The sequence below is a fragment of the Salvelinus fontinalis genome, chromosome 3 (assembly GCF_029448725.1).
Source record: "Salvelinus fontinalis isolate EN_2023a chromosome 3, ASM2944872v1, whole genome shotgun sequence".
Taxonomy (NCBI): Eukaryota; Metazoa; Chordata; class Actinopteri; order Salmoniformes; family Salmonidae; genus Salvelinus; species Salvelinus fontinalis.
In genome coordinates, this window is record NC_074667.1 from 66,680,400 (window position 1) to 66,819,626 (window position 139,227).

General features: G+C 44.8%; 2 protein-coding genes across 2 annotated transcripts; one reads left to right on the forward strand and one right to left on the reverse strand.

Annotated features, from left to right (window-relative positions):
• Positions 1 to 24,955: 24,955 nt before the first annotated feature.
• LOC129834881 (homeobox protein BarH-like 1) lies at positions 24,956 to 28,691 on the reverse strand. Its single transcript, XM_055900245.1, has 4 exons — positions 28,008 to 28,691; positions 26,115 to 26,406; positions 25,780 to 25,864; positions 24,956 to 25,635 (listed from the first exon to the last, which is right to left on the reverse strand). The coding sequence occupies exons 1-4, from the start codon at positions 28,207 to 28,209 to the stop codon at positions 25,480 to 25,482; spliced, it is 735 nt and encodes a 244-aa protein (XP_055756220.1). The 5' UTR covers positions 28,210 to 28,691; the 3' UTR covers positions 24,956 to 25,479.
• A 39,603-nt stretch (positions 28,692 to 68,294) lies between these two features.
• Positions 68,295 to 116,262, forward strand: acad9 (acyl-CoA dehydrogenase family, member 9). Its single transcript, XM_055917830.1, has 15 exons — positions 68,295 to 68,753; positions 69,052 to 69,145; positions 69,441 to 69,542; positions 69,886 to 69,992; positions 70,094 to 70,194; positions 71,442 to 71,520; positions 71,631 to 71,805; positions 78,617 to 78,690; positions 79,631 to 79,706; positions 79,812 to 80,002; positions 96,074 to 96,202; positions 100,453 to 100,532; positions 106,302 to 106,428; positions 113,933 to 114,010; positions 116,047 to 116,262. Exons 1-15 carry the CDS (start codon positions 68,583 to 68,585, stop codon positions 116,245 to 116,247), a joined length of 1,785 nt encoding a protein of 594 aa, XP_055773805.1. The 5' UTR covers positions 68,295 to 68,582; the 3' UTR covers positions 116,248 to 116,262.
• The last annotated feature ends 22,965 nt before the right edge of the window (positions 116,263 to 139,227 follow it).

Below are 139,227 nucleotides of genomic sequence, written 5' to 3' on the forward strand. Positions count from 1 at the left end.
GGTAAACTACCTCTGTAGTCTGGTCTCCGTCACCACCAGCAGGTAAACTCCCTCTGTAGTCTGGTCTCCTTCACCACCAGCAGGTAAACTCTCTCTTTACCTCTGTAGTCTGGTCTCCTTCACCACCAGCAGGTAAACTCCCTCTGTAGTCTGGTTCCTTCACCGCCAGCAGGTAAACTCCCTCTGTAGTCTGGTCTCCTTCACCACCAGCAGGTAAACTCCCTCTGTAGTCTGTAGTCTGGTCTCCTTCACCACCAGCAGGTAAACTCTCTCTTTACCTCTGTAGTCTGGTCTCCTTCACCACCAGCAGGTAAACTCCCTCTTTACCTCTGTAGTCTGGTCTCCTTCACCACCAGCAGGTAAACTCCCTCTGTAGTCTGGTCTCCTTCACCACCAGCAGGTAAACTCCCTCTTTACCTCTGTAGTCTGGTGTCCTTCACCACCAGCAGGTAAACTCCCTCTGTAGTCTGGTCTCCTTCACCACCAGCAGGTAAACTCCCTCTGTAGTCTGGTCTCCTTCACCACCAGCAGGTAAACTCCCTCTGTAGTCTGGTCTCCTTCACCACCAGCAGGTAAACTCCCTCTGTAGTCTGGTCTCCTTCACCACCAGCAGGTAAACTCCCTCTTTACCTCTGTAGTCTGGTCTCCTTCACCACCAGCAGGTAAACTCCCTCTTTAACTCTGTAGTCTGGTCTCCTTCACCACCAGCAGGTAAACTACCTCTGTAGTCTGGTCTCGTTCACCACCAGCAGGTAAACTCCCTCTGTAGTCTGGTCTCCTTCACCACCAGCAGGTAAACTCCCTCTGTAGTCTGGTCTCCTTCACCACCAGCAGGTAAACTCCCTCTTTACCTCTGTAGTCTGGTCTCCTTCCCCACCAGCAGGTAAACTCCCTCTGTAGTCTGGTCTCCTTCACCACCAGCAGGTAAACTCCCTCTTTACCTCTGTAGTCTGGTCTCCTTCACCACCAGCAGGTAAACTCCCTCTGTAGTCTGGTCTCCTTCACCACCAGCAGGTAAACTCCCTCTTTACCTCTGTAATCTGGTCTCCTTCACCACCAGCAGTTAAACTCCCTCTGTAGTCTGGTCTCCTTCACCACCAGCAGGTAAACTCCCTCTGTAGTCTGGTCTCCTTCACCACCAGCAGGTAAACTCCCTCTGTAGTCTGGTCTCCTTCACCACCAGCAGGTAAACTCCCTCTTTACCTCTGTAGTCTGGTCTCCTTCACCACCAGCAGGTAAACTCCCTCTGTAGTCTGGTCTCTTTCACCACCAGCAGGTAAACTCCCTCTGTAGTCTGGTCTCCTTCACCACCAGCAGGTAAACTCCCTCTTTACCTCTGTAGTCTGGTCTCCTTCACCACCAGCAGGTAAACTCCCTCTTTAACTCTGTAGTCTGGTCTCCTTCACCACCAGCAGGTAAACTACCTCTGTAGTCTGGTCTCGTTCACCACCAGCAGGTAAACTCCCTCTGTAGTCTGGTCTCCTTCACCACCAGCAGGTAAACTCCCTCTGTAGTCTGGTCTCCTTCACCACCAGCAGGTAAACTCCCTCTTTACCTCTGTAGTCTGGTCTCCTTCCCCACCAGCAGGTAAACTCCCTCTGTAGTCTGGTCTCCTTCACCACCAGCAGGTAAACTCCCTCTTTACCTCTGTAGTCTGGTCTCCTTCACCACCAGCAGGTAAACTCCCTCTGTAGTCTGGTCTCCTTCACCACCAGCAGGTAAACTCCCTCTTTACCTCTGTAGTCTGGTCTCCTTCAACACCAGCAGGTAAACTCCCTCTGTAGTCTGGTCTCCTTCACCACCAGCAGGTAAACTCCCTCTTTACCTCTGTAGTCTGGTCTCCTTCACCACCAGCAGGTAAACTCCCTCTTTACCTCTGTAGTCTGGTCTCCTTCACCACCAGCAGGTAAACTCCCTCTTTACCCCTGTAGTCTGGTCTCCTTCACCACCAGCAGGTAAACTCACTCTGTAGTCTGGTCTCCTTCACCACCAGCAGGTAAACTCCCTCTGTAGTCTGGTCTCCTTCACCACCAGCAGGTAAACTCCCTCTGTAGTCTGGTCTCCTTCACCACCAGCAGGTAAACTCCCTCTGTAGTCTGGTCTCCTTCACCACCAGCAGGTAAACTCCCTCTGTAGTCTGGTCTCCTTCACCACCAGCAGGTAAACTCCCTCTGTAGTCTGGTCTCCTTCACCACCAGCAGGTAAACTCCCTCTTTACCTCTGTAGTCTGGTCTCCTTCACCACCAGCAGGTAAACTCCCTCTGTAGTCTGGTCTCCTTCACCACCAGCAGGTAAACTCCCTCTGTAGTCTGGTCTCCTTCACCACCAGCAGGTAAACTCCCTCTGTAGTCTGGTCTCCTTCACCACCAGCAGGTAAACTCCCTCTTTACCTCTGTAGTCTGGTCTCCTTCACCACCAGCAGGTAAACTCTCTCTTTACCTCTGTAGTCTGGTCTCCTTCACCACCAGCAGGTAAACTCCCTATTTACCTCTGTAGTCTGGTCTCCTTCACCACCAGCAGGTAAACTCCCTCTGTAGTCTGGTCTCCTTCACCACCAGCAGGTAAACTCCCTCTTTACCTCTGTAGTCTGGTCTCCTTCACCACCAGCAGGTAAACTCCCTCTTTACCTCTGTAGTCTGGTCTCCTTCACCACCAGCAGGTAAACTCCCTCTTTACCTCTGTAGTCTGGTCTCCTTCACTACCAGCAGGTAAACTCCCTCTGTAGTCTGGTCTCCTTCACCACCAGCAGGTAAACTCCCTCTGTAGTCTGGTCTCCTTCACCACCAGCAGGTAAACTCCCTCTGTAGTCTGGTCTCCTTCACCACCAGCAGGTAAACTCCCTCTGTAGTCTGGTCTCCTTCACCACCAGCAGGTAAACTCTCTCTTTACCTCTGTAGTCTGGTCTCCTTCACCACCAGCAGGTAAACTCCCTATTTACCTCTGTAGTCTGGTCTCCTTCACCACCAGCAGGTAAACTCCCTCTGTAGTCTGGTCTCCTTCACCACCAGCAGGTAAACTCCCTCTTTACCTCTGTAGTCTGGTCTCCTTCACCACCAGCAGGTAAACTCCCTCTTTACCTCTGTAGTCTGGTCTCCTTCACCACCAGCAGGTAAACTCCCTCTTTACCTCTGTAGTCTGGTCTCCTTCACTACCAGCAGGTAAACTCCCTCTGTAGTCTGGTCTCCTTCACCACCAGCAGGTAAACTCCCTCTGTAGTCTGGTCTCCTTCACCACCAGCAGGTAAACTCCCTCTGTAGTCTGGTCTCCTTCACCACCAGCAGGTAAACTCTCTCTTTACCTCTGTAGTCTGGTCTCCTTCACCGCCAGCAGTTAAACTCTCTCTTTACCTCTGTAATCTGGTCTCCTTCACCACCAGCAGGTAAACTCCCTCTGTAGTCTGGTCTCCTTCACCACCAGCAGGTAAACTCCCTCTGTAGTCTGGTCTCCTTCACCACCAGCAGGTAAACTACCTCTGTAGTCTGGTCTCCGTCACCACCAGCAGGTAAACTCCCTCTGTAGTCTGGTCTCCTTCACCACCAGCAGGTAAACTCTCTCTTTACCTCTGTAGTCTGGTCTCCTTCACCACCAGCAGGTAAACTCCCTCTGTAGTCTGGTTCCTTCACCGCCAGCAGGTAAACTCCCTCTGTAGTCTGGTCTCCTTCACCACCAGCAGGTAAACTCCCTCTGTAGTCTGTAGTCTGGTCTCCTTCACCACCAGCAGGTAAACTCTCTCTTTACCTCTGTAGTCTGGTCTCCTTCACCACCAGCAGGTAAACTCCCTCTTTACCTCTGTAGTCTGGTCTCCTTCACCACCAGCAGGTAAACTCCCTCTGTAGTCTGGTCTCCTTCACCACCAGCAGGTAAACTCCCTCTTTACCTCTGTAGTCTGGTGTCCTTCACCACCAGCAGGTAAACTCCCTCTGTAGTCTGGTCTCCTTCACCACCAGCAGGTAAACTCCCTCTGTAGTCTGGTCTCCTTCACCACCAGCAGGTAAACTCCCTCTGTAGTCTGGTCTCCTTCACCACCAGCAGGTAAACTCCCTCTGTAGTCTGGTCTCCTTCACCACCAGCAGGTAAACTCCCTCTTTACCTCTGTAGTCTGGTCTCCTTCACCACCAGCAGGTAAACTCCCTCTTTAACTCTGTAGTCTGGTCTCCTTCACCACCAGCAGGTAAACTACCTCTGTAGTCTGGTCTCGTTCACCACCAGCAGGTAAACTCCCTCTGTAGTCTGGTCTCCTTCACCACCAGCAGGTAAACTCCCTCTGTAGTCTGGTCTCCTTCACCACCAGCAGGTAAACTCCCTCTTTACCTCTGTAGTCTGGTCTCCTTCCCCACCAGCAGGTAAACTCCCTCTGTAGTCTGGTCTCCTTCACCACCAGCAGGTAAACTCCCTCTTTACCTCTGTAGTCTGGTCTCCTTCACCACCAGCAGGTAAACTCCCTCTGTAGTCTGGTCTCCTTCACCACCAGCAGGTAAACTCCCTCTTTACCTCTGTAATCTGGTCTCCTTCACCACCAGCAGTTAAACTCCCTCTGTAGTCTGGTCTCCTTCACCACCAGCAGGTAAACTCCCTCTGTAGTCTGGTCTCCTTCACCACCAGCAGGTAAACTCCCTCTGTAGTCTGGTCTCCTTCACCACCAGCAGGTAAACTCCCTCTTTACCTCTGTAGTCTGGTCTCCTTCACCACCAGCAGGTAAACTCCCTCTGTAGTCTGGTCTCTTTCACCACCAGCAGGTAAACTCCCTCTGTAGTCTGGTCTCCTTCACCACCAGCAGGTAAACTCCCTCTTTACCTCTGTAGTCTGGTCTCCTTCACCACCAGCAGGTAAACTCCCTCTTTACCTCTGTAGTCTGGTCTCCTTCACCACCAGCAGGTAAACTCCCTCTGTAGTCTGGTCTCCTTCACCACCAGCAGGTAAACTCCCTCTTTACCTCTGTAGTCTGGTCTCCTTCACCACCAGCAGGTAAACTCCCTCTGTAGTCTGGTCTCCTTCACCACCAGCAGGTAAACTCCCTCTGTAGTCTGGTCTCCTTCACCACCAGCAGGTAAACTCCCTCTTTACCTCTGTAATCTGGTCTCCTTCACCACCAGCAGGTAAACTCCCTCTGTAGTCTGGTCTCCTTCACCACCAGCAGGTAAACTCCCTCTGTAGTCTGGTCTCCTTCACCACCAGCAGGTAAACTCCCTCTGTAGTCTGGTCTCCTTCACCACCAGCAGGTAAACTCCCTCTTTACCTCTGTAGTCTGGTCTCCTTCACCACCAGCAGGTAAACTCCCTCTGTAGTCTGGTCTCCTTCACCACCAGCAGGTAAACTCCCTCTGTAGTCTGGTCTCCTTCACCACCAGCAGGTAAACTCCCTCTTTACCTCTGTAGTCTGGTCTCCTTCACCATCAGCAGGTAAACTCCCTCTTTACCTCTGTAGTCTGGTCTCCTTCACCACCAGCAGGTAAACTCCCTCTGTAGTCTGGTCTCCTTCACCACCAGCAGGTAAACTCCCTCTGTAGTCTGGTCTCCTTCACCACCAGCAGGTAAACTCCCTCTTTACCTCTGTAGTCTGGTCTCCTTCACCACCAGCAGGTAAACTCCCTCTGTAGTCTGGTCTCTTTCACCACCAGCAGGTAAACTCCCTCTGTAGTCTGGTCTCCTTCGCCACCAGCAGGTAAACTCCCTCTTTACATCTGTAGTCTGGTCTCCTTCACCACCAGCAGGTAAACTCTCTCTTTACCTCTGTAGTCTGGTCTCCTTCACCACCAGCAGGTAAACTCCCTCTGTAGTCTGGTCTCCTTCACCACCAGCAGGTAAACTCCCTCTGTAGTCTGGTCTCCTTCACCACCAGCAGGTAAACTCCCTCTTTACCTCTGTAGTCTGGTCTCCTTCACCACCAGCAGGTAAACTCCCTCTTTAGTCTGGTCTCCTTCACCACCAGCAGGTAAACTCCCTCTTTACCTCTGTAGTCTGGTCTCCTTCACCACCAGCAGGTAAACTCTCTCTTTACCTCTGTAGTCTGGTCTCCTTCACCACCAGCAGGTAAACTCCCTCTTTACCTCTGTAGTCTGGTCTCCTTCACCACCAGCAGGTAAACTCCCTCTGTAGTCTGGTCTCCTTCACCACCAGCAGGTAAACTCCCTCTGTAGTCTGGTCTCCTTCACCACCAGCAGGTAAACTCCCTCTGTAGTCTGGTCTCCTTCACCACCAGCAGGTAAACTCCCTCTTTACCTCTGTAATCTGGTCTCCTTCCCCACCAGCAGGTAAACTCCCTCTGTAGTCTGGTCTCCTTCACCACCAGCAGGTAAACTCCCTCTTTACCTCTGTAGTCTGGTCTCCTTCACCACCAGCAGGTAAACTCCCTCTGTAGTCTGGTCTCCTTCACCACCAGCAGGTAAACTCCCTCTTTACCTCTGTAATCTGGTCTCCTTCACCACCAGCAGGTAAACTCCCTCTGTAGTCTGGTCTCCTTCACCACCAGCAGGTAAACTCCCTCTGTAGTCTGGTCTCCTTCACCACCAGCAGGTAAACTCCCTCTGTAGTCTGGTCTCCTTCACCACCAGCAGGTAAACTCCCTCTTTACCTCTGTAGTCTGGTCTCCTTCACCACCAGCAGGTAAACTCCCTCTGTAGTCTGGTCTCCTTCACCACCAGCAGGTAAACTCCCTCTGTAGTCTGGTCTCCTTCACCACCAGCAGGTAAACTCCCTCTTTACCTCTGTAGTCTGGTCTCCTTCACCATCAGCAGGTAAACTCCCTCTTTACCTCTGTAGTCTGGTCTCCTTCACCACCAGCAGGTAAACTCCCTCTGTAGTCTGGTCTCCTTCACCACCAGCAGGTAAACTCCCTCTGTAGTCTGGTCTCCTTCACCACCAGCAGGTAAACTCCCTCTTTACCTCTGTAGTCTGGTCTCCTTCACCACCAGCAGGTAAACTCCCTCTGTAGTCTGGTCTCTTTCACCACCAGCAGGTAAACTCCCTCTGTAGTCTGGTCTCCTTCACCACCAGCAGGTAAACTCCCTCTTTACCTCTGTAGTCTGGTCTCCTTCACCACCAGCAGGTAAACTCCCTCTTTACCTCTGTAGTCTGGTCTCCTTCACCACCAGCAGGTAAACTCCCTCTGTAGTCTGGTCTCCTTCACCACCAGCAGGTAAACTCTCTCTTTACCTCTGTAGTCTGGTCTCCTTCACCACCAGCAGGTAAACTCCCTCTGTAGTCTGGTCTCCTTCACCACCAGCAGGTAAACTCCCTCTGTAGTCTGGTCTCCTTCACCAGCAGCAGGTAAACTCTCTCTTTACCTCTGTAGTCTGGTCTCCTTCACCACCAGCAGGTAAACTCCCTCTGTAGTCTGGTCTCCTTCACCACCAGCAGGTAAACTCCCTCTGTAGTCTGGTCTCCTTCACCACCAGCAGGTAAACTCTCTCTTTACCTCTGTAGTCTGGTCTCCTTCACCACCAGCAGGTAAACTCCCTCTTTACCTCTGTAGTCTGGTCTCCTTCACCACCAGCAGGTAAACTCCCTCTGTAGTCTGGTCTCCTTCACCACCAGCAGGTAAACTCCCTCTGTAGTCTGGTCTCCTTCACCACCAGCAGGTAAACTCCCTCTGTAGTCTGGTCTCCTTCACCACCAGCAGGTAAACTCCCTCTTTACCTCTGTAATCTGGTCTCCTTCACCACCAGCAGGTAAACTCCCTCTGTAGTCTGGTCTCCTTCACCACCAGCAGGTAAACTCCCTCTGTAGTCTGGTCTCCTTCCCCACCAGCAGGTAAACTCCCTCTGTAGTCTGGTCTCCTTCCCCACCAGCAGGTAAACTCCCTCTGTAGTCTGGTCTCCTTCCCCACCAGCAGGTAAACTCCCTCTGTAGTCTGGTCTCCTTCACCACCAGCAGGTAAACTCCCTCTTTACCTCTGTAGTCTGGTCTCCTTCACCACCAGCAGGTAAACTCCCTCTGTAGTCTGGTCTCCTTCACCACCAGCAGGTAAACTCCCTCTTTACCTCTGTAATCTGGTCTCCTTCACCACCAGCAGGTAAACTCCCTCTGTAGTCTGGTCTCCTTCACCACCAGCAGGTAAACTCCCTCTGTAGTCTGGTCTCCTTCACCACCAGCAGGTAAACTCCCTCTTTACCTCTGTAGTCTGGTCTCCTTCACCACCAGCAGGTAAACTCCCTCTGTAGTCTGGTCTCCTTCACCACCAGCAGGTAAACTCCCTCTGTAGTCTGGTCTCCTTCACCACCAGCAGGTAAACTCCCTCTTTACCTCTGTAGTCTGGTCTCCTTCACCATCAGCAGGTAAACTCCCTCTTTACCTCTGTAGTCTGGTCTCCTTCACCACCAGCAGGTAAACTCCCTCTGTAGTCTGGTCTCCTTCACCACCAGCAGGTAAACTCCCTCTGTAGTCTGGTCTCCTTCACCACCAGCAGGTAAACTCCCTCTTTACCTCTGTAGTCTGGTCTCCTTCACCACCAGCAGGTAAACTCCCTCTGTAGTCTGGTCTCTTTCACCACCAGCAGGTAAACTCCCTCTGTAGTCTGGTCTCCTTCACCACCAGCAGGTAAACTCCCTCTTTACCTCTGTAGTCTGGTCTCCTTCACCACCAGCAGGTAAACTCCCTCTGTAGTCTGGTCTCCTTCACCACCAGCAGGTAAACTCCCTCTGTAGTCTGGTCTCCTTCACCACCAGCAGGTAAACTCCCTCTTTACCTCTGTAGTCTGGTCTCCTTCCCCACCAGCAGGTAAACTCCCTCTTTACCTCTGTAGTCTGGTCTCCTTCACCACCAGCAGGTAAACTCCCTCTGTAGTCTGGTCTCCTTCACCACCAGCAGGTAAACTCCCTCTTTACCTCTGTAATCTGGTCTCCTTCACCACCAGCAGGTAAACTCCCTCTGTAGTCTGGTCTCCTTCACCACCAGCAGGTAAACTCCCTCTGTAGTCTGGTCTCCTTCACCACCAGCAGGTAAACTCCCTCTGTAGTCTGGTCTCCTTCACCACCAGCAGGTAAACTCCCTCTTTACCTCTGTAGTCTGGTCTCCTTCACCACCAGCAGGTAAACTCCCTCTGTAGTCTGGTCTCCTTCACCACCAGCAGGTAAACTCCCTCTGTAGTCTGGTCTCCTTCACCACCAGCAGGTAAACTCCCTCTGTAGTCTGGTCTCCTTCACCACCAGCAGGTAAACTCCCTCTGTAGTCTGGTCTCCTTCACCACCAGCAGGTAAACTCCCTCTTTACCTCTGTAGTCTGGTCTCCTTCACCACCAGCAGGTAAACTCCCTCTTTACCTCTGTAGTCTGGTCTCCTTCACCATCAGCAGGTAAACTCCCTCTTTACCTCTGTAGTCTGGTCTCCTTCACCACCAGCAGGTAAACTCCCTCTGTAGTATGGTCTCCTTCACCACCAGCAGGTAAACTCCCTCTGTAGTCTGGTCTCCTTCACTACCAGCAGGTAAACTCCCTCTTTACCTCTGTAGTCTGGTCTCCTTCACCACCAGCAGGTAAACTCTCTCTTTACCTCTGTAGTCTGGTCTCCTTCACCACCAGCAGGTAAACTCCCTCTTTACCTCTGTAGTCTGGTCTCCTTCACCACCAGCAGGTAAACTCCCTCTGTAGTCTGGTCTCCTTCACCACCAGCAGGTAAACTCTCTCTTTACCTCTGTAGTCTGGTCTCCTTCACCACCAGCAGGTAAACTCCCTCTTTACCTCTGTAGTCTGGTCTCCTTCACCACCAGCAGGTAAACTCCCTCTGTAGTCTGGTCTCTTTCACCACCAGCAGGTAAACTCCCTCTGTAGTCTGGTCTCCTTCACCACCAGCAGGTAAACTCCCTCTTTACCTCTGTAGTCTGGTCTCCTTCACCACCAGCAGGTAAACTCCCTCTGTAGTCTGGTCTCCTTCACCACCAGCAGGTAAACTCCCTCTTTACCTCTGTAGTCTGGTCTCCTTCACCACCAGCAGGTAAACTCCCTCTGTAGTCTGGTCTCCTTCACCACCAGCAGGTAAACTCCCTCTTTACCTCTGTAGTCTGGTCTCCTTCACCACCAGCAGGTAAACTCCCTCTTTACCTCTGTAGTCTGGTCTCCTTCACCACCAGCAGGTAAACTCCCTCTGTAGTCTGGTCTCCTTCACCACCAGCAGGTAAACTCCCTCTGTAGTCTGGTCTCCTTCACCACCAGCAGGTAAACTCCCTCTGTAGTCTGGTCTCCTTCACCACCAGCAGGTAAACTCCCTCTTTACCTCTGTAGTCTGGTCTCCTTCACCACCAGCAGGTAAACTCCCTCTTTACCTCTGTAGTCTGGTCTCCTTCACCACCAGCAGGTAAACTCTCTCTTTACCTCTGTAGTCTGGTCTCCTTCACCACCAGCAGGTAAACTCCCTCTTTACCTCTGTAGTCTGGTCTCCTTCACCACCAGCAGGTAAACTCCCTCTGTAGTCTGGTCTCCTTCACCACCAGCAGGTAAACTCCCTCTGTAGTCTGGTCTCCTTCACCACCAGCAGGTAAACTCCCTCTGTAGTCTGGTCTCCTTCACCACCAGCAGGTAAACTCCCTCTTTACCTCTGTAATCTGGTCTCCTTCCCCACCAGCAGGTAAACTCCCTCTGTAGTCTGGTCTCCTTCACCACCAGCAGGTAAACTCCCTCTTTACCTCTGTAGTCTGGTCTCCTTCACCACCAGCAGGTAAACTCCCTCTGTAGTCTGGTCTCCTTCACCACCAGCAGGTAAACTCCCTCTTTACCTCTGTAATCTGGTCTCCTTCACCACCAGCAGGTAAACTCCCTCTGTAGTCTGGTCTCCTTCACCACCAGCAGGTAAACTCCCTCTGTAGTCTGGTCTCCTTACCACCAGCAGGTAAACTCCCTCTGTAGTCTGGTCTCCTTCACCACCAGCAGGTAAACTCCCTCTTTACCTCTGTAGTCTGGTCTCCTTCACCACCAGCAGGTAAACTCCCTCTGTAATCTGGTCTCCTTCACCACCAGCAGGTAAACTCCCTCTGTAGTCTGGTCTCCTTCACCACCAGCAGGTAAACTCCCTCTGTAGTCTGGTCTCCTTCACCACCAGCAGGTAAACTCCCTCTTTACCTCTGTAATCTGGTCTCCTTCCCCACCAGCAGGTAAACTCCCTCTGTAGTCTGGTCTCCTTCACCACCAGCAGGTAAACTCCCTCTTTACCTCTGTAGTCTGGTCTCCTTCCCCACCAGCAGGTAAACTCCCTCTTTACCTCTGTAGTCTGGTCTCCTTCACCACCAGCAGGTAAACTCCCTCTGTAGTCTGGTCTCCTTCACCACCAGCAGGTAAACTCCCTCTTTACCTCTGTAATCTGGTCTCCTTCACCACCAGCAGGTAAACTCCCTCTGTAGTCTGGTCTCCTTCACCACCAGCAGGTAAACTCCCTCTGTAGTCTGGTCTCCTTCACCACCAGCAGGTAAACTCCCTCTGTAGTCTGGTCTCCTTCACCACCAGCAGGTAAACTCCCTCTTTACCTCTGTAGTCTGGTCTCCTTCACCACCAGCAGGTAAACTCCCTCTGTAGTCTGGTCTCCTTCACCACCAGCAGGTAAACTCCCTCTTTACCTCTGTAATCTGGTCTCCTTCACCACCAGCAGGTAAACTCCCTCTGTAGTCTGGTCTCCTTCACCACCAGCAGGTAAACTCCCTCTGTAGTCTGGTCTCCTTCACCACCAGCAGGTAAACTCCCTCTTTACCTCTGTAGTCTGGTCTCCTTCACCACCAGCAGGTAAACTCCCTCTGTAGTCTGGTCTCCTTCACCACCAGCAGGTAAACTCCCTCTGTAGTCTGGTCTCCTTCACCACCAGCAGGTAAACTCCCTCTTTACCTCTGTAGTCTGGTCTCCTTCACCATCAGCAGGTAAACTCCCTCTTTACCTCTGTAGTCTGGTCTCCTTCACCACCAGCAGGTAAACTCCCTCTGTAGTCTGGTCTCCTTCACCACCAGCAGGTAAACTCCCTCTGTAGTCTGGTCTCCTTCACCACCAGCAGGTAAACTCCCTCTTTACCTCTGTAGTCTGGTCTCCTTCACCACCAGCAGGTAAACTCCCTCTGTAGTCTGGTCTCTTTCACCACCAGCAGGTAAACTCCCTCTGTAGTCTGGTCTCCTTCACCACCAGCAGGTAAACTCCCTCTTTACCTCTGTAGTCTGGTCTCCTTCACCACCAGCAGGTAAACTCCCTCTGTAGTCTGGTCTCCTTCACCACCAGCAGGTAAACTCCCTCTGTAGTCTGGTCTCCTTCACCACCAGCAGGTAAACTCCCTCTTTACCTCTGTAGTCTGGTCTCCTTCCCCACCAGCAGGTAAACTCCCTCTTTACCTCTGTAGTCTGGTCTCCTTCACCACCAGCAGGTAAACTCCCTCTGTAGTCTGGTCTCCTTCACCACCAGCAGGTAAACTCCCTCTTTACCTCTGTAATCTGGTCTCCTTCACCACCAGCAGGTAAACTCCCTCTGTAGTCTGGTCTCCTTCACCACCAGCAGGTAAACTCCCTCTGTAGTCTGGTCTCCTTCACCACCAGCAGGTAAACTCCCTCTGTAGTCTGGTCTCCTTCACCACCAGCAGGTAAACTCCCTCTTTACCTCTGTAGTCTGGTCTCCTTCACCACCAGCAGGTAAACTCCCTCTGTAGTCTGGTCTCCTTCACCACCAGCAGGTAAACTCCCTCTGTAGTCTGGTCTCCTTCACCACCAGCAGGTAAACTCCCTCTGTAGTCTGGTCTCCTTCACCACCAGCAGGTAAACTCCCTCTGTAGTCTGGTCTCCTTCACCACCAGCAGGTAAACTCCCTCTTTACCTCTGTAGTCTGGTCTCCTTCACCACCAGCAGGTAAACTCCCTCTTTACCTCTGTAGTCTGGTCTCCTTCACCATCAGCAGGTAAACTCCCTCTTTACCTCTGTAGTCTGGTCTCCTTCACCACCAGCAGGTAAACTCCCTCTGTAGTCTGGTCTCCTTCACCACCAGCAGGTAAACTCCCTCTGTAGTCTGGTCTCCTTCACTACCAGCAGGTAAACTCCCTCTTTACCTCTGTAGTCTGGTCTCCTTCACCACCAGCAGGTAAACTCTCTCTTTACCTCTGTAGTCTGGTCTCCTTCACCACCAGCAGGTAAACTCCCTCTTTACCTCTGTAGTCTGGTCTCCTTCACCACCAGCAGGTAAACTCCCTCTGTAGTCTGGTCTCCTTCACCACCAGCAGGTAAACTCTCTCTTTACCTCTGTAGTCTGGTCTCCTTCACCACCAGCAGGTAAACTCCCTCTTTACCTCTGTAGTCTGGTCTCCTTCACCACCAGCAGGTAAACTCCCTCTGTAGTCTGGTCTCTTTCACCACCAGCAGGTAAACTCCCTCTGTAGTCTGGTCTCCTTCACCACCAGCAGGTAAACTCCCTCTTTACCTCTGTAGTCTGGTCTCCTTCACCACCAGCAGGTAAACTCCCTCTGTAGTCTGGTCTCCTTCACCACCAGCAGGTAAACTCCCTCTTTACCTCTGTAGTCTGGTCTCCTTCACCACCAGCAGGTAAACTCCCTCTGTAGTCTGGTCTCCTTCACCACCAGCAGGTAAACTCCCTCTTTACCTCTGTAGTCTGGTCTCCTTCACCACCAGCAGGTAAACTCCCTCTTTACCTCTGTAGTCTGGTCTCCTTCACCACCAGCAGGTAAACTCTCTCTTTACCTCTGTAGTCTGGTCTCCTTCACCACCAGCAGGTAAACTCCCTCTTTACCTCTGTAGTCTGGTCTCCTTCACCACCAGCAGGTAAACTCCCTCTGTAGTCTGGTCTCCTTCACCACCAGCAGGTAAACTCCCTCTGTGGTCTGGTCTCCTTCACCACCAGCAGGTAAACTCCCTCTGTAGTCTGGTCTCCTTCACCACCAGCAGGTAAACTCCCTCTTTACCTCTGTAATCTGGTCTCCTTCCCCACCAGCAGGTAAACTCCCTCTGTAGTCTGGTCTCCTTCACCACCAGCAGGTAAACTCCCTCTTTACCTCTGTAGTCTGGTCTCCTTCACCACCAGCAGGTAAACTCCCTCTGTAGTCTGGTCTCCTTCACCACCAGCAGGTAAACTCCCTCTTTACCTCTGTAATCTGGTCTCCTTCACCACCAGCAGGTAAACTCCCTCTGTAGTCTGGTCTCCTTCACCACCAGCAGGTAAACTCCCTCTGTAGTCTGGTCTCCTTACCACCAGCAGGTAAACTCCCTCTGTAGTCTGGTCTCCTTCACCACCAGCAGGTAAACTCCCTCTTTACCTCTGTAGTCTGGTCTCCTTCACCACCAGCAGGTAAACTCCCTCTGTAATCTGGTCTCCTTCACCACCAGCAGGTAAACTCCCTCTGTAGTCTGGTCTCCTTCACCACCAGCAGGTAAACTCCCTCTGTAGTCTGGTCTCCTTCACCACCAGCAGGTAAACTCCCTCTTTACCTCTGTAATCTGGTCTCCTTCCCCACCAGCAGGTAAACTCCCTCTGTAGTCTGGTCTCCTTCACCACCAGCAGGTAAACTCCCTCTTTACCTCTGTAGTCTGGTCTCCTTCCCCACCAGCAGGTAAACTCCCTCTTTACCTCTGTAGTCTGGTCTCCTTCACCACCAGCAGGTAAACTCCCTCTGTAGTCTGGTCTCCTTCACCACCAGCAGGTAAACTCCCTCTTTACCTCTGTAATCTGGTCTCCTTCACCACCAGCAGGTAAACTCCCTCTGTAGTCTGGTCTCCTTCACCACCAGCAGGTAAACTCCCTCTGTAGTCTGGTCTCCTTCACCACCAGCAGGTAAACTCCCTCTGTAGTCTGGTCTCCTTCACCACCAGCAGGTAAACTCCCTCTTTACCTCTGTAGTCTGGTCTCCTTCACCACCAGCAGGTAAACTCCCTCTGTAGTCTGGTCTCCTTCACCACCAGCAGGTAAACTCCCTCTGTAGTCTGGTCTCCTTCACCACCAGCAGGTAAACTCCCTCTTTACCTCTGTAGTCTGGTCTCCTTCACCATCAGCAGGTAAACTCCCTCTTTACCTCTGTAGTCTGGTCTCCTTCACCACCAGCAGGTAAACTCCCTCTGTAGTATGGTCTCCTTCACCACCAGCAGGTAAACTCCCTCTGTAGTCTGGTCTCCTTCACCACCAGCAGGTAAACTCCCTCTTTACTTCTGTAGTCTGGTCTCCTTCACCACCAGCAGGTAAACTCCCTCTGTAGTCTGGTCTCCTTCACCACCAGCAGGTAAACTCCCTCTGTAGTCTGGTCTCCTTCACCACCAGCAGGTAAACTCCCACTGTAGTCTGGTCTCCTTCACCACCAGCAGGTAAACTCCCTCTGTAGTCTGGTCTCCTTCACCACCAGCAGGTAAACTCCCTCTTTACCTCTGTAGTCTGGTCTCGTTCACCACCAGCAGGTAAACTCCCTCTGTAGTCTGGTCTCCTTCACCACCAGCAGGTAAACTCCCTCTGTAGTCTGGTCTCCTTCACCACCAGCAGGTAAACTCCCTCTTTACCTCTGTAGTCTGGTCTCCTTCACCACCAGCAGGTAAACTCCCTCTGTAGTCTGGTCTCCTTCACCACCAGCAGGTAAACTCCCTCTGTAGTCTGGTCTCCTTCACCACCAGCAGGTAAACTCCCTCTTTACCTCTGTAGTCTGGTCTCCTTCCCCACCAGCAGGTAAACTCCCTCTTTACCTCTGTAGTCTGGTCTCCTTCACCACCAGCAGGTAAACTCCCTCTGTAGTCTGGTCTCCTTCACCACCAGCAGGTAAACTCCCTCTTTACCTCTGCAATCTGGTCTCCTTCACCACCAGCAGGTAAACTCCCTCTGTAGTCTGGTCTCCTTCACCACCAGCAGGTAAACTCCCTCTGTAGTCTGGTCTCCTTCACCACCAGCAGGTAAACTCCCTCTGTAGTCTGGTCTCCTTCACCACCAGCAGGTAAACTCCCTCTTTACCTCTGTAGTCTGGTCTCCTTCACCACCAGCAGGTAAACTCCCTCTGTAGTCTGGTCTCCTTCACCACCAGCAGGTAAACTCCCTCTGTAGTCTGGTCTCCTTCACCACCAGCAGGTAAACTCCCTCTTTACCTCTGTAGTCTGGTCTCCTTCACCATCAGCAGGTAAACTCCCTCTTTACCTCTGTAGTCTGGTCTCCTTCACCACCAGCAGGTAAACTCCCTCTGTAGTATGGTCTCCTTCACCACCAGCAGGTAAACTCCCTCTGTAGTCTGGTCTCCTTCACCACCAGCAGGTAAACTCCCTCTTTACTTCTGTAGTCTGGTCTCCTTCACCACCAGCAGGTAAACTCCCTCTTTACCTCTGTAGTCTGGTCTCCTTCACCACCAGCAGGTAAACTCCCTCTGTAGTCTGGTCTCCTTCACCACCAGCAGGTAAACTCCCTCTGTAGTCTGGTCTCCTTCACCACCAGCAGGTAAACTCCCTCTTTACCTCTGTAGTCTGGTCTCCTTCACCACCAGCAGGTAAACTCCCTCTTTACCTCTGTAGTCTGGTCTCCTTCACCACCAGCAGGTAAACTCTCTCTTTACCTCTGTAGTCTGGTCTCCTTCACCACCAGCAGGTAAACTCCCTCTGTAGTCTGGTCTCTTTCACCACCAGCAGGTAAACTCCCTCTGTAGTCTGGTCTCCTTCACCACCAGCAGGTAAACTCCCTCTTTACCTCTGTAGTCTGGTCTCCTTCACCACCAGCAGGTAAACTCCCTCTTTACCTCTGTAGTCTGGTCTCCTTCACCACCAGCAGGTAAACTCCCTCTGTAGTCTGGTCTCCTTCACCACCAGCAGGTAAACTCCCTCTGTAGTCTGGTCTCCTTCACCACAAGCAGGTAAACTCCCTCTTTACCTCTGTAGTCTGGTCTCCTTCACCACCAGCAGGTAAACTCCCTCTGTAGTCTGGTCTCCTTCACCACCAGCAGGTAAACTCCCTCTTTACCTCTGTAGTCTGGTCTCCTTCACCACCAGCAGGTAAACTCCCTCTGTAGTCTGGTCTCCTTCACCACCAGCAGGTAAACTCCCTCTGTAGTCTGGTCTCCTTCACCACCAGCAGGTAAACTCCCTCTGTAGTCTGGTCTCCTTCACCACCAGCAGGTAAACTCCCTCTGTAGTCTGGTCTCCTTCACCACAAGCAGGTAAACTCCCTCTTTACCTCTGTAGTCTGGTCTCCTTCACCACCAGCAGGTAAACTCCCTCTGTAGTCTGGTCTCCTTCCCCACCAGCAGGTAAACTCCCTCTTTACCTCTGTAGTCTGGTCTCCTTCACCACCAGCAGGTAAACTCCCTCTGTAGTCTGGTCTCCTTCACCACCAGCAGGTAAACTCCCTCTTTACCTCTGTAATCTGGTCTCCTTCACCACCAGCAGGTAAACTCCCTCTGTAGTCTGGTCTCCTTCACCACCAGCAGGTAAACTCCCTCTGTAGTCTGGTCTCCTTCACCACCAGCAGGTAAACTCCCTCTGTAGTCTGGTCTCCTTCACCACCAGCAGGTAAACTCCCCCTTTACCTCTGTAGTCTGGTCTCCTTCACCACCAGCAGGTAAACTCCCTCTGTAGTCTGGTCTCCTTCACCACCAGCAGGTAAACTCCCTCTGTAGTCTGGTCTCCTTCACCACCAGCAGGTAAACTCCCTCTTTACCTCTGTAGTCTGGTCTCCTTCACCATCAGCAGGTAAACTCCCTCTTTACCTCTGTAGTCTGGTCTCCTTCACCACCAGCAGGTAAACTCCCTCTGTAGTCTGGTCTCCTTCACCACCAGCAGGTAAACTCCCTCTGTAGTCTGGTCTCCTTCACCACCAGCAGGTAAACTCCCTCTTTACCTCTGTAGTCTGGTCTCCTTCACCACCAGCAGGTAAACTCCCTCTGTAGTCTGGTCTCTTTCACCACCAGCAGGTAAACTCCCTCTGTAGTCTGGTCTCCTTCACCACCAGCAGGTAAACTCCCTCTTTACCTCTGTAGTCTGGTCTCCTTCACCACCAGCAGGTAAACTCCCTCTTTACCTCTGTAGTCTGGTCTCCTTCACCACCAGCAGGTAAACTCCCTCTTTACCTCTGTAGTCTGGTCTCCTTCACCTCCAGCAGGTAAACTCTCTCTTTACCTCTGTAGTCTGGTCTCCTTCACCACCAGCAGGTAAACTCCCTCAGTAGTCTGGTCTCCTTCACCACCAGCAGGTAAACTCCCTCTTTACCTCTGTAGTCTGGTCTCTTTCACCACCAGCAGGTAAACTCCCTCTGTAGTCTGGTCTCCTTCACCACCAGCAGGTAAACTCCCTCTTTACCTCTGTAGTCTGGTCTCCTTCACCACCAGCAGGTAAACTCCCTCTGTAGTCTGGTCTCCTTCACCACCAGCAGGTAAACTCCCTCTTTACCTCTGTAGTCTGGTCTCCTTCACCACCAGCAGGTAAACTCCCTCTTTACCTCTGTAGTCTGGTCTCCTTCACCACCAGCAGGTAAACTCCCTCTTTACCTCTGTAGTCTGGCCTCCTTCACCACCAGCAGGTAAACTCCCTCTGTAGTCTGGTCTCCTTCACCACCAGCAGGTAAACTCCCTCTGTAGTCTGGTCTCCTTCACCACCAGCAGGTAAACTCCCTCTTTACCTCTGTAGTCTGGTCTCCTTCACCACCAGCAGGTAAACTCCCTCTGTAGTCTGGTCTCCTTCACCACCAGCAGGTAAACTCCCTCTTTACCTCTGTAGTCTGGTCTCCTTCACCACCAGCAGGTAAACTCCCTCTGTAGTCTGGTCTCCTTCACCACCAGCAGGTAAACTCCCTCTTTACCTCTGTAGTCTGGTCTCCTTCACCACCAGCAGGTAAACTCCCTCTTTACCTCTGTAGTCTGGTCTCCTTCACCACCAGCAGGTAAACTCCCCCTTTACCTCTGTAGTCTGGTCTCCTTCACCACCAGCAGGTAAACTCCCTCTGTAGTCTGGTCTCCTTCACCACCAGCAGGTAAACTCCCTCTGTAGTCTGGTCTCCTTCACCACCAGCAGGTAAACTCCCTCTTTACCTCTGTAGTCTGGTCTCCTTCACCATCAGCAGGTAAACTCCCTCTTTACCTCTGTAGTCTGGTCTCCTTCACCACCAGCAGGTAAACTCCCTCTGTAGTCTGGTCTCCTTCACCACCAGCAGGTAAACTCCCTCTGTAGTCTGGTCTCCTTCACCACCAGCAGGTAAACTCCCTCTTTACCTCTGTAGTCTGGTCTCCTTCACCACCAGCAGGTAAACTCCCTCTGTAGTCTGGTCTCTTTCACCACCAGCAGGTAAACTCCCTCTGTAGTCTGGTCTCCTTCACCACCAGCAGGTAAACTCCCTCTTTACCTCTGTAGTCTGGTCTCCTTCACCACCAGCAGGTAAACTCCCTCTTTACCTCTGTAGTCTGGTCTCCTTCACCACCAGCAGGTAAACTCCCTCTTTACCTCTGTAGTCTGGTCTCCTTCACCTCCAGCAGGTAAACTCTCTCTTTACCTCTGTAGTCTGGTCTCCTTCACCACCAGCAGGTAAACTCCCTCAGTAGTCTGGTCTCCTTCACCACCAGCAGGTAAACTCCCTCTTTACCTCTGTAGTCTGGTCTCTTTCACCACCAGCAGGTAAACTCCCTCTGTAGTCTGGTCTCCTTCACCACCAGCAGGTAAACTCCCTCTTTACCTCTGTAGTCTGGTCTCCTTCACCACCAGCAGGTAAACTCCCTCTGTAGTCTGGTCTCCTTCACCACCAGCAGGTAAACTCCCTCTTTACCTCTGTAGTCTGGTCTCCTTCACCACCAGCAGGTAAACTCCCTCTTTACCTCTGTAGTCTGGTCTCCTTCACCACCAGCAGGTAAACTCCCTCTTTACCTCTGTAGTCTGGCCTCCTTCACCACCAGCAGGTAAACTCCCTCTGTAGTCTGGTCTCCTTCACCACCAGCAGGTAAACTCCCTCTGTAGTCTGGTCTCCTTCACCACCAGCAGGTAAACTCCCTCTTTACCTCTGTAGTCTGGTCTCCTTCACCACCAGCAGGTAAACTCCCTCTGTAGTCTGGTCTCCTTCACCACCAGCAGGTAAACTCCCTCTTTACCTCTGTAGTCTGGTCTCCTTCACCACCAGCAGGTAAACTCCCTCTGTAGTCTGGTCTCCTTCACCACCAGCAGGTAAACTCCCTCTTTACCTCTGTAGTCTGGTCTCCTTCACCACCAGCAGGTAAACTCCCTCTTTACCTCTGTAGTCTGGTCTCCTTCACCACCAGCAGGTAAACTCCCTCTTTACCTCTGTAGTCTGGTCTCCTTCACCACCAGCAGGTAAACTCCCTCTGTAGTCTGGTCTCTTTCACCACCAGCAGGTAAACTCCCTCTGTAGTCTGGTCTCCTTCACCACCAGCAGGTAAACTCCCTCTGTAGTCTGGTCTCCTTCACCACCAGCAGGTAAACTCCCTCTGTAGTCTGGTCTCCTTCACCACCAGCAGGTAAACTCCCTCTTTACCTCTGTAGTCTGGTCTCCTTCACCACCAGCAGGTAAACTCCCTCTGTAGTCTGGTCTCTTTCACCACCAGCAGGTAAACTCCCTCTGTAGTCTGGTCTCCTTCACCACCAGCAGGTAAACTCCCTCTTTACCTCTGTAGTCTGGTCTCCTTCACCACCAGCAGGTAAACTCCCTCTGTAGTCTGGTCTCCTTCACCACCAGCAGGTAAACTCCCTCTTTACCTCTGTAGTCTGGTCTCCTTCACCACCAGCAGGTAAACTCCCTCTGTAGTCTGGTCTCCTTCACCGCCAGCAGGTAAACTCCCTCTGTAGTCTGGTCTCCTTCACTACCAGCAGGTAAACTCCCTCTGTAGTCTGGTCTCCTTCACCACCAGCAGTTACCATACCCGGTCTGCTAGGTGGTTGCTATGTTACCATACCCGGTCTGCTAGGTGGTTGCTTCTTAAAGTCCCAAGGACATTCACACTATTAGGCAAGACTGCCTTCTCTTCTTGGTCACCAGAGACATGGAATAGTCTACAATCCATGCTTCATCTAGATATGTTAGTGCCACTGAATCAATGTTAAATATTGATGGGAGACTCTGTTACGGAGGAGTGTAAATGCTTGTTTTAGGCTGGATCGTATTGTTGTATGTTTTAATTCTGTAATGTATTGATTGCTGCTGCCATCTTGGCAGGTCTCCCTTGGAAAAGAGACTCTCGGTCTCAATGGGTTTTTCCTGGTTAAATAAAGGTTATATTAAAATAATTTAAAAAAAGGTTTGCGTATTTTTAAATCTGCCAATTGTTGCTGAAAATGGGACGTATGTGTGTATTTACATGGCAGTGATGGAGAATGGGGTTATTTCTATTGGGGAAATTAAAGTAGATGTTCCCCTTGGAACCTTCCGTCAAGATCAGAAGACGACATCTGTAGACACACCTTCATTTCTTTGATCTCCACCCAAAAGGAAGAGCTGGTGAATTGTATGCTATTCTCATGGGGACCGATTCCGATTTAGGAATTTACGCTTTTCCAACCGCTGAAAACTTGCTAGCCGACAGATTTTCTTGTGGAATTTTTATTCGATATTCTTTTCAGTAAATGTTTCTTAAACCATCCCCTTTAAATACAGTATACCTTTTTATTAAGCATTTAGTCGACAGATGTCACGTTCCTGTTTTCTGTTATTTTTGTATGTGTTTAGTTGGTCAGGGCGTGAGTTGGGGTGGGTCCAATCCCTAGGACAACCGTTACAACAGACTCGAGAGAACGGGTTCAGAATGTTAAGGATCAGGTCAAAGAAGACAGATATATATGCATATTCATCTCTGTCTGAGCAATTGGTAGATTTAAAAATACTCCGATCTTGTACATTGTTTAGGTTTGGGAATGTGTTTAGGAATCATTTAAATAAAGGTTAAATAAAAAATGCAACATTTAAAAAATCCTAAAAAAAACAGGTTTGAAGAACGGAGGTTGGGTTCGTTCAGGCAATGTTGGAAGATTAGTGCACATAGAATTATAACAGGGAGAATAGTGTTCAATAGGAGGTTATACCCTGGTCTATAGTGTACAATAGGAGGTTATACCCTGGTCTATAGTGTTCAATAGGAGGTTATACCCTGGTCTATAGTGTTCAATAGGAGGTTATAACCTGGTCTATAGTGTTCAATAGTAGGTTATAACCTGGTCTATTACCTGTACTAACCATGGGACTGTTATAACAGGGAGAATAGTGTTCAATAGGAGGTTATAACCTGGTCTATAGTGTTCAACAGGAGGTTATAACCTGGTCTATAGTGTACAACAGGAGGTTATACCCTGGTCTATTACCTGCACTAACCATGGGACTGTGTGATGACACGGCCAGGTATTGACCCATGTGTCGGGTTCAAATTGTTGCGGCCTGGGTCTTTTTTGAAATTATCAACTGTTACTAATGATCCTCAGAAACAACCACATGGCCATGACAGCGTTTAGCGTTGAAGCAAATTAAGGTAAACAAAACAATGTAATTAAATGGAATGATAATGTAGGCTATACCAACTGAAGGGAACTAACAGTGTAATTACATGGAATGATAATGTAGGCTATACCAACTGAAGGGAACTAACAGTGTAATTACATGGAATGATAATGTAGGCTATACCAACTGAAGGGAACTAACAGTGTAATTACATGGAATGATAATGTAGGCTATACCAACTGAAGGGAACTAACAGTGTAATTAAATGGAATGATAATGTAGGCTATACCAACTGAAGGGAACTAACAGTGTAATTACATGGAATGATAATGTAGGCTATACCAACTGAAGGGAACTAACAGTGTAATTACATGGAATGATAATGTAGGCTATACCAACTGAAGGGAACTAACAGTGTAATTAAATGGAATGATAATGTAGGCTATACCAACTGAAGGGAACTAACAGTGTAATTACATGGACTGATAATGTAGGCTATACCAACTGAAGGGAACTAACAGCGTAAATACATGGAATGATAATGTAGGCTATACCAACTGAAGGGAACTAACAGTGTAATTACATGGACTGATAATGTAGGCTATACCAACTGAAGGGAACTAACAGTGTAATTAAATGGAATGATAATGTAGGCTATACCAACTGAAGGGAACTAACAGCGTAATTACATGGAATGATAATGTAGGCTATACCAACTGAAGGGAACTAACAGTGTAATTACATGGACTGATAATGTAGGCTATACCAACTGAAGGGAACTAACAGTGTAATTACATGGGATGATAATGTAGGCTATACCAACTGAAGGGAACTAACAGTGTAATTACATGGAATGATAATGTAGGCTATACCAACTGAAGGGAACTAACAGCGTAATTACATGGAATGATAATGTAGGCTATACCAACTGAAGGGAACTAACAGTGTAATTACATGGACTGATAATGTAGACTATGCCAACTGAAGGGAACTAACAGTGTAATTACATGGAATGATAATGTAGGCTATACCAACTGAAGGGAACTAACAGTGTAATTACATGGAATGATAATGTAGGCTATACCAACTGAAGGGAACTAACAGTGTAATTACATGGAATGATAATGTAGGCTATACCAACTGAAGGGAACTAACAGTGTAATTACATGGGATGATAATGTAGGCTATACCAACTGAAGGGAACTAACAGTGTAATTACATGGAATGATAATGTAGGCTATACCAACTGAAGGGAACTAACAGTGTAATTACATGGAATGATAATGTAGGCTATACCAACTGAAGGGAACTAACAGTGTAATTACATGGAATGATAATGTAGGCTATACCAACTGAAGGGAACTAACAGTGTAATTACATGGGATGATAATGTAGGCTATACCAACTGAAGGGAACTAACAGTGTAATTACATGGAATGATAATGTAGGCTATACCAACTGAAGGGAACTAACAGTGTAATTACATGGAATGATAATGTAGGCTATACCAACTGAAGGGAACTAACAGCGTAATTACATGGAATGATAATGTAGGCTATACCAACTGAAGGGAACTAACAGTGTAATTAAATGGAATGATAATGTAGGCTATACCAACTGAAGGGAACTAACAGTTCATTGGCAGTTAAATACTGACGATCGATAATGATAGTAGTTAATATTTAACATGACAGAGAATGTCGGGGTAGCCGATGTAAAGACACTCGAGGGTGTCCTTCCCTGCAAGGTAGAAGGCCTTACAATTTAAATGCTGCATAATGGCACAGCATTTCATAACTTTACTGTGGGAAAGTTGATATGTTGATTTATGCGGGCTTCGGGAATCCCCCTATTGAGAATATGAAAGGGAGGATACTATTTTATTGTATCAGAAACGAATGTTGTGAGTTCTTATTAGAGACCTGCAAGCTGTTCACGCGTATGTGATAGGCTCACTAGTTTGTTTAACTGACTCCGTGGTTGGAAAGTGACGTGCCCTCAGGGCCTTATCACCTTACACGATCCTTTAGATATGTGCTGTCGTTATTGACCGAGAAGGGCTATTTGTTGTCTAGTTAAAAACGTTTGATTAGATCATTATGTTATAAATATTTGAAACATGACAGTATCATTTGCATTATCAGTGATGAGCACTAGATTTGACAATATTGGATTTGCCTGTAGGCCTCAGTCACAGTTATGAGTGTTCAAGGACCAGTTTTTCTATGGAGTTCGCCTACTTGTGTTAAATTACCCTTAAAGTCATATTATTAAGCACTCATATTTCGCTTTGGTCGTTACATTTCGTTTCCGTTCAAATAACCCAGGGCTCTCTGTATCATGCTGAATTGTCCGTAATGTTAGGCCTACCCAACAAGAAATTGTATCACTGCTAAAGTGTTATTAAGTGAAGACTGTTGACATCACAGCGTTGGAACAGAACGAGCAGATGGATAGTTCTAGAAGTACCAGAATGGTCATGTTTTGGAGGGAAAATGACCTCCCAGCTGCCAACATCAACATTCTTATGTGATTGCAGGAAATATCAATTTTGGTCAAATTTCCTTTCATTATAAAATACAAATAAAATAACAATTAAGTTGTAAGTGAAAAAATATTTAATTACATCCAAAAATGTCTTTATAATAAAAACCGAATAAAACATGTAAATATGCCAAACAAAGAAAGGCAGAACAGAAGACGTGTGTATAAAGTGTGTCCTTCGAATGGAGGCAAGGAAACAGTACCTACTGGTCGATGGATGTTTCTCTGTTCCCTCTCTCCTCCCTCCTCTCTCTACCGCTCCACAGCAGTAACAACGGTTTGTCGTGACGCGGAGGGACGCACATAGTAGGTATTGAGAACACATTGATGATGAAAGAAGATGTAATATAGCATACAAAAAGTAACGTCGTCCCAGGATGAGCGAGATTAGTAGTAAAAAATCAAGTTCCGCCTCGGAAGGCGAACATCAGTCGCTCTCTAAGTTCCAACATATCGACGTCAAGGTCAAGGCAGTTGGATCCAACGGTCGACCATGCATGCAACATTACGCATCCCAGAGGCTGTATGTCAGGAGAACATCGTCAGATAGTTATTTGTCAGTTAGTCGGAGGCTCGGAGCACCAACGTTATTATTCCTCTTGGTTAAGTGTCTGAATGTGACGAGGTGGAACCGTCCGATTTACGGTCGACGTCTCGAGACCTCTCCTGCTCCGAAAGCTGCTCGCTCGACGGGATGGAGTTCTTCTTAGGACGGCCTTTTGGTTTGGTTGGAGATTCCAGTCCTCCTCCTTGTAGGACCTGTACAGTGGAAACGATTCAAGTTTCAGTTAAAACAGTTCAATAGTCCGCAATGAAACGGTTTAGTCCTACCATAAAACCAAGATAATTGACAAGTCATTCTCCTCCTTGTCATATTATTCAGAATAAGAAATAAGAACTTACTATTTTCTTCCATTTCATTCTTCTGTTCTGGTACCAGGTCTTGACTTGTAGTTGACTCAGATCCAAACACTCAGCTAGATCTATTCTACATGAACAAAGACAGAAGCGATTAGAGAGATTTCCTTTACATTCTCTAATAGCACACTATAACGCTGCCTTGAACTAAAAGCAGTCGATAGTCAATGGTAATAAAGGAGGATATTTTCTTTGGTTTCATCAGTCATAACAGCAGATGAGGCATTTGCATGTTTTTATTTCTGTCTGTCACTTTTTTCCGCACATCAGCAATAACTGGGCTTGGGGATAAACGAAGTTGATTGAATTAATTTGAATACCTGTCTGGTGTTGAAAGGTACTTTTGTTTCTCAAATCTCTTCTCCAGGCCCATGAGCTGTAGCTCAGTGAAGACTGTCCTGCTCCGTCGGCCCTTTTTGGTCTTGCTGCTGCCGTCGCCGACGTGCTCCAGCTTGCTTCGGAGGTGGAGGTCCAGCGGGAGGTGGTGGGAGGCTGAGCCGTGGTGCAGGCCTGGAGCCCCAGATAGGAGAGCAGAGCCTAACGGTGATCCAAGTGAACAAGAGAGTGGCGACATGGGGAACTTCAGGATACCCGACTGGTCGGCCTTCAAAACTGCAAGTCAAAGTCCAACAATATCACATTTAAATGGAATTATTCTAGGTCTAGACGAAGATAATTCATTTAACAATGCCTATAGGCTGCACACTTGACTACTAGCTTGGCAATTACAAACTAATGATGACAGTTTTATTGGTCAAATAAAGGTTAACATGAATACAGAGAAATGTTACTAAAACATTTTATTTTATAATATTAGTAGTAGTAGTATTATTGTATTGTTATATCTGTATTATTTTAATAATAGTTAAGTCATAGTAGTATTGTAGCCTATTTAAGATGTTATTACATTATACTACGATAGGCCCACTACAAATAAGAATAATTTAATTGTAAAATGGTATTGTATTTATTTTATAATTATGGTAATACGTATAACAATAGTTATATTATTATAAACATTATATATGTATATTCTTATTAACAATAAAAAATATAATTTCAATCAATGTCAATAATCAATATGTAACCAAATGCATCTACTTTCTAGTGGAAATATTGACGCGCAAGGTGACCTCATACTACTACTTTCTAGTGTGTTTTCCACCAACACATCTTCCCTGAGACAAATTCATGTGACCCGTATGACGGCTGAAATGCATAAATAGTGCTATTCGATAAACAAGGACTAGTTTTACAAATCGCATCACCAATCAATGTAAACACGTGTACTAGGTTTTGGCCTTTCTAGGGAGTTTTTCCTAGCCACCGTGCTTCTACACCTGCATTGCTTGCTGTTTGGGGTTTTAGGCTGGGTTTCTGTACAGCACTTTGAGATATTAGCTGATGTAAGAAGGGCTTTATAAATACATTTGATTGATTGATTGATAATACTACACTGGAAAAGGAACATGAGTCCAATACTCTGAAGGTGCGCTGCGTGAAACGTAAGGCCCGCGTCGCCCTTTCTAAAGTCTGGTGACCCAGTGTGAACATTCGTTCGAGCGGAAACATTCACAAGACAAACTTGTCTACATTTTTTTTGATACAGCAATATATACTTTAGAAACCTTCTTAAAGATCAAATGAAATTACAATGTTGTTTTTGAAATACGGTGACTAAATTAGGGTACCCGAATGGGCGCAGCGGTCTAAGGCGATGCAGTACAAGAGGCGTCCCTGGTTCGTATCCAGGCTGTATCACATCCGGCCGTCATTGTAAATGAGAATTTGTTCTTAACTGACTCTCCTGGTTAAATAAAAAGGCACGCGCTGGTAACGCGCTTCTCTCGGGTTGCTTATTTTGGGGTGCATCAGAGAAACCGTTGGTTGACTTTTGCCCTATTACCTACTATTTGTAGCCTATATATACACATTTGAAACGTTATGGACTTTCAATAAGTAAATAGTACCAGAAACACGAATGTAAACAGGCTCATATTTAAAGAAGCATTAAATCAACTTGTTTTACGAGCGCCATTTGGGACAATTACTGCCTGAACGAAACAAAAGCATTAATCTGGAGTAGGGTTTCCCACACTCGGCCCTGGTCTAAAGAAAACTATATAACAAAGACTTATTGCAAATACAATCTCATTTTTAGGATACACACCTCCATCTTAAAACAAGCTGGAATCAAAAGCAGTGCATCTTACCCAGGTGGTTGTGGTATGGCCGTGCCGATAACAGAGCTTGTACTCCAAACTTGAGCAGGTCCCCTGCCGGGGTAGACACCTTGTGGTGGTCGGTCAGAATCTCTTCGATCATGAAGCTCCGGTAGCGATGTGAGTGGGAGCGGTGGTCGGTGTAAGCCTCCGGAAGATAGTAGTGAGCCCCCAAATCCAAGGGATGCTGCATGGTTCAGTTCGGTCAGCGGGAGAGACCGAGTGCAATAAAAACGTTAATTTGTCTTCCTCCTTGGGTAGTCTATCTATACCGTAGAGACATGCATTCACATTTAAACAGCCGCCCCTTCTCACTTTACAACTCTGGGAGAGAATAAGTCACTCGGATGCAGGGCTGGAAGTTAACATCCTCAACTGGACACTGAAATAAGCCCGTCCTGATTCTGCGGGGTGGCTGAATCCGACTTGTCCTCTTCTTATGATCTCCTTCAATTTAAACTTCTCAACCCGTTTCTTTGCTGAAACCCAGCTATGCAGATTGCAATATGGAACCAAACTTCCTCAAAGTGTCATCCTAACGTTTAATTTCCGGCCAATATCAAGTAATGCAGTCTACCCCTGTTTACTGTAGGCTATAGCGTCGCCGAGAGTATGCATGGAGGACAGCAGAGGCTTATAAGAGAGTTCCCTTTCTATGCCCTTCCCCTCCTTAGACGAGCCTCTCAGACCCGAGGAAGGGAACATCTATTAACACTACTTTGCATGCTAAAATAGGCAAATTATTTAAGCAAATTAGTAGGCATGTATTTGGTTTGGACAAATTAGCCTGCCCATCTACTCTTGGCCAGACAAAGCAAGAGAGATTTATTGTGCACAATGTTGAAGGAATGCTGGTGTGAGATGGTCAAATCAAAGGGCCCAATGGTCTTTGAAATGCATTTTACAATGAATGTTAAAACATTTTGTTGTAGAAAGTAAACATTTCGATTAAATATATCAGGGAAATGTATACAAATGTAGGCCTATGCAATTTGTTAAAGACATGCAATTCATTCACACCCAAACACTGAACAACACCAGATCAGGTCATGCAACATTGTTTAGAAATGGAAATATACACCGATGGCCGGAAGCATCAATCTCTTAGTTTGCTTCTTAATGATGACTCGCTCCAGCAGGTATATTTCACTGGTCACCCCCAAAAGCCTATTCCTACTTTGGCCGCCTTTCCTTCCAGTTCTCTGCTGCCAATGACTGGAACAAATTGCACAAATCACTGAAGCTGGAGACTCATATCTCCCTCACTAGCTTTAAGCACCAGCTGCCAGAGCAGCTCACAGATCATTGCACCTGTACATAGCCCATCTGTAAATAGCCCATCCAACTACCTCATCCCCATACTGTTTAGTTTTTTTTGCTCCTTTGCACCCCAATATCTCTACTTGCACATTCATCTTCTGCACATCTACCATTCCAGTGTTTAATTGCTAAATTGTAATTACTTCGCCACTACGGCCTATTTATAGCCTTACCTCCCTAATCTTACCTCTTTTGCACACACTGTATATATATTTTTTCTATTGTGTTATTGACTGTAAGTTTGTTTATTGCATGTGTAACTCTGTGTTGTTGTTTGTGTCGCACTGCTTTGCTTTATCTTGGCCAGGTCGCAGTTGTAAATGAGAACTCTTTAACTTCTATTTTAGATTATAGTTAAAACAAACTTACAAATCTCACATGTTCAGATATACACTACATGACCAAAATTATGTGGAGACCTGCTCGTCAAACATCTCATTCCAAATCATGGACATTAATATGGAGTAGGTCCCCCTTTGCTGCTATAACAGCCTCCACTCCTCTGAGAAGCCTTTCCACTAGATGTTGGAACATTGCTGCGGGGACTTGCTTCCATTCAGCACAAGAACATTAGTGAGGTCAGGCACTGATGTTGGGCGATTAGACCTGGCTCGCAGTCGGCGTTCCAATTCATCACAAAGGTGTTCGATGGGGTTGAAGTCAGGGCTCTGTGCAGGCCAGTCAAGTTCCTCCACACCGATCTCGACAAACCATTACTGTATGGACCTCACTTTGTGTACGGGGGCATTGTCATGCTGAAACTGTTGCCACAAAGTTGGAAGCACAGAATCATCTAGAATGTCCTTGTATTCTGAAGCAATAAGATTTCCCTTCACTGGAACTAACAGACATGGCACGAACCATGAAAAACCGCCCCAGACCATTATTCCTCTTCCACCAAACTTTACAGTTGGCACTATGCATTGGGGCAGGTAGCGTTCCCCTGGCATCTGCCAAACCCCGATGGTGAAGCGTGACTCATCACTCCAGAAAACGTGTTTGCACTGCTCCAGAGTCCAATAGCGGCAAGCTTATCACAACTCCAGCCGACGCTTGGCATTGCGCATGGTAATCTTAGGCTTGTGTGCGGCTGCTCAACCATGGAAACCCATTTCATGAAGCTCCCACCGAACAGTTCTTGTGCTGACGTTTCTTCCAGAGGCAGTTTGGAACTCGGTAGTGAGTTTTGCAACCGAGGACAGATGATTTTTACGTGCTACACGCTTTAGCGCTCGGCGGTCCCATTCTGTGAGCTGAGCTTGTGTGGCCTACCACTTTGTGGCTGAGCCGTTTTTGCTCCTAGCTCTTTCACTTTACAATAACAGCACTCACAGTTGGCCCGGGAAGCTCTAGCCGGGCAGAAATTTGACGAACTAACCTGTTGGGTTCATGAGTGGTGCAGCGGTCTAAGGCACTGCATCTCAGTGCTTGAGGTGTCACTACAGACCCTGGTTCGATTCCAGGCTGTATCACAACCGGCCATGATTGGGAGTCCCAAAGGGCGACATACAATTGGCCCAGCGTCATCCGGGTAATGGTTTGGCAGGGGTAGGCCCTCATTGTAAATAAGAATTTGTTCTTAACTGACTTGCCTAGTTAAATAAATACAATTGTTGGAAAGGTGGCATCCTATGACGGTGCCACACTGACAGTCACTGAGCTCTTCAGTAAGGCCATTCTAATGCCAATATTTGTCTATGGAGATTGCATGGCTCTGTGCTCGATAGTATACGCCTGTCAGCAACGGGTGTGGCTGAACTAGTCGAATCCACTAATGTGAAGGGGTGTCCACATACATCTGTGTATATAGTGTAGCTTCAAGTTGAAACTGGACATGACCATCCATCCACCAACACCACACTGAAATAAATTACACACATATTATCCATAACTACTGGCTGGGTCTGTTGCTTTGTCACATAATCAATAATTCATTATTTGATTAACAGTTTTTAAGTTAATTTACAGGGTTAGCTTGTAAAGTGGTATAATGTTTGCTAATGCTAGGCTTTAAGTTAATTTACAGGGTTAGCTTGTAAAGTGGTATAATGTTTAATAATGCTAGGCTTTAAGTTCATTTACAGGGTTAGCTTGTAAAGTGGTATAATGTTTGCTAATGCTAGGCTTTAAGTTCATTTACAGGGTTAGCTTGTAAAGTGGTATAATGTTTGCTAATGCTAGGCTTTAAGTTCATTTACAGGGTTAGCTTGTAAAGTGGTATAATGTTTGCTAATGCTAGGCTTTAAGTTAATTTACAGGGTTAGCTTGTAAAGTGGTATAATGTTTAATAATGCTAGGCTTTATGTTAATTTACAGGGTTAGCTTGTAAAGTGGTATAATGTTTAATAATGCTAGGCTTTAAGTTAATTTACAGGGTTAGCTTGTAAAGTGGTATAATGTTTAATAATGCTAGGCTTTAAGTTAATTTACAGGGTTAGCTTGTAAAGTGGTATAATGTTTGCTAATGCTAGGCTTTAAGTTAATTTACAGGGTTAGCTTGTAAAGTGGTATAATGTTTAATAATGCTAGGCTTTATGTTAATTTACAGGGTTAGCTTGTAAAGTGGTGTAATGTTTAATAATGCTAGGCTTTAAGTTAATTTACAGGGTTAGCTTGTAAAGTGGTATAATGTTTAATAATGCTAGGCTTTAAGTTCATTTACAGGGTTAGCTTGTAAAGTGGTATAATGTTTGCTAATGCTAGGCTTTAAGTTAATTTACAGGGTTAGCTTGTAAAGTGGTATAATGTTTAATAATGCTAGGCTTTATGTTAATTTACAGGGTTAGCTTGTAAAGTGGTATAATGTTTAATAATGCTAGGCTTTAAGTTAATTTACAGGGTTAGCTTGTAAAGTGGTATAATGTTTAATAATGCTAGGCTTTAAGTTAATTTACAGGGTTAGCTTGTAAAGTGGTATAATGTTTGCTAATGCTAAGCTTTAAGTTAATTTACAGGGTTAGCTTGTAAAGTGGTATAATGTTTAATAATGCTAGGCTTTAAGTTCATTTACAGGGTTAGCTTGTAAAGTGGTATAATGTTTAATAATGCTAGGCTTTAAGTTAATTTACAGGGTTAGCTTGTAAAGTGGTATAATGTTTAATAATGCTAGGCTTCAAATACTGGATAGTACACTGAACAAAAATATAAACGCAACATGCAACAATTTCAAAGAGAGTTACAGTTCATAGAAGGAAATAAGTCAATTTAAATAAATTCATTACGACCTAATCTATGGATTTCACATGACTGGCCATAGATGGGCCTGGGAGGGCATAGGCCCACCCACTTGGTAGAGAAATGAATATTCAAATCTCTGGCAACAGCTCTGTTGGACATTCCTGCAGTCAGCATGCCAATTGACCGCTCCCTCAAAACTGGCATTGTGTTGTATGACACAACTGCACATTTTAGAGTGGCCTTTTATTGTCCTCAGCACAAGGGGCACCTGTGTAATGATCATGCTGTTTAATCAGATTGTTTAAATTCCACACCTGCCAAGTCAATGGATTATCTTGGCAAAGGAGAAATACTCACTAACAGGAATGTAAACAAATTTGTACACAACATTTGAAAGAAATGAGCTTTTTGTGAATATGGAAAATTCATGAAACACAGCAACAAAAAAACGCTGTTTAATTTCAGCTCATAAACATGGAACCAAGACTTTACATGTTGTGTTTCTATTGCTGTTCAGTATAGTAGCATAATAAACTCTGAAACCACTACAGGCTTATATTTCATCACAATGACCATAGGCCTTCGATTATGGCTTCACACATTTGATTTAAAAACCGAATTTCTTGCCTAAAATTAAATATATTAATCCACTGGCATCTTGAGTCGTGCTGGATCAATGCTGATGTTCCCAAAAATGTTGAATGAAATTTAATTAAAAGTTTCCATCTTTACAGAATTGAACCTTTTCTTAAAAAATAGTTATTGAGATGTATATTTCTGAATAGACCCGATATGTCCAACCCTTTTTAAAGTGAACCCTCTACAGGGCCTTCAGAAAGTATTCATACCTCTTGACTTATTCCACATTTTGTTGTGTTGCAGCCTGAATTTAAAATGTATTAAATTGATGTATTTATTTCACCCATCTTCACACAATACCTGTCACGTTCCTGACCTATTTCTGTTAGTTTGTTGTATGTGTTAGTTGGTCAGGACGTGAGTTTGGGTGGGCATTCTATGTTGTCTGTTTCTATGTTGGTTTAGGGTTGCCTGGTATGGCTCTTAATTAGAGGCAGGTGTTTGGCGTTCCTCTAATTGAGAGTCATATTTAGGTAGGTGTTTTCACAGTGTTCGTTGTGGGTGGTTGTCTCTTGTGTCTGTGTATGTCGTTGCGCCACACGGGACTGTTTTTGGTTTGTTTGTTTTTCGGTTTATGTAGTCTGTTCCTGTTTCATGCGTTCTTCGTTATATGTAAGTTCTTATGTTCAGGTGCGTCTACGTCGTTTGTTGTTTTGTTAGTGTATAATCGAGTTCGTGTTTTCTTTAATAAATATGTCTTCAAACTCCGCTGCATATTGGTTCAATCCCTGCTCCTCCTCTTCTGATGAAGAGGAAGAGGAAAGCCGTTACAATACCCCATAATGACAAAGTGAAAATAGGCTTTTAGACATTTTAACAAATTTATTGAAAATGAAATACAGAAATATCTCATTTACATACAGTAAGTATTCTCACCCCTGAGTAAATGCATGTTAGAATCACCTTTGGCAGTGTGCTTGAATGCTTGAAAATATGAAGAGTGGTACTCAGTGACGTGTTCCAAACATAACACTTTGTATTCAGGACACAAAGTTCATTTCTTTGCCAAATGTTTTGCAGTTTCACTATAGTTCCTTGTTGCAAACAGGATGCATGTTCTGGAATATTTTTGTTCTGTACGTGCTTCCTTCTCTTCACTCTGTCAGTTAGATTAGTATTGTGGAGTAACTACTATGTTGTTGATCCATCCTCAGTTTTCTCCTGTCACAGCCATTAAACTCTGTAACTGTTTTAAAGTCACCATTGGCCTCAAGGTGAAATCCATGAGCGGTTTCCTTCCTCTCCGGCAACTGAGTTAGGAAGGACGCCTGTATCTTTTGTAGTGACTGGATGTATTGATACACCCTCCAAAGTGTAATTAATAACTTCACCATGCTCAAAGGGATATTTAATGTGCTATTTTTATTTGTATCCATCTACCAATAGGTGCCCTTCTTTGCGAAGCGAAAACCTCCCTGGTCTTTGTGGTTGAATCTGTGTTTAAAATTCACTGCTCGACTGAGGGACCTTACTGATACTTTTATGTGTGGGGTACAGAGATGAAGTAGTCATACAAAAATCATGTTAAACACAATTTTTTTGCACACAGAGTGAGTCCATGCAACTGATTATGTGACTTGTCAAGCACATTTTTACTCCTGAATTTATTGAGGTTTGCCATAACAAAAAGGGTTGAATACTTATTGACTCAAGACATTTCAGCTTTTCATTTTTTATTGATTTGTAAACATTTTCTAAAAACATAATTCACTTTATAGGGATAGGCCAGTGACACAACATTTCTGTCACACCCTGACCTTAGTATTCTTTATTATTTTGGTTAGGTCAGGGTGTGACAAGGGGTGGTTTGTGTAGTGTCTTGTCTAGGGTTTTTGCATGTCTATGGGTTTTTGACTAGTCTAGGTAGTTATATATCTATGGTTGCCTAGATTGGTTCTCAATTAGAGGCAGCTGTTTATCGTTGTCTCTGATTGGGAACCATATTTAGGCAGCCATGTTCTTTGAGTATTTCGTGGGTGATTGTCTATGTGTTAGTTGCTTGTGTCTGCACTTATTATATATAGCTTCACGTTTGATTGTTTTGCAAGTTTATTCAGTGTTCTTCGTTAATAAAAGTAACAATGTATTCATATCACGCTGCGCATTGGTCCTCCGATCCTTCTTACTTCTCCTCCTCAGATGAGGAGGACGACGAACGTGACCATTTCAATTGAATCTATTTTAAATTTAATCTGTAACACAAGTCAAGGGGTGTGAACACTTTCGGAAGGCACTGTATGCAACGCAAACCAGCACAGAGAGAAACAAACCATTTGAGTCTGATCTAAACCAATAAACTCTAACAAAATAAATGTCACGTTCGTCGTAGTGAGGAGACCGAGGCGCAGCGTGATTTGAAGACATTCTTCTTTAATAAATGAAGAACACTAAAACAACTAACAAAACGACCGTGATGCTAATTACACCGAGTGCTGACATGCACCTACACATAGACAACTACCCACAGAACCAAAAGGGAAAATGGCAACCTAAATAGGATCCCCAATCAGAGACAACGATAAACAGCTGCCTCTGATTGGGAACCAATTCAGATCACCATAAACCTACATTACCTAGACATACAAAAATCCCCATAGATAAACAAAAACCCTAGACAGGACAAAAACACACATATCCACCCTCGTCACACCCTGACCTGACCAAAATAATACAGAAAATATAGAAAACTAAGGTCAGGGCGTGACAATAAAACTGTGAAATAGGTCTGTTTTACATTTTCTTTCAATCAGACTGGTATCTGTACGTTTTTCCAGATAGGACTAGCATTCATTTTTGTCATGTGAAATAAATAAACCAATATTTTTCTAACAAATCTAGAATAACTGAACAAAGATTCTGGCAGTATGGAAATAACACATTATAAACCCAAAAGCATTTCAAATACTTCTAGTAAGTTGAACTCAAAGTCAATGAAAATCCATTATTACTTCATATGTTTATGTGGTACTGACTCAAAACTAAATGAGAAGTCACACAAACATTTTTTTTTAAAGTTATGATAACAAATTAACTTTTTCCCCAGCATGCCCTACTGTAGGTAGATTTTTTGGAATAGTTTTTAATATTTGTGTTTTTGCATGTACATTGAGTCATTGATTGATTAATCTTATGCTACACAAAGATAAATAACATACGTTTTTCTAAACTAATCCAATCATTTAGTTAGAATTTTTGCACCCATAACTGAAATGGTTGTTCCAGTTTACATGTTTTAGCTAGTCTCCAATCACTGTTCCTAACCATGGCAGTCATTGTGAATGTGAATACAATACAAAAACAGCACCAGCTGCAGTAACATCGCCATAAGTCAGTCTGTCATCATTGAGGGTGAATACACATTTCTACTGTTGGATATCTTAACTCTGGCTGGATTCCAATAGGAATTACACATTACTTTGCAATCCAGCACAACGTGATTTGCAGGTAGGGTTGAACAATTCTGGTAAATTTCTCAGATTTTTCCAGAAATCACAGTCGGAAGATTCCTGGAAATCCTTCAACCAGGACTGGTTGAAAATCTGGTAATTTTGCAGTTCAGGCCACTGTATTAAAGCGAGGCCTCAGAATAAGGCCTTATGAGACATGAGATGAGATGCAATAGCAGAAAGAGTTTTATTATGATTACAACATTCGCCGAGGAACTCACTTGGTGAAGGCAACAGGACTGAAAATGAACGAGTTCAACAACCATGTATGTCTCTGTCTGAGCTCTAGGCTGAAGCCAACACAGAGGAAGGCAGATGCTCTCTCTGTAACTATGTGCGCTGAGAGTACGTCTCTGTCTGAGCTCGGGAAGCAAGTTCAGGGAGTGAGTGTTTTAACAAATAAACGCAACATAAAACAAAACAAGAAACACGAACAACGCATAAGATTCGTAAGATGGCGCCGGAGCAGAAGACAGACATTTTACCCAACCGATTGTGTTTTTTTGTTCGTTTATCTGCTTTGTTTGTAAAAAATGTTTTACTCATTTTGTAAATAATGTTGCCGCTACCGTCTCTTATGACCAAAAATAACTTCTAGACATCAGGACTGCGGATGCTCACTACAGACTAGCAGAATACTTTTTCTTTTTTCATGACTCTGACGAGCCCGAGGCGGAGGATATACGGCTCCCTCGGGAACAGGCCCCGAACCCAGTGATCTGCGTGAAGAGGAGGTGGAGAAATAGAGGCCGGAGGGCGGGCTGCCTTCTGAGAAGTCGGAGGCGATCAAATAAACCCCCACTTTCCTCAATTCTGCTAGCAAACATGCAAACTTTGGACAATAAAATGGACGAGTTACTGGGAAGATTAAACTACCAACGGGACATTAAAAACTGTAATATCTTATGCTTCACTGAGTTGTGGCTGAACGATGACAATATCAACATACAGCTGGCTGGTTATACAATGTACCGGCAGGATAGAAGAGTGGCGTCTGGTAAGACAAGGGGCGGCAATCTATGTATTTTTGTAAACAACAGCTGGTGCACGATATCTAAAGAAGTCTCAAGCTATTGCTCGCCTGAGGTAGTTTCTCATGATAAACTGTAGACCACACTACCTACCGAGAGAGTTCTCATCTGTATTCTTCGTAGCTGTTTACATACCACCTCAGTTAGAGGCTGGCACTTAGATAGCATTGAATGAGCTGTATTCCGCCATGAGCAAACAAGAAAACGCTCACCCAGTGGCGGCGTATCTAGTAGCCGGCGGAATCTAATGCAGGGAAACTTAAATCCGTTTTACCAAATTTCTATCAGCATGTTAAATGTGCAACCAGAGGGAAAAGATCTCTGGACAACCTATACTCCACACACAGAGATGCATACAAAGCTCTCCCTCGCCCTCTGTTTGGCAAATCTGACCATAATTCCATCCTCCTGATTCCTGCTTACAAACAAAAATTGGTCAAAGTGGTCAGATGAAGCAGATGCTAAGCTACAGGTCAGATGAAGCAGATGCTAAGCTACAGGTCAGATGAAGCAGATGCTAAGCTACAGGTCAGATGAAGCAGATGCTAAGCTACAGGTCAGATGAAGCAGATGCTAAGCTACAGGTCAGATGAAGCAGATGCTAAGCTACAGAACTGTTTCGCTAGCACCAATTGGAATATGTTCCTCCGATGGCATTGAGGAGTACACCACATCAGTCATTGACTTCATCAATAAGTATTGATGATATAGTCCCCACAGTGACCGTACATACATACCACAACCAAAAGTAATGGATTACAGGCAGCATCCGCACTGAGCTAAAGGCTAGAGCTCCCGCTTTCAAGGAGCGGGACTCTAACCCGGAAGCTTATATGAAATCCCGCTATGCCCTCCGACGAACCATCAAACAGGTAAAGCGTCAATACAGGACTAAGATCAAGTCATACTACACCGGATCTGACGCTCGTCAGATGTGGCAGGGCCTGCAAACCATTACAAACTACAAAGGAAAGCACAGCCGAGAGCTGACCAGTGACACGAGCCTACCGTACGAGCTAAACTACTTCTATGCTCGCATCAAGGCAAACAACACTGAAACATGCATGAGAGCACCAGCTGAACCGGAAGACTGTGTGATCATGCTCTCCGCAGCCGATGAGAGTAAAACCTTTAGACAGGTCAACATTCACAGGTCAACCGCCCCCCCCCTCGTCTTACCGGAGTGTGCTGTTCTATCTTGCCGATGCAGAGTGTATCCCGCTAGCTGAATATCCATGTCGTCATTCAGCCACGATTCCGTGAAACATAGGATATTCGTTTTTGATGTCCCATTGGTAGGATATTCGTGATCGTACCTTGTCTAATTTATTGTCCGATGATTGCACATTGGCGAGTAATATTGACGGTAACGGCAGCTTTCCCACTCGCCTTCTGCGGATCCTCACGAGGCATCCCACTCTGTGTCCTCTGTACCTGCGTCTCTTCCTCTTGCAAATAACGGGGATGTTGGCCCTGTCGGGTGTTTGGAGAATGTCCTGTGTGTCCTGCTTGTTGAAGAAAAAAAATCTTTGTCTAATCCGAGGCGAGTGATTGCTGTCCTGATATCCAGAAGCTCTTTTCTGCCGTAAGATACGGTGGCAGAAACATTATGTGCAAACATAAGTTACAAATAACGCAACAAAAAAACAAACATAATTGCACAATAATAGCCTACAAACAGGAAGGCAAATCTCTGCTCTCTCTAAGCTCTAGGTTAAAGCCAACACAGATGAATGCAGATGCTCTCTTCGAGCTCTAGGCTACACCCAACACAAAGAAAGACAGATCACTGCTTTCTCTGAGCTCGAAGCTAATGTCAACACAGAGGAAAAAAGATCTCTGCTTTCAGGAGACGATTTTGCATCGGTCCTCAGATCCTCAAAAAGTTCTACAACTGCACCATCGAGAGCATCCTGACCGGTTGCATCACCGCCTGGTATGGCAACTGCTCGGCCTCTGACCGTAGGGCGCTACAAAGGGTAGTGCGTACGGCCCAGTACATCACTGGTGTCAAGCCTCCTGACATCCAGGACCTATATACTAGGTGGTGTCAGAGGAAGGCCCAAAAAATGGTCAAAGACTCCAGTCACCCAAGTCATAGACTGTTCTCTCTGCTACCATACGGCAAGCGATATCGGAGTGCCAAGTCTAGGACCAAAAGGCTCCTTAACAGCTTCTACCCCCAAGCCATAAGACTGCTGAACAATTAATCAAATGGCCACCCAGACTATTTACATTGACACCCCCTTTGTTTTGTTTTTACTCTGATGCTACAAGTTGTTTATTATCTATGCATAGTCACTTTACAAATGACCTCGACTAACCTGTACCGCCGCACATTGACTCAATACCAGTACCCCCTGTATATAGCCTCGTTATTGTTATGTAAATTGATTGTGTTACTTTTTAATTTTATTTAAACATTTTACTTTAGTTTATTTAGTAAATATTTTCTTAGCTCTATTTATTGAACTGCATTGTTGGTTAAGGGTTTGTAATTAAGCATTTCACGGTAAGGTCCACAGCTGTTGTATTCGGAGCATGTGACTAATAACATTTTATTTTATCTCTGCTCTCTCTGAGCTCTAGGCTGAAGCCAAAACAGAGCAAGACAGATCTCTGCTCTCTCTGAGCTCTAGGCTGAAGCCAAAACAGAGCAAGACAGATCTCTGCTCTCTCTGAGCTCTAGGCTGAAGCCAAAACAGAGCAAGACAGATCTCTGCTCTCTCTCTGAGCTCTAGGCTGAAGCCAAAACAGAGCAAGACAGATCTCTGCTCTCTCTGAGCTCTAGGCTGAAGCCAAAACAGAGCAAGACAGATCTCTGCTCTCTCTCTGAGCTCTAGGCTGAAGCCAAAACAGAGCAAGACAGATCTCTGCTCTCTCTCTGAGCTCTAGGCTGAAGCCAAAACAGAGCAAGACAGATCTCTGCTCTCTCTCTGAGCTCTAGGCTGAAGCCAAAACAGAGCAAGACAGATCTCTGCTCTCTCTCTGAGCTCTAGGCTGAAGCCAAAACAGAGCAAGACAGATCTCTGCTCTCTCTCTGAGCTCTAGGCTGAAGCCAAAACAGAGCAAGACAGATCTCTGCTCTCTCTCTGAGCTCTAGGCTGAAGCCAAAACAGAGCAAGACAGATCTCTGCTCTCTCTGAGCTCTAGGCTGAAGCCAAAACAGAGCAAGACAGATCTCTGCTCTCTCTCTGAGCTCTAGGCTGAAGCCAAAACAGAGCAAGACAGATCTCTGCTCTCTCTGAGCTCTAGGCTGAAGCCAAAACAGAGCAAGACAGATCTCTGCTCTCTCTGAGCTCTAGGCTGAAGCCAAAACAGAGCAAGACAGATCTCTGCTCTCTCTCTGAGCTCTAGGCTGAAGCCAAAACAGAGCAAGACAGATCTCTGCTCTCTCTGAGCTCTAGGCTAAAGCCAAAACAGAGCAAGACAGATCTCTGCTCTCTCTCTGAGCTCAAGGTTAAAGTCAATACAGAGGAATACAAATCTCTGCTCTCTCTGAGCTCTAGGCTGATGCCAACATAGAGGAAGACAGATCTCTGCTCTCCGACATTGGTCATCCTAATATTTATGTGTTTCTTAATTCCATTAATGTACTGTTGTGAATTGTTAGATACTACACTGTCGAAGCTAGGAAGACAAGCATTTCGCTACACCTGCAATTACATCTGCTAAATATTTGTACGTAACCAATAGAATTTGATTTGAAGATGATTATAACTAAAGAAAAACAACAGACCGTCGTTCCAGATGGGAACAACTGAGTCATAGTGGGCTGAAAAAGGCAAGGAGGTGGGCAGAGCCAAGTACGAGCTAGCGAGATCCCATTGGCGCGTTCTAGCATGTATTTGCATTATTTTGTTAGGGAACGCCTAGCCTTTGAAGTGCGCATGTGCAATAACTCAATTCGCCTTTTTTTCGGCCAAAATCCATCTCGTTCTTTTCCCACTGCCGGCCACTGAGCTTCCTCTCTATTTGGCAGTGAGTTGAAACGCCAAGCAGATGCTTCAAATGTATACATCCGGTCAAATATCTGTCTCATTGTTCTATCTGTGACGGTTCTGTGCGTAATTTAGCATTCCATCATGCAGGGCAAGCTAGTGATTTGAAGTCAGTACTCTATATGGAAACAGACAGTTCAATGTATTGATGTTGCTAGAGATGAATGTGACAGGTGAACAGAAACAAACTAAATGAATTGTTAGTAGCTCTGCTAGTCTATGAAACCAGTAGGGTTAATGGGAGAATAACTTTCATATGTTCTAATTATTATCGTTGGTCGAACAGAGTGAACATGATGTTATCCATGCTGCAAACCGTTATCCTCCGTCCAGAATGACTGGGTTAATCACGACTTTAGGCCACCGCTATTGCTCTGCCGGTAGAGGGCGGCTTGAGAACGTTCATAACAGGCATGACGCCCCCGAGTGACAGCGCTGTAAACCTATGAATTGGGCTCTCGAACGTGCCCATGGTCTTCCTCCTACCAGCTCGCTGATGCAGCACTCGACATCAGAGAGGCTAACTGGAGAGTCAGGTAAGTAGGGCTAGAATCTGTGGCTTTAGTTGGGAATACACGGAATTAACGTTATAGTTTACCACATAGCTGGTTCTATGGCTATCATTAATCTGTTTTTCTGCAATATAAGGCCAGACCAAATTTGCTTCGACCAAGCCTTGGAATGCTAACGTCAGCTAGCTAACTAAACTAAGTTAGCCGTCTCGTTTGCTTTGTGAATTGGCTAGTTAAGATGTCTAGCTAGCTATGAACCCATGTTTTCTATCAAACTACTTGAGAGGGCTTTATATTGTTGACTAATTACCCAACGGGTTTTAATTTCTTAACTATCTCAGCTTGTGGATATCGTGACTGGCTAGGAGGAACCTATTTTTCTAAAGCGGGGGAATTCAAGCAAAGATGTTTTATAACTAAACCAAGATGGACCACAGCCTGTCGTTTGAAATGGGAACAAATGAGCCATAGCGCGAGCCAAGCGCGAGCTAGCGAGATCCTGTTGGCGCGTTCTAGCAGATAGTTCCGTTGGGGAACGCCTACTCTGAAGTGCGCAATAACTCAATTTTCCTTTCGCACTCCTAAAGATGCAATTTTTTAAAACTTTGGCAAAGGGTAAAGTCTACAAAACGTAGTCCACTCTGTTAGTAACAGATTGCAGTTTTGCGAACAGAAAACTGCATTGAGATCAAATTTTTCGTCGATGAGTAAATGATCAGAATTTAGGCCAAAACCCATCTTGTTCTATCTTCTCCCACTGATGGCCTTTGCGCTTCCGTGGAAACGTCAACCGAATGCTTCACATTTTATACATCTGGTGAAATAGCCATCTCATTGTTCTGTGGTTCAAGTGTAACGTTAGGCAGCCAGCTAACTAACTAACATTAGCGGCTTGACTTGAAAAGTGAGCCCACTAGCTATCGTTCCCTGAACTATTTTGGGTTGTTATACTTACATTAATACATACAGTGATAGACCATATGGTCTATCTTGTGATATATATCACACACACTTACTACCGGTCAAAAGTTTTAGAACACCCCCATTTTTCCAGTTTTTATTGAAATGTAAGCAGTCCAAGTCCAGTGAATAACCTGAAATGGCACAAAGGTAACGTTAAGCGGTAAACTGCCAGCGGTTTTATAAAAAAAAGTTTAGGTTACCTAAAACTGAAAAATAATGTCCATTTCAGAGTTATACATATTTTTTTCTTCTTCAGGGAACAAGTAATGGGTTAACAACTTAGAGCTGTTCTGCAGCAATGGAAGTAAATTAAGCATTGAAAGTTGATGCTAACAATTCCTACAGGTGTCCCAACTTTTGACTTTTTCTACATGTATTTTTTATTTAACTAAGCAAGTCAGTTAAGAACAAATTCTTATTTACAATGACGGCTTACCCCGGCCAAACCCTGAACCAAAATGAGTACCACAGCATTTTGCAGCACCATGTTATACCCTCTGGTGTATGCCTACTTGGTCAGGGGTTCATCCTACAGCAAGATAATGACCCAGAACATACCTCCAGGCTATGGGGTTCATACTACAGCAAGATAACGACCCAGAACATACCTCCAGGCTATAGGGTTCATCCTACAGGTAGATAACGACCCAGAACATACCTCCAGGCTATGGGGTTCATCCTACAGGTAGATAACGACCCAGAACATACCTCCAGGCTATGGGGTTCATCCTACAGCAAGATAACGACCCAGAACATACCTCCAGGCTATGGGGTTCATCCTACAGGTAGATAACGACCCAGAACATACCTCCAGGCTATGGGGTTCATCCTACAGGTAGATAACGACCCAGAACATACCTCCAGGCTATGGGGTTCATCCTACAGCAAGATAACGACCCAGAACATACCTCCAGGCTATGGGGTTCATCCTACAGCAAGAGAACGACCCAGAACATACCTCCAGGCTATGGGGTTCATACTACAGCAAGATAACGACCCAGAACATACCTCCAGGCTATAGGGTTCATCCTACAGGTAGATAACGACCCAGAACATACCTCCAGGCTATGGGGTTCATCCTACAGGTAGATAACGACCCAGAACATACCTCCAGGCTATGGGGTTCATCCTACAGGTAGATAACGACCCAGAACATACCTCCAGGCTATGGGGTTCATCCTACAGGTAGATAACGACCCAGAACATACCTCCAGGCTATGGGGTTCATCCTACAGGTAGATAACGACCCAGAACATATCTCCAGGCTATGGGGTTCATCCTACAGGTAGATAACGACCCAGAACATACCTCCAGGCTATGGGGTTCATCCTACAGGTAGATAACGACCCAGAACATACCTCCAGGCTATGGGGTTCATCCTACAGCAAGATAACGACCCAGAACATACCTCCAGGCTATGGGGTTCATCCTACAGGTAGATAACGACTCAGAACATACCTCCAGGATATGGGGTTCATCCTACAGCAAGATAACGACCCAGAACATACCTCCAGGCTATGGGGTTCATCCTACAGGTAGATAACGACCCAGAACATACCTCCAGGCTATAGGGTTCATCCTACAGGTAGATAACGACCCAGAACATACCTCCAGGCTATAGGGTTCATCCTACAGGTAGATAACGACCCAGAACATACAAACGTATGTCAGAACTACCTTAGAAGGAAAGACGTAGTCTCCAAATCATGGAATGGCCAGCACAGTCTCCAGACTTAAACCCCATGGAGCTGGTTTGGGATGAACTGGGCAGAAGGGTGAAAGCAAAGCAACCTACAAGTGCAACACATTTGTGGGAACTTCTGCAACAATGTTGGGAAGAACTTTCTGAACAATATTTGATTTCCATTGTAGAAAGAATGCCACGAGTGTGTTTAGCTGTTATGTCTGCAAAAGGTATTACATTTTGTTAAATAAAATAAATCCATGACTTTTTTTGTTTTGTCTCCAATTGTTTGGTAGTCTAGTGGTTAGAGCGTTGGGCCAGTAACCGAAAGGTTGCAAGATTGAATCCCGAGCTGACAAGGTAAAAATCTGTCGTTCTGCCCCTGAACAAGGCAGTTAACCCACTGTTCCTAGGCGGTCATTGTAAATAAGAATTTGTTCTTAACTGACTTGCCTCGTTAAATAAAGGTAAAATAAAAATGTGTTCTATGCTTTAATTTAAGAGTACCTTAAGACATTAAACTGTGTGGATATTAATACAAATGGGAAAATCGAGGCGTTCTAAAACTTTTACTTTTACCTGATTACCAGTCAAAAGTTTGGACACACCTCATTGAAGGGTTTTTATTCTTCTATTGTCTACATTGTAGAATAATAGTGAAGACATCAAAACTATGAAATAACACTTATGGAATCAAAAAGTTACCAAAAAAGTGTTACATCTAAATATATTTTAGATTCTTCAAAGTAGCCACCCTTTGCCTTGATGACAGCTTTAAACACTGTTGGCATTCTCTCAACCAGCTTCACCGGGAATACATTTCCAACAGTCTTGAAGGAGTTCCCACATATGCTGAGCACTTGTTGGCTGCTTTTCCTTCACTCTGCGGTCCAACTCATCCCAAACCTTCTCAATTGGGTTGAGGTCAGGTGATTGTGGAGGCCAGGTCATCTGATGCAGCACTCTTCTTATTGGTCAAATAGCCCTTACACAGCCTGGAGGTGTTGCATCATTGTCCTTTTGAAAAACAAAGGATAGTCCCACTAAGTGTAAACCAGATGGGATGGCGTTTCGCTGCAGAATGATGTGGAAGCCACGCTGGTTAAGTGTGCTTTGAATTCAAAATAAATCAATTAGAAAATAAAAACCTTTTTTTACTGGTTGACATAAGATGTGGAACACGTGTCTTTGGGTGGTTGTGGAGGCAGTGGTCCCAGCTGTGAGAAGAAAGTAAAATGTTAGCTAGAGCCCCAGACAAGATAAAACATGGCATGTCTATCCGCCAAGGCCTAGCTATGACAGCCTTCTATCTGTCACCTCCACCAGTGTGGCAACCATAAACCTCCTGCCAGTAAAGTTTCCATATCTTCTTGGCTCTTTCTCAATGAGCTAATGTTTGGCTTTATGTTCTGGGAAAAAATACAATATGATGGTTATGATTTATGTGTCTGTATAATTAATTGACTACACCTTCATTAAATACCATCTAGCTAGCTGGATAATAATAGAATGTGGCTAGTGTAATGGGGTTGAAGGAAATAACTCATGGTTAGGTTCTAGTTATGTGAGTCGACTCTTGTCATTGTAGGTCGTTGAGTAACTGGGGGATACGTAGCTAGGGTTTTGTTATACAGTAATGTGGGGCCCTGTTGTGTTATACACCACTGTAATGTGGGGCCCAGTTGGGTTATACACCACTGTAATGTGGGGCCCAGTTATACACCACTGTAATGTGGGGCCCAGTTGGGTTATACACCACTGTAATGTGGGGCCCAGTTGGGTTATACACCACTGTAATGTGGGTTCCTGTTGGGTTATACACCACTGTAATTTGGGGCCCTGTTGGGTTATACACCACTGTAATGTGGGGCCCAGTTATACACCACTGTAATGTGGGGCCCAGTTATACACCACTGTAATGTGGGGCCCAGTTATACACCACAGTAATGTGGGGCCCAGTTATACACCACAGTAATGTGGGGCCCAGTTATACACCACTGTAATGTGGGGCCCAGTTATACACCACTGTAATGTGGGGCCCAGTTATACACCACTGTAATGTGGGGCCCAGTTATACACCACAGTAATGTGGGGCCCAGTTATACACCACAGTAATGTGGGGCCCAGTTGGGTTATACACCACAGTAATGTGGGGCCCAGTTGGGTTATACACCACTGTAATGTGGGGCCCTGTTGGGTTATACACCACTGTAATTTGGGGCCCTGTTGGGTTATACACCACTGTAATTTGGGGCCCTGTTGGGTTATACACCACTGTAATTTGGGGCCCTGTTGGGTTATACACCACTGTAATGTGGGGCCCTGTTGGGTTATACACCACTGTAATGTGGGGCCCTGTTATACACCACTGTAATGTGGGGCCCAGTTATACACCACTGTAATGTGGGGCCCAGTTATACACCACAGTAATGTGGGGCCCAGTTATACACCACAGTAATGTGGGGCCCAGTTATACACCACAGTAATGTGGGGCCCAGTTATACACCACAGTAATGTGGGGCCCAGTTATACACCACAGTAATGTGGGGCCCAGTTATACACCACAGTAATGTGGGGCCCAGTTATACACCACAGTAATGTGGGGCCCAGTTATACACCACAGTAATGTGGGGCCCAGTTATACACCACAGTAATGTGGGGCCCAGTTATACACCACAGTAATGTGGGGCCCAGTTATACACCACTGTAATGTGGGGCCCAGTTATACACCACTGTAATGTGGGGCCCAGTTATACACCACTGTAATGTGGGGCCCAGTTATACACCACTGTAATTTGGGGCCCTGTTGGGTTATACACCACTGTAATTTGGGGCCCTGTTGGGTTATACACCACTGTAATGTGGGGCCCTGTTATACACCACTGTAATGTGGGGCCCAGTTATACACCACTGTAATGTGGGGCCCAGTTATACACCACTGTAATGTGGGGCCCAGTTATACACCACTGTAATGTGGGGCCCAGTTATACACCACTGTAATGTGGGGCCCAGTTATACACCACTGTAATGTGGGGCCCAGTTATACACCACTGTAATGTGGGGCCCAGTTATACACCACTGTAATGTGGGGCCCAGTTATACACCACTGTAATGTGGGGCCCAGTTATACACCACTGTAATGTGGGGCCCAGTTATACACCACAGTAATGTGGGGCCCAGTTATACACCACAGTAATGTGGGGCCCAGTTATACACCACAGTAATGTGGGGCCCTGTTATACACCACAGTAATGTGGGGACCTGTTATACACCACAGTAATGTGGGGACCTGTTATACACCACAGTAATGTGGGGCCCTGTTATACACCACTGTAATGTGGGGCCCTGTTATACACCACTGTAATGTGGGGCCCAGTTATACACCACTGTAATGTGGGGCCCAGTTGGGTTATACACTACAGTAATGTGGGGCCCAGTTGGGTTATACACCACTGTATTGTAGGGCCCTGTTGGGTTATACACCACTGTATTGTAGGGCCCTGTTGGGTTATACGCCACTAATGTGGGGCCCAGTTGGGTTATACGCCACTGTAATGTGGGGCCCAGTTGGGTTATACGCCACTGTAATGTGGGGCCCAGTTGGGTTATACGCCACTGTAATGTGGGGCCCAGTTGGGTTATACACCACTGTAATGTGGGGCCCAGTTGGGTTATACACCACTGTAATGTGGGGCCCAGTTATACACCACAGTAATGTGGGGCCCAGTTATACACCACTGTAATGTGGGGACAGTTATACACCACTGTAATGTGGGGCCCAGTTATACACCACTGTAATGTGGGGCCCAGTTGGGTTATACACCACTGTAATGTGGGGCCCTGTTGGGTTATACACCACTGTAATGTGGGGCCCTGTTGGGTTATACACCACTGTAATGTGGGGCCCTGTTGGGTTATACACCACTGTAATGTGGGGCCCTGTTGGGTTATACACCACTGTAATGTGGGGCCCTGTTATACACCACTGTAATGTGGGGCCCAGTTATACACCACTGTAATGTGGGGCCCAGTTATACACCACTGTAATGTGGGGCCCAGTTATACACCACTGTAATGTGGGGCCCAGTTATACACCACTGTAATGTGGGGCCCAGTTATACACCACTGTAATGTGGGGCCCAGTTATACACCACAGTAATGTGGGCCCAGTTATACACCACAGTAATGTGGGGCCCTGTTATACACCACTGTAATGTGGGGCCCAGTTATACACCACTGTAATGTGGGGCCCAGTTATACACCACTGTAATGTGGGGCCCAGTTGGGTTATACACTACAGTAATGTGGGGCCCAGTTGGGTTATACACCACTGTATTGTAGGGCCCTGTTGGGTTATACACCACTGTAATGTGGGGCCCAGTTGGGTTATACACCACTGTAATGTGGGGCCCAGTTGGGTTATACACCACTGTAATGTGGGGCCCAGTTGGGTTATACACCACTGTAATGTGGGGCCCAGTTGGGTTATACACCACTGTAATGTGGGGCCCAGTTATACACCACTGTAATGTGGGGCCCAGTTATACACCACTGTAATGTGGGGCCCAGTTGGGTTATACACCACTGTAATGTGGGGCCCTGTTGGGTTATACACCACTGTAATTTGGGGCCCTGTTGGGTTATACACCACTGTAATGTGGGGCCCTGTTATACACCACTGTAATGTGGGGCCCAGTTATACACCACTGTAATGTGGGGCCCAGTTATACACCACTGTAATGTGGGGCCCAGTTATACACCACTGTAATGTGGGGCCCAGTTATACACCACTGTAATGTGGGGCCCAGTTATACACCACTGTAATGTGGGGCCCAGTTATACACCACAGTAATGTGGGGCCCAGTTATACACCACAGTAATGTGGGGCCCAGTTATACACCACAGTAATGTGGGGCCCAGTTATACACCACAGTAATGTGGGGACCTGTTATACACCACAGTAATGTGGGGCCCTGTTATACACCACTGTAATGTGGGGCCCAGTTATACACCACTGTAATGTGGGGCCCAGTTGGGTTATACACTACAGTAATGTGGGGCCCAGTTGGGTTATACACCACTGTAATGTGGGGCCCAGTTGGGTTATACACCACTGTAATGTGGGGCCCAGTTGGGTTATACACCACTGTAATGTGGGGCCCAGTTGGGTTATACACCACTGTAATGTGGGGCCCAGTTGGGTTATACACCACTGTAATGTGGGGCCCAGTTGGGTTATACACCACTGTAATGTGGGGCCCAGTTGGGTTATACACCACTGTAATGTGGGGCCCAGTTGGGTTATACACCACTGTAATGTGGGGCCCAGTTGGGTTATACACCACTGTAATGTGGGACCCAGTTGGGTTATACACCACTGTAATGTGGGGCCCAGTTGGGTTATACACCACTGTAATGTGGGACCCAGTTGGGTTATACACCACTGTAATGTGGGGCCCAGTTGGGTTATACACCACTGTAATGTGGGGCCCAGTTGGGTTATACACCACTGTAATGTGGGACCCAGTTGGGTTATACACCACTGTAATGTGGGACCCAGTTGGGTTATACACCACTGTAATGTGGGGCCCAGTTGGGTTATACACCACTGTAATGTGGGACCCAGTTGGGTTATACACCACTGTAATGTGGGGCCCAGTTGTGTTATTAGCCAAAGCATCCCACTATGTTAGGCCAGCAGCAGACCACCCTTCATCCCACTGCTGGCTTGCTTCTGAAGCTAAGCAGGGTTGGTCCTGGTCAGTCCCTGGATGGGAGACCAGATGCTGCTGGAAGTGGTGTTGGAGGGGCAGTAGGAGGCACTCTTTCCTCTGGTCTAAAAAAAATTATCCCAATCGCCCAGGGCAGTGATTGGGGACATTTCCAAGTGTAGGCTGCTGTCTTTGGGATGGGACATTAAATGGGTGTCTTGACTTTCTGTGGTCACTAAAGAGCCCATGCCACTTATCATAAGAGTAGGGGTGTTAACCCTGGTGTCCCGGCTTAATTCCCCATCTGACCATCATGCTCACCTACTCATCCCCAGCTTGCAATTGGCACATTCAACCCTGTAACTATTTCACAGGTTGTTGCTGTAAATGAGAATGTGTTCTCAGTCAACTTACCTGGTTAAATAAGTACATGTTATTGTGCTATGTAAGCGTGTTGCTTGATTTAGAAGAGGGGAGCCTCTGGATGTGAATACATGCTTATTAGTAACTAAAAGTCTAGCTAGTTATATTACAATTCCACAGCTAAAATGGAATAAATATGTTATAGCTAGCTATCAATCATGAGCTAAAATAGGTTCTCAATTTAAAGGATTTCTTGCGTTTGCTTTGACACACGTTTCATTCACAATTTGCAATAACCTGGCTACAGTTAACAAATCTACAGTTAGCACGTTTACATGCACATCAATATCCCGGTTATGAGAAGCCTGGATAAGATGCTTGGGTAATGCTGATCTTAGATGGGACACTGTGTTATGAGAAGCCTGGATAAGATGCTTGGGTAATGCTGATCTTAGATGGGACACTGTGTTATGAGAAGCCTGGATAAGATGCTTGGGTAATGCTGATCTTAGATGGGACACTGTGTTATGAGAAGCCTGGATAAGATGCTTGGGTAATGCTGATCTTAGATGGGACACTGTGTTATGTCAACACCTTTCCTGTTTTTCACCAGCTCTGTTTGACATATCATAGGTGTTGTGATGTTCTCATCTGATTGGTCACCAGCTCTGTTTGGCATATCATAGGTGTTGGGATGTTCTCATCTGATTGGTCACCAGCTCTGTTTGACATATCATAGGTGTTGTGATGTTCTCATCTGATTGGTCAAACCAATCACTGAAAAAAGTAGGCTATACCTGCGCAGTTCCATCCGCCATAATAATTCCATCATTATTTAGAGTTTTACACTACTGGACTGTATTTCCTACTGGCTTAGGTTACGTTCACCCCTAATTTAGATACATTTCTGCTTATAATTTCTGGCCATTTGGTAGGCCATATACCTTGGGACATTTGGTAGGCCATATACCGTGGGACATTTGGTAGGCCATATACCGTGGGACATTTGGTAGACCATATACCCTGGGACATTTGGTAGGCCATATACCCTGGGACATTTGGTAGGCCATATACCCTGGGACATTTGGTAGGCCATATACCCTGGGACATTTGGTAGGCCATATACCCTGGGACATTTGGTAGGCCATATACCCTGGGACATTTGGTAGGCCATATACCGTGGGACAGTTGGTAGGCCATATACCGTGGGACAGTTGGTAGGCCATATACCCTGGGACAGTTGGTAGGCCATATACCCTGGGACAGTTGGTAGGCCATATACCCTGGGACAGTTGGTAGGCCATATACCCTGGGACAGTTGGTAGGCCATATACCCTGGGACAGTTGGTAGGCCATATACCCTGGGACAGTTGGTAGGCCATATACCCTGGGACAGTTGGTAGGCCATATACCCTGGGACAGTTGGTAGGCCATATACCCTGGGACAGTTGGTTGGCCATTTGTTTGTCAACTATAGTTAGATACATAGAAGAGAAGCTCTGTCTTGTTGCCTAGAAGACTAAATAAATGAGTCTTCACCAGATTGTCTCACATTGATCTAATGAATGTGTTTAGTAATCTAGTTACCACCTGTGAAGTTGACTTGTTTCCTTTAGGGACCGGGGAGAAAAAGCATTAACTCCAAAACAGTGGAAAGATTGTTCCTGTACGAAATGTCCCAATATCATCAGTTTGACCGGTTTTAAGGAAATGAAAAGCTGAGAACTAAGAAACGCATTTCTGATAAGACTTCAGTTTGTCTTGAGTGCATATTTTATGTGGTCTGCTTGCATAAGTGTTAAAGACACGCTCATTCACCTTTTCTCAAGAGATGCTGAAAAAAATCCTATTTCTCCACTCCTGTTCCCGAGACAGAATTCAAATTTGTTGTCTTATTTTTAGGGGGTTAATATTATATTAGTCTACATGTGAGAGGGTATAGGCCTACAGTCAGTGTCCACATTCTAGTTAGTATTGCATGTGTTTCACCTAACCTCATGACCAAACACAGACTGTCAATGTGCATTCCATAGGAAGTGCTATTGATCTTCTGAAGTCTTCAGTGGTGTCAGTGTGCATTCCATAGGAAGTGCACCCCTATTGATAAAACTAACACCAATATGGTTAGACATGCGAGACATACACTTCTATGTTTCTGTTCCGCTCTCTGGATGATTTCTACTGTCTGGATGATTTCTACTGTGTATCTCTTTTACGGTAGTTGGGAAGGACGTCAAACCTGATAACATGACCTTTAACCCATTAGATATTAATGAAGCCAAGGATACCAACCCTGATAACATGACCTTTAACCCGTTAGATATTAATGAAGCCAAGGATACCAACCCTGATAACATGACCTTTAACCCATTAGATATTAATGAAGCCAAGGATATCTACTCTGATAACATGACCTTTAACCCGTTAGATATTAATGAAGCCAAGGATGCCAACTCTGATAACATGACCTTTAACCCGTTAGATATTAATGAAGCCAGGGATACCAACCCTGATAACATGACCTTTAACCCGTTAGATATTAATGAAGCCAAGGATACCAACCCTGATAACATGACCTTTAACCCGTTAGATATTAATGAAGCCAACGATATCAACTCTGATAACATGACCTTTAACCCGTTAGATATTAATGAAGCCAACGATATCAACTCTGATAACATGACCTTTAACCCGTTAGATATTAATGAAGCCAACGATATCAACTCTGATAACATGACCTTTAACCCGTTAGATATTAATGAAGCCAACGATATCAACTCTGATAACATGACCTTTAACCCGTTAGATATTAATGAAGCCAACGATATCAACTCTGATAACATGACCTTTAACCCGTTAGATATTAATGAAGCCAACGATATCAACTCTGATAACATGACCTTTAACCCGTTAGATATTAATGAAGCCAACGATATCAACTCTGATAACATGACCTTTAACCCGTTAGATATTAATGAAGCCAGGGATACCAACCCTGATAACATGACCTTTAACCCGTTAGATATTAATGAAGCCAAGGATACCAACCCTGATAACATGACCTTTAACCCGTTAGATATTAATGAAGCCAGGGATACCAACCCTGATAACATGACCTTTAACCCGTTAGATATTAATGAAGCCAGGGATACCAACCCTGATAACATGACCTTTAACCCGTTAGATATTAATGAAGCCAACGATATCAACTCTGATAACATGACCTTTAACCCGTTAGATATTAATGAAGCCAACGATATCAACTCTGATAACATGACCTTTAACCCATTAGATATTAATGAAGCCAGGGATACCAACCCTGATAACATGACCTTTAACCCGTTAGATATTAATGAAGCCAAGGATACCAACCCTGATAACATGACCTTTAACCCGTTAGATATTAATGAAGCCAACGATACCAACCCTGATAACACGACCTTTAACCCGTTAGATATTAATGAAGCCAACGATATCAACCCTGATAACATGACCTTTAACCCGTTAGATATTAATGAAGCCAACGATGCCAACTCTGATAACATGACCTTTAACCCGTTAGATATTAATGAAGCCAACGATATCAACTCTGATAACATGACCTTTAACCCGTTAGATATTAATGAAGCCAGGGATACCAACCCTGATAACATGACCTTTAACCCGTTAGATATTAATGAAGCCAACGATGCCAACTCTGATAACATGACCTTTAACCCGTTAGATATTAATGAAGCCAAGGATACCAACCCTGATAACATGACCTTTAACCCGTTAGATATTAATGAAGCCAGGGATACCAACCCTGATAACATGACCTTTAACCCGTTAGATATTAATGAAGCCAACGATGCCAACTCTGATAACATGACCTTTAACCCGTTAGATATTAATGAAGCCAAGGATATCTACTCTGATAACATGACCTTTAACCCGTTAGATATTAATGAAGCCAACGATATCAACTCTGATAACATGACCTTTAACCCATTAGATATTAATGAAGCCAAGGATATCTACTCTGATAACATGACCTTTAACCCGTTAGATATTAATGAAGCCAACGATATCAACTCTGATAACATGACCTTTAACCCGTTAGATATTAATGAAGCCAACGATATCAACTCTGATAACATGACCTTTAACCCGTTAGATATTAATGAAGCCAGGGATACCAACCCTGATAACATGACCTTTAACCCGTTAGATATTAATGAAGCCAACGATGCCAACTCTGATAACATGACCTTTAACCCGTTAGATATTAATGAAGCCAAGGATGCCAACTCTGATAACATGACCTTTAACCCGTTAGATATTAATGAAGCCAACGATATCAACTCTGATAACATGACCTTTAACCCATTAGATATTAATGAAGCCAAGGATATCTACTCTGATAACATGACCTTTAACCCGTTAGATATTAATGAAGCCAACGATATCAACTCTGATAACATGACCTTTAACCCGTTAGATATTAATGAAGCCAACGATATCAACTCTGACAACATGACCTTTAACCCGTTAGATATTAATGAAGCCAGGGATGTCAACTCTGACAACATGACCTTTAACCCGTTAGATATTAATGAAGCCAACGATATCAACTCTGATAACATGACCTTTAACCCGTTAGATATTAATGAAGCCAACGATATCAACTCTGATAACATGACCTTTAACCCGTTAGATATTAATGAAGCCAACGATATCAACTCTGATAACATGACCTTTAACCCGTTAGATATTAATGAAGCCAACGATATCAACTCTGATAACATGACCTTTAACCCGTTAGATATTAATGAAGCCAACGATATCAACTCTGATAACATGACCTTTAACCCGTTAGATATTAATGAAGCCAACGATATCAACTCTGATAACATGACCTTTAACCCGTTAGATATTAATGAAGCCAACGATATCAACTCTGATAACATGACCTTTAACCCGTTAGATATTAATGAAGCCAGGGATACCAACCCTGATAACATGACCTTTAACCCGTTAGATATTAATGAAGCCAGGGATACCAACCCTGATAACATGACCTTTAACCCGTTAGATATTAATGAAGCCAACGATATCAACTCTGATAACATGACCTTTAACCCGTTAGATATTAATGAAGCCAACGATATCAACTCTGATAACATGACCTTTAACCCATTAGATATTAATGAAGCCAGGGATACCAACCCTGATAACATGACCTTTAACCCGTTAGATATTAATGAAGCCAAGGATACCAACCCTGATAACATGACCTTTAACCCGTTAGATATTAATGAAGCCAACGATACCAACCCTGATAACACGACCTTTAACCCGTTAGATATTAATGAAGCCAACGATATCAACCCTGATAACATGACCTTTAACCCGTTAGATATTAATGAAGCCAACGATGCCAACTCTGATAACATGACCTTTAACCCGTTAGATATTAATGAAGCCAACGATATCAACTCTGATAACATGACCTTTAACCCGTTAGATATTAATGAAGCCAGGGATACCAACCCTGATAACATGACCTTTAACCCGTTAGATATTAATGAAGCCAACGATGCCAACTCTGATAACATGACCTTTAACCCGTTAGATATTAATGAAGCCAAGGATACCAACCCTGATAACATGACCTTTAACCCGTTAGATATTAATGAAGCCAGGGATACCAACCCTGATAACATGACCTTTAACCCGTTAGATATTAATGAAGCCAACGATGCCAACTCTGATAACATGACCTTTAACCCGTTAGATATTAATGAAGCCAAGGATGCCAACTCTGATAACATGACCTTTAACCCGTTAGATATTAATGAAGCCAACGATATCAACTCTGATAACATGACCTTTAACCCATTAGATATTAATGAAGCCAAGGATATCTACTCTGATAACATGACCTTTAACCCGTTAGATATTAATGAAGCCAACGATATCAACTCTGATAACATGACCTTTAACCCGTTAGATATTAATGAAGCCAACGATATCAACTCTGATAACATGACCTTTAACCCGTTAGATATTAATGAAGCCAACGATATCAACTCTGATAACATGACCTTTAACCCGTTAGATATTAATGAAGCCAACGATATCAACTCTGATAACATGACCTTTAACCCGTTAGATATTAATGAAGCCAGGGATACCAACCCTGATAACATGACCTTTAACCCGTTAGATATTAATGAAGCCAACGATATCAACTCTGATAACATGACCTTTAACCCGTTAGATATTAATGAAGCCAGGGATACCAACCCTGATAACATGACCTTTAACCCGTTAGATATTAATGAAGCCAACGATATCAACTCTGATAACATGACCTTTAACCCGTTAGATATTAATGAAGCCAACGATATCAACTCTGATAACATGACCTTTAACCCGTTAGATATTAATGAAGCCAACGATATCAACTCTGATAACATGCTTTAACCCGTTAGATATTAATGAAGCCAACGATATCAACTCTGATAACATGACCTTTAACCCGTTAGATATTAATGAAGCCAACGATATCAACTCTGATAACATGACCTTTAACCCGTTAGATATTAATGAAGCCAACGATATCAACTCTGATAACATGACCTTTAACCCGTTAGATATTAATGAAGCCAAGGATACCAACCCTGATAACATGACCTTTAACCCGTTAGATATTAATGAAGCCAGGGATACCAACCCTGATAACATGACCTTTAACCCGTTAGATATTAATGAAGCCAGGGATACCAACCCTGATAACATGACCTTTAACCCGTTAGATATTAATGAAGCCAACGATGCCAACTCTGATAACATGACCTTTAACCCGTTAGATATTAATGAAGCCAACGATATCAACTCTGATAACATGACCTTTAACCCGTTAGATATTAATGAAGCCAAGGATATCAACTCTGATAACATGCTTTAACATGTCTCGTTATAATGCTGTTCACCACAGTAGAACTTGATGATTGGGAGGAGGGGCCATTTTTGTTCATAAACGTTTTCAATTCTTTGTAAGAGACAGGACCTCACACTGACATCTAACACTGATGTTGAATCTTTTCAGAGGAAGTCCTTCCTGTTCATTTCTTGGTGGTAAAAAGTGTTAATCTATCGGTCACACAATTCTGACATTGATAGTTTCATTGATATCCTTGCATCAACCTTGGATTTGATTAATAATGAAGATAAAATGTTCTTACTCTCAGGTGATTACAACATAATGGTAAATGTATTTAAATGTGAGAACCACAGACTGACATGACTTTCTGAATAGTTCATTCTCCAGATATCCCTGTCCCCTCATCTATACGCCCACAGACTGACCAGTTCATACTCTTTCCATTGAATAATGTGGCTGATAAAGGTATTCTTTATGCCGACATTTGTGACCACTTTCCAATTTTCCACTTCTCTTTGGCAGCTAGAAATGAACAGATGGGAATGATTAGTAGCATTTAAATGTAGACTATTGAACTAAAGTAATTAGGAGAGCTTTAAGATGTTGATTGATCATATTTCATGGTCAAATGTTTTATAATCAGGCTGATGTAGAGTCTGCTTACCAGACTTTTCCTCACATCTTTCAACTCTATATTTCACCACTGCTTTTCCTTAGTTAAGCCATGTAAGAGAGCAACAGAAGGGTTCTGGAAACCTTGGTTCACAACCGGTCTCAAAACACCCCCAGAATAATACACACAACTAGTTGAATAAAAGGTTTCTCTCAAATCCCTCTCCCCTGAAGTCTGCAAATAACAAAAGGACCAATTTGCTAAAATTTCTAGACCTGTTTTTGCTTTGTCATCATGGGGTTGAGTTTTTATATTATCCATTTTAGAATAAGGCTGTAATGTAACAATGTAGAATTTTCTTGTTTGATATAGTGGAATTGATCCTAAAAGTGTCAGTATTACTATCCAGTCTCTCTCTCAACAGATGCTGTGAGGTGGATCAGACCAGATGCCATGGTTCCTCTGGTTCCTCTGCTCAGTGGGATGAGGTTCTCTCAGATGCTGTGAGGTGGATCAGACCAGGTGCCACGGCTCCTCTGCTCAGTGGGATGAGGTTCTCTCAACAGATGCTGTGAGGTGGATCAGACCAGGTGCCACGGTTCCTCTGCTCAGTGGGATGAGGTTCTCTCAGATGCTGTGAGGTGGATCAGACCAGGTGCCATGGTTCCTCTGGTTCCTCTGCTCAGTGGGATGAGGTTCTCTCAACAGATGCTGTGAGGTGGATCAGACCAGGTGCCACGGCTCCTCTGGTTCCTCTGCTCAGTGGGATGAGGTTCTCTCAGATGCTATGAGGTGGATCAGACCAGGTGCCATGGTTCCTCTGCTCAGTGGGATGAGGTAGTAGGTTGGATAGTTTTAGGGTCACACCTACACTGGGAGATAACTGTACAACCTACTGTCTTTCTCAATGTGTCAACCACCAAGGATACTATGGTCAATCTCCTCTTATGGTCATTGTAAAAGTTAATATTCTCAACACATTTGCTGTGGTGTTTTTGAGAATGAACAGGAAGAAATCATCAAAGTAAATCAGGAAGTCATTGTCTATCTGCTGAGGCGTTGTGAGGTAGTAGATTGTATTGTTGTGGGGTAGTGATTTTACCCTGATCAGAAGATAACTGTACAATCTATTGCCTTCCCTGACCAGTAGAACTACTCTCAGGCAGCCATGTTTTTCTGTTCTCTGTTAGGACCGTAGCCTCCATTCATATCCACACTAGAACAACCTTTCAGAAGCTCTAGAGTTGTCTGTCTTGGGGTTAGCGTACTTGTCTCGGTGTCAAGGGACCCTGGTTGGAACATGTATAATTGATAAATGTATACAGTTCTGTGGCGTGGTTATCATTCTGTCAAGGCCCTCTCTCAAAACCAACTACCTGCTGGACTAGGGGCTGACTAGCTGAGACTGGACTAGGAGCTGACTAGCTGAGACTGGACTAGGGGCTGGACTAGGAGCTGACTAGCTGAGACTGGACTAGGGGCTGGACTAGGAGCTGACTAGCTGAGGCTGGACTAGGGGCTGTACTAGGAGCTGACTAGCTGAGGCTGGACTAGGGGCTGGACTAGGAGCTGACTAGCTGAGACTGGACTAGGGGCTGTACTAGGAGCTGACTAGCTGAGACTGGACAAGGGGCTGGACTAGGAGCTGACTAGCTGAGGCTATACTGTACTAGGAGCTGACTAGCTGAGGCTGGACTAGGGGCTGTACTAGGAGCTGACTAGCTGAGGCTGGACTAGGGGCTGTACTAGGAGCTGACTAGCTGAGGCTGGACTAGGGGCTGGACTAGGAGCTGACTAGCTGAGGCTGGACTAGGGGCTGTACTAGGAGCTGACTAGCTGAGGCTGGACTAGGGGCTGTACTAGGAGCTGACTAGCTGAGGCTGGACTAGGGGCTGTACTAGGAGCTGACTAGCTGAGGCTGGACTAGGGGCTGTACTAGGAGCTGACTAGCTGAGGCTGGACTAGGAGCTGACTAGCTGAGGCTGGACTAGGGGCTGTACTAGGAGCTGACTAGCTGAGACTGGACTAGGGGCTGGACTAGGAGCTGACTAGCTGAGGCTATACTGTACTAGGAGCTGGACTAGGAGCTGACTAGCTGAGGCTATACTGTACTAGGGGCTGGACTAGGGGCTGGACTAGGAGCTGACTAGCTGAGGCTATACTGTACTAGGGGCTGGACTAGCTGAGGCTGTACTGGACTAGGGGCTGGACTAGGAGCTGACTAGCTGAGGCTATACTGTACTAGGGGCTGGACTAGCTGAGGCTGTACTGGACTAGGGGCTGGACTAGGAGCTGACTAGCTGAGGCTATACTGTACTAGGAGCTGACTAGCTGAGGCTATACTGTACTAGGGGCTGGACTAGGAGCTGACTAGCTGAGGCTATACTGTAGTAGGAGCTGACTAGCTGAGGCTGTACTGGACTAGGGGCTGGACTAGGAGCTGACTAGCTGAGGCTATCCTGTACTAGGAGCTGACTAGCTGAGGCTATACTGTACTAGGAGCTGACTAGCTGAGGCTACTGTACTACCTGCTGGACTAGGAGCTGACTAGCTGAGGCTATACTGTACTAGTGGCTGAATAGCTGAGGCTATACTGTACTACCTGCTGTACTAGGAGCTGACTAGCTGAGGCTGTACTGTACTAGGAGCTGACTAGCTGAGGCTATACTGCACTACCTGCTGTACTAGGAGCTGACTAGCTGAGGCTATACTGTACTAGGGGCTGACTAGCTGAGGCTATACTGTACTAGGAGCTGACTAGCTGAGGCTATACTGTACTAGGAGCTGACTAGCTGAGGCTATACTGTACTAGGAGCTGACTAGCTGAGGCTATACTGTACTAGGAGCTGACTAGCTGAGGCTATACTGTACTAGGAGCTGACTAGCTGAGGCTATACTGTACTAGGAGCTGACTAGCTGAGGCTATACTGTACTAGGAGCTGACTAGCTGAGGCTATACTGTACTAGGAGCTGACTAGCTGAGGCTATACTGTACTAGGAGCTGACTAGCTGAGGCTATACTGCACTACCTGCTGTACTAGCTGAGGGTATACTGCACTAGGAGCTGACTAGCTGAGGCTATACTGTACTAGGAGCTGACTAGCTGAGGCTATACTGTACTAGGAGCTGACTAGCTGAGGCTATACTGTACTAGGAGCTGACTAGCTGAGGGTATACTGTACTAGGAGCTGACTAGCTGAGGCTATACTGTACTAGGAGCTGACTAGCTGAGGCTATACTGTACTAGGAGCTGACTAGCTGAGGCTATACTGTACTAGGAGCTGACTAGCTGAGGCTATACTGTACTAGGAGCTGACTAGCTGAGGCTATACTGTACTAGGAGCTGACTAGCTGAGGCTATACTGTACTAGGAGCTGACTAGCTGAGGGTATACTGTACTACCTGCTGTACTAGCTGAGGGTATACTGTACTAGGAGCTGACTAGCTGAGGGTATACTGTACTAGGAGCTGACTAGCTGAGGCTATACTGTACTAGGAGCTGACTAGCTGAGGCTATACTGTACTAGGAGCTGACTAGCTGAGGCTATACTGTACTAGGAGCTGACTAGCTGAGGCTATACTGTACTAGGAGCTGACTAGCTGAGGCTATACTGTACTAGGAGCTGACTAGCTGAGGCTATACTGTACTAGGAGCTGACTAGCTGAGGCTATACTGTACTAGGAGCTGACTAGCTGAGGGTATACTGTACTACCTGCTGTACTAGCTGAGGCTATACTGTACTAGGAGCTGACTAGCTGAGGGTATACTGTACTACCTGCTGTACTAGCTGAGGGTATACTGTACTAGGAGCTGACTAGCTGAGGGTATACTGTACTACCTGCTGTACTAGCTGAGGCTATACTGTACTAGGAGCTGACTAGCTGAGGCTATACTGTACTAGGAGCTGACTAGCTGAGGCTATACTGTACTAGGAGCTGACTAGCTGAGGCTATACTGTACTAGGAGCTGACTAGCTGAGGCTATACTGTACTAGGAGCTGACTAGCTGAGGCTATACTGTACTAGGAGCTGACTAGCTGAGGCTATACTGTACTAGGAGCTGACTAGCTGAGGCTATACTGTACTAGGAGCTGACTAGCTGAGGCTATACTGTACTAGGAGCTGACTAGCTGAGGCTATACTGTACTAGGAGCTGACTAGCTGAGGCTATACTGTACTAGGAGCTGACTAGCTGAGGGTATACTGTACTAGGAGCTGACTAGCTGAGGCTATACTGTACTAGGAGCTGACTAGCTGAGGGTATACTGCACTACCTGCTGTACTAGCTGAGGGTATACTGTACTACCTGCTGTACTAGCTGAGGGTATACTGTACTAGGAGCTGACTAGCTGAGGGTATACTGTACTAGGAGCTGACTAGCTGAGGCTATACTGTACTAGGAGCTGACTAGCTGAGGCTATACTGTACTAGGAGCTGACTATCTGAGGCTATACTGTACTAGGAGCTGACTAGCTGAGGGTATACAGTACTGTACTAGGAGCTGACTAGCTGAGGCTATACTGTACTAGGAGCTGACTAGCTGAGGGTATACTGTACTACCTGCTGTACTAGCTGAGGCTATACTGTACTAGGAGCTGACTAGCTGAGGCTATACTGTACTAGGAGCTGACTAGCTGAGGCTATACTGTACTAGGAGCTGACTAGCTGAGGCTATACTGTACTACCTGCTGTACTAGCTGAGGCTATACTGTACTAGGGGCTGACTAGCTGATGCTGTACTGGACTAGGGGCTGGACTAGGGGCTGACTAGCTGAGGCTATACTGGACTAGGAGCTGACTAGCTGAGGCTATACTGTACTACCTGCTCCAGAGCACTCAGGACCTCAAAATGGGGTGAAGGTTCATCTTCCAACAGGACAACGACCTTAAGCACACAGCCAAGACAACGCAGGAGTGGCTTCGGGACAAGTCTCTGAATGTCCTTGAGTGGCCCAGCCAGAGCCCGGACTTGAACCCAATCGAACATCTCTGGAGAGACCTGAAAATAGCTGTGCAGCGACGCTCCCCATCCAACCTGACAGAGCTTGAGAGGATCTGCAGAGAAGAATGGGAGAAACTCCCCAAATACAGGTGTGCCAAGCTTGTAGTGTCATACCCAAGAAGACTCAAGGCTGTAATTACTGCCAAAGATGCTTCAACAAAGTACTGAGTAAAGGGGCTGAATACTGATGTAAATGTGATATTTCTGTTTTTATTTTTTAATAAATTAGTGTCTAAACCAGTTTTTGCTTTTTCATTATGGGTTATTGTGTGTAGATTGAGGGGGGGAACTGTTGCTTCAGAAATGTATTTTCTGCATGTTCCATTTTGGTTTAGAGTTACACTACCGTTCAAATGTTTGGAGTCACTTAGAAATGTCCTTGTTTTTGAAAGAAAAGGTGAAAAATGGTCCATTTAAAATAACATCAAATTGATCAGAAATACAGTGTAGACATTGTTAATGTTGTAGATGACTGTTGTAGCTGGAAACGGCTGATTTAAAAAAATATACACTGCTCAAAAAAATAAAGGGAACACTTAAACAACACAATGTAACTCCAAGTCAATCACACTTCTGTGAAATCAAACTGTCCACTTAGGAAGCAACACTGATTGACAATAAATGTCACATGCTGTTGTGCAAATGGAATAGACAACAGGTGGAAATTATAGGCAATTAGCAAGACACCCCCAATAAAGGAGTGGTTCTGCAGGTGGCGACCACAGACCACTTTTCAGTTCCTATGCTTCCTGGCTGATGTTTTGGTCACTTTTGAATGCTGGCGGTGCTTTCACTCTAGTGGTAGCATGAGACGGAGTCTACAACCCACACAAGTGGCTCAGGTAGTGCAGCTCATCCAGGATGGCACAATGCGAGCTGTGGCAAGGAGGTTTGCTGTGTCTGTCAGCGTAGTGTCCAGAGCATGGAGGCACTACCAGGAGACAGGCCAGTACATCAGGAGACGTGGAGGAGGCCGTAGGAGTGCAACAACCCAGCAGCAGGACCGCTACCTCCGCCTTTGTGCAAGGAGGAGCACTGCCAGAGCCCTGCAAAATGACCTCCAGCAGGCCACAAATGTGCATGTGTCTGCTCAAACAGTCAGAAACAGACTCCATGAGGGTGGTATGAGGGCCCGACGTCCACAGGTGGGGGTTGTGCTTACAGCCCAACACCGTGCAGGACGTTTGGCATTTGCCAGAGAACACCAAGATTGGCAAAAATGTGAAATTTATTATCAATCAGTGTTGCTACCTAAGTGGACAGTTTGATTTCACAAGTGTGATTGACTTGGAGTTACATTGTGTTGTTTAAGTGTTCCCTTTATTTTTTTGAGCAGTGTAATTTGTGTATATCTACATAGGCCCATTATCAGCAACCATCACTCCTGTGTTCCAATGGCACGCTTTGTTAGCTAATCCAAGTTTATCATTTTAAAAGGCTAATTGATCATTAGAAAACCCCTTTGCAATTATGTTAGGACAGCTGAAAACTGTTGTGCTAATTAAAGAAGCAATAAAACTGGTCTTCTTTAGACTAGTTGAGTATCTGGAGCATCAGAATTTGTGGGTTTGATTACAGGCTCAAAATGGCCCGAAACAAGGCCTTTCTTCTCAAACTCATCAGTCTGTTCTGAGAAATTGCCAAGAAACTGAAGATCTCGTACAACGCTGTGTACTAGTTTGAGGTGAGGGAGAAAGTGTGGTGGAACAAGTATTGTTAAGTATCTTGCTAGCTGGTTCAAATGATCTGTTAACTAGCCAGAGAAATGTTGAGCAACATTAGCCAACTTAATTGATCAAATAATTGAGTTTATGGTGTGAAAATTGGCTGGCGACTAAAGCCAGACAGCTAACGTTACAACATCAGATGAGCTAACATTAGTAACCTAACCAATTCGCTATAGTATTAACTAGTAACATACGACTCCTTGCCGTTCCTCAAATTACGTGTTAGTTGCTTACTGGACCCTGCACTGTGTGAAATGTTAACTAGTTATATATAGTTAGCTAACGAACAAAATATTATCTGTGAACTAAATGTTTTCCCTCTACAGTATGTGGTTAATTTTCAGAATGAGAGAATTAGGTGAAAATTACGCTTTGCTTGTTAAACAAGTGTAGCTGGAGCTGGGCCTGGTTTAAGCTGGGCCTGGTTTAAACTGGGCCTGGTTTAAGATGGATGCCTCTATAGAAGTGAAAGGAACACCACACACTTCCCCTCTTTCTCACTTCTTCAGTACAGTGGATAAAAGAGGTATGTCAGGTGTCCTCTCTGCTTGACAGAGATCAATTATGCCAACAAAGGGTATCCTGCTCTGCTGCTGGCACATTGTAGAACAGATGTCCACAGGCAGAAAGTGTACAATGTAATAACCTGCAGACAAAATATATTGTTTTTGTTGTGTTGAACTTAACAGTGACACGTGTGTGAAGGGGGATTATTACATTTTTTACTCGGTGAATGTTATTTTTGCACACATGTAGCCTTGATGATCGATGTCTACTATAGTGGCAAGCTTGATGCCCACTATAATAGATCAGTTGATGATCGATGTCTACTATAGTGGCAAGCTGGATGCCCACTATAATAGATCAGTTGATGATCGATGCCCACTATAGTGGAGCAAAAATAGATTGCCTGTATGTTTCAAATCCAAATTGTATTAGTCACATGCGCTGAATACAACAGGTGTAGGTAGACCTTACAGTGAAATGCTTACTTATGAATGAGTTGCCTCTGCCAATAAACAATGTCCTCTCTGGGCAGCTTTAAAATGTTTGTATTCTGTACCCATATGATTAACCCCTATGGTGTAACTGGAATGACGAGATAGACGGTCTTCTATGTTTTAGTTTTATTATTTCACTGCCATACTGTGTTGCATCTTGTCTAGCCATCTTGTCTCAAGATGACCACAATGGAAATAAGTTCCAGACTTTGTGTGCTATCCTCCATGATTTTATTCATGTGGCCTTTACCATGGCCTTTTTTATATTTTTATTTATATATATATTTTATTTGCTTTCATCTCCCTTATCTCACCTCACTTGCTCACATTGTATATAGACTTATTTTTCACTGTATTATTGACTGTATGTTTGTTTTACTCCATGTGTAACTCTGTGTTGTTGTATGTATCGAACTGCTTTGCTTTATCTTGGCCAGGTCGCAATTGTAAATGAGAACGTGTTCTCAATTTGCCTACCTGGTTAAATAAAGGTTAAATAAAATAAATAAATAAAAATGTGCATGTATGGCTTTTTCAAGTTTTATGTGTGCTTGTTTTTTTAAATGGTTGAATTAATAAACTAAACTACGAGCCCCTAACCAACAATGCAGTTTCAAAAAAATACAGATAAGAGATAAAAGTAACAAGTTATTAAAGAGCAGCAGTAAAATAACAATAGCGAGACTACAGTTGAAGTCAGAAGTTTACATACACTTAGGTTGGAGTCATTAAAACTCGTTTTTCAACCACTCCACAAATTTCTTGTTAACAAACTATAGTTTTGGCAAGTCGGTTAGGAGATCTACTTTGTGCATGACACAAGTAATTTTTCCAGCAATTGTTTACAGACACCAGATACTGATTGGTTTTCTGATCCACGCCCCTACATTTTTTTTTTAAGGTATCTTTGAGCAACAGATGTGTAGCTGTATTCCTAGTCATTTGAAATTCATAGATTATGGGCTGATGAATTGATTTCAATTGACCGATTTCCTTAATCAAATCAAAGTTTATTTGTCACGTGCACCAAATACAACAGGTGTGTAGACCTTACAGTGAAATGCTTACTTACAGGCTCTAACCAATAGTGCGAAAAAAGGTGTGTGTGTGTGTAGATAAGTAAATAAATAAAATAGTAAAAATACATTTGAAAATAACAGTAGCAAGGCTATATACAGACACCGGTTAGTCAGGCTTATTGCGGTAGTATGTACATGTAGGTATGGTTAAAGTGACTATGCATATATGATGAACAGAGTGTGGCAGTAGCGTAAAAAGTGGGGTTGGCGGGAGGTGGGACACAATGCAGATAGCCCGGTTAGCCAATGTGCGGGAGCACTGGTTGGTCGGCCCAATTGAGGTAGGAATGTATAGTTAAAGTGTATACAGGAATGTATAGTTAAAGTGACTATGTGTAACGGATGTGAAATGGCTAGCTAGTTAGCGGCTACGCGCTAGTAGCATTTCAATCAGTTACGTCACTTGCTCTGAGACTTAAGTAGGGTTGCCCCTTGCTCTGCAAGGGCCGCGGCCTTTGTGGAGCGATGGGTAACGACCGTGCTTCGTGGGCGACCGTTGATGTGTGCAGAGGGTCCCTGGTTCGCGCCCGTGTCGGGGCGAGGGGACGCCGTAAAGTTATACTGTTACATTGGTGCCGTGACCCGGATCACTGGTTGCTGCGGAAAAAGGAGGTTGAAAGGGGGCTAACTAGCTAGCCATTTCACATCCGTTACATATGCATATAAGATAAACAGAGAGTAGCAGCAGCGTAAAAGATGGGTTGTAATGTAAAGTTGTCCGGGTAACCCTAACCTGTTCAGGAGTCTTATGGCTTGGGGGTAAAAACTGTTGAGAAGCCTTTTTGTCCTAGACTTGGCACTCCGGTACCGCTTGCCATGCGGTCGTAGAGAGAACAGTCCATGAATGGGGTGGCTGGAGTCTATAACTCAGCAAACTCTTTTAAATTGTTGCATGTTGTGTTTATATCCATTATACATGTGCGGTATACAGAAATGTGTCCATAGTTTTTTTTAGCTTGCCCTGAGAATTTCCATGTATATTTTGTTCCTGAATAAACAGTCCCCTCCAGTGGTTTAATGAAGAATTGCAGGCAGCTGATTCATTACGAAACGCCCATTTTACGTCATCAGTATGCGACAGAATGAGGTGAAAGGTATCTGTCTACTGTTAGGGCTATTCGGTATCCTTGGCGCGTCCCTACCCTAAATCCTAACCCTGACCTTAACTTCTACCCGTATCCTAACCGTAGCCATAACCCTTACCTAACCTTAACCCTTACCGTAACCGTTTAAAATATCTACTTCAATGGGTGACGTCAGTGTCGGGACGTCCCATGGATCCCGGATAGCTGCGACCATATTTCAACCTGCTTTTAACCCATTTTCGGAAGCAGCAGAAGTCTGGGAGAGGTGAAACATTGACAGGACAATGAATATCAACAGACTTATAGCTTTATCTAAATCTGTTAAATTTGGAAAGATTTTAACATCTAACGCAAGACATGCGACGAAAGAAGTCACCTTACCTCACCGAACCATCAGAACTCATGCTAGGAATCTGGGCTACGCCAAGGACCTGTTTCTTGGCAAAGTAAACAAAGTAAGCGACTAGCTAGCTAGTTATTTACGTATTATGCTTTTTTAGATAATGAATACAATGTTGATTTAGCCGTACTGTCTAAGAAATATGTGATAGCTTGCTCAGTTATTGTCAGTTAGAGCCTCCCATAGCCATCTTTCTGTTGTTATTGTCAGCTGTCACCTCTAGCCAGAGGCAAGCCATTTTCTGCCTTGGAAGACAATGAGGAAATCCTCAAAGCCAGTAGCTAGCTTGTCATAATAACCCAGAAGGATAAATTAACCAAGTATCTGATTGTTATTGTGTGTCTCTCCTCCAGGCAGAGTGCTTCCCCTATCCAGAGATTGGAAATGAAGAGCTGGAGGAGATCAACTCGTTTGTTGCTCCGGTAGAGAAATTCTTCACCGAAGAGGGTGAGACTGAGAGAAGAGACTGCTGTCCTTATACAATACTCAGATTCAAAGTGTGGTTCTATTCTAATAGACCTTCATACTAATACATTGTTAATAGAGACTGTTGTCTTTCAGTGCTGTTTTATTCTAAGAGACCTTGTCTAGTCACCCCAGTCAGTGTTATTGTTTTAGTTTAAAGAATCTGCTAAATTGCATTTTATTCTGAGAGACTTTCTAAGAGACTTTATGTTTCATGGATAAGTATCGTAGTATTCTGAGACTGTGTTGTATTCTGAGACCTGTCCTTGTATTTCAGTGGACTCCAAGCGTATCGACCATGAAGCTAAGATTCCTCCAGAGACTCTGAACGGACTGAAGGAGCTGGGACTGTTCGGTATCCAGGTGCCTGAGGAGTATGGTGAGGAGTTTAATATCACAGGAGTATTGTAAGGTCACAGACTGTACAATAAACATTAGGCCTATCGCTGGTAAGGTCTTCATACTGTATCAGAGACCATCTTGTTACTTCTGGACACACGTTGTAACATGACGCCAGTCAACATAACTTCCTGTCTGCTCTTCCTGTCTCTTCCTGTCTCTTCCTGTCTCTTCCTGTCTCTTCCTGTCTCTTCCTGTCTCTTCCTGTCTTCTCTTCCTGTCTCTTCCTGTCTTCTCTTCCTGTCTCTTCCTGTCTTCTCTTCCTGTCTCTTCCTGTCTTCTCTTCCTGTCTCTTCCTGTCTTCTCTTCCTGTCTCTTCCTAGGTGGCCTGGGTCTGTCCAACACCATGTACGCCCGACTCGGAGAGATCATCTCTCTGGATGGATCCATAGCAGTTACACTGGCTGCCCACCAAGCCATCGGACTCAAGGTAAAGAGTCCTGCAGCGATGGATTCAAGGCTGTTTCTTTTTATCTGTGTTGTATAATGTTACTGCTGTTTGTGAACCTGTGATGTCTTCCTGTGTGTTAGGGGATCCTGATAGCCGGTAGTGAGGAGCAGAAGACTAAATATCTCCCCAAGCTGGCTTCAGGAGAACATGTAGCAGCCTTCTGTCTCACTGAGCCTGGCAGGTACGTACCTACTGCAACACAGCCTCCTGTCCCACTGAGCCTGGCAGGTACGTACCTACTGCAACACAGCCTCCTGTCCCACTGAGCCTGGCAGGTACGTACCTACTGCAACACAGCCTCCTGTCCCACTGGGCCTGGCAGGTACGTACCTACTGCAACACAGCCTCCTGTCCCACTGGGCCTGGCAGGTACGTACCTACTGCAACACAGCCTCCTGTCCCACTGGGCCTGGCAGGTACGTACCTACTGCAACACAGCCTCCTGTCCCACTGAGCCTGGCAAATACGTACCTACTGCAACACAGCCTCCTGTCCCACTGAGCCTGGCAGGTACGTACCTACTGCAACACAGCCTCCTGTCCCACTGAGCCTGGCAGGTACGTACCTACTGCAACACAGCCTCCTGTCCCACTGAGCCTGGCAGGTACGTACTGTCTGTCTCACTGAGCCTGGTAGGTATGTACCTTCTGTCTCACTGAGCCTGGCAGGTACGTACTGTCTGTTTCACTGAGCCTGGTAGGTACGTACTGTCTGTTTCACTGAGCCTGGTAGGTATGTACCTTCTGTCCCACTGAGCCTGGCAGGTACGTACCTACTGCAACACAGCCTTCTGTCTCACTGAGCCTGGCAGGTACGTACTGTCTGTTTCACTGAGCCTGGTAGGTATGTACCTTCTGTCCCACTGAGCCTGGCAGGTACGTACCTACTGCAACACTCCAGTGTTAATTTGCTAAATTGTAATTATTTCGCCTCTATGGCCTATTTATTGCCTTACCTCCCTAATCTTACTACATTTGCACACACTGTATATAGACTTTTCTATTGTGTTATTGACTGTACGTTTGTTTGTGTAACTCTGTGTTTCTGTCGCACTGCTTTGCTTTATCTTGGTCAGGTCGTAGTTGTAAATGAGAACTTGTTCTCAACTGGTCACCTGGTTAAATAAAGGTGTTCTCAACTAGTCTACCTGGTTAAATAAAGGGTTAGGGTTGTAAATGAGAACTTGTTTTCAACTGGCCACCTGGTTAAATAAAGGTGAAATAAAACACACAACCTGCTGAAATCATCCTGAACTCTGGATGACATCATTCTGCTTTTCGACCAGTCACATCATCTGGATCTGTATGCCGTAAAGCTGTTTTTTAGCCACTGAAAAGCTGTCCAGCTTGACAGAAGTGGTTGTGTATTTTAAAGCTTGGTTTTGTCATGTTCTCTGAATCTGTTTCATATGGATCCTGTATGTTTCAGTGGGAGTGATGCTGCGTCCATTCAGACCAAAGCCACCCTATCAGTAGACAGGAAAACATACCTGCTCAACGGGTCAAAGGTGAGCCACATTATCCTGCTACCTGTCAGTCATGTGTTACTGCTGTTGGTACTTAGTGTTTGTGCTATGATGATTCAATCTAAAGGACATTGTGTTTCCATGCTGTCCAGATCTGGATCTCCAACGGCGGGTTTGCAGACCTGCTGACGGTGTTTGCTCGTACGGAGGTGGTAGGAGAGGATGGAGTGAAGAAAGATAAGATCACTGCCTTCATCGTAGAGCGAGCCTTCGGAGGGGTCACCAGCGGAAAACCAGAAGACAAACTAGGCATTAGGGGGTCTAACAGTAAGATCACATCTAGGCATTAGGGGGGTCTAACAGATCACATCTAGGCATTAGGGGGGTCTAACAGATCACATCTAGGCATTAGGGGGTCTAACAGATCACATCTAGGCATTAGGGGGTCTAACAGTAAGATCACATCTAGGCATTAGGGGGGTCTAACAGATCACATCTAGGCATTAGGGGGTCTAACAGATCACATCTAGGCATTAGGGGGTCTAACAGATCACATCTAGGCATTAGGGGGTCTAACAGATCACATCTAGGCATTAGGGGGTCTAACAGATCACATTTAGGCATTAGGGGGTCTAACAGATCACATCTAGGCATTAGGGGGTCTAACAGATCACATCTAGGCATTAGGGGGTCTAACAGATCACATCTAGGCATTAGGGGGTCTAACAGATCACATCTAGGCATTAGGGGGGTCTAACAGATCACATCTAGGCATTAGGGGGTCTAACAGATCACATCTAGGCATTAGGGGGTCTAACAGATCACATCTAGGCATTAGGGGGTCTAACAGATCACATCTAGGCATTAGGGGGGTCTAACAGATCACATCTAGGCATTAGGGGGTCTAACAGATCACATCTAGGCATTAGGGGGGTCTAACAGATCACATCTAGGCATTAGGGGGTCTAACAGATCACATCTAGGCATTAGGGGGTTCTAACAGATCACATCTAGGCATTAGGGGGTTCTAACAGATCACATCTATGCATTAGGGGGTTCTAACAGATCACATCTATGCATTAGGGGGTCTAACAGATCACATCTAGGCATTAGGGGGTCTAACAGATCACATCTAGGCATTAGGGGGTCTAACAGATCACATCTAGGCATTAGGGGGTCTAACAGATCACATCTAGGCATTAGGGGGTCTAACAGATCACATCTAGGCATTAGGGGGTCTAACAGATCACATCTAGGCATTAGGGGGTCTAACAGATCACATCTAGGCATTAGGGGGTCTAACAGATCACATCTAGGCATTAGGGGGTCTAACAGATCACATCTAGGCATTAGGGGGTCTAACAGATCACATCTAGGAATTAGGGGGTCTAACAGATCACATCTAGGCATTAGGGGGTCTAACAGATCACATCTAGGCATTAGGGGGTCTAACAGATCACATCTAGGCATTAGGGGGTCTAACAGATCACATCTAGGCATTAGGGGGTCTAACAGATCACATCTAGGCATTAGGGGGTCTAACAGATCACATCTAGGCATTAGGGGGTCTAACAGATCACATCTAGGCATTAGGGGGTCTAACAGATCACATCTAGGCATTAGGGGGTCTAACAGATCACATCTAGGCATTAGGGGGTCTAACAGATCACATCTAGGCATTAGGGGGTCTAACAGATCACATCTAGGCATTAGGGGGTCTAACAGATCACATCTAGGCATTAGGGGGTCTAACAGATCACATCTAGGCATTAGGGGGTCTAACAGATCACATCTAGGCATTAGGGGGTCTAACAGATCACATCTAGGCATTAGGGGGTCTAACAGATCACATCTAGGCATTAGGGGGTCTAACAGATCACATCTAGGCATTAGGGGGTCTAACAGATCACATCTAGGCATTAGGGGGTCTAACAGATCACATCTAGGCATTAGGGGGTCTAACAGATCACATCTAGGCATTAGGGGGTCTAACAGATCACATCTAGGCATTAGGGGGTCTAACAGATCACATCTAGGCATTAGGGGGTCTAACAGATCACATCTAGGCATTAGGGGGTCTAACAGATCACATCTAGGCATTAGGGGGTCTAACAGATCACATCTAGGCATTAGGGGGTCTAACAGATCACATCTAGGCATTAGGGGGTCTAACAGATCACATCTAGGCATTAGGGGGTCTAACAGATCACATCTAGGCATTAGGGGGTCTAACAGATCACATCTAGGCATTAGGGGGTCTAACAGATCACATCTAGGCATTAGGGGGTCTAACAGATCACATCTAGGCATTAGGGGGTCTAACAGATCACATCTAGGCATTAGGGGGTCTAACAGATCACATCTAGGCATTAGGGGGTCTAACAGATCACATCTAGGCATTAGGGGGTCTAACAGATCACATCTAGGCATTAGGGGGTCTAACAGATCACATCTAGGCATTAGGGGGTCTAACAGATCACATCTAGGCATTAGGGGGTCTAACAGATCACATCTAGGCATTAGGGGGTCTAACAGATCACATCTAGGCATTAGGGGGTCTAACAGATCACATCTAGGCATTAGGGGGTCTAACAGATCACATCTAGGCATTAGGGGGTCTAACAGATCACATCTAGGCATTAGGGGGTCTAACAGATCACATCTAGGCATCAGGGGGGTCTAACAGATCACATCTAGGCATCAGGGGGGTCTAACAGATCACATCTAGGCATCAGGGGGGTCTAACAGATCACATCTAGGCATCAGGGGGGTCTAACAGATCACATCTAGGCATTAGGGGGGTCTAACAGATCACATCTAGGCATTAGGGGGGTCTAACAGATCACATCTAGGCATTAGGGGGGTCTAACAGATCACATCTAGGCATTAGGGGGGTCTAACAGATCACATCTAGGCATTAGGGGGGTCTAACAGATCACATCTAGGCATTAGGGGGGTCTAACAGATCACATCTAGGCATTAGGGGGGTCTAACAGATCACATCTAGGCATTAGGGGGTCTAACAGATCACATCTAGGCATTAGGGGGTCTAACAGATCACATCTAGGCATTAGGGGGTCTAACAGATCACATCTAGGCATTAGGGGGTCTAACAGATCACATCTAGGCATTAGGGGGTCTAACAGATCACATCTAGGCATTAGGGGGTCTAACAGATCACATCTAGGCATTAGGGGGTCTAACAGATCACATCTAGGCATTAGGGGGGTCTAACAGTAAGATCACATCTAGGCATTAGGGGGTCTAACAGATCACATCTAGGCATTAGGGGGTCTAACAGATCACATCTAGGCATTAGGGGGGTCTAACAGATCACATCTAGGCATTAGGGGGTCTAACAGATCACATCTAGGCATTAGGGGGTTCTAACAGATCACATCTATGAATTAGGGGGTCTAACAGATCACATCTAGGCATTAGGGGGTCTAACAGATCACATCTAGGCATTAGGGGGTCTAACAGATCACATCTAGGCATTAGGGGGTCTAACAGATCACATCTAGGCATTAGGGGGTCTAACAGATCACATCTAGGCATTAGGGGGTCTAACAGATCACATCTAGGCATTAGGGGGTCTAACAGTAAGATCACATCTAGGCATTAGGGGGGTCTAACAGTAAGATCACATCTAGGCATTAGGGGGTCTAACAGATCACATCTAGGCATTAGGGGTTCTAACAGATCACATCACACAGTACTTCTGTTGGTGTTAGCCTAGCGGAGTAAATGACAGTACGTCTGTTGGTGTTAGCCTAGCGGAGTAAATGACAGTACGTCTGTTGGTGTTAGCCTAGCGGAGTAAATGACAGTACGTCTGTTGGTGTTAGCCTAGCGGAGTAAATGACAGTACTTCTGTTGGTGTTAGCCTAGCGGAGTAAATGACAGTACTTCTGTTGGTGTTAGCCTAGCGGAGTAAATGACAGTACTTCTGTTGGTGTTAGCCTTGCGGAGTAAATGACAGTACTTCTGTTGGTGTTAGCCTTGCGGAGTAAATGACAGTACTTCTGTTGGTGTTAGCCTAGCGGAGTAAATGACAGTACTTCTGTTGGTGTTAGCCTTGCGGAGTAAATGACAGTACTTCTGTTGGTGTTAGCCTAGCGGAGTAAATGACAGTACTTCTGCTGGTGTTAGCCTAGCGGAGTAAATGACAGTACTTCTGTTGGTGTTAGCCTAGCGGAGTAAATGACAGTACTTCTGTTGGTGTTAGCCTAGCGGAGTAAATGGCAGTACTTCTGTTGGTGTTAGCCTAGCGGAGTAAATGGCAGTACTTCTGTTGGTGTTAGCCTAGCGGAGTAAATGACAGTACTTCTGTTGGTGTTAGCCTAGCGGAGTAAATGACAGTACTTCTGTTGGTGTTAGCCTAGCGGAGTAAATGACAGTACTTCTGTTGGTGTTAGCCTAGCGGAGTAAATGACAGTACTTCTGCTGGTGTTAGCCTTGCAGAGTAAATGACAGTACTTCTGTTGGTGTTAGCCTAGCGGAGTAAATGACAGTACTTCTGTTGGTGTTAGCCTAGCGGAGTAAATGACAGTACTTCTGTTGGTGTTAGCCTAGCGGAGTAAATGACAGTACTTCTGTTGGTGTTAGCCTAGCGGAGTAAATGACAGTACTTCTGTTGGTGTTAGCCTAGCGGAGTAAATGACAGTACTTCTGTTGGTGTTAGCCTAGCGGAGTAAATGACAGTACTTCTGTTGGTGTTAGCCTAGCGGAGTAAATGACAGTACTTCTGTTGGTGTTAGCCTAGCGGAGTAAATGACAGTACTTCTGTTGGTGTTAGCCTAGCGGAGTAAATGACAGTACTTCTGTTGGTGTTAGCCTAGCGGAGTAAATGACAGTACTTCTGTTGGTGTTAGCCTAGCGGATTAAATGACAGTACTTCTGTTGGTGTTAGCCTAGCGGAGTAAATGACAGTACTTCTGTTGGTGTTAGCCTAGCGGAGTAAATGACAGTACTTCTGTTGGTGTTAGCCTAGCGGAGTAAATGACAGTACTTCTGTTGGTGTTAGCCTAGCGGAGTAAATGACAGTACTTCTGTTGGTGTTAGCCTAGCGGAGTAAATGACAGTACTTCTGTTGGTGTTAGCCTAGCGGAGTAAATGACAGTACTTCTGTTGGTGTTAGCCTAGCGGAGTAAATGACAGTACTTCTGTTGGTGTTAGCCTAGCGGAGTAAATGACAGTACTTCTGTTGGTGTTAGCCTAGCGGAGTAAATGACAGTACTTCTGTTGGTGTTAGCCTAGCGGAGTAAATGACAGTACTTCTGTTGGTGTTAGCCTAGCGGAGTAAATGACAGTACTTCTGTTGGTGTTAGCCTAGCGGAGTAAATGACAGTACTTCTGTTGGTGTTAGCCCAGCGGAGTAAATGACAGTACTTCTGTTAGCCTAGCGTAGTAAATTACAGTACTTCTGTTGGTGTTAGCCTAGCGGAGTAAATGACAGTACTTCTGTTGGTGTTAGCCTAGCGGAGTAAATGACAGTACTTCTGCTGGTGTTAGCCTTGCAGAGTAAATGACAGTACTTCTGTTGGTGTTAGCCTAGCGGAGTAAATGACAGTACTTCTGTTGGTGTTAGCCTAGCGGAGTAAATGACAGTACTTCTGTTGGTGTTAGCCTTGCAGAGTAAATGACAGTACTTCTGTTGTTGTTAGCCTAGCGGAGTAAATGACAGTACTTCTGTTGGTGTTAGCCTAGCGGAGTAAATGACAGTACTTCTGTTGGTGTTAGCCTAGCGGAGTAAATGACAGTACTTCTGTTGGTGTTAGCCTAGCGGAGTAAATGACAGTACTTCTGTTGGTGTTAGCCTAGCGGAGTAAATGACAGTACTTCTGTTGGTGTTAGCCTAGCGGAGTAAATGACAGTACTTCTGTTGGTGTTAGCCTAGCGGAGTAAATGACAGTACTTCTGCTGGTGTTAGCCTAGCGGAGTAAATGACAGTACTTCTGTTGGTGTTAGCCTAGCGGAGTAAATGACAGTACTTCTGCTGGTGTTAGCCTAGCGGAGTAAATGACAGTACTTCTGTTGGTGTTAGCCTAGCGGAGTAAATGACAGTACTTCTGTTGGTGTTAGCCTAGCGGAGTAAATGACAGTACTTCTGTTGGTGTTAGCCTTGCGGAGTAAATGACAGTACTTCTGTTGGTGTTAGCCTAGCGGAGTAAATGACAGTACTTCTGTTGGTGTTAGCCTAGCGGAGTAAATGACAGTACTTCTGTTGGTGTTAGCCTAGCGGAGTAAATGACAGTACTTCTGTTGGTGTTAGCCTAGCGGAGTAAATGACAGTACTTCTGTTGGTGTTAGCCTAGCGGAGTAAATGACAGTACTTCTGTTGGTGTTAGCCTAGCGGAGTAAATGACAGTACTTCTGTTGGTGTTAGCCTAGCGGAGTAAATGACAGTACTTCTGTTGGTGTTAGCCTAGCGGAGTAAATGACAGTACTTCTGTTGGTGTTAGCCTGGCGGAGTAAATGACAGTACTTCTGTTGGTGTTAGCCTAGCGGAGTAAATGACAGTACTTCTGTTGGTGTTAGCCTAGCGGAGTAAATGACAGTACTTCTGCTGGTGTTAGCCTAGCGGAGTAAATGACAGTACTTCTGCTGGTGTTAGCCTAGCGGAGTAAATGACAGTACTTCTGCTGGTGTTAGCCTAGCGGAGTAAATGACAGTACTTCTGTTGGTGTTAGCCTAGCGGAGTAAATGACAGTACTTCTGTTGGTGTTAGCCTAGCGGAGTAAATGACAGTACTTCTGTTGGTGTTAGCCTAGCGGAGTAAATGACAGTACTTCTGTTGGTGTTAGCCTAGTCTAGAGGTAATCACGGAAAGCCAGAGGTCAAACTGGGCATCAGGGGATCCAATGATATCTGACTGCATACGTCCAACACAAGTGCCCAATGCCAGAAAGAAGTTCCTTGACAAAATAAATATTTCGTTATTATATTTTTGGAATACAACATTGACTACAAAGTAAGGCTATCCTTCAGCAATAGACTATGTTCTCCTTGTGTGAACTCATTCACTCCTCTTCAAGGATTTAAAAGTATTGTAACAAGAGACCTGTAGCTGTCCGTTAGCCGAGGGAAATCCCTGTTGTGTACCATTCACTATAACTGATGTGTTTCTGTCCCCCAGCATGTGAAGTGTCGTTCGACAACTGTCCAGTCCCTGTGGAGAATGTAATAGGAGAAGTAGGAGGAGGCTTCAAGGTGACGTCACTTCCCTTTTCCCTCTGTTATATGCTAGTGATGTGCAGTTATTTTTCAACGTCTCTTTTCACTAGCAGAAGAGTCATTATTTATTTATTTATTTATTTAACTAAGCAAGTCCGTTAAGAACAAATTCATATTTACAATGACGGCCAAACTCTAACCCGGACGACGCTGGGCTAATTGTGTGCCGCCCTATGGGACTCCCAATCACAGCCGGTTGTGATACAGCCTGGAATCGAACCAGGGTCTGTAGTGATGCCTCTTGCTCTGAGATGCAGTGCCTTAGACCGCTGCGCCACTCGGGAGCCCCTGATTAGTTTTTCTGAGTGATTTGTTAATTTTAGTCATTCGTTTGACCTACTAGTGCTGGCCGCAATGAGTCCAACAGCAGGATTAATAGATGCTCAGCGGCTCCAGAGACGTCCTCCGACCACCGACTGTCTGTCTGTCTGTCATGTGCTCCGACCACCGACTGTCTGTCTGTCCTGTGCTCCGACCACCGACTGCCTGTCCTGTGCTCCGACCACCGTCTGTCTGTCCTGTGCTCCGACCACCGTCTGTCTGTCCTGTGCTCCGACCACCGTCTGTCTGTCTGTCCTGTGCTCCGACCACCGACTGCCTGTCCTGTGCTCCGACCACCGTCTGTCTGTCTGTCCTGTGCTCCGACCACCGACTGCCTGTCCTGTGTCCGCAGGGAAATGGATCATGAGCATAGAGAACAAAACTACATGTTTAGATGCCTTGTGTTTCTGCGCTGAAGACCTTTGCACTAGGTTTTTGCCCATTTGAAGAACATTCAAAAAGCCTACAAGGCTCCTTGCCGGTGTATTGGTGCTACGGTTAACTGTCACCATTTACTTTTGAATGGTTTACCATATCTTTGTACACGTGTTTTCACTCAAACCTTTACTGAATCTCTGTATGTGTCATTATCCAGGTAGCGATGAACATCCTCAACTCTGGCAGGTTCAGTATGGGCAGCGCCGGCTCTGGAATGATCAAGAAGCTCATCGGTATAAAAGCTGTAGATGATGATGATGATGATGAAGATGAGAAGCTCCTAAAAGATGATTATGGTTATAGTAATCATGATAATGGTGGTATGTCTCTCTCTCCAGAGATGACAGCAGAGTACGCTGGCAGCAGGAAACAGTTTGGTAAGAACCTCAGTGAGTTTGGGATGATCCAAGAGAAGTTTGCGGTGATGGCCCAGAATGCATTTGTGATGGAGAGCATGGCGTACCTGACGGCTGGGATGATGGATCGACCGGGGGTCCCTGACTGTTCTCTAGAGGCTGCTATGGTTAAGGTACTTTCACTACCACTATACAGTGGTGTAACTAATACTACTACTGCTACTAAAACTACTACTGCTGCTACTACGGCTACTACTAACACTACTAATACTGCTGCTGGGCACTGGTACAGAGTCAATGTGGAGGCTATATACAGGGTATTACGGTACCGAGTCAATGTGGAGGCTATATACAGGGGGTACCGGTACAGAGTCAATGTGGAGGCTATATACAGGGGGTACCGGTACAGAGTCAATGTGGAGGCTATATACAGGGGGTACCGGTACAGAGTCAATGTGGAGGCTATATACAGGGGGTACCGGTACAGAGTCAATGTGGAGGCTATATACAGGGTGTTACGGTACAGAGTCAATGTGTAGACTATATACAGGGGGTACCGGTACCGAGTCAATGTGGAGGCTATATACAGGGTATTACGGTACCGAGTCAATGTGGAGGCTATATACAGGGTATTACGGTACCGAGTCAATGTGGAGGCTATATACAGGGTATTACGGTACCGAGTCAATGTGGAGGCTATATACAGGGTATTACGGTACCGAGTCAATGTGGAGGCTATATACAGGGGGTACCGGTACAGAGTCAATGTGGAGGCTATTTTTATTTTTTTTATTTATTTCACCTTTATTTAACCAGGTAGGCTAGTTGAGAACAAGTTCTCATTTGCAACTGCGACCTGGCCAAGATAAAGCATAGCAGTGTGAACAGACAACACAGAGTTACACATGGAGTAAACAATAAACAAGTCAATAACATGGTAGAAAAAAGAGAATCTATATACAATGTGTGCAAAAGGCATGAGGTAGGCAATAAATCGAATAATTACAATTTAGCAGATTAACACTGGAGTGATAAATCATCAGATGAACATGTGCAAGAAGAGATACTGGTGTGCAAAAGAGCAGAAAAGTAAATAAATAAAAGCAGTATGGGGGGTGAGGTAGGTAAATTGGGTGGGTAGTTTACAGATGGACTATGTACAGCTGCAGCGATCGGTTAGCTGCTCGGATAGCAGATTTTTAAAGTTGTTGAGGGAGATAAAAGTCTCCAACTTCAGAGATTTTTGCAATTCGTTCCAGTCGCAGGCAGCAGAGAACTGGAAGGAAAGGCGTCCAAATGAGGTTTTAGCTTTAGGGATGATCAGTGAGATACACCTGCTGGAGCGCGTGCTGCGGGTGGGTGTAGCCATCGTGACCAGTGAACTGAGATAAGGCGGCACTTTACCTAGCATAGCCTTGTAGATGACCTGGAGCCAGTGGGTCTGACGACGAACATGTAGCGAGGGCCAGCCGACTAGGGCATACAGGTCGCAGTGGTGGGTCGTATAAGGTGCTTTAGTAACAAAACGAATGGCACTGTGATAAACTGCGTCCAGTTTGCTGAGTAGAGTGTTGGAAGCTATTTTGTAGATGACATCGCCGAAGTCGAGGATCGGTAGGATAGTCAGTTTTACTAGGGTAAGTTTGGCGGCGTGAGTGAAGGAGGCTTTGTTGCGGAATAGAAAGCCGATTCTTGATTTGATTTTGGATTGGAGATGTTTGATATGAGTCTGGAAGGAGAGTTTGCAGTCTAGCCAGACACCTAGGTACTTATAGATGTCCACATATTCTAGGTCGGAACCGTCCAGGGTGGTGATGCTAGACGGGCGTGCGGGTGCAGGCAGCGAACGGTTGAAAAGCATGCATTTGGTTTTACTAGCGTTTAAGAGCAGTTGGAGGCCACGGAAGGAGTGTTGTATGGCATTGAAGCTCGTTTGGAGGTTAGATAGCACAGTGTCCAAGGAAGGGCCGGAAGTATATAGAATGGTGTCGTCTGCGTAGAGGTGGATCAGGGAATCGCCCGCAGCAAGAGCAACATCATTGATGTATACAGAGAAAAGAGTCGGCCCGAGAATTGAACCCTGTGGTACCCCCATAGAGACTGCCAGAGGACCGGACAACATGCCCTCCGATTTGACACACTGAACTCTGTCTGCAAAGTAGTTGGTGAACCAGGCAAGGCAGTCATTAGAAAAACCGAGGCTACCGAGTCTGCCGATAAGAATATGGTGATTGACAGAGTCGAAAGCCTTGGCCAGGTCGATGAAGACGGCTGCACAGTAATGTCTTTTATCGATGGCGGTTATGATATCGTTTAGTACCTTGAGCGTGGCTGAGGTGCACCCGTGACCGGCTCGGAAACCGGATTGCACAGCGGAGAAGGTACGGTGGGATTCGAGATGGTCAGTGATCTGTTTGTTGACTTGGCTTTCGAAGACCTTAGATAGGCAGGGCAGGATGGATATAGGTCTGTTACAGTTTGGGTCCAGGGTGTCTCCCCCTTTGAAGAGGGGGATGACCGCGGCAGCTTTCCAATCCTTGGGGATCTCAGATGATACGAAGGAGAGGTTGAACAGGCTGGTAATAGGGGGTGCGACAATGGCGGCGGACAGTTTCAGGAATAGGGGGTCCAGATTGTCAAGCCCAGCTGATTTGTATGGGTCCAGGTTTTCCAGCTCTTTCAGAACATCTGCTATCTGGATTTGGGTAAAGGAGAAGCTGGGGAGGCTTGGGCGAGTAGCAGCGGGGGGGGCGGGGCTGTTGGCCAAGGTTGGAGTCGCCAGGAGGAAGGCATGGCCAGCCATTGAGAAATGCTTGTTGAAGTCTTCGATTATCACGGATTTATCGGTGGTGACCGTGTTACCTAGCCTCAGTGCAGTGGGCAGCTGGGAGGAGGTGCTCTTGTTCTCCATGGACTTTACAGTATCCCAGAACTTTTTGGAGTTAGAGCTACAGGATGCGAATTTCTGCTTGAAAAAGCTGGCCTTTGCTTTCCTGACTGACTGCGTGTATTGGTTCCTGACTTCCCTGAACAGTTGCATATCGCGGGGGCTCTTCGATGCTATTGCAGTTCGCCACAGGATGTTTTTGTGCTGGTCGAGGGCAGTCAGGTCAGGAGTGAACCAAGGGCTATATCTGTTTTTGGTTCTGCATTTTTTGAACGGAGCATGCTTGTCTAATATGGTGAGGAAGTAACATTTAAAGAATGACCAGGCATCCTCAACTGACGGGATGAGGTCAATATCCTTCCAGGGTACCCGGGCCAGGTCGATTAGAAAGGCCTGCTCGCAGAAGTGTTTTAGGGAGCGTTTGACAGTGATGAGGGGTGGTCGTTTGACCGCGGACCCGTGGCGGATACAGGCAATGAGGCAGTGATCGCTGAGATCTTGATTGAAGACAGCAGAGGTGTATTTGGAGGGCAAGTTGGTCAGGATAATGTCTATTAGGGTGCCCATGTTTACGGATTTAGGGTTGTACCTGGTGGGTTCCTTGATGATTTGTGTGAGATTGAGGGCATCAAGCTTAGATTGTAGGACTGCCGGGGTGTTAAGCATATCCCAGTTTAGGTCACCTAACAGAACAAACTCTGAAGCTAGATGGGGAGCGATCAATTCACAGATGGTGTCCAGGGCACAGCTGGGAGCTGAGGGGGGTCGGTAGCAGGCGGCAACGGTGAGAGACTTATTTCTGGAGAGATTAATTTTTAAAATTAGAAGTTCGAACTGTTTGGGCATAGACCTGGAAAGTATGACAGAACTTTGCAGGCTATCTCTGCAGTAGATTGCAACTCCTCCCCCTTTGGCAGTTCTATCTTGACGGAAAGTGTTATAGTTGGGTATGGAAATCTCAGAATTTTTGGTGGCCTTCCTAAGCCAGGATTCGGACACGGCAAGGACATCAGGATTGGCAGAGTGTGCTAAAGCGGTGAGTAAGGCAAACTTAGGGAGGAGGCTTCTGATGTTGACATGCATGAGGCCAAGGCTTTTTCGATCGCAGAAGTCAACAAATGAGGGTGACTGGGGACATGCAGGGCCTGGGTTTACCTCCACATCACCCGAGGAACAGAGGAGTAGTAGGATGAGGGTGCGGCTAAAGGCTATCAAAACTGGTCGCCTAGAGCGTTGGGGACAAAGAATAAAAGGAGCAGATTTATGGGCGTGGTAGAATAGATTCTGGGCATAATGTGCAGACAGGGGTATGGAGGGGCGCGGGTACAGCGGAGGCAAGCCCAGGCACTGGGTGATGATAAGAGAGGTTGTATCTCTGGACATGCTGGTCTCAATGGGTGAGGTCACCGCATGTGTGGGGGGTGGGACAAAGGGGGTATCAGAGGTACGGAGAGTGGAACTACAGGGTCCATTGCAAACCAAAACAATGATAATGAAAACTAGCCTGAACAACAGTATGCAAGGCATATTGATATTTGAGAGAGACATACAATAAGGCATAAAGTGATTGCAGGTCTTGATTGGGAGAGCTAGCTAAAACAACAGGTAAGATAACAGCAGCAATAACAGGGTGTTAGTCTAACACAGCAACAACAGGTAAAAATGGCGACGACTAGGCAGAGAGGGTCGGATTAACTACACACAGATCCTGAGTTAAAGCACAGAGCCGACAGGTAAAACACAAATAAACAGAATGGAGTACCGTGAGTTAATGGACAGTCAAGCATGCATCAGCTATGTAGCCAAGTGATCATAGTGTCCAGGGGGCAGCCGTAGATGGAGCAGAGGAGGCCTCCACTAAGCTAGCACGCGGCGTATAAAGTTAGTAGCCCGGGGGGTGGTCTGCTCAGACGGAGGGGGTCTGGCGCAGTGGCGCTAGCGCTAGCTCTTCAGCTAGCCGGCAGATGGGCCTAGCTCGAGGCTAGCTCAAGGCTAACTGGTGCTTGCTTCGGGACAGTGGTGTTAGCCAGTAGTAGCCACTCGGTTGCAGCTAGCTAGCTGTGATGATACGGTGTAATTGTCCAGAGCTTGCGTCAGGAATCCGGTGATGTGGTAGAGAGAAAGCAGTCCTATATGCTCTGGGTTGATATCGCGCTTGCAGCTAGCCGGCAGATGGGCCTAGCTCGAGGCTAGCTCAAGGCTAACTGGTGCTTGCTTCGGGACAGAGGTGTTAGCCAGTAGTAGCCACTCGGTTGCAGCTAGCTAGCTGTGATGATACGGTGTAATTGTCCAGAGCTTGCGTCAGGAATCCGGTGATGTGGTAGAGAAAAAGCAGTCCTATATGCTCTCGGTTGATATCGCGCTTGCAGACTGGCAGGTGTTGGCCCGGTATTGAAGCTGGCTGTGTCCGAGTTGAGGGTGAAGACCGCAGCAGTGGCTAACTGACTACTAGCTAGTAGCTAGTTATCTGGCTAGCTTCTGCTTGGGGTTACGGTTCTAAAGTATAAAAAAAATAGCAGGTCCGTACCACATTGGGTGAGGCGGAATGTAGGAATGTATATTCAGTTCCTAGATGGAAAGTGAAATTAAAATATATACGAAATGTATACGAAAAATACGAAGACTATTTACTATTTACACGCTACAGGACAATACAGGACAATACAAACACACGTCCGACTGCTACGCCATCTTGGAACCGTATAAACAGGGGGTACCGGTACCGAGTCAATGTGGAGGCTATATACAGGGTGTACCGGTACAGAGTCAATGTGGAGACTATATACAGGGGGTACCGGTACAGAGTCAATGTGGAGACTATATACAGGGGGTACCAGTAGAGAGTCAATGTGGAGGCTATATACAGGGGATACCGGTACAGAGTCAATGTGGAGGCTATATACAGGGTGTTACGGTACAGAGTCAATGTGGAGGCTATATACAGGGGGTACCGGTACCGAGTCAATGTGGAGGCTATATACAGGGTATTACGGTACCGAGTCAATGTGGAGGCTATATACAGGGGGTACCGGTACAGAGTCAATGTGGAGGCTATATACAGGGTGTTACGGTACAGAGTCAATGTGGAGGCTATATACAGGGGGTACCAGTACAGAGTCAATGTGGAGGCTATATACAGGGGGTACCGGTACAGAGTCAATGTGGAGGCTATATACAGGGGGTACCGGTACAGAGTCAATGTGGAGGCTATATACAGGGGGTACCAGTACAGAGTCAATGTGGAGGCTATATACAGGGTATTACGGTACAGAGTCAAGTGGAGGCTATATACAGGGTGTTACGGTACAGAGTCAACGTGGAGGCTATATACAGGGTGTTACGGTACAGAGTCAACGTGGAGGCTATATACAGGGTGTTACAGTACAGAGTCAATGTGGAGGCTATATACAGGGTGTTACGGTACAGAGTCAATGTGGAGGCTATATACAGGGGGTACCGGTACAGAGTCAATGTGGAGGCTATATACAGGGTGTTACGGTACAGAGTCAATGTGGAGGCTATATACAGGGTGTTACGGTACAGAGTCAATGTGGAGGCTATATACAGGGGGTACCGGTACAGAGTCAATGTGCAGGCTATATACAGGGGGTACCAGTACAGAGTCAATGTGGAGGCTATATACAGGGGGTACCGGTACAGAGTCAATGTGGAGGCTATATACAGGGGGTACCGGTACAGAGTCAAGGTGGAGGCTATATACAGGGGGTACCAGTACAGAGTCAATGTGGAGGCTATATACAGGGGGTACCGGTACAGAGTCAAGGTGGAGGCTATATACAGGGGGTACCAGTACAGAGTCAATGTGGAAGCTATATACAGGGGGTACCAGTACAGAGTCAATGTGGAAGCTATATACAGGGGGTACCGGTACAGAGTCAATGTGTGGGGTACAGGTTAGTCGAGGTAATTTGTAAAGTGACTATGCATAGATGATAAACAGCGAGTAGCAGCAGCGTAAAAACAAAGGGGGGGTCAATTTAAATAGTCCGGGTGGCCATTTGATTAATTGTTAAGCAGTCTTATGGCTTGGGGTTAGAAACTGTTAAATCAAATCAAATGTATTTATAAAGCCCTTCTTACATCAGCTGATGTCACAAGGTGCTGTACAGAAACCCAGCCTCAAACCCCAAACAGCAAGCAATACAGGTGTAGAAGCACGGTGGCTAGGAGAAACTCCCTAGAAAGGCCAGAACCTAGGAAAAAACCTAGGAAGAAACCTAGAGAGGAACCAGGTTATGAGGGGTGGCCAGTCCTCTTCTGGCTGTGCCGGGTGGAGATTATAACAGAACATGGCCAAGATGTTCAAATGTTCATAGATGACCAGCATGGTCAAATAATAATAATCACAGTAGTTGTCGAGGGTGCAGCAAGTCAGCACCTCAGGAGTAAATGTCAGTTGGCTTTTCATAGCCGATCATTAAGAGTATCTCTACCGCTCCTGCTGTCTCTAGAGAGTTGAAAACAGCAGGTCTGGGACAGGTAGCACGTCCGGTGAACAGGTCAGGGTTCCATAGCCGCAGGCAGAACAGTTGAAACTGGAGCAGCAGCACGGCCAGCTGGACTGGAGACAGCAAGGAGTCATCATGCCAGGTAGTCCTGAGGCATGGTCCTAGGGCTCAGGTCCTCTGAGAGAGAGAAAGAAAGAGATAATTAGAGAGCATACTTAAATTCACACAGGACACTGGATAAGACAGGAGAAGTACTCCAGATATAACAGACTGACTCTAGCCCCCCGACACAAACTACTGCAGCATAAATACTGGAGGCTGAGACAGGAGGGGTTGGGAGACACTGTGACCCCGTCCGACGATACCCTCGGACAGGGCCAAACAGGCAGGATAAGGAGCCTTTTGGTCCTAGACTTGGTATAGAGGTCCTGGATGTCAGGAAGCTTGGCCCCAGTGATGTATTGGGCTGTTCACACTACCCTCTGTAGCGCCTTACGGTCAGATGCCGAGCAGTTGCCATACCAGGCGGTGATGCAACCGGTCAGGATGCTCTCGATGGTGCAGCTGTAGAACCTTTTGAGGATCTGGGGACCCATGCCAAATCTTTTCAGTCTCCTGAGGGGGAATAGGTTTTGTTGTGCCCTCTTCACAACTGTCTTGGTGTGTTTGGACCGTGATAGTTGGTTGGTGATGTGGACAAGGAACTTAAACTCTCGACCCTCTCCACTTCAGCCCCGTCGATGTGAATGGGGGCCTGTTCGGTCCTCCTTTACCTGTAGTCCACGATCAGCTCCTTTGTCTTGCTCACATTGAGGGAGATTTTGTTGGCCTGACACCACACTGCCAGGTCTCTGACCTTCCTATAGGCTCATCGTTGTCGGTGATCAGGCCTACCGCTGTTGTTGTCAGCAAACTTAATGATGGTGTTGGAGTCGTGATTGGCTATGCAGTCGTGGGTGAACAGGGAGTACAGGAGGGGACTGAGCACGCACCCCCGAGGGGCCCCAGTGTTGAGGATCAGCGTGGCGGATGTGTTGTTGCCTACCTTTACCACCTGACTACCGACGTGAGTGCTACAGGGCGGTATTCACATAGGCAGGTTACCTTTGCTTCCTTGGGCACATGGACTATGGTGGTCTGTTTGAAACATGTAGGTATTACAGACTGGGTCAGGGAGAGGTTGAAAATGTCAGTGAAGACACTTGCTAGCATGCTTTGAGTAGAAATCAAATTGAATTGGTCACTTGTTTAGCAGTACAGGTGTAGCATTATGCTTGTAGTCCTAGCTCCAGCGGTGCAGTAACAATTGTCAACAATACACACATTTAAAAGTAAAATAATGGAATTAAGAAATATGTAAATATTAGGACGAGCATTGTCGGAGTGGAGTACAGTGTGTATATACATATTAAATTAACAAAGCCGTATGTAAACATTATTAAAGTGACTAGTGTTCCATGTCTATGTATAGAGGGCAGCAGCCTCTAAGGTGCAGGGTGGAGTAACATTATTAAAGTGGTTCCATGTCTATGTATAGAGGGCAGCAGCCTCTAAGGTGGAGGGTGGAGTAACATTATTAAAGTGGTTCCATGTCTATGTATAGAGGGCAGCAGCCTCTAAGGTGGAGGGTGGAGTAACATTATTAAAGTGTGATTCCATGTCTATGTATAGAGGGCAGCAGCCTCTAAGGTGCAGGGTGGAGTAACATTATTAAAGTGACCAGTGATTCCATGTCTATGTATAGAGGGCAGCAGCCTCTAAGGTGCAGGGTGGAGTAACATTATTAAAGTGACCAGTGATTCCATGTCTATGTATAGAGGGCAGCAGCCTCTAAGGTGCAGGGTGGAGTAACATTATTAAAGTGACCAGTGATTCCATGTCTATGTATAGAGGGCAGCAGCCTCTAAGGTGGAGGGTGGAGTAACATTATTAAAGTGGTTCCATGTCTATGTATAGAGGGCAGCAGTCTCTAAGGTGGAGGGTGGAGTAACATTATTAAAGTGACCAGTGATTCCATGTCTATGTATAGAGGGCAGCAGCCTCTAAGGTGCAGGGTGGAGTAACATTATTAAAGTGACTAGTGATTCCATGTCTATGTATAGAGGGCAGCAGCCTCTAAGGTGGAGGGTGGAGTAACATTATTAAAGTGACTAGTGATTCCATGTCTATGTATAGAGGGCAGCAGCCTCTAAGGTGCAGGGTGGAGTAACATTATTAAAGTGTGATTCCATGTCTATGTATAGAGGGCAGCAGCCTCTAAGGTGGAGGGTGGAGTAACATTATTAAAGTGTGATTCCATGTCTATTTATAGAGGGCAGCAGCCTCTAAGGTGGAGGGTGGAGTAACATTATTAAAGTGACCAGTGATTCCATGTCTATGTATAGAGGGCAGCAGCCTCTAAGGTGCAGGGTGGAGTAACATTATTAAAGTGTGATTCCATGTCTATGTATAGAGGGCAGCAGCCTCTAAGGTGGAGGGTGGAGTAACATTATTAAAGTGTGATTCCATGTCTATGTATAGAGGGCAGCAGCCTCTAAGGTGCAGGGTGGAGTAACATTATTAAAGTGACCAGTGATTCCATGTCTATGTATAGAGGGCAGCAGCCTCTAAGGTGGAGGGTGGAGTAACATTATTAAAGTGACCAGTGATTCCATGTCTATGTATAGAGGGCAGCAGCCTCTAAGGTCCAGGGTGGAGTAACATTATTAAAGTGTGATTCCATGTCTATGTATAGAGGGCAGCAGCCTCTAAGGTGGAGGGTTGAGTAACATTATTAAAGTGACCAGTGATTCCATGTCTATGTATAGAGGGCAGCAGCCTCTAAGGTGGAGGGTGGAGTAACATTATTAAAGTGTGATTCCATGTCTATGTATAGAGGGCAGCAGCCTCTAAGGTCCAGGGTGGAGTAACATTATTAAAGTGGCCAGTGATTCCATGTCTATGTATAGAGGGCAGCAGCCTCTAAGGTGGAGGGTGGAGTAACATTATTAAAGTGTGATTCCATGTCTATGTATAGAGGGCAGCAGCCTCTAAGGTGCAGGGTGGAGTAACATTATTAAAGTGTGATTCCATGTCTATGTATAGAGGGCAGCAGCCTCTAAGGTGGAGGGTGGAGTAACATTATTAAAGTGTGATTCCATGTCTATGTATAGAGGGCAGCAGCCTCTAAGGTGCAGGGTGGAGTAACATTATTAAAGTGTGATTCCATGTCTATGTATAGAGGGCAGCAGCCTCTAAGGTGCAGGGTGGAGTAACATTATTAAAGTGTGATTCCATGTCTATGTATAGAGGGCAGCAGCCTCTAAGGTGGAGGGTGGAGTAACATTATTAAAGTGACCAGTGATTCCATGTCTATGTATAGAGGGCAGCAGCCTCTAAGGTGCAGGGTGGAGTAACATTATTAAAGTGGTCAGTGATTCCATGTCTATGTATAGAGGGCAGCAGCCTCTAAGGTGCAGGGTGGAGTAACATTATTAAAGTGACCAGTGATTCCATGTCTATGTATAGAGGGCAGCAGCCTCTAAGGTGGAGGGTTGAGTAACATTATTAAAGTGTGGTTCCATGTCTATGTATAGAGGGCAGCAGCCTCTAAGGTGGAGGGTGGAGTAACATTATTAAAGTGTGATTCCATGTCTATGTATAGAGGGCAGCAGCCTCTAAGGTGGAGGGTGGAGTAACATTATTAAAGTGTGATTCCATGTCTATGTATAGAGGGCAGCAGCCTCTAAGGTGGAGGGTGGAGTAACATTATTAAAGTGTGATTCCATGTCTATGTATATAGGGCAGCAGCGTCTAAGGTGCAGGGTTGAGTGACCGGGTGGTAGCCGGCTAGTGATGGCTATTTAACCGTCTTATAGCCTTGAGATAGAAGCTGTTTTTCAGTCTCTCGGTCCCAGCTTTGATGCACCTGTACTGACCTCGCCTTCTGGATGATAGCGGGGTGAACAGGCAGTGGCTCAGGTGGTTGATTTCATTGATGTTCTTTTTTGGCCTTCCTGTGACATCGGGTGGTGTAGGTGTCCTGGAGGGCAGGTAGTTTGCCCCCGGTGATGCATTGGGCAGACCGCACTCTGGAGAGCCTTACGGTTGCGGGCGGAGCAGTTGCCGTACCAGGCGGTGATACAGCCCGACAGGATGCTCTCAATTGTGCATCTGTAAAAGTTTGTGGATCTTAAGGGCCAAGCCACATTTTTTCAGCTTCCTGAGGTTGTGCCTCCTTCACCACACTGTCTGTGTGGGTGGACCATTTCAGATCGTCAGTGATGTGTACTCCGAGGAACTTAAAACTTTCCACCTTCTCCACTGCTGTCCCGTCAATAAGGGGGGAGCTCCCTCTGCTGTTTCCTGAAGTCCACGATCATCTCCTTTGTTTTGTTGACGTTAAGGGACAGGTTATTTACCTGACACCACTCTGCCACGGCCCTCACCTCCATGTAGGCTGTCTCGTCATTGTTGGTAATCAGGCCTACTATGGTTGTGTCGTCTGCAAACTTGATTGAGTTGGAGGCATGTGTGGCCACGCAGTCGTGGGTGAACAGGGAGTACCGGAGAGGGCTGAGCACACACCCTTATATGGCCCCTGTGTTGAGGATCTGTGAAGTGGAGATGTTGTTTCCTACCTTCACCACCTGAGGGTGGCCCGTCAGGAAGTCCAGGACCCAGTTGCACAGGGCGGGGTTCAGACCCAGGGCCCTGAGCTTGATGATGAGCTTGGAGGGTACGATGGTGTTAAAAAAATGTAGTCGTGATCTGATTTGCCAAAGGTAGGACGGGGGAGGGCCTTGTAGGCATCCCGGAAGAGAGAATAGCAGTGGTGGAGTGTTTTCCCAGCGCGAGTACTACAGTCAATGTGTTGATAGAACTTCAGTAGCTTTTTCCTCAAATTTGCTTTAGTCCCCGGCTACAATAAATGCTGTTTCCAGTTTGCATAAAGTCCAGTGTAGTTCCTTGAGAGCAGTCGTGGTATCGGCTTGAGGGGGAATATACACAGCTGTGACTAATTATTTATTCCTTTATGCGCTATCTACTGAGAACCCAGCTGGCTATATGGACAGGGACAGTATATCCAGAGAGAGCCATGATTCCGTGAATCAGAGTATGTTACAGTCCCTAATGTATCTCTGGAAGGAGATCCTCGCCCTGAGCTCATCAACTTTATTGTCCAGGGACTGAACATTAGGGAGTAATATACTCTGAATCGGTGGATGGATTGCCACTCCGAGTACCTCTTCTCCACCAATGGAGTCTTGGAGCAGCCTCTGCAATAAGTTACATTGCCCTGGGGGTGCGAACAAAGAATCCAATTCGGGAAAGTCGTATTCCTGGTAGTAATGCGTATCAGGAGGTATTCTACCTCAGGCGAGCAATACCTGGAGATGTCTTTAATATTAGACACACTACTGTTACACTATAGACACTACTGTTACACTATAGACACTACTGTTACACTATAGACACACTGTTACACTATAGACACACTGCTGTTACACTATAGACACACTACTGTTACACTATAGACACACTGCTGTTACGCTATAGACACACTGCTGTTACGCTATAGACACACTACTGTTACACTATAGACACACTGTTACACTATAGACACACTACTGTTACACTATAGACACACTACTGTTACGCTATAGACACACTACTGTTACACTATAGACACACTACTGTTACACTATAGACACACTGCTGTTACACTATAGACACACTGCTGTTACACTATAGACACACTGCTGTTACGCTATAGACACACTACTGTTACACTATAGACACACTACTGTTACACTATAGACACACTACTGTTACACTATAGACACACTACTGTTACACTATAGACACACTGTTACACTATAGACACACTGCTGTTACACTATAGACACACTGCTGTTACACTAGACACACTGTTACACTATAGACACACTACTGTTACACTATAGACACACTACTGTTACACTATAGACACACTACTGTTACACTATAGACACACTACTGTTACACTATAGACACACTACTGTTACACTATAGACACACTGCTGTTACACTATAGACACACTACTGTTACACTATAGACACACTGTTACACTACAGACACACTACTGTTACACTACAGACACACTACTGTTACACTATAGACACACTGCTGTTACGCTATAGACACACTACTGTTACGCTATAGACACACTGCTGTTACACTATAGACACACTACTGTTACACTAGACACACTGTTACACTATAGACACACTGCTGTTACACTAGACACACTGTTACACTATAGACACACTACTGTTACACTATAGACACACTACTGTTACACTATAGACACACTACTGTTACACTATAGACACACTACTGTTACACTATAGACACACTGCTGTTACACTAGACACACTACTGTTACACTATAGACACACTACTGTTACACTATAGACACACTACTGTTACACTATAGACACACTGCTGTTACACTATAGACACGCTGCTGTTACACTATAGACACACTACTGTTACACTATAGACACACTACTGTTACACTATAGACACACTGTTACACTATAGACACACTACTGTTACACTATAGACACGCTGCTGTTACACTATAGACACACTACTGTTACACTATAGACACACTACTGTTACACTATAGACACACTGTTACACTATAGACACACTACTGTTACACTATAGACACACTACTGTTACACTACAGACACTACTGTTACACTATAGACACACTGCTGTTACACTATAGACACACTACTGTTACACTATAGACACACTATTGTTACAATACACTATAGACACACTACTGTTACACTATAGACACACTGCTGTTACACTATAGACACACTACTGTTACACTATAGACACACTGCTGTTACACTATAGACACACTACTGTTACACTATAGACACACTGCTGTTACACTATAGACACACTACTGTTACACTATAGACACACTACTGTTACACTATAGACACACTACTGTTACACTATAGACACACTACTGTTACACTATAGACACACTACTGTTACACTATAGACACTGCTGTTACACTATAGACACACTACTGTTACACTATAGACACACTACTGTTACACTATAGACACGCTGCTGTTACACTATAGACACACTACTGTTACACTATAGACACACTACTGTTACACTATAGACACACTGCTGTTACACTAGACACACTGTTACACTATAGACACACTACTGTTACACTATAGACACACTACTGTTACGCTATAGACACACTACTGTTACACTATAGACACACTACTGTTACACTATAGACACACTACTGTTACACTATAGACACACTGCTGTTACGCTATAGACACACTACTGTTACACTATAGACACACTACTGTTACACTATAGACACACTACTGTTACACTATAGACACACTACTGTTACACTATAGACACACTACTGTTACACTATAGACACACTGTTACACTATAGACACACTACTGTTACACTATAGACACACTGCTGTTACACTATAGACACACTACTGTACTATAGACACACTACTGTTACACTATAGACACACTACTGTTACACTATAGACACACTACTGTTACACTATAGACACACTACTGTTACACTATAGACACACTACTGTTACACTATAGACACACTACTGTTACACTACAGACACTACTGTTACACTATAGACACACTGCTGTTACACTATAGACACACTACTGTTACACTATAGACACACTATTGTTACAATACACTATAGACACACTACTGTTACACTATAGACACACTACTGTTACACTATAGACACACTACTGTTACACTATAGACACACTACTGTTACACTATAGACACACTGCTGTTACACTATAGACACACTACTGTTACACTATAGACACACTGCTGTTACGCTATAGACACACTACTGTTACACTATAGACACACTACTGTTACACTATAGACACACTACTGTTACACTATAGACACACTACTGTTACACTATAGACACACTACTGTTACACTATAGACACACTACTGTTACACTATAGACACACTACTGTTACACTATAGACACACTACTGTTACACTATAGACACACTACTGTTACACTATAGACACACTACTGTTACACTATAGACACACTACTGTTACACTATAGACACACTACTGTTACACTATAGACACACTACTGTTACACTATAGACACACTGCTGTTACACTATAGACACACTACTGTTACACTATAGACACACTACTGTTACACTATAGACACACTACTGTTACACTATAGACACACTACTGTTACACTATAGACACACTACTGTTACACTATAGACACACTGTTACACTATAGACACACTACTGTTACACTATAGACACACTACTGTTACACTATAGACACACTACTGTTACACTATAGACACACTGCTGTTACACTATAGACACACTACTGTTACACTATAGACACACTACTGTTACACTATAGACACGCTGCTGTTACACTATAGACACACTACTGTTACACTATAGACACACTACTGTTACACTATAGACACACTGCTGTTACACTATAGACACACTACTGTTACACTATAGACACACTGCTGTTACACTATAGACACACTACTGTTACACTATAGACACACTACTGTTACGCTATAGACACACTACTGTTACACTACACTATAGACACACTATTGTTACACTATAGACACACTACTGTTACACTACACTATAGACACACTACTGTTACACTATACACACTACTGTTACACTATAGACACTACTGTTACACTATAGACACACTGCTGTTACACAAGTTGCATGACTCGTTACATGACAGAGTACCTTATTGTCTGTGTCTTTGCTCACCTCTCTCTCTGCAGGTGTTCAGCTCTGAGGGAGGCTGGATCTGTGTGTCTGAGGCTCTGCAGGTTCTAGGAGGGCTGGGCTACACTAAGAACTATCCCTACGAACGCTACCTCCGAGACTGCCGTATCCTGCTCATCTTCGAGGTATGGGGGTCCTGAACTATTGTGTGGCTGAAGGGCGGGTAGGTGGGTGGCGAGCGGGGCGTACGGGTTTGGGGGTCCTGAACTATTGTGTGGCTGAAGGGCGGGTAGGTGGGTGGCGAGCGGGGCGTACGGGTTTGGGGGTCCTGAACTATTGTGTGGCTGAAGGGCGGGTAGGTGGGTGGCGAGCGGGTGGAATAAAGAGAAACAATACATTCATTTATATTTCTTGTGCAATTCATATCTATAGGCTACATTGTGGTTCTTCTTTCATTATTTTAGGCTATCTGGTATTAGAACATAAGCCTAAACTTTAGGGCTTAACTGTACCTGGGCCCAATAGGGCTTAACTGTACCTGGGCCCAATAGGGCTCAACTGTACCTGGGCCCAATAGGGCTCAACTGTACCTGGGCCCAATAGGGCTCAACTGTACCTGGGCCCAATAGGGCTCAACTGTACCTGGGCCCAAGAGGGCTCAACTGTACCTGGGCCCAAGAGGGCTCAACTGTACCTGGGCCCAAGAGGGCTCAACTGTACCTGGGCCCAAGAGGGCTCAACTGTACCTGGGCCCAAGAGGGCTCAACTGTACCTGGGCCCAAGAGGGCTCAACTGTACCTGGGCCCAAGAGGGCTCAACTGTACCTGGGCCCAAGAGGGCTCAACTGTACCTGGGCCCAAGAGGGCTCAACTGTACCTGGGCCCAAGAGGGCTCAACTGTACCTGGGCCCAAGAGGGCTCAACTGTACCTGGGCCCAAGAGGGCTCAACTGTACCTGGGCCCAAGAGGGCTCAACTGTACCTGGGCCCAAGAGGGCTCAACTGTACCTGGGCCCAAGAGGGCTCAACTGTACCTGGGCCCAAGAGGGCTCAACTGTACCTGGGCCCAAGAGGGCTCAACTGTACCTGGGCCCAAGAGGGCTCAACTGTACCTGGGCCCAAGAGGGCTCAACTGTACCTGGGCCCAAGAGGGCTCAACTGTACCTGGGCCCAAGAGGGCTCAACTGTACCTGGGCCCAAGAGGGCTCAACTGTACCTGGGCCCAAGAGGGCTCAACTGTACCTGGGCCCAAGAGGGCTCAACTGTACCTGGGCCCAAGAGGGCTCAACTGTACCTGGGCCCAAGAGGGCTCAACTGTACCTGGGCCCAAGAGGGCTCAACTGTACCTGGGCCCAAGAGGGCTCAACTGTACCTGGGCCCAAGAGGGCTCAACTGTACCTGGGCCCAAGAGGGCTCAACTGTATCTGGGCCCAAGAGGGCCTACAGAGCCAAATAATGATTTTGGGAACAGGCAGAAAAAGTTCTTCTTCTGTTGAAGTTTAATTGAATAAGACAAACGCTGTAAAAGAGGATGACAGCAGTGCTGGCTATGGTATGTGGTGATGTAGTTACCACAGCCAGTACTGCTATCTCCCTGTATGTATGATTCAAATAGGCCTATGGCATGTCAAGGGAATGGCACGCTCAGATGGGTTAAATGGACACTTTAAATCTGGACTGTAGGTTCGTAACATCTCACATGGCCTTAATATTAACTCCTGCCGAATTAAGCATTTATTACAGTAAAATGATACACCAAATGTAGGCAACATTATGACTCGGGAACAGGACTGGAGAAATATGATTGATTTATTTCTGCATCTTGAAAGAATGCAGTGCTCAGTTAGATACCATCTGTAGAGGCGCTGTCTTCATCATAATAACTGATAGTATTTCAACCACGTAAGATTTCAGTTCGGCATCGATGTATATTTGATTAGAAACCCCCTGGGTCATTTTCACAGCTTTCCTTCTCCTTAACCGGTCAAACTGATCATCGTTTTGGACATTTTGCACAGAAAATCTTTCCCGACTTGTTTATTTATGTATATGTATATTTTTGTTGGTGTTATTGTGTTTTCTCTCCGGTCCCTAAAATGTCTCCGAATACAAATATTCCAAAACATGCATTCTGTTTGCAATAAGGCACTAAAGTAAAACTGTAAAAAATGTGGCAAAGAAATTTAATTTTAAGTCCTGAATACCAAGCGTTATGTTTGGGCCAAATCCAACACGTAACTGAGTACCACTCATATTTTCAAGCATGGTGGTGGCTGCATCATGTTATGGGTATGCTTGTCATCGGCAAGGACTAGGGTTTTTGGGGGGGGGGTAAAAATAAACGGAATACAGCTAATCACAAGCAAAATCCTAGAGGAAACCTGGTTGTCTGCTTTCCAACACTGGGAGACAAATTCACCTTTCAGCAGGACGACAACCTAAAACACAAGACCAAATCTACACTGGAGTCACTTACCAAGAAGACGTTGAAGGCTCCTGAGTGGCCGAGTTACAGTTTGGACTTAAATCAGCTGGAAAATGTATGGCATTTGTGAAAAATGGCTGTCTAGCAATGATCAACAACCAATTTGATAGAGCTGCAAGAATTATAAAAATAATAACGTGCAAATATTGTACAATCCAGGTGAGGGGCGATATCCAGATTTCCATTCTGTATTCCGGGGTATACGGTATTACCAAATGGCGCACAACAATTTAGTCAACAGGAATCTTCTTGCTCTAACCAAGAGGCTTGATCTTGACACCTAGCCACTGAACTAGCAAGTTAGCAAATCAAATGCATAGCTGGAACCCAGAACTGAATATCATTGATTTGACACATATTAGATTTCTTATAGTTATACTTATTGTAAGCAGTGGTGTAGCATGCAGCCCCTTGCGAAAAATCAGTCTGTATTTTGAAGTACCTCGGTATACAGTATAAACGGTATAAATGGTATGTCGCCTAATCCAGGTGTGCAAAGCTCTTAGACTTTCCCAGAAACACTCACAGCTGTAATTGCTCCCGAAGGTGACTCAGGGGTGTGAATACTTTCTGAAGGCTCTGTATCAGTCAAGGGGTGTGAATACTTTCTGAAGGCTCTGTATCAGTCAAGGGGTGTGAATACTTTCTGAAGGCTCTGTATCAGTCAAGGGGTGTGAATACTTTCTGAAGGCTCTGTATCAGTCAAGGGGTGTGAATACTTTCTGAAGGCTCTGTATCAGTCAAGGGGTGTGAATACTTTCTGAAGGCTCTGTATCAGTCAAGGGGTGTGAATACTTTCTGAAGGCTCTGTATCAGTCAAGGGGTGTGAATACTTTCTGAAGGCTCTGTATCAGTCAAGGGGTGTGAATACTTTCTGAAGGCTCTGTATCAGTCAAGGGGTATGAATACTTTCTGAAGGCTCTGTATCAGTCAAGGGGTGTGAATACTTTCTGAAGGCTCTGTATCAGTCAAGAGGTGTGAATACTTTCTGAAGGCTCTGTATCAGTCAAGAGGTGCGAATACTTTATAAAGGCTCTGTATCAGTCAAGGGGTATGAATACTTTCTGAAGGCTCTGTATCAGTCAAGGGGTGTGAATACTTTCTGAAGGCTCTGTATCAGTCAAGGGGTGTGAATACTTTCTGAAGGCTCTGTATCAGTCAAGGGGTGTGAATACTTTCTGAAGGCTCTGTATCAGTCAAGGGGTGTGAATACTTTCTGAAGGCTCTGTATCAGTCAAGGGGTGTGAATACTTTCTGAAGGCTCTGTATCAGTCAAGGGGTGTGAATACTTTCTGAAGGCTCTGTATCAGTCAAGGGGTGTGAATACTTTCTGAAGGCTCTGTATCAGTCAAGGGGTGTGAATACTTTCTGAAGGCTCTGTATCAGTCAAGGGGTGTGAATACTTTCTGAAGGCTCTGTATCAGTCAAGGGGTGTGAATACTTTCTGAAGGCTCTGTATCAGTCAAGGGGTGTGAATACTTTCTGAAGGCTCTGTATCAGTCAAGGGGTATGAATACTTTCTGAAGGCTCTGTATCAGTCAAGGGGTGTGAATACTTTCTGAAGGCTCTGTATCAGTCAAGAGGTGTGAATACTTTCTGAAGGCTCTGTATCAGTCAAGAGGTGCGAATACTTTATAAAGGCTCTGTATCAGTCAAGGGGTGTGAATACGTTCTGAAGGCTCTGTATCAGTCAAGGGGTGTGAATACTTTCTGAAGGCTCTGTATCAGTCAAGGGGTGTGAATACTTTCTGAAGGCTCTGTATCAGTCAAGGGGTGTGAATACTTTCTGAAGGCTCTGTATCAGTCAAGGGGTGTGAATACTTTCTGAAGGCTCTGTATCAGTCAAGGGGTGTGAATACTTTCTGAAGGCTCTGTATCTACTGTAGATATGAACATGTTAGATTGTCGTTATGAAGAGGTCTTTACTTGACGGTTGTGTTCTGCCTCTTCAGGGCACCAATGAGATCCTGAGGATGTACATAGCTCTGACTGGGATGCAGTACGCTGGAAAAATACTGACAGGCAAAATCAAGTAAGTAACTTTTTGGGCGACCTGACCAAATTCATATAGAAATGTGAGTTATAGATCTGTCATTCTCATTGAAAACAAGTCTAAGAAGTGGTAGATCTGTTCTATTTGTGCTATATCAATGTCTTAGTTTTTGCGTCTTTTGGTTTTGTACACCAGCTGAATATAGTATTTTTGGTTTTGGAAAACATATTCCACAGCAGTGTAGATGGTATAATTATACTCTACACTAGACTTGCTTGTTTTGTCACGAACTGAAATTAGGCGAACTATTAAAATTTTAGCGACCAGGAAATGGTGATGGGATTTCTGCATATTGCACCTTTTTTAAGATAAATGACATGACCAAAAGTATGTGTACACGTGCTTGTCGAACATCTCATTCCCAAAATCATGGACATTAATATGGAGTTGTTCCCCCTTTGCTGCTATAACAGCCTCCACTCTTCTGGGAAGGCTTTCCACTAGATGTTGGAACATTGCTGCTATAACAGCCTCCACTCTTCTGGGAAGGCTTTCCACTAGATGTTGGAACATTGCTGCTATAACAGCCTCCACTCTTCTGGGAAGGCTTTCCACTAGATGTTGGAACATTGCTGCTATAACAGCCTCCACTCTTCTGGGAAGGCTTTCCACTAGATGATGGAACATTGCTGCTATAACAGTCTCCACTCTTCAGGGAAGGCTTTCCACTAGATGTTGGAACATTGCTGCTATAACAGCCTCCACTCTTCTGGGAAGACTTTCCACTAGATGTTGGAACATTGCTGCTATAACAGCCTCCACTCTTCTGGGAAGGCTTTCCACTAGATGTTGGGACATTGCTGCTATAACAGCCTCCACTCTTCTGGGAAGGCTTTCCACTAGATGTTGGAACATTGCTGCTATAACAGCCTCCACTCTTCTGGGAAGGCTTTCCACTAGATGTTGGAACATTGCTGCTATAACAGTCTCCACTCTTCTGGGAAGGCTTTCCACTAGATGTTGGAACATTGCTGCTACAACAGCCTCCACTCTTCTGGGAAGGCTTTCCACTAGATGTTGGAACATTGCTGCTATAACAGCCTCCACTCTTCTGGGAAGGCTTTCCCCTAGATGAGGGAACATTGCTACTATAACAGCCTCCACTCTTCTGGGAAGGCTTTCCACTAGATGTTGGAACATTGCTGCTATAACAGTCTCCACTCTTCTGGGAAGGCTTTCCACTAGATGTTGGAACATTGCTGCTATAACAGCCTCCACTCTTCTGGGAAGGCTTTCCACTAGATGTTGGAACATTGCTGCTATAACAGCCTCCACTCTTCTGGGAAGGCTTTCCACTAGATGTTCACATTGCTGCTGTAACAGCCTCCACTCTTCTGGGAAGGCTTTCCACTAGATGTTGGAACATTGCTGCTATAACAGCCTCCACTCTTCTGGGAAGGCTTTCCACTAGATGTTGGAACATTGCTGCTATAACAGCCTCCACTCTTCTGGGAAGGCTTTCCACTAGATGTTGGAACATTGCTGCTATAACAGCCTCCACTCTTCTGGGAAGGCTTTCCACTAGATGTTGGAACATTGCTGCTATAACAGCCTCCACTCTTCTGGGAAGGCTTTCCACTAGATGTTGGAACATTGCTACTATAACAGCCTCCACTCTTCTGGGAAGGCTTTCCACTAGATGTTGGAACATTGCTGCTATAACAGCCTCCACTCTTCTGGGAAGGCTTTCCACTAGATGTTGGAACATTGCTGCTATAACAGCCTCCACTCTTCTGGGAAGGCTTTCCACTAGATGTTGGAACATTGCTGCTATAACAGCCTCCACTCTTCTGGGAAGGCTTTCCACTAGATGTTGGAACATTGCTACTATAACAGCCTCCACTCTTCTGGGAAGGCTTTCCACTAGATGTTGGAACATTGCTGCTATAACAGCCTCCACTCTTCTGGGAAGGCTTTCCACTAGATGTTGGAACATTGCTGCTATAACAGTCTCCACTCTTCTGGGAAGGCTTTCCACTAGATGTTGGAACATTGCTGCTATAACAGCCTCCACTCTTCTGGGAAGGCTTTCCACTAGATGTTGGAACATTGCTGCTATAACAGCCTCCACTCTTCTGGGAAGGCTTTCCACTAGATGTTCACATTGCTGCTGTAACAGCCTCCACTCTTCTGGGAAGGCTTTCCACTAGATGTTGGAACATTGCTGCTATAACAGCCTCCACTCTTCTGGGAAGGCTTTCCACTAGATGTTGGAACATTGCTGCTATAACAGCCTCCACTCTTCTGGGAAGGCTTTCCACTAGATGTTGGAACATTGCTGCTATAACAGCCTCCACTCTTCTGGGAAGGCTTTCCACTAGATGTTGGAACATTGCTGCTATAACAGCCTCCACTCTTCTGGGAAGGCTTTCCACTAGATGTTGGAACATTGCTGCTATAACAGCCTTCACTCTTCTGGGAAGGCTTTCCACTAGATGTTGGAACATTGCTGCTATAACAGTCTCCACTCTTCTGGGAAGGCTTTCCACTAGATGATGGAACATTGCTGCTATAACAGTCTCCACTCTTCTGGGAAGGCTTTCCACTAGATGTTGGAACATTGCTGCTATAACAGCCTCCACTCTTCTGGGAAGGCTTTCCACTAGATGTTGGAACATTGCTGCTATAACAGCCTCCACTCTTCTGGGAAGGCTTTCCACTAGATGTTGGAACATTGCTGCTATAACAGCCTCCACTCTTCTGGGAAGGCTTTCCACTAGATGTTGGAACATTGCTGCTATAACAGCCTCCACTCTTCTGGGAAGGCTTTCCACTAGATGTTGGAACATTGCTGCTATAACAGCCTCCACTCTTCTGGGAAGGCTTTCCACTAGATGTTGGAACATTGCTGCTATAACAGTCTCCACTCTTCTGGGAAGGCTTTCCACTAGATGATGGAACATTGCTGCTATAACAGTCTCCACTCTTCTGGGAAGGCTTTCCACTAGATGTTGGAACATTGCTGCTATAACAGCCTCCACTCTTCTGGGAAGGCTTTCCACTAGATGTTGGAACATTGCTGCTATAACAGCCTCCACTCTTCTGGGAAGGCTTTCCACTAGATGTTGGAACATTGCTGCTATAACAGCCTCCACTCTTCTGGGAAGGCTTTCCACTAGATGTTGGAACATTGCTGCTATAACAGCCTCCACTCTTCTGGGAAGGCTTTCCACTAGATGTTGGAACATTGCTGCTATAACAGCCTCCACTCTTCTGGGAAGGCTTTCCACTAGATGTTGGAACATTGCTGCTATAACAGCCTCCACTCTTCTGGGAAGGCTTTCCACTAGATGTTGGAACATTGCTGCTATAACAGCCTCCACTCTTCTGGGAAGGCTTTCCACTAGATGTTGGAACATTGCTGCTATAACAGCCTCCACTCTTCTGGGAAGGCTTTCCACTAGATGTTGGAACATTGCTGCTATAACAGCCTCCACTCTTCTGGGAAGGCTTTCCACTAGATGTTGGAACATTGCTGCTATAACAGCCTCCACTTTTCTGGGAAGGCTTTCCACTAGACGTTAGAACATTGCTGCTATAACAGTCTCCACTCTTCTGGGAAGGCTTTCCACTAGATGTTGGAACATTGCTGCTATAACAGCCTCCACTCTTCTGGGAAGGCTTTCCAATAGATGTTCACATTGCTGCTGTAACAGCCTCCACTCTTCTGGGAAGGCTTTCCACTAGATGTTCACATTGCTGCTGTAACAGCCTCCACTCTTCTGGGAAGGCTTTCCAATAGATGTTCACATTGCTGCTGTAACAGCCTCCACTCTTCTGGGAAGGCTTTCCACTAGATGTTGGAACATTGCTGCTATAACAGCCTCCACTCTTCTGGGAAGGCTTTCCACTAGATGTTGGAACATTGCTGCTATAACAGCCTCCACTCTTCTGGGAAGGCTTTCCACTAGATGTTGGAACATTGCTGCTATAACAGCCTCCACTCTTCTGGGAAGGCTTTCCACTAGATGTTGGAACATTGCTGCTATAACAGCCTCCACTCTTCTGGGAAGGCTTTCCACTAGATGTTGGAACATTGCTGCTATAACAGCCTCCACTTCTGGGAAGGCTTTCCACTAGATGTTGGAACATTGCTGCTATAACAGCCTCCACTCTTCTGGGAAGGCTTTCCCCTAGATGATGGAACATTGCTGCTATAACAGCCTCCACTCTTCTGGGAAGGCTTTCCACTAGATGTTCACATTGCTGCTGTAATAGCCTCCACTCTTCTGGGAAGGCTTTCCACTAGATGTTGGAACATTGCTGCTATAACAGCCTCCACTCTTCTGGGAAGGCTTTCCACTAGATGTTGGAACATTGCTGCTATAACAGCCTCCACTCTTCTGGGAAGGCTTTCCACTAGATGTTCACATTGCTGCTGTAACAGCCTCCACTCTTCTGGGAAGGCTTTCCACTAGATGTTCACATTGCTGCTGTAACAGCCTCCACTCTTCTGGGAAGGCTTTCCAATAGATGTTCACATTGCTGCTGTAACAGCCTCCACTCTTCTGGGAAGGCTTTCCACTAGATGTTGGAACATTGCTGCTATAACAGCCTCCACTCTTCTGGGAAGGCTTTCCACTAGATGTTGGAACATTGCTGCTATAACAGCCTCCACTCTTCTGGGAAGGCTTTCCACTAGATGTTGGAACATTGCTGCTATAACAGCCTCCACTCTTCTGGGAAGGCTTTCCACTAGATGTTGGAACATTGCTGCTATAACAGCCTCCACTCTTCTGGGAAGGCTTTCCACTAGATGTTGGAACATTGCTGCTATAACAGCCTCCACTTCTGGGAAGGCTTTCCACTAGATGTTGGAACATTGCTGCTATAACAGCCTCCACTCTTCTGGGAAGGCTTTCCCCTAGATGAGGGAACATTGCTGCTATAACAGCCTCCACTCTTCTGGGAAGGCTTTCCACTAGATGTTGGAACATTGTTGCTATAACAGCCTCCACTCTTCTGGGAAGGCTTTCCACTAGATGTTGGAACATTGCTGCTATAACAGCCTCCACTCTTCTGGGAAGGCTTTCCACTAGATGTTGGAACATTGCTGCTATAACAGCCTCCACTCTTCTGGGAAGGCTTTCCACTAGATGTTGGAACATTGCTGCTATAACAGCCTCCACTCTTCTGGGAAGGCTTTCCACTAGATGTTGGAACATTGCTGCTATAACAGCCTCCACTCTTCTGGGAAGGCTTTCCACTAGATGTTGGAACATTGCTGCTATAACAGCCTCCACTCTTCTGGGAAGGCTTTCCACTAGATGTTGGAACATTGCTGCGGGGACTTCAGCCACGAGCATTCGAGAGGTCGGGCACCGATGTTGGGCAATAAGGCCTGGCTCGCAGTTTGCGTTCCAACTCATCCCAAAGGTGTTTGATGGTGTTGAGGTCAGGGCTCTGTGCAGGCCAGTCAAGTTCTTCCACACGATCTCAACAAACCATTTCTGTATGGACCCCATAGAAAGTCACAGAGCTCTTCAGTAATGCCATTCTACTGCCAATGTTAGCCTATGGAGATTGCATGGCTGTGTTAGATTTTATTCACCTGTCAGCAACGGGTGGCTGAAATATCCGAATCCACTCATTTGAAGGGGTGTCCACATACTTTTGTGTGGTGTGTGTGTGTGTGTGTATCTATGTATGTTAGTGTATTATGGGGGAATCTAATCAGCTCAATTCATTACATTTCTATCTGTAACATTCTGAAATTGTCACCTGTCTCTCTCTGCCTTGTCCAATCAGGGAGATGAAGAAGGGGAATGTGGGTGTGGCCTTGGAGATGTTGGGCAGGAAGTTGGGAGACGCGTTTGGAAGGAAGGTGGACCTTGGACTGACTGGGATGGATGGGGTGGTGCATCCTGGTCTGGCGGTGCGTACCTTATTTAACCTATAACCCCTAACCCTGGGACTGAATGGGACGGTACGTACCTTATTTAACCTATAACCCCTAACCCTGGGACTGAATGGGACGGTACGTACCTTATTTAACCTATAACCCCTAACCCTGGGACTGAATGGGACGGTACGTACCTTATTTAACCTATAACCCCTAACCCTGGGACTGAATGGGACGGTACGTACCTTATTTAACCTATAACCCCTAACCCTGGGACTGAATGGGACGGTACGTACCTTATTTAACCTATAACCCCTAACCCTGGGACTGAATGGGACGGTACGTACCTTATTTAACCTATAACCCCTAACCCTGGGACTGAATGGGACGGTACGTACCTTATTTAACCTATAACCCCTAACCCTGGGACTGAATGGGACGGTATTACAGTGCATTCGGAAAGTATTCAGACCCCTTAACTTTTTCTTCATTTTGTTACGTTACAGCCTTATTCTAAAATAGATTCAATAGTTTTTTCCCCCCCTCATCAATCTAAACACTATATCCCATAATGACAAAGCAAAATGTTTTTGGTTTTATGTGCAAATTTGTACAAAATAAACTCACATTTACTTAGTACTTTGTTGAAGCACCTTTGGCAGTCAATTACAGCCTTGAGTCTTCTTGGGTATGATGCTACAAGCTTGTCACACCTGTATTTGGGGAGTTTCTCAAAATAAATGATCTGCAGATCCTCTCAAACTCTGTCAGGTTGAATGGGAAGCGTCGCTTCACAGCTATTTTCAGGTGTCTCCGGAGATGTTCGATCGGGTTCAAGTCCGGGCTCTGTCTGGGCCACTCAAGGACATTCAGAAACTTGTCCCGAAGCCACTCCTGCGTTGTCTAGGCTGTGTGCTCACAGTCAAATAGCCAGCCCTTACACAGCCTGGAGGTGTGTTGGGTCATTGTCCTGTTGAAAAACAAATGATAGTCCCACTAAGCGCCAACCAGATGGGACGGCGTATCGCTGTAGAATGCTGTGGTAGCCAGCAGGTTAAATGTGCCTTGAATTCTAAATACATCACTGAGAGTGTCACCAGCAAATAACCCCCACACCATCACACCTCCTCCTCCATGCTTCACGGTGGGAACCACACCATCACACCTCCTCCTCCATGCTTCACGGTGGGAACCACACCATCACACCTCCTCCTCCATGCTTCACGGTGGGAACCACACCATCACACCTCCTCCTCCATGCTTCACGGTGGGAACCACACCATCACACCTCCTCCTCCATGCTTCACGGTGGGAACCACACCATCACACCTCCTCCTCCATGCTTCACGGTGGGAACCACACATGCAGAGATCATCCGTTCACCTAACTCTGCGTTTCACAAAGACACGGTGGTTGGAACCAAAAATCTCAAATTTGGACTCATCAGACTAAAGGACAGATTTCCAACGGTCTAATGTCCACTGCTCGTGTTTCTTGGCCCAAGCAAGTCTCTTCTTATTATTTATATCCTTTAGTAGTGGTTTCTTTGCAGCAATTCGACCATGAAGGCCTGATTCACGCAGTCTCCTCTGAAACAGTTGTTGAGATGGGTCTGTTTCTTGAACTTTTGTGAAGCATTTATTTGGCCTGCAATTTCTGAGTCTGGTATCTCTAATGAACATCCTCTGCAGCAGAGATAACTCTGGGTCTTCCTTTCCTGTGGCGGTCCTCATGAGAGCCAGTTTTATCATTGCGCTTGATGGTTTTGCAACTGCACTTGAAGAAATGTTCAAAGTTCTTGAAATTTTCCGGATTGACTGACCTTCATGTCTTAAAGTAATGATGGACTGTCATTTCTCTTTGTTATTTGAGCTGTTCTTGCCATAATATGGACTTGATCTTTTACCAAATAGAGCTATCTTCTGTATACCACCCCTACCTTGTCACAACACAATGGTTTTGTCTCAAACGCATTAAGAATGAAAGAAATTCCACAAATTAACTTTTAACAAGGCACACCTGTTATTTGAAATGCATTCCAGGTGACTACCTCGTGAAGCTGGTTGAGAGAATGCCAAGAGTGTGCAAAGCTGTCATCAAGGCAAAGAATCTCAAATCTCAAATATATTTTGATATGTTTAACACTTTTTGTTGTTGTTGGTAACTATATGATTCCATATGTGTTATTTCAATGTTTTGATGTCTTCACTATTATTCTACAATGTAGACAATAGGAATGAGTAGATGTGTCAACTTTTGACTGGTACTGTATGTAGATAAGGTATTTTGTTTTTTTTTGTTTTTTTTTCACATTTTGCAAATATTTCAAAACTGTGTTGGCTTTGTCAGTATGGCGTATTGTGTGTAGATTTAATATTAGAATAGATTTAATATTAGAATAAGGTTGTAATGTAACAATGTGGCAAAAGTCAAGGGGTCTGATTACTTTCTAAATGCACTGTATATGCTATCATTATTGATCCTCACAGGCTTACAGTACACACTGTTACCATAAGTCAGGGTTCCCTCACTGGTGGCCCACACGCTGTTACCATAAGTCAGGGTTCCTCACTGGTGGCCCACACACTGTTACCATAAGTCAGGGTTCCCTCACTGGTGGCCCACACGCTGTTACCATAAGTCAGGGTTCCCTCACTGGTGGCCCACACGCTGTTACCATAAGTCAGGGTTCCTCACTGGTGGCCCACACGCTGTTACCATAAGTCAGGGTTCCCTCACTGGTGGCCCACACGCTGTTACCATAAGTCAGGGTTCCTCACTGGTGGCCCACACACTGTTACCATAAGTCAGGGTTCCTCACTGGTGGCCCACACACTGTTACCATAAGTCAGGGTTCCTCACTGGTGGCCCACACACTGTTACCATAAGTCAGGGTTCCCTCACTGGTGGCCCACACGCTGTTACCATAAGTCAGGGTTCCCTCACTGGTGGCCCACACGCTGATACCATAAGTCAGGGTTCCTCACTGGTGGCCCACACGCTGTTACCATAAGTCAGGGTTCCTCACTGGTGGCCCACACGCTGTTACCATAAGTCAGGGTTCCCTCACTGGTGGCCCACACGCTGATACCATAAGTCAGGGTTCCTCACTGGTGGCCCACACGCTGTTACCATAAGTCAGGTTCCCTCACTGGTGGCCCACACGCTGTTACCATAAGTCAGGGTTCCCTCACTGGTGGCCCACACGCTGTTACCATAAGTCAGGGTTCCCTCACTGGTGGCCCACACGCTGTTACCATAAGTCAGGGTTCCCTCACTGGTGGCCCACACGCTGTTACCATAAGTCAGGTTCCCTCACTGGTGGCCCACACGCTGTTACCATAAGTCAGGGTTCCCTCACTGGTGGCCCACACGCTGTTACCATAAGTCAGGGTTCCCTCACTGGTGGCTCACACGCTGTTACCATAAGTCAGGGTTCCTAACTGGTGGCCCACACGCTGTTACCATAAGTCAGGGTTCCTCACTGGTGGCCCACACGCTGTTACCATAAGTCAGGGTTCCCTCACTGGTGGCCCACACGCTGTTACCATAAGTCAGGTTCCCTCACTGGTGGCCCACACGCTGATACCATAAGTCAGGGTTCCTCACTGGTGGCCCACACGCTGTTACCATAAGTCAGGTTCCCTCACAGGCTTACAGTACACACTGTTACCATAAGTCAGGGTTCCCTCACTGGTGGCTCACACGCTGTTACCATAAGTCAGGGTTCCTAACTGGTGGCCCACACGCTGTTACCATAAGTCAGGGTTCCTCACTGGTGGCCCACACGCTGTTACCATAAGTCAGGGTTCCCTCACTGGTGGCCCACACGCTGTTACCATAAGTCAGGTTCCCTCACTGGTGGCCCACACGCTGATACCATAAGTCAGGGTTCCTCACTGGTGGCCCACACGCTGTTACCATAAGTCAGGGTTCCTCACTGGTGGCCCACACGCTGATACCATAAGTCAGGGTTCCTCACTGGTGGCCCACACGCTGTTACCATAAGTCAGGGTTCCTCACTGGTGGCCCACACGCTGTTACCATAAGTCAGGGTTCCCTCACTGGTGGCCCACACGCTGTTACCATAAGTCAGGTTCCCTCACAGGCTTACAGTACACACTGTTACCATAAGTCAGGGTTCCCTCACTGGTGGTCCACACGCTGTTACCATAAGTCAGGGTTCCCTCACTGGTGGCCCACACGCTGTTACCATAAGTCAGGGTTCCCTCACTGGTGGCCCACACGCTGTTACCATAAGTCAGGGTCCCTCACTGGTGGCCCACTGGCTGAATTCGCCCCGCTGGTTATTGTATTTGTGTAATTGTTGGACCTAAAGTACTGTAAAAAATAAGCTCCAAGTGATACAATTTTGGGAAAATCTGTTCCAAAGTATTCCCACACATGAGAGATATTTGTGATCGTATACAAATATAAGCAAGGTTTGAAATTATTGTTTTAGTCAAATATTATATCGGTTTGGGCTTCTTGCGGTCAATTTGCACTCTACAAATAATTTGTAATTATGTTCTGAGCATCTACTCAAGAAAAAATCGTCCCGCAACATTCTACTTGATGATCCCCGTAATAAGTAATCTAAAATAAGTATTTCAGAATGACATCAAAGCTGTGTTTTAAGCCATAATTTAGTCTGGTTAAGAAGAGCTCTTATCTAGTGAACTCAGCGGTGGCCCTTTCTAAATCCTGAAAGTACTGGAATAGCTTGAAAATTAGACATTTTCTCAAGTTATTATTTTATTTTTATATTTTTTTAAATAGTTTTTTTTAGTGGATCAGCTTTAATATTGAGGATAGATTGTTGCTTCCATCAACGTAACTGTCTGCCTTATTTCCAATCCTCCATATTTTTGGAGGTAAATAACACATAAATACAAATACACACTACCGTTCAAAAGTTTGGGGTCACTTAGAAATGTCCTTGTTTTTTAAAGAAAAGCAACAAAAAAAAGTCCATTAAAATAACATCACATTGATCAGAAATACAGTGTAGACATTGTTAATGTTGTAAATGACTATTGTAGCTGGAAACGGCTGATTTTTAATGGAATATCTACATAGGCGTTCAGAGGCCCCATTATCAGCAACCATCACTCCTGTGTTCCAATGGCACGTGGACATTTCTTAGTGACCCCAAACTTTTGAACTTTTTAAAGAATATACCTTCCCTTATTATTCCCTACCACCCCTCCCCCAATTGGAGTAAACTAATAAACAATAACATTTAAGTTTGCTGATGACACAACAGTGGTAGGCCTGATCACGACAACAACGAGACAGCCTATAGGGAGGAGGTCAGAGACCTGGCCGGGTGGTGCCAGGACAACAACCTCTCCCTCAATGTGATCAAGACTAAGGAGATGATTGTAGACTACAGGAAAAGGAGGACAGAGCACGCCCCCATTATCACCGACGGGGCTGTAGTGGAGCAGGTTGAGAGCTTCAAGTTCCTTGGCGTCCACATCACCAACAAACTAACATGGTCCATGCACATCATGACAGTCGTGAAGAGGGCACGACAAAACCTATTCCCCCTCAGGAGACTGAAAAGATTTGGCATGGGTCCTCAGATCCTCAAAAGGTTCTACAGCTGCACCATCGAGAGCATCCTGACTGGTTGCATCACTGCCTGGTACGGCAACTGCTCGGCCTCCGACCGCAAGGCAGTACAGAGGGTAATGCGTACGGCTCAGTACATCACTGGGGCCAAGCTGCCTCCCATCCAGGACCTCTACACCAGGCGGTGTCAGAGGAAGGCCCTAAAAATGGTCTGACTCCAGCCACCCTAGTCATAGACTGTTCTCTCTGCTACTTCATGGCAAGCAGTGCCAGAGCGCCAAGCCAAAGTCCAAGAGGCTTCTAAACAGCTTCTACCCCCAAGCCATAAGACTCCTGAACAGCTAATCAAATGTCTACCCAGACTATTTGCATAGCTCCAGGTAAATATTGCAATTCTTCAGCCATTCCTGGACCTGTGACCAAAAACGAGCTACATATGGACAATACCAAAATAAATTATCTAATGACTCTGCCTCCTCACAGCAGAATCTGCAGTGCTGGGAAGATTGTATCCCCCATATATATAACATTATATTGGTTGTAAGAATTTTGTATAATCATAAACCCAGAGACTCAGGCCCAGGCTCTGTCGCAGCCGGCCGCAACCGGGAGGTCCGTGGGGCGACGCACAATTGGCATAGCGTCGTCCGGGTTAGGGAGGGTTTGGCCGGTAGGGATATCCTTGTCTCAGTATGTAAAAAATGTAATAAAATGTATGCACTCTACTGTAAGTCGCTCTGGATAAGAGCGTCTGCTAAATGACTCAAATGTAAATGTAAAATGTACCAAACAGACTGATCAGGCGCCACCAAGCATCGATAGCTAAAATGACGGACAAATGTAGATTAAATTCTGCGTTTTGTGCGAATGGGACATTTCTGGGATCTTTTATTTCCGCTCATGAAACAAGGGACCAACACTTTACATGTTGTGTTTTCTATTGTTGTTCAGTATAGTTGACCCACCTTTCTTTACCACTATGTCACTGGACCCCACCGACCCACACTGTGTGAGGTGCAAAACGTGTCAGACTGACATTGCGAGTGGGTGAGCTGGCCCTGAAGAGCCTCATGAAGGGGAAAAAGACAGCGCTGCATCCTGTGCTGGCACCAGTTCTACATTGTGACCTTGTGACAACGCTGCATCCTGTGCTGGCACCAGTTCTACATTGTGACCTTGTGACATTTTCTTTGCAACAACCTTGAGAGTTTTTTTGCCAGTTGCCTCATTCTTGGGGCACCTGCAATATTCAGCTTTATCAAGCGGCAGCCGTGCTCCTGCCGTTCCCGTGCTCCTGCCGTTCCCGTGCTCCTGCCGTCCCCGGGCTCCTGCCGTCCCCGGGCTCCTGCCGTTCCCGTGCTCCTGCCGTCCCCGGGCTCCTGCCGTTCCCGTGCTCCTGCCGTTCCCGTGCTCCTGCCGTTCCCGTGCTCCTGCCGTTCCCGTGCTCCTGCCGTTCCCGGGCTCCTGCCGTTCCCGGGCTCCTGCCGTTTTCCTCACACAGTCCACTCGCCATTTTCCAGACCGGCGACACTAAAGCTGCCAGTTGGAAGCGACTAGAAACAATTGCGTAATAGTAACAATTACAAATTGATGGTCCTTGAAAATAAATATTATTGCTTGAAGAAGTACTTGAATGTCCTTGACTTTGACTTGCCACTGTCTGTACAAACCCTGCATTCTGTCACTTTGGTGGGAAGCATCTAATGCAGAGTTTCCCGCTCCTCGGGCCTCCCAGACGTTCCACGTGTTTGTTTTAACCCTAAAGTGGTGCACCTGATTCCATTAGTCAACGAATCATCAAGCCTTTGACTAATTGAATCAGGTGTGCAAGTTTAGGGTCAAAACAAAAATGCTAAAAAGTGTGGGGTGGCCCGATGAGAGGGTTGGGAAACGCTGATCTAATGAGTGAATGGAATGTATAAATGAAGTCATAGTTTCCCTGTCCCGTATTCTCTCCCAGGACAGTGCCAAGAAACTGGAGCAGAACGTGGCCCATTTTGGCTCCACAGTGGAGAACCTGCTGTACAGATATGGAAAGGTACATTATAGCCTTGACTTATTTCACATTTTGTCGTTACAGCCTGAATTCAAAATAGATTAAAGAAAAACAATTCTCCCCCATCTACACATAATATCCCATAATGACAAAGTGAAAACGGGTTTTTGGAATTTTTTTCAAATGTATTGAATGTTAAATACGGAAACATCTAATTGACATAAGTATTCACACCCCTGAGTCAATACATGTTAGAATCACCTTTGGCAGCGATTACAATCAATCAATCAAATGTATTTATAAAGCCCTTCTTACATCAGCTGATATCTCAAAGTGCTGTACAGAAACCCAGCCTCTAACCCCAAACAGCAAGCAATGCAGGTGTAGAAGCACGGGGGCTAGGAAAAACTCCCGAAGAGCTTTCCACACCTGGATTGTGCAACAGTTGCCTATTTATTCTTTTCAAAATGAATCAAGCTCTGTCAAATTGGTTGTTGATCATTCCTAGACAACCATTTTCAGGTCTTCCCATAGATTGTCAAGCAAATTTAAGTCAAAACTGTAACTCGGCCAATCAGGTTGTCCTGCTAAAAAAGTGAATCTTCCAGTGTCTGGTGGAAAGCAGACTGAACCAGGTTTTCCTCTAGGATTTTGCCTTTGCTTAGATCCATTTTGTTTATTTTTATCCTTGAAAACTCTGCAGTCCTCAACGATGACAAGCATACCCATAACATGATGCAGCCATCACCATGCTTGAAAATATGGAGTGCTACTTAGTGATGTATTATGTTGGGGCAAATCCAACACAATACAACTCTTTGTGTTCAGGACAAAAAGTTTATTTCTTGCCACCTTTGCAGTTTTACTTTAGTGCCTTATTGCAAACAGGATGTATGTTTTGGAATATTTTTTATTCTGTAACGATTTCCTAACTATGATGTTGTGGATATTTTTGATTTAACCTTTATTTAACTAGGCAAGTCAGTTAATATGTAGAACAACAATCTAATATGATCCATGGCCCTTCTAGCTGTCTCTATGTAGAACAACAAAAAGTAATACAAATGGCCACAGTCATCAAGCTAGGTAAGAGATCATTATTAAATATGTTTAAGTGATTGGTAAGAATAAACTAGATCAATGATAATTCATTAACTTGCCCAAGCTTTCCCCATTTTCTCCTTCACCCAAATCCAGATAGCTGATGTTCTGAAAGAGCTGCAAAATCTGGATCCCTACAAATCAGCCAGGCTAGACAATCTGGACCCTCTCTTTCTAAAATTATCCGCCGCAATTGTTGCAACCCCTATTACCAGTCTGTTCAACCTCTCTTTCGTATCGTCTGAGATCCCCAAAGATTGGAAATCTACCGTGGTCATCCCTCTCTTCAAAGGGGGAGACACCCTAGGCCCAAACTGTTACAGGCCTATATCTATCCTACCCTGCCTTTCTAAGGTCTTCAAAAGCCAAGTTAACAAACAGATCACCGATCACTTCGAATTCCACCATACCTTCTGCGCTATGCAATCTGGTTTCCGAGCTGGTCGTGGGTGCACCTCAGCAACGCTCAAGGTCCTAAACGATATCATAACCGCCATCGATAAAAGACATTACTCTGCAGCCGTATTCATCGACCTGGCCAAGGCTTTCGACTCTGTCAATCACCACATTCTTATCGGCAGACTCAACAGCCTTGGTTTCTCAAATGACTGCCTCGCCTGGTTCACCAACTGCTTCTCAGATAGAGTTCAGTGTGTCAAATCAGAGGGCCTGTTGTCCGGACCTCTGGCAGTCTCAAGGTTCAATTCTCGGACCAACTCTTTTCTCTGTATATATCAATTATGTCGCTCTTGCTGCTGGTGATTCTCTGATCTACCTCTACGCAGACGACACCATTCTGTATACTTCTGGCCCTTCTTTGGAGACTTTGTTAACTTCTTTGGGACAGGGGGGCAGTATTGAGTAGCTTGGATAAAAAGGTGCCCAGAGTAAACTGCCTGCTACTCTGTCCTAAAAGCTAGAATATGTGAAGGGGTCTGAATAGTATCACAACACCTGTGTCTTTTCTGTTCCTACAGACGATAGTAGAGGAGCAGCTGATCCTGAAGCGTGTTGCTGACGTCCTGATCAACCTGTACGCCATGACAGCCGTCCTATCACGATCTAGTAGATCTATCTCGATAGGGCTCAGGAACCACGACCATGAGGTAATACTGGACTATACTATCACCATTGTGTTGATATACAGTGTTGTAAAAAAGTATTTTCCCCCTTTCTGATTTTATCCGCGTCTGGTGTAAAGCCAAACACTGCGTTCCACATTAAGACCCTCTGAATGTCAGGCCATCTATCTGAGCTGTAGAGCAGCTGGGTCATACAGCAAGACAATGATCCAAAACACACAATCAAGTCAACATGAAAATGGCTAAAAAGCAACACATTTGAAGTTTTGGAATGGCCTAGTTAAAGTCCAGACCTAATCACAAGGGAGATGTTGCAGGACTTGAAACGAGTAGTTCCGGTGTCGTTGAGTAGTTCTGCATGGAAGAGCAGGCCAAAACTCCCCACAGCGACGTTAGACTGATCAACAGGCACTAAAGGAGGCACAGCCAGTTATTGAGTGTCAGGGGGAAATTACTTTTTCTCACAGGGGAATTGGGTGTTGCATAACTTTGTTTATGAAATGAAATAAGTGTCACATTTGTGTTATTTGTTCATTCAGGTTCCCTTCATCTAATATTAGGTTTTGGTTGAAGATCTGATAACATTCAGTATACACATTTATTTAATTTTTTTAAAGAGACAATCAGAAAGGGGACAAATACTTTTTCACCCCACTATCTCTATAGGGCTCAGGAACTACTACCATGAGGTAATACTGTAGTGTACTATCAACTATCTCTATAGGACTCAGGAACTACTACCATGAGGTAATACTGTAGTGTACTATCTCTATAGGGCTCAGGAACTACTACCATGAGGTAATACTGTAGTGTACTATCAACTATCTCTATAGGGCTCAGGAACTACTACCATGAGGTAATACTGTAGTGTACTATCAACTATCTCTATAGGGCTCAGGAACTACTACCATGAGGTAATACTGTAGTGTACTATCTCTATAGGGCTCAGGAACTACTACCATGAGGTAATACTGTAGTGTACTATCTCTATAGGGCTCAGGAACTACTACCATGAGGTAGTACTGTAGTGTACTATCAACTATCTCTATAGGGCTCAGGAACTACGACCATGAGGTAGTACTGTAGTGTACTATCTCTATAGGGCTCAGGAACTACTACCATGAGGTAATACTGTAGTGTACTATCTCTATAGGGCTCAGGAACTACTACCATGAGGTAATACTGTAGTGTACTATCTCTATAGGGCTCAGGAACTACTACCATGAGGTAATACTGTAGTGTACTATCAACTATCTCTATAGGGCTCAGGAACTACTACCATGAGGTAATACTGTAGTGTACTATCAACTATCTCTATAGGGCTCAGGAACTACTACCATGAGGTAATACTGTAGTGTACTATCTCTATAGGGCTCAGGAACTACTACCATGAGGTAGTACTGTAGTGTACTATCAACTATCTCTATAGGGCTCAGGAACTACTACCATGAGGTAATACTGTAGTGTACTATCTCTATAGGGCTCAGGAACTACTACCATGAGGTAATACTGTAGTGTACTATCTCTATAGGGCTCAGGAACTACTACCATGAGGTAGTACTGTAGTGTACTATCAACTATCTCTATAGGGCTCAGGAACTACTACCATGAGGTAGTACTGTAGTGTACTATCAACTATCTCTATAGGGCTCAGGAACTACTACCATGAGGTAGTACTGTAGTGTACTATCAACTATCTCTATAGGGCTCAGGAACTACTACCATGAGGTAATACTGTAGTGTACTATCAACTATCTCTATAGGGCTCAGGAACTACTACCATGAGGTAGTACTGTAGTGTACTATCAACTATCTCTATAGGGCTCAGGAACTACTACCATGAGGTAATACTGTAGTGTACTATCTCTATAGGGCTCAGGAACTACTACCATGAGGTAGTACTGTAGTGTACTATCAACTATCTCTATAGGGCTCAGGAACTACGACCATGAGGTAGTACTGTAGTGTACTATCAACTATCTCTATAGGGCTCAGGAACTACGACCATGAGGTAATACTGTAGTGTACTATCAACTATCTCTATAGGGCTCAGGAACTACTACCATGAGGTAATACTGTAGTGTACTATCAACTATCTCTATAGGGCTCAGGAACTACTACCATGAGGTAATACTGTAGTGTACTATCTCTATAGGGCTCAGGAACTACTACCATGAGGTAATACTGTAGTGTACTATCTCTATAGGGCTCAGGAACTACTACCATGAGGTAATACTGTAGTGTACTATCAACTATCTCTATAGGGCTCAGGAACTACTACCATGAGGTAGTACTGTAGTGTACTATCAACTATCTCTATAGGGCTCAGGAACTACTACCATGAGGTAATACTGTAGTGTACTATCTCTATAGGGCTCAGGAACTACTACCATGAGGTAATACTGTAGTGTACTATCTCTATAGGGCTCAGGAACTACTACCATGAGGTAGTACTGTAGTGTACTATCAACTATCTCTATAGGGCTCAGGAACTACTACCATGAGGTAGTACTGTAGTGTACTATCAACTATCTCTATAGGGCTCAGGAACTACTACCATGAGGTAGTACTGTAGTGTACTATCAACTATCTCTATAGGGCTCAGGAACTACTACCATGAGGTAATACTGTAGTGTACTATCAACTATCTCTATAGGGCTCAGGAACTACTACCATGAGGTAGTACTGTAGTGTACTATCAACTATCTCTATAGGGCTCAGGAACTACTACCATGAGGTAATACTGTAGTGTACTATCTCTATAGGGCTCAGGAACTACTACCATGAGGTAGTACTGTAGTGTACTATCAACTATCTCTATAGGGCTCAGGAACTACGACCATGAGGTAGTACTGTAGTGTACTATCAACTATCTCTATAGGGCTCAGGAACTACGACCATGAGGTAATACTGTAGTGTACTATCAACTATCTCTATAGGGCTCAGGAACTACTACCATGAGGTAATACTGTAGTGTACTATCAACTATCTCTATAGGGCTCAGGAACTACTACCATGAGGTAATACTGTAGTGTACTATCTCTATAGGGCTCAGGAACTACTACCATGAGGTAGTACTGTAGTGTACTATCAACTATCTCTATAGGGCTCAGGAACTACTACCATGAGGTAATACTGTAGTGTACTATCAACTATCTCTATAGGGCTCAGGAACTACTACCATGAGGTAATACTGTAGTGTACTATCAACTATCTCTATAGGGCTCAGGAACTACTACCATGAGGTAATACTGTAGTGTACTATCAACTATCTCTACAGGGCTCAGGAACTACTAACATGAGGTAGTACTGTAGTGTACTATCAACTATCTCTATAGGGCTCAGGAACTACTACCATGAGGTAGTACTGTAGTGTACTATCTCTATAGGACTCAGGAACTACTACCATGAGGTAATACTGTAGTGTACTATCTCTATAGGGCTCAGGAACTACTACCATGAGGTAATACTGTAGTGTACTATCAACTATCTCTATAAGGCTCAGGAACTACTACCATGAGGTAATACTGTAGTGTACTATCTCTATAGGGCTCAGGAACTACTACCATGAGGTAATACTGTAGTGTACTATCAACTATCTCTATAGGGCTCAGGAACTACTACCATGAGGTAGTACTGTAGTGTACTATCTCTATAGGGCTCAGGAACTACTACCATGAGGTAATACTGTAGTGTACTATCTCTATAGGGCTCAGGAACTACTACCATGAGGTAGTACTGTAGTGTACTATCTCTATAGGGCTCAGGAACTACTACCATGAGGTAGTACTGTAGTGTACTATCTCTATAGGGCTCAGGAACTACTACCATGAGGTAATACTGTAGTGTACTATCTCTATAGGGCTCAGGAACTACTACCATGAGGTAGTACTGTAGTGTACTATCTCTATAGGGCTCAGGAACTACTACCATGAGGTAGTACTGTAGTGTACTATCAACTATCTCTATAGGGCTCAGGAACTACTACCATGAGGTAGTACTGTAGTGTACTATCAACTATCTCTATAGGGCTCAGGAACTACTACCATGAGGTAATACTGTAGTGTACTATCAACTATCTCTATAGGGCTCAGGAACTACTACCATGAGGTAGTACTGTAGTGTACTATCAACTATCTCTATAGGGCTCAGGAACTACTACCATGAGGTAATACTGTAGTGTACTATCTCTATAGGGCTCAGGAACTACTACCATGAGGTAGTACTGTAGTGTACTATCAACTATCTCTATAGGGCTCAGGAACTACGACCATGAGGTAGTACTGTAGTGTACTATCTCTATAGGGCTCAGGAACTACTACCATGAGGTAATACTGTAGTGTACTATCTCTATAGGGCTCAGGAACTACTACCATGAGGTAATACTGTAGTGTACTATCTCTATAGGGCTCAGGAACTACTACCATGAGGTAATACTGTAGTGTACTATCAACTATCTCTATAGGGCTCAGGAACTACTACCATGAGGTAATACTGTAGTGTACTATCAACTATCTCTATAGGGCTCAGGAACTACTACCATGAGGTAATACTGTAGTGTACTATCTCTATAGGGCTCAGGAACTACTACCATGAGGTAGTACTGTAGTGTACTATCAACTATCTCTATAGGGCTCAGGAACTACTACCATGAGGTAATACTGTAGTGTACTATCTCTATAGGGCTCAGGAACTACTACCATGAGGTAATACTGTAGTGTACTATCTCTATAGGGCTCAGGAACTACTACCATGAGGTAGTACTGTAGTGTACTATCAACTATCTCTATAGGGCTCAGGAACTACTACCATGAGGTAGTACTGTAGTGTACTATCAACTATCTCTATAGGGCTCAGGAACTACTACCATGAGGTAGTACTGTAGTGTACTATCAACTATCTCTATAGGGCTCAGGAACTACTACCATGAGGTAATACTGTAGTGTACTATCAACTATCTCTATAGGGCTCAGGAACTACTACCATGAGGTAGTACTGTAGTGTACTATCAACTATCTCTATAGGGCTCAGGAACTACTACCATGAGGTAATACTGTAGTGTACTATCTCTATAGGGCTCAGGAACTACTACCATGAGGTAGTACTGTAGTGTACTATCAACTATCTCTATAGGGCTCAGGAACTACGACCATGAGGTAGTACTGTAGTGTACTATCAACTATCTCTATAGGGCTCAGGAACTACGACCATGAGGTAATACTGTAGTGTACTATCAACTATCTCTATAGGGCTCAGGAACTACTACCATGAGGTAATACTGTAGTGTACTATCAACTATCTCTATAGGGCTCAGGAACTACTACCATGAGGTAATACTGTAGTGTACTATCTCTATAGGGCTCAGGAACTACTACCATGAGGTAATACTGTAGTGTACTATCTCTATAGGGCTCAGGAACTACTACAATGAGGTAATACTGTAGTGTACTATCAACTATCTCTATAGGGCTCAGGAACTACTACCATGAGGTAGTACTGTAGTGTACTATCAACTATCTCTATAGGGCTCAGGAACTACTACCATGAGGTAATACTGTAGTGTACTATCTCTATAGGGCTCAGGAACTACTACCATGAGGTAATACTGTAGTGTACTATCTCTATAGGGCTCAGGAACTACTACCATGAGGTAGTACTGTAGTGTACTATCAACTATCTCTATAGGGCTCAGGAACTACTACCATGAGGTAGTACTGTAGTGTACTATCAGCTATCTCTATAGGGCTCAGGAACTACTACCATGAGGTAGTACTGTAGTGTACTATCAACTATCTCTATAGGGCTCAGGAACTACTACCATGAGGTAATACTGTAGTGTACTATCAACTATCTCTATAGGGCTCAGGAACTACTACCATGAGGTAGTACTGTAGTGTACTATCAACTATCTCTATAGGGCTCAGGAACTACTACCATGAGGTAATACTGTAGTGTACTATCTCTATAGGGCTCAGGAACTACTACCATGAGGTAGTACTGTAGTGTACTATCAACTATCTCTATAGGGCTCAGGAACTACGACCATGAGGTAGTACTGTAGTGTACTATCAACTATCTCTATAGGGCTCAGGAACTACGACCATGAGGTAATACTGTAGTGTACTATCAACTATCTCTATAGGGCTCAGGAACTACTACCATGAGGTAATACTGTAGTGTACTATCAACTATCTCTATAGGGCTCAGGAACTACTACCATGAGGTAATACTGTAGTGTACTATCTCTATAGGGCTCAGGAACTACTACCATGAGGTAGTACTGTAGTGTACTATCAACTATCTCTATAGGGCTCAGGAACTACTACCATGAGGTAATACTGTAGTGTACTATCAACTATCTCTATAGGGCTCAGGAACTACTACCATGAGGTAATACTGTAGTGTACTATCAACTATCTCTATAGGGCTCAGGAACTACTACCATGAGGTAATACTGTAGTGTACTATCAACTATCTCTACAGGGCTCAGGAACTACTAACATGAGGTAGTACTGTAGTGTACTATCAACTATCTCTATAGGGCTCAGGAACTACTACCATGAGGTAGTACTGTAGTGTACTATCTCTATAGGACTCAGGAACTACTACCATGAGGTAATACTGTAGTGTACTATCTCTATAGGGCTCAGGAACTACTACCATGAGGTAATACTGTAGTGTACTATCAACTATCTCTATAAGGCTCAGGAACTACTACCATGAGGTAATACTGTAGTGTACTATCTCTATAGGGCTCAGGAACTACTACCATGAGGTAATACTGTAGTGTACTATCAACTATCTCTATAGGGCTCAGGAACTACTACCATGAGGTAGTACTGTAGTGTACTATCTCTATAGGGCTCAGGAACTACTACCATGAGGTAATACTGTAGTGTACTATCTCTATAGGGCTCAGGAACTACTACCATGAGGTAGTACTGTAGTGTACTATCTCTATAGGGCTCAGGAACTACTACCATGAGGTAGTACTGTAGTGTACTATCTCTATAGGGCTCAGGAACTACTACCATGAGGTAATACTGTAGTGTACTATCTCTATAGGGCTCAGGAACTACTACCATGAGGTAGTACTGTAGTGTACTATCTCTATAGGGCTCAGGAACTACTACCATGAGGTAGTACTGTAGTGTACTATCAACTATCTCTATAGGGCTCAGGAACTACTACCATGAGGTAGTACTGTAGTGTACTATCAACTATCTCTATAGGGCTCAGGAACTACTACCATGAGGTAATACTGTAGTGTACTATCAACTATCTCTATAGGGCTCAGGAACTACTACCATGAGGTAGTACTGTAGTGTACTATCAACTATCTCTATAGGGCTCAGGAACTACTACCATGAGGTAATACTGTAGTGTACTATCTCTATAGGGCTCAGGAACTACTACCATGAGGTAGTACTGTAGTGTACTATCAACTATCTCTATAGGGCTCAGGAACTACTACCATGAGGTAATACTGTAGTGTACTATCTCTATAGGACTCAGGAACTACTACCATGAGGTAATACTGTAGTGTTCTATCTCTATAGGGCTCAGGAACTACCACCATGAGGTAGTACTGTAGTGTACTATCAACTATCTCTATAGGGCTCAGGAACTACTACCATGAGGTAGTACTGTAGTGTACTATCAACTATCTCTATAGGGCTCAGGAACTACTACCATGAGGTAGTACTGCAGTGTACTATCTCTATAGGGCTCAGGAACTACTACCATGAGGTAATACTGTAGTGTACTATCTCTATAGGGCTCAGGAACTACCACCATGAGGTAATACTGTAGTGTACTATCAACTATCTCTATAGGGCTCAGGAACTACTACCATGAGGTAGTACTGTAGTGTACTATCTCTATAGGGCTCAGGAACTACTACCATGAGGTAATACTGTAGTGTACTATCAACTATCTCTATAGGGCTCAGGAACTACTACCATGAGGTAGTACTGTAGTGTACTATCAACTATCTCTATAGGGCTCAGGAACTACTACCATGAGGTAATACTGTAGTGTACTATCAACTATCTCTATAGGGCTCAGGAACTACTACCATGAGGTAATACTGTAGTGTACTATCAACTATCTCTATAGGGCTCAGGAACTACTACCATGAGGTAATACTGTAGTGTACTATCTCTATAGGGCTCAGGAACTACTACCATGAGGTAATACTGTAGTGTACTATCAACTATCTCTATAGGGCTCAGGAACTACTACCATGAGGTAGTACTGTAATGTACTATCAACTATCTCTATAGGGCTCAGGAACTACTACCATGAGGTAATACTGTAGTGTACTATCTCTATAGGGCTCAGGAACTACTACCATGAGGTAGTACTGTAGTGTACTATCTCTATAGGGCTCAGGAACTACGACCATGAGGTAATACTGTAGTGTACTATCAACTATCTCTATAGGGCTCAGGAACTACTACCATGAGGTAATACTGTAGTGTACTATCAACTATCTCTATAGGGCTCAGGAACTACTACCATGAGGTAATACTGTAGTGTACTATCAACTATCTCTATAGGGCTCAGGAACTACTACCATGAGGTAGTACTGTAGTGTACTATCAACTATCTCTATAGGGCTCAGGAACTACTACCATGAGGTAGTACTGTAGTGTACTATCTCTATAGGACTCAGGAACTACTACCATGAGGTAATACTGTAGTGTACTATCTCTATAGGGCTCAGGAACTACTACCATGAGGTAATACTGTAGTGTACTATCAACTATCTCTATAGGGCTCAGGAACTACTACCATGAGGTAATACTGTAGTGTACTATCTCTATAGGGCTCAGGAACTACTACCATGAGGTAATACTGTAGTGTACTATCAACTATCTCTATAGGGCTCAGGAACTACTACCATGAGGTAATACTGTAGTGTACTATCTCTATAGGGCTCAGGAACTACTACCATGAGGTAGTACTGTAGTGTACTATCTCTATAGGGCTCAGGAACTACAACCATGAGGTAGTACTGTAGTGTACTATCTCTATAGGGCTCAGGAACTACTACCATGAGGTAATACTGTAGTGTACTATCTCTATAGGGCTCAGGAACTACTACCATGAGGTAGTACTGTAGTGTACTATCTCTATAGGGCTCAGGAACTACTACCATGAGGTAGTACTGTAGTGTACTATCAACTATCTCTATAGGGCTCAGGAACTACTACCATGAGGTAGTACTGTAGTGTACTATCAACTATCTCTATAGGGCTCAGGAACTACTACCATGAGGTAATACTGTAGTGTACTATCAACTATCTCTATAGGGCTCAGGAACTACTACCATGAGGTAGTACTGTAGTGTACTATCAACTATCTCTATAGGGCTCAGGAACTACGACCATGAGGTAGTACTGTAGTGTACTATCTCTATAGGGCTCAGGAACTACTACCATGAGGTAATACTGTAGTGTACTATCTCTATAGGACTCAGGAACTACTACCATGAGGTAATACTGTAGTGTACTATCTCTATAGGGCTCAGGAACTACTACCATGAGGTAATACTGTAGTGTACTATCTCTATAGGACTCAGGAACTACTACCATGAGGTAATACTGTAGTGTACTATCTCTATAGGGCTCAGGAACTACCACCATGAGGTAGTACTGTAGTGTACTATCAACTATCTCTATAGGGCTCAGGAACTACTACCATGAGGTAGTACTGTAGTGTACTATCAACTATCTCTATAGGGCTCAGGAACTACTACCATGAGGTAATACTGTAGTGTACTATCTCTATAGGGCTCAGGAACTACCACCATGAGGTAATACTGTAGTGTACTATCAACTATCTCTATAGGGCTCAGGAACTACTACCATGAGGTAGTACTGTAGTGTACTATCTCTATAGGGCTCAGGAACTACTACCATGAGGTAGTACTGTAGTGTACTATCAACTATCTCTATAGGGCTCAGGAACTACTACCATGAGGTAATACTGTAGTGTACTATCAACTATCTCTATAGGGCTCAGGAACTACTACCATGAGGTAATACTGTAGTGTACTATCAACTATCTCTATAGGGCTCAGGAACTACTACCATGAGGTAATACTGTAGTGTACTATCTCTATAGGGCTCAGGAACTACTACCATGAGGTAATACTGTAGTGTACTATCAACTATCTCTATAGGGCTCAGGAACTACTACCATGAGGTAGTACTGTAGTGTACTATCAACTATCTCTATAGGGCTCAGGAACTACTACCATGAGGTAATACTGTAGTGTACTATCAACTATAGGGCTCAGGAACTACTACCATGAGGTAATACTGTAGTGTACTATCAACTATCTCTATAGGGCTCAGGAACTACTACCATGAGGTAGTACTGTAGTGTACTATCTTCTATAGGGCTCAGGAACTACTACCATGAGGTAATACTGTAGTGTACTATCAACTATCTCTATAGGGCTCAGGAACTACTACCATGAGGTAATACTGTAGTGTACTATCTCTATAGGGCTCAGGAACTACTACCATGAGGTAGTACTGTAGTGTACTATCAACTATCTCTATAGGGCTCAGGAACTACTACCATGAGGTAGTACTGTAGTGTACTATCTCTATAGGGCTCAGGAACTACTACCATGAGGTAATACTGTAGTGTACTATCAACTATCTCTATAGGGCTCAGGAACTACTACCATGAGGTAATACTGTAGTGTACTATCTCTATAGGGCTCAGGAACTACTACCATGAGGTAGTACTGTAGTGTACTATCTCTATAGGGCTCAGGAACTACTACCATGAGGTAATACTGTAGTGTACTATCAACTATCTCTATAGGGCTCAGGAACTACTACCATGAGGTAGTACTGTAGTGTACTATCAACTATCTCTATAGGGCTCAGGAACTACCACCATGAGGTAATACTGTAGTGTACTATCAACTATCTCTATAGGGCTCAGGAACTACTACCATGAGGTAATACTGTAGTGTACTATCAACTATCTCTATAGGGCTCAGGAACTACTACCATGAGGTAATACTGTAGTGTACTATCTCTATAGGGCTCAGGAACTACTACCATGAGGTAATACTGTAGTGTACTATCTCTATAGGGCTCAGGAACTACTACCATGAGGTAATACTGTAGTGTACTATCAACTATCTCTATAGGGCTCAGGAACTACTACCATGAGGTAATACTGTAGTGTACTATCTCTATAGGGCTCAGGAACTACTACCATGAGGTAATACTGTAGTGTACTATCAACTATCTCTATAGGGCTCAGGAACTACTACCATGAGGTAGTACTGTAGTGTACTATCAACTATCTCTATAGGGCTCAGGAACTACTACCATGAGGTAGTACTGTAATGTACTATCAACTATCTCTATAGGGCTCAGGAACTACTACCATGAGGTAATACTGTAGTGTACTATCAACTATCTCTATAGGGCTCAGGAACTACTACCATGAGGTAATACTGTAGTGTACTATCTCTATAGGGCTCAGGAACTACTACCATGAGGTAATACTGTAGTGTACTATCAACTATCTCTATAGGGCTCAGGAACTACTACCATGAGGTAGTACTGTAATGTACTATCAACTATCTCTATAGGGCTCAGGAACTACTACCATGAGGTAATACTGTAGTGTACTATCAACTATAGGGCTCAGGAACTACTACCATGAGGTAATACTGTAGTGTACTATCAACTATCTCTATAGGGCTCAGGAACTACTACCATGAGGTAGTACTGTAGTGTACTATTTCTATAGGGCTCAGGAACTACTACCATGAGGTAATACTGTAGTGTACTATCAACTATCTCTATAGGGCTCAGGAACTACTACCATGAGGTAATACTGTAGTGTACTATCTCTATAGGGCTCAGGAACTACTACCATGAGGTAGTACTGTAGTGTACTATCAACTATCTCTATAGGGCTCAGGAACTACTACCATGAGGTAGTACTGTAGTGTACTATCTCTATAGGGCTCAGGAACTACTACCATGAGGTAATACTGTAGTGTACTATCAACTATCTCTATAGGGCTCAGGAACTACTACCATGAGGTAATACTGTAGTGTACTATCTCTATAGGGCTCAGGAACTACGACCATGAGGTAGTACTGTAGTGTACTATCTCTATAGGGCTCAGGAACTACTACCATGAGGTAATACTGTAATGTACTATCAACTATCTCTATAGGGCTCAGGAACTACTACCATGAGGTAGTACTGTAGTGTACTATCAACTATCTCTATAGGGCTCAGGAACTACCACCATGAGGTAATACTGTAGTGTACTATCAACTATCTCTATAGGGCTCAGGAACTACTACCATGAGGTAATACTGTAGTGTACTATCAACTATCTCTATAGGGCTCAGGAACTACTACCATGAGGTAATACTGTAGTGTACTATCTCTATAGGGCTCAGGAACTACTACCATGAGGTAATACTGTAGTGTACTATCTCTATAGGGCTCAGGAACTACTACCATGAGGTAATACTGTAGTGTACTATCAACTATCTCTATAGGGCTCAGGAACTACTACCATGAGGTAATACTGTAGTGTACTATCTCTATAGGGCTCAGGAACTACTACCATGAGGTAATACTGTAGTGTACTATCAACTATCTCTATAGGGCTCAGGAACTACTACCATGAGGTAGTACTGTAGTGTACTATCAACTATCTCTATAGGGCTCAGGAACTACTACCATGAGGTAGTACTGTAATGTACTATCAACTATCTCTATAGGGCTCAGGAACTACTACCATGAGGTAATACTGTAGTGTACTATCTCTATAGGGCTCAGGAACTACCACCATGAGGTAATACTGTAGTGTACTATCAACTATCTCTATAGGGCTCAGGAACTACTACCATGAGGTAATACTGTAGTGTACTATCAACTATCTCTATAGGGCTCAGGAACTACTACCATGAGGTAGTACTGTAGTGTACTATCAACTATCTCTATAGGGCTCAGGAACTACTACCATGAGGTAATACTGTAGTGTACTATCTCTATAGGGCTCAGGAACTACCACCATGAGGTAATACTGTAGTGTACTATCAACTATCTCTATAGGGCTCAGGAACTACTACCATGAGGTAATACTGTAGTGTACTATCAACTATCTCTATAGGGCTCAGGAACTACTACCATGAGGTAGTACTGTAGTGTACTATCAACTATCTCTATAGGGCTCAGGAACTACTACCATGAGGTAGTACTGTAGTGTACTATCTCTATAGGACTCAGGAACTACTACCATGAGGTAATACTGTAGTGTACTATCTCTATAGGGCTCAGGAACTACTACCATGAGGTAATACTGTAGTGTACTATCAACTATCTCTATAAGGCTCAGGAACTACTACCATGAGGTAATACTGTAGTGTACTATCTCTATAGGGCTCAGGAACTACTACCATGAGGTAATACTGTAGTGTACTATCAACTATCTCTATAGGGCTCAGGAACTACTACCATGAGGTAATACTGTAGTGTACTATCTCTATAGGGCTCAGGAACTACTACCATGAGGTAGTACTGTAGTGTACTATCTCTATAGGGCTCAGGAACTACAACCATGAGGTAGTACTGTAGTGTACTATCTCTATAGGGCTCAGGAACTACTACCATGAGGTAATACTGTAGTGTACTATCTCTATAGGGCTCAGGAACTACTACCATGAGGTAGTACTGTAGTGTACTATCTCTATAGGGCTCAGGAACTACTACCATGAGGTAGTACTGTAGTGTACTATCAACTATCTCTATAGGGCTCAGGAACTACTACCATGAGGTAGTACTGTAGTGTACTATCAACTATCTCTATAGGGCTCAGGAACTACTACCATGAGGTAATACTGTAGTGTACTATCAACTATCTCTATAGGGCTCAGGAACTACTACCATGAGGTAGTACTGTAGTGTACTATCAACTATCTCTATAGGGCTCAGGAACTACGACCATGAGGTAGTACTGTAGTACTATCTCTATAGGGCTCAGGAACTACTACCATGAGGTAATACTGTAGTGTACTATCTCTATAGGACTCAGGAACTACTACCATGAGGTAATACTGTAGTGTACTATCTCTATAGGGCTCAGGAACTACTACCATGAGGTAATACTGTAGTGTACTATCTCTATAGGACTCAGGAACTACTACCATGAGGTAATACTGTAGTGTACTATCTCTATAGGGCTCAGGAACTACCACCATGAGGTAGTACTGTAGTGTACTATCAACTATCTCTATAGGGCTCAGGAACTACTACCATGAGGTAGTACTGTAGTGTACTATCAACTATCTCTATAGGGCTCAGGAACTACTACCATGAGGTAGTACTGTAGTGTACTATCTCTATAGGGCTCAGGAACTACTACCATGAGGTAATACTGTAGTGTACTATCTCTATAGGGCTCAGGAACTACCACCATGAGGTAATACTGTAGTGTACTATCAACTATCTCTATAGGGCTCAGGAACTACTACCATGAGGTAGTACTGTAGTGTACTATCTCTATAGGGCTCAGGAACTACTACCATGAGGTAGTACTGTAGTGTACTATCAACTATCTCTATAGGGCTCAGGAACTACTACCATGAGGTAATACTGTAGTGTACTATCAACTATCTCTATAGGGCTCAGGAACTACTACCATGAGGTAATACTGTAGTGTACTATCAACTATCTCTATAGGGCTCAGGAACTACTACCATGAGGTAATACTGTAGTGTACTATCTCTATAGGGCTCAGGAACTACTACCATGAGGTAATACTGTAGTGTACTATCAACTATCTCTATAGGGCTCAGGAACTACTACCATGAGGTAGTACTGTAATGTACTATCAACTATCTCTATAGGGCTCAGGAACTACTACCATGAGGTAATACTGTAGTGTACTATCAACTATAGGGCTCAGGAACTACTACCATGAGGTAATACTGTAGTGTACTATCAACTATCTCTATAGGGCTCAGGAACTACTACCATGAGGTAGTACTGTAGTGTACTATTTCTATAGGGCTCAGGAACTACTACCATGAGGTAATACTGTAGTGTACTATCAACTATCTCTATAGGGCTCAGGAACTACTACCATGAGGTAATACTGTAGTGTACTATCTCTATAGGGCTCAGGAACTACTACCATGAGGTAGTACTGTAGTGTACTATCAACTATCTCTATAGGGCTCAGGAACTACTACCATGAGGTAGTACTGTAGTGTACTATCTCTATAGGGCTCAGGAACTACTACCATGAGGTAATACTGTAGTGTACTATCAACTATCTCTATAGGGCTCAGGAACTACTACCATGAGGTAATACTGTAGTGTACTATCTCTATAGGGCTCAGGAACTACGACCATGAGGTAGTACTGTAGTGTACTATCTCTATAGGGCTCAGGAACTACTACCATGAGGTAATACTGTAATGTACTATCAACTATCTCTATAGGGCTCAGGAACTACTACCATGAGGTAGTACTGTAGTGTACTATCAACTATCTCTATAGGGCTCAGGAACTACCACCATGAGGTAATACTGTAGTGTACTATCAACTATCTCTATAGGGCTCAGGAACTACTACCATGAGGTAATACTGTAGTGTACTATCAACTATCTCTATAGGGCTCAGGAACTACTACCATGAGGTAATACTGTAGTGTACTATCTCTATAGGGCTCAGGAACTACTACCATGAGGTAATACTGTAGTGTACTATCTCTATAGGGCTCAGGAACTACTACCATGAGGTAATACTGTAGTGTACTATCAACTATCTCTATAGGGCTCAGGAACTACTACCATGAGGTAATACTGTAGTGTACTATCTCTATAGGGCTCAGGAACTACTACCATGAGGTAATACTGTAGTGTACTATCAACTATCTCTATAGGGCTCAGGAACTACTACCATGAGGTAGTACTGTAGTGTACTATCAACTATCTCTATAGGGCTCAGGAACTACTACCATGAGGTAGTACTGTAATGTACTATCAACTATCTCTATAGGGCTCAGGAACTACTACCATGAGGTAATACTGTAGTGTACTATCTCTATAGGGCTCAGGAACTACCACCATGAGGTAATACTGTAGTGTACTATCAACTATCTCTATAGGGCTCAGGAACTACTACCATGAGGTAATACTGTAGTGTACTATCAACTATCTCTATAGGGCTCAGGAACTACTACCATGAGGTAGTACTGTAGTGTACTATCAACTATCTCTATAGGGCTCAGGAACTACTACCATGAGGTAATACTGTAGTGTACTATCTCTATAGGGCTCAGGAACTACCACCATGAGGTAATACTGTAGTGTACTATCAACTATCTCTATAGGGCTCAGGAACTACTACCATGAGGTAATACTGTAGTGTACTATCAACTATCTCTATAGGGCTCAGGAACTACTACCATGAGGTAGTACTGTAGTGTACTATCAACTATCTCTATAGGGCTCAGGAACTACTACCATGAGGTAGTACTGTAGTGTACTATCTCTATAGGACTCAGGAACTACTACCATGAGGTAATACTGTAGTGTACTATCTCTATAGGGCTCAGGAACTACTACCATGAGGTAATACTGTAGTGTACTATCAACTATCTCTATAAGGCTCAGGAACTACTACCATGAGGTAATACTGTAGTGTACTATCTCTATAGGGCTCAGGAACTACTACCATGAGGTAATACTGTAGTGTACTATCAACTATCTCTATAGGGCTCAGGAACTACTACCATGAGGTAATACTGTAGTGTACTATCTCTATAGGGCTCAGGAACTACTACCATGAGGTAGTACTGTAGTGTACTATCTCTATAGGGCTCAGGAACTACAACCATGAGGTAGTACTGTAGTGTACTATCTCTATAGGGCTCAGGAACTACTACCATGAGGTAATACTGTAGTGTACTATCTCTATAGGGCTCAGGAACTACTACCATGAGGTAGTACTGTAGTGTACTATCAACTATCTCTATAGGGCTCAGGAACTACTACCATGAGGTAGTACTGTAGTGTACTATCAACTATCTCTATAGGGCTCAGGAACTACTACCATGAGGTAATACTGTAGTGTACTATCAACTATCTCTATAGGGCTCAGGAACTACTACCATGAGGTAGTACTGTAGTGTACTATCAACTATCTCTATAGGGCTCAGGAACTACTACCATGAGGTAGTACTGTAGTGTACTATCTCTATAGGGCTCAGGAACTACTACCATGAGGTAATACTGTAGTGTACTATCTCTATAGGACTCAGGAACTACTACCATGAGGTAGTACTGTAGTGTACTATCAACTATCTCTATAGGGCTCAGGAACTACGACCATGAGGTAGTACTGTAGTGTACTATCAACTATCTCTATAGGGCTCAGGAACTACTACCATGAGGTAATACTGTAGTGTACTATCTCTATAGGGCTCAGGAACTACTACCATGAGGTAATACTGTAGTGTACTATCTCTATAGGACTCAGGAACTACTACCATGAGGTAATACTGTAGTGTACTATCTCTATAGGGCTCAGGAACTACCACCATGAGGTAGTACTGTAGTGTACTATCAACTATCTCTATAGGGCTCAGGAACTACTACCATGAGGTAGTACTGTAGTGTACTATCAACTATCTCTATAGGGCTCAGGAACTACTACCATGAGGTAGTACTGTAGTGTACTATCTCTATAGGGCTCAGGAACTACTACCATGAGGTAATACTGTAGTGTACTATCTCTATAGGGCTCAGGAACTACCACCATGAGGTAATACTGTAGTGTACTATCAACTATCTCTATAGGGCTCAGGAACTACTACCATGAGGTAGTACTGTAGTGTACTATCTCTATAGGGCTCAGGAACTACTACCATGAGGTAGTACTGTAGTGTACTATCAACTATCTCTATAGGGCTCAGGAACTACTACCATGAGGTAATACTGTAGTGTACTATCAACTATCTCTATAGGGCTCAGGAACTACTACCATGAGGTAATACTGTAGTGTACTATCAACTATCTCTATAGGGCTCAGGAACTACTACCATGAGGTAATACTGTAGTGTACTATCTCTATAGGGCTCAGGAACTACTACCATGAGGTAATACTGTAGTGTACTATCAACTATCTCTATAGGGCTCAGGAACTACTACCATGAGGTAGTACTGTAATGTACTATCAACTATCTCTATAGGGCTCAGGAACTACTACCATGAGGTAATACTGTAGTGTACTATCAACTATAGGGCTCAGGAACTACTACCATGAGGTAATACTGTAGTGTACTATCAACTATCTCTATAGGGCTCAGGAACTACTACCATGAGGTAGTACTGTAGTGTACTATTTCTATAGGGCTCAGGAACTACTACCATGAGGTAATACTGTAGTGTACTATCAACTATCTCTATAGGGCTCAGGAACTACTACCATGAGGTAATACTGTAGTGTACTATCTCTATAGGGCTCAGGAACTACTACCATGAGGTAGTACTGTAGTGTACTATCAACTATCTCTATAGGGCTCAGGAACTACTACCATGAGGTAGTACTGTAGTGTACTATCTCTATAGGGCTCAGGAACTACTACCATGAGGTAATACTGTAGTGTACTATCAACTATCTCTATAGGGCTCAGGAACTACTACCATGAGGTAATACTGTAGTGTACTATCTCTATAGGGCTCAGGAACTACGACCATGAGGTAGTACTGTAGTGTACTATCTCTATAGGGCTCAGGAACTACTACCATGAGGTAATACTGTAATGTACTATCAACTATCTCTATAGGGCTCAGGAACTACTACCATGAGGTAGTACTGTAGTGTACTATCAACTATCTCTATAGGGCTCAGGAACTACCACCATGAGGTAATACTGTAGTGTACTATCAACTATCTCTATAGGGCTCAGGAACTACTACCATGAGGTAATACTGTAGTGTACTATCAACTATCTCTATAGGGCTCAGGAACTACTACCATGAGGTAATACTGTAGTGTACTATCTCTATAGGGCTCAGGAACTACTACCATGAGGTAATACTGTAGTGTACTATCTCTATAGGGCTCAGGAACTACTACCATGAGGTAATACTGTAGTGTACTATCAACTATCTCTATAGGGCTCAGGAACTACTACCATGAGGTAATACTGTAGTGTACTATCTCTATAGGGCTCAGGAACTACTACCATGAGGTAATACTGTAGTGTACTATCAACTATCTCTATAGGGCTCAGGAACTACTACCATGAGGTAGTACTGTAGTGTACTATCAACTATCTCTATAGGGCTCAGGAACTACTACCATGAGGTAGTACTGTAATGTACTATCAACTATCTCTATAGGGCTCAGGAACTACTACCATGAGGTAATACTGTAGTGTACTATCTCTATAGGGCTCAGGAACTACCACCATGAGGTAATACTGTAGTGTACTATCAACTATCTCTATAGGGCTCAGGAACTACTACCATGAGGTAATACTGTAGTGTACTATCAACTATCTCTATAGGGCTCAGGAACTACTACCATGAGGTAGTACTGTAGTGTACTATCAACTATCTCTATAGGGCTCAGGAACTACTACCATGAGGTAATACTGTAGTGTACTATCTCTATAGGGCTCAGGAACTACCACCATGAGGTAATACTGTAGTGTACTATCAACTATCTCTATAGGGCTCAGGAACTACTACCATGAGGTAATACTGTAGTGTACTATCAACTATCTCTATAGGGCTCAGGAACTACTACCATGAGGTAGTACTGTAGTGTACTATCAACTATCTCTATAGGGCTCAGGAACTACTACCATGAGGTAGTACTGTAGTGTACTATCTCTATAGGACTCAGGAACTACTACCATGAGGTAATACTGTAGTGTACTATCTCTATAGGGCTCAGGAACTACTACCATGAGGTAATACTGTAGTGTACTATCAACTATCTCTATAAGGCTCAGGAACTACTACCATGAGGTAATACTGTAGTGTACTATCTCTATAGGGCTCAGGAACTACTACCATGAGGTAATACTGTAGTGTACTATCAACTATCTCTATAGGGCTCAGGAACTACTACCATGAGGTAATACTGTAGTGTACTATCTCTATAGGGCTCAGGAACTACTACCATGAGGTAGTACTGTAGTGTACTATCTCTATAGGGCTCAGGAACTACAACCATGAGGTAGTACTGTAGTGTACTATCTCTATAGGGCTCAGGAACTACTACCATGAGGTAATACTGTAGTGTACTATCTCTATAGGGCTCAGGAACTACTACCATGAGGTAGTACTGTAGTGTACTATCTCTATAGGGCTCAGGAACTACTACCATGAGGTAGTACTGTAGTGTACTATCAACTATCTCTATAGGGCTCAGGAACTACTACCATGAGGTAGTACTGTAGTGTACTATCAACTATCTCTATAGGGCTCAGGAACTACTACCATGAGGTAATACTGTAGTGTACTATCAACTATCTCTATAGGGCTCAGGAACTACTACCATGAGGTAGTACTGTAGTGTACTATCAACTATCTCTATAGGGCTCAGGAACTACGACCATGAGGTAGTACTGTACTATCTCTATAGGGCTCAGGAACTACTACCATGAGGTAATACTGTAGTGTACTATCTCTATAGGACTCAGGAACTACTACCATGAGGTAATACTGTAGTGTACTATCTCTATAGGGCTCAGGAACTACTACCATGAGGTAATACTGTAGTGTACTATCTCTATAGGACTCAGGAACTACTACCATGAGGTAATACTGTAGTGTACTATCTCTATAGGGCTCAGGAACTACCACCATGAGGTAGTACTGTAGTGTACTATCAACTATCTCTATAGGGCTCAGGAACTACTACCATGAGGTAGTACTGTAGTGTACTATCAACTATCTCTATAGGGCTCAGGAACTACTACCATGAGGTAGTACTGTAGTGTACTATCTCTATAGGGCTCAGGAACTACTACCATGAGGTAATACTGTAGTGTACTATCTCTATAGGGCTCAGGAACTACCACCATGAGGTAATACTGTAGTGTACTATCAACTATCTCTATAGGGCTCAGGAACTACTACCATGAGGTAGTACTGTAGTGTACTATCTCTATAGGGCTCAGGAACTACTACCATGAGGTAGTACTGTAGTGTACTATCAACTATCTCTATAGGGCTCAGGAACTACTACCATGAGGTAATACTGTAGTGTACTATCAACTATCTCTATAGGGCTCAGGAACTACTACCATGAGGTAATACTGTAGTGTACTATCAACTATCTCTATAGGGCTCAGGAACTACTACCATGAGGTAATACTGTAGTGTACTATCTCTATAGGGCTCAGGAACTACTACCATGAGGTAATACTGTAGTGTACTATCAACTATCTCTATAGGGCTCAGGAACTACTACCATGAGGTAGTACTGTAATGTACTATCAACTATCTCTATAGGGCTCAGGAACTACTACCATGAGGTAATACTGTAGTGTACTATCAACTATAGGGCTCAGGAACTACTACCATGAGGTAATACTGTAGTGTACTATCAACTATCTCTATAGGGCTCAGGAACTACTACCATGAGGTAGTACTGTAGTGTACTATTTCTATAGGGCTCAGGAACTACTACCATGAGGTAATACTGTAGTGTACTATCAACTATCTCTATAGGGCTCAGGAACTACTACCATGAGGTAATACTGTAGTGTACTATCTCTATAGGGCTCAGGAACTACTACCATGAGGTAGTACTGTAGTGTACTATCAACTATCTCTATAGGGCTCAGGAACTACTACCATGAGGTAGTACTGTAGTGTACTATCTCTATAGGGCTCAGGAACTACTACCATGAGGTAATACTGTAGTGTACTATCAACTATCTCTATAGGGCTCAGGAACTACTACCATGAGGTAATACTGTAGTGTACTATCTCTATAGGGCTCAGGAACTACGACCATGAGGTAGTACTGTAGTGTACTATCTCTATAGGGCTCAGGAACTACTACCATGAGGTAATACTGTAATGTACTATCAACTATCTCTATAGGGCTCAGGAACTACTACCATGAGGTAGTACTGTAGTGTACTATCAACTATCTCTATAGGGCTCAGGAACTACCACCATGAGGTAATACTGTAGTGTACTATCAACTATCTCTATAGGGCTCAGGAACTACTACCATGAGGTAATACTGTAGTGTACTATCAACTATCTCTATAGGGCTCAGGAACTACTACCATGAGGTAATACTGTAGTGTACTATCTCTATAGGGCTCAGGAACTACTACCATGAGGTAATACTGTAGTGTACTATCTCTATAGGGCTCAGGAACTACTACCATGAGGTAATACTGTAGTGTACTATCAACTATCTCTATAGGGCTCAGGAACTACTACCATGAGGTAATACTGTAGTGTACTATCTCTATAGGGCTCAGGAACTACTACCATGAGGTAATACTGTAGTGTACTATCAACTATCTCTATAGGGCTCAGGAACTACTACCATGAGGTAGTACTGTAGTGTACTATCAACTATCTCTATAGGGCTCAGGAACTACTACCATGAGGTAGTACTGTAATGTACTATCAACTATCTCTATAGGGCTCAGGAACTACTACCATGAGGTAATACTGTAGTGTACTATCTCTATAGGGCTCAGGAACTACCACCATGAGGTAATACTGTAGTGTACTATCAACTATCTCTATAGGGCTCAGGAACTACTACCATGAGGTAATACTGTAGTGTACTATCAACTATCTCTATAGGGCTCAGGAACTACTACCATGAGGTAGTACTGTAGTGTACTATCAACTATCTCTATAGGGCTCAGGAACTACTACCATGAGGTAATACTGTAGTGTACTATCTCTATAGGGCTCAGGAACTACCACCATGAGGTAATACTGTAGTGTACTATCAACTATCTCAATAGGGCTCAGGAACTACTACCATGAGGTAATACTGTAGTGTACTATC

Bases quoted from the DNA above. Each gene is read 5' to 3' on its own strand.
- LOC129834881 (XM_055900245.1), bottom strand. From the start codon at position 28,209: ATGCAGCATCCCTTGGATTTGGGGGCTCACTACTATCTTCCGGAGGCT. The intron at 26,407-28,007 runs GTAAGATGCACT...TTTGACTTGCAG, and splicing joins GCCATACCACAACCACCTGG to TTTTGAAGGCCGACCAGTCG. The intron at 25,865-26,114 runs GTATTCAAATTA...TTGTTCATGTAG, and splicing joins TACCTTTCAACACCAGACAG to AATAGATCTAGCTGAGTGTT.
- acad9 (XM_055917830.1), top strand. From the start codon at position 68,583: ATGAATATCAACAGACTTATAGCTTTATCTAAATCTGTTAAATTTGGA. The intron at 69,993-70,093 runs GTAAAGAGTCCT...CCTGTGTGTTAG, and splicing joins ACCAAGCCATCGGACTCAAG to GGGATCCTGATAGCCGGTAG. The intron at 71,806-78,616 runs GTAAGATCACAT...TCTGTCCCCCAG, and splicing joins AGGCATTAGGGGGTCTAACA to CATGTGAAGTGTCGTTCGAC.